Source organism: Neovison vison, chromosome 2 (assembly GCF_020171115.1).
Source record: "Neovison vison isolate M4711 chromosome 2, ASM_NN_V1, whole genome shotgun sequence".
Lineage (NCBI taxonomy): Eukaryota > Metazoa > Chordata > Mammalia > Carnivora > Mustelidae > Neogale > Neogale vison.
In genome coordinates this window covers 177,112,728-177,256,906 of record NC_058092.1, presented here as the reverse complement: position 1 = coordinate 177,256,906, position 144,179 = coordinate 177,112,728, and the positions used below count along the sequence as shown (strand labels likewise).

The following is a 144,179-nucleotide window of genomic DNA, read 5'->3' as shown; positions in this document are numbered from 1 at the left end:
CTCTGCTGTTACATCTTCATCTCCCTAACACACCTAATTGCATTTATGTATTCTGTTTATCCAACAAGAATAATGGCATGCCTACTATGTTCCATTACTAATTGCTTGCTTCGTTTCAGCTTCAGAGTCGGAACTCTAATCTAGCTTTAAACCATCTACCAGAATAATCTACTAGAAAACTCTATTTCTGTTCCATTTTGTTGGCATGGCAACCACCAAGCAACACCATGAAAAGTGCCTCAAATCCCACAGCAGTCTGTTAGCCTGAGTGAGTCTGCAGAGAGGAGGCCATATAGAGAGGCTAAAAATAGACAATTTACAGCAAGGTGCCCTGCACCTCTACCACCCAGGACGATTATTACTTATTCGCTCCCTTGGCTCCAGTTAGACTGGAGCCATATCGGAGAATGAGCCAGGCTTCCAACTGGCAGGGTTTTCCAGCCCCATTCCGGACTGGGGATGTGGAGACCTGAGGTCTAAAGCCATCTTCACCCCCTAATGAGCTGTGTGAGGTTCTATTCAGGTGGGGCAACGTCTCTGGGATTGAGTGTCCTTGTTTGGAAAGGGCAGGAGCTGGTATGAATGAAGGACTCCCCTAGTTACTAGTCCAGCATGTTTGTCATTGCCTGGCTAACAAAGGTTGGGGGACTAGGGAAGGAGACACGGCAGGCAGTGACAATGGTAGCAAATTTGTCAACAGGTAATTCAGCAAATAACTTCAGTTGTCATCTCTTCCAGTAATAACAGCTAGTGTATATCAGTTGTTGACCACGTGCTGAGGATGATTCTAGGTGACTCCACAGAATATGCTATTTTACCTTCCTAGCAAGACTTGGGGAAAGGCATTACGGGTACCCTATGTTAAAAATGAGTAAACTGAGACACAGAGCTATCAAGCAAATATCGTTTTCACAGGAGTAGCAAATTATCTAGCTAGGATTTGAATTTGGAACCATCTAAATTCAGAACCCACGGGCTGACCATGATTCTGTTGTATCCCTTGTGCCTCGACCATCGCCTAGCACCCATAGGGCTCTCAAAGACTAATTGTCAAATGTGCACTAAATGACTGGTTTGCTAGAAAGTTCTCAGTGCCTATTTTTCAAAAATCTTCAAGGCTTTTTTTTCTTTCTTGGTAATTTATTATGTGAAGAGAAACCTTTGAGACATCTCCCCAAAGTGAAATGGTTGCGGGAGAGCTAGAAAGCATGTTGCTATGGAATAAAATACACAGAAAAAGATACAGTTAAAATAGGGGGATTGTTAGATAATGAGTCTGAATTATGCAATTATGTGACGAATGAATTATGAAACTGATGTTCTGTCAAAAGAGGGCCTGTTTTCTAGGACCCAGAATACATGGGCAATTTTGTTCCTCTATTTTAGGTGAAATTTTGTTTTTAGAAGCAGAGAGGGAAAAGAAAGCTCTTATAACTATAGACAAGAGAGAACTGAACTTGAAAATAAAATACAAGCTATAGAAATAATTCTTATTAGGAAGAAAGGTTGCCCCCCCTCTCTACTCCCCCGCTCTGCCCCCAGCAGTGCAGGACTGATTTTCTAGGTTATGCTAAGAGATGTATTGTACTAGGCCCATGGCTAAGATCAGAAGGTAATTTAAAAAGACAGCTTCTTTGGAGCATGACTATTATCAGGTGAAAATAAGTAGTGTTTTTCAGTCTCTACCACCTAGTCTAATTCCTCTCTAAAAATAAGTTGTTAGATTAAAGTTTTTATTGGAGATGAACACACAGATAATTTTTCATATTGTAAGTGTGAATCATAATGAATTTTCACAACTAGATACACTCATGTGACCAGAATCCAGATCAAGAAACGGAGTTCTGCTTCCCAGAACCCTCCTTTGTATTCCTATCAAGGACCCATGGTTTCCTCCCCTGAGGTAACCATCACCCTGACGGCAAAGAGCATTGGATCAGGCCTGCTTCTGTGTGCTTCACGTAGATGAAATCGTATTGCACGTAACCTTTTTGGTTTGGGTAGATGCTGACTAAAAGTATTCAAAGATGTTATTCGAATTTATAAACAAACCTACCCTTCATGTGGAAGGGTCCCAAACACTACACATCCTCTACAACTCTTGGAATTTTCTGATGTTAATTGAGCCATTCTGGGGGATGTGTGCTGACAATCTCATTGTGGTTTAATCCACCAGCCCCTGCTGGCTAACATGGGTGAAGCACTCATTCACACATTTTTTTTGGACATTTGATATTGTCTTGTGAAATGTCTGTTCAAATCTTTTCTTCATTTTTCTCTTGGGTTGTCTGCCTTATTCTCCTTGATCAGTGGAAGTTTCTGTGTACTCGAGATACAGTCCCTTGTTATAAATACATATGAGGAGATTTTCCTTTATGGTTAGCACATTTTAGGTCTCATTTAAGAAATCTCTACCTCCTTCAAGGTCATGAAGATATGTTCCCATGCTGTCCTCTAAGCTTTTTTGTTTAATTTTCACATTTAAATCTACAATCCAACTGAAATTATTATTTGAGTAAGAGGAGAGAAAGGGGTCCCTATATGTTTTTTCACATGTCCAGTTCATCCAGCAACATTTGTTGAAAATATTATTCTTCACCCATTGCATTATTGCCTTTGTCATGAATCAGGTGACCATTTATGTGTGGGCTCTCTAATCTAGTTAATTGATTAGTTTATATAACTTTGAGTTCACTACTATAGCTTTATAATGTGTTTTGTTCTCAGGAACAATGAATCTTCCAGCTTTGTTCTTTCTCTTCAATTGCCTTAGCTATCCTTGGGCCTTTGCATTTCCGTAGAAATTTTAGAATCAGCTTGTCAACTTCTCTAAAACAAAAACAAAAACAAAAGCCTGCTGGGATTTTGACTGGGATAGTGTTAATTTGTAGATTAGTTTGGGAACGGGCACATTGAGCCTTCTAAATATTGAAAGTGTATTCCTAAATTCATTTAGATATTAGTCTCTCTCAAGAATGTTTACTGGGCATTGCAAATCTTTTGTTGAAATTATTACTATATAGCTTATGTTTTATACTAATATAAATAGTACATTTTAAAATATGACATTGCAGTTGTAACAATATATAAAAATACAAATGATTTTTAAATAATGATCTTGTATTGCAGATTTCAATTATTATTGCAGATTTCAATTATTATTTCAAATAGTTTATGGATTCTTTTGAATTTTTGTAGGATATAATCATGCAGTCTAGAAATACTGACAGTTCTTTTTTTCTTTTTCTCTTTCAAATCTGAATATCTTTTAAAAAATATTGCAATGGTTAGGACTTCCAGCAAAATATTGGATGTGAGTAGTAACAGCTGGCATTCTTGGAGGAGTCAAGATGGCGGAGAAGTAGCAGGCTGAGACTACTTCAGCTAGCAGGAGATCAGCTAGATAGCTTATCTAAAGATTGCAAACACCTGCAAATCGGCAGATCGAAGAGAAGAAGAACAGCAATTCTAGAAACAGAAAAACAACCACTTTCTGAAAGGTAGGACTGGTGGAGAAGTGAATCAAAAGCGACGGGAAGATAGACCCTGGGGGCAGGGGCTGGCTCCCGGCAGACAGCGGAGCAACGGAGCACAAAATCAGGACTTTTAAAAGTCAGTTCCGCTGAGGGACATCACTCCAGAGGCTAAACCGGGGCGAAGCCCACGCGGGTTCAGCGTGGCCTCAGGTCCCGCAGGGTCATCACAGAAGGATTGGGGGTGTCTGAGTGTCGCAGAGCTTGTGGGTATTGGAGCGAGAAAGCCGGCTGCAGAGACAGAGGCGACAGTGAGCTCGCAGTCTGGGGTTACCTTGAACAGGCCGCAGGCTCAGTGAGCTCGGAGCTCAGCCGGAGATCAGGCAGACGGGAGTTACTGGGTACTGTTCTCTGAGGGCGCACTGAGGAGTGGGGTCCCGGGCTCTCGGCTCCTCCAGGCCGGAGACCAGGAGGCCGCCATTTGTATTCCCGTCCTCCGGAACTCTATGGAAAGTGCTCAGGGAACAAAAGCTCCTGAAAGCAAAGCCGAGCGGATCAGTCAGCCCGGCCCCTGGTAAGGGCGGTGCAATTCTGCCTGGGGCAAAGACACTTGAGAATCACTATACCAGGCCCCTTCCCCCCAGAAGATCAACAAGAAATCCAGCCAAGACCAAGTTCACCTACCAAGGAGTGCGGTTTCAATACCAAGGAGAGCAGCAGAACTCCAGAGGAAGAGAAAGCAAAGCACGGAACTCATGGCTTTCTCCCTGTGATTTTTTAGTCTTGCAGTTAAAGTAATTTTTTTCTTTTTCATTTTTTTTCTCTTCTTTTGCTAAATTTTTTAATTTTTTTAAAATTTTTTAAAATTTTTTTTAACTTTTACCCTTTTCATTTTTAACGTTTTTTAACTAGTTTATCTAATATAAATATTTTTTCTTTTTCATACTTGTCTTTATTCGTTTTCTTTTTTTAATTCCTTTTTTTTTCCCTTTCTTTCTTTTTGAAGCTCTTTTTATCCCTTTTCTCCCCCCTCACGATTTGGGATCTCTTCTGATTTGGTTAAAGCATATTTTCCTGGGATTGTTGCCACCCTTTTAGTATTTTACTTGCTCCTTCATATACTCGTATCTGGACAAAATGACAAGGCGGAAAAATTCACCACAAAAAAAAGAACAAGAGGCAATACTGAAGGCTAGGGACCTAATCAATACAGACATTGGTAATATGTCAGATCTAGAATTCAGAATGCCAATTCTCAAGGTTCTAGCTGGGCTTGAAAAAGGCATGGAAGATATATTAGAGAAACCCTCTCGGGAGATATAAAAGCCCTTTCTGGAGAAATAAAAGAACTAAAATCTAACCAAGTTGAAATCAAAAAAGCTATTAATGAGGTGCAATCAAAAATGGAGGCTCTCAGGGACGCCTGGGTGGCGCAGTTGGTTGGACGACTGCCTTCGGCTCAGGGCGTGATCCTGGAGTCCCGGGATCGAGTCCCACATCAGGCTCCCAGCTCCATGGGGAGTCTGCTTCGCTCTCTGACCTTCTCCTCGCTCATGCTCTCTCTCACACTCTCTCTCTCTCAAATAAATAAATAAAATCTTTAAAAAAAAAAAAAAACAAACAAAAATGGAGGCTCTCACTGCTAGGATAAATGAGGCAGAAGAAAGAATTAGCGATATAGAAGACCAAATGACAGAGAATAAAGAAGCTGAGCAAAAGAGGGACAAACAGCTACTGGACCACGAGGGGAGAATTCGAGAGATAAGTGACACCATAAGACGAAACAACATTAGAATAATTGGGATTCCAGAAGAAGAAGAAAGAGAGAGGGGAGCAGAAGGTATACTGAAGAGAATTATTGGGGAGAATTTCCCCAATATGGCAAAGGGAACGAGCATCAAAATTCAGGAGGTTCAGAGAACGCCCCTCAAAATCAATAAGAATAGGCCCACACCACCTAATAGTAAAATTTACAAGTCTTAGTGACAAAGAGAAAATCCTGAAAGCAGCCTGGGAAAAGAAGTCTCTAACATACAATGGTAAAAATATTAGATTGGCAGCTGACTTATCCACAGAGACCTGGCAGGCCAGAAAGAGCTGGCATGATATTTTCAGAGCACTAAACGAGAAAAACATGCAGCCAAGAATACTATATCCAGCTAGGCTATCATTGAAAATAGAAGGAGAGATTAAAAGCTTCCAGAACAAACAAAAACTGAAAGAATTTGCAAACACCAAACCAGCTCTACAGGAAATATTGAAAGGGGTCCTCTAAGCAAAGAGAGAGCCTACAAGTGGTAGATCAGAAAGGAACAGAGACAATATACAGTAACAGTCACCTTACAGGCAATACAATGGCACTAAATTCGTATCTCTCAATAGTTACCCTGAATGTTAATGGACTAAATGCCCCAATCAAAAGACACAGGGTATCAGAATGGATAAATAAACAAAACCCATCTATATGTTGCCTCCAAGAAACTCATTTTAAGCCCAAAGACACCTCCAGATTTAAAGTGAGGGAGTGGAAAAGAATTTACCATGCTAATGGACATCAGAAGAAAGCAGGAGTGGCAATCCTTATATCAGATCAATTAGATTTTAAGCTAAAGACTATAATAAGAGATGAGGAAGGACACTATATCATACTCAAAGGGTCTGTCCAACAAGAAGATCTAACAATTTTAAATATCTATGCCCCCAACGTGGGAGCAGCCAACTATATAAACCAATTAATAACAAAATCAAAGAAACACATCAACAATAATACAATAATAGTAGGGGACTTTAACACTCCCCTCACTGAAATGGACAGATCATCCAAGCAAAAGATCAACAAGGAAATAAAGGCCTTAAATGACACACTGGACCAGATGGACATCACAGATATATTCAGAACATTTCATCCCAAAGCAACAGAATATACATTCTTCTCTAGTGCATATGGAACATTCTCCAGAATAGATCACATCCTCGGTCCTAAATCAGGACTCAACCGGTATCAAAAGATTGGGATCATTCCCTGCATATTTTCAGACCACAATGCTCTGAAGCTAGAACTCAACCACAAGAGGAAGTGTGGAAAGAACCCAAATACATGGAGACCAAACAGCATCCTTCTAAAGAATGAATGGGTCAACCGGGAAATTAAAGAAGAACTAAAAAAAATCATGGAAACAAATGATAATGAAAACACAACGGTTCAAAATCTGTGGGACACAACAAAGGCAGTCCTGTGAGGAAAATATATAGTGGTACAAGCCTTTCTCAAGAAACAAGAAAGGTCTCAGATACACAACCTATCCCTACACCTAAAGGAGCTGGAGAAAGAACAAGAAAGAAACCCTAAGCCCAGCAGGAGAAGAGAAATCATAAAGATCAGAGCAGAAATCAATGAAATAGAAACCAAAAAAAACAATAGAACAAATCAATGAAACTAGGAGCTGGTTCTTTGAAAGAATTAATAAAATTGATAAACCCCTGGCCAGACTTATCAAAAAGAAAAGAGAAAGGACCCAAATAAATAAAATCATGAATGAAAGAGGAGAGATCACAACTAACACCAAAGAAATACAAACTATTATAAGAACATACTAAGAGCAACTCTACGCCAACAAATTTGACAATTTGGAAGAAATGGATGCATTCCTAGAAACATATAAACTACCACAACTGAACCAGGAAGAAATAGAAAGCCTGAACAGACCCATAACCAGTAAGGAGATTGAAACAGTCATTAAAAATCTCCAAACAAACAAAAGCCCAGGGCCAGATGGCTTCCCGGGGGAATTTTACCAAACATTTAAAGAAGAACTAATTCCTATTCTCCTGAAACTGTTCCAAAAAATAGAAATGGAAGGAAAACTTCCAAATTCATTTTATGAGGCCAGCATCACCTTGATCCCAAAACCAGACAAGGATCCCATCAAAAAAGAGAGCTATAGACCAATATCCTTGATGAACACAGATGCAAAAATTCTCACCAAAATACTAGCCAATAGGATTCAACAGTACATTAAAAGGATTATTCACCACGACCAAGTGGGATTTATTCCAGGGCTGCAAGGTTGGTTCAACATCCGCAAATCAGTCAATGTGATACAACACATCAATAAAAGAAAGAACAAGAACCATATGATACTCTCAATAGATGCTGAAAAAGCATTTGACAAAGTACAGCATCCCTTCCTGATCAAAACCCTTCAAAGTGTAGGGATAGAGGGCACATACCTCAATATCATCAAAGCCATCTATGAAAAACCCACCGCAAATATCATTCTCAATGGAGAAAAACTGAAAGCTTTTCCGCTAAGGTCAGGAACACGGCAGGGATGTCCATTATCACCACTGCTATTCAACATAGTACTAGAAGTCCTAGCCTCAGCAATCAGACAACAAAAGGAAATTAAAGGCATCCAAATTGGCAAAGAAGAAGTCAAACTATCACTCTTCGCAGATGATATGATACTATATGTGGAAAACCCAAAAGACTCCACTCCAAAACTGCTAGAACTTGTACAGGAATTCAGTAAAGTGTCAGGATATAAAATCAATGCACAGAAATCAGTTGCATTTCTCTACACCAACAACAAGACAGAAGAAAGAGAAATTAAGGAGTCAATCCCATTTACAATTGCACCCCAAACCATAAGATACCTAGGAATAAACCTAACCAAAGAGGCTAAGAATCTATACTCAGAAAACTATAAAGTACTCGTGAAAGAAATTGAGGAAGACACAAAGAAATGGAAAAATGTTCCATGCTCCTGGATTGGAAGAATAAATATTGTGAAAATGTCTATGCTACCTAAAGCAATCTACACATTTAATGCAATTCCTATCAAAGTACCATCCATCTTTTTCAAAGAAATGGAACAAATAATTTTAAAATTTATATGGAACCAGAAAAGACCTCGAATAGCCAAAGGAATATTGAAAAAGAAAGCCAAAGTTGGTGGCATCACAATTCCGGACTTCAAGCTCTATTACAAAGCTGTCATCATCAAGACAGCATGGTATTGGCACAAAAACAGACACATAGATCAATGGAACAGAATAGAGAGCCCAGAAATAGACCCTCAACTCTATGGTCAACTAATCTTCGACAAAGCAGGAAAGAATGTCCAATGGAAAAAAGACGGTCTCTTCAATAAATGGTGTTGGGAAAATTGGACAGCCACGTGCAGAAAAATGAAATTGGACCATTTCCTTACACCACACACGAAAATAGACTCAAAATGGATGAAGGACCTCAATGTTAGAAAGGAATCCATCAAAATCCTTGAGGAGAACACAGGCAGCAACCTCTTCGACCTCAGCCGCAACAACATCTTCCTAGGAACATCGCCAAAGGCAAGGGTAGCAAGGGCAAAAATGAATTATTGGGATTTCATCAAGATCAAAAGCTTTTGTACAGCAAAGGAAACAGTTAACAAAACCAAAAGACAACTGACAGAATGGGAGAAGATATTTGCAAATGACATATCAGATAAAGGACTAGTGTCCAAAATCTATAAAGAACTTAGCAAACTCAACACCCAAAGAACAAATAATCCAATCAAGAAATGGGCAGAGGACATGAACAGACATTTGTGCAAAGAAGACATCCAGATGGCCAACAGACACATGAAAAAGTGCTCCATATCACTCGGTATCAGAGAAATACAAATCAAAACCACAATGAGATATCACCTCACACCAGTCAGAATGGCTAAAATCAACAGGTCAGGAAATGACAGATGCTGACGAGGATGCGGAGAAAGGGGAACCCTCCTACACTGTTGGTGGGAATGCAAGCTGGTGCAACCACTGTGGAAAACAGCATGGAGGTTCCTCAAAATGTTGAAAATAGAACTTCCCTATGACCCAGCAATTGCACTACTGGGTATTTACCCTAAAGATACAAACGTAGTGATCTGAAGGGGCACGTGCACCCGAATGTTTATAGCAGCAATGTCCACAATAGCCAAACTATGGAAAGAACCTAGATGTCCATCAACAGATGAATGGATCAAGAAGATGTGGTATATATACACAATGGAATACTATGCAGCCATCAAAAGAAATGAAATCTTGCCATTTGCGACAACATGGATGGAACTAGAGCGTATCATGCTCAGCGAAATAAGTCAAGCGGAGAAAGACAACTATCATATGATCTCCCTGATATGAGGAAGTGGTGATGCAACATGGGGGCTTAAGTGGGTAGGAGAAGAATAAATGAAACAAGATGGGATTGGGAGGGAGACAAACCGTAAGTGACTCTTAATCTCACAAAACAAACTGAGGGTTGCTGGGGGAGGGGGTTGGGAGAAGGGGGGTGGGGTTATGTACATTGGGGAGGGTATGTGCTTTGGTGAGTGCTGTGAAGTGTGTAAACCTGGCGATTCACAGACCTGTACCCCTGGGGATAAAAATATATGTTTATAAAAAATAAAAAAATTTAAAAAAAAAAAAACAGCTGGCATTCTTGTCTCACTCCTGATCAGAAGGGAAGTTTTCAATATCTCACCATTGGGTATGATGTTTGCTATTGATTTTTTGTAATATTTGTTAACAAGTATTTACTTGTTTTAGAAAGTTTACTTTTTATTCTCAGTTTGTGAAGAGTATTTTTAAATATATAATAAATGAGGGAGAGAGAAGTTTTGTCAAATTATTTCTCTGTATCTATCGAGATGTTCATTTAAAGTTTCTCCTTTTTTTGGTTAATATGGTTGGATTAACTTTCGAATGTTAACCCAATCTTACATTCTTAGAATAGGTTCGATTCATGTCACTAGATTCCATTGTCAAAAATTTTTTTAAAGATTTTTACATCTGTGCTCATGAGAGATAGGTCTGTACTTCTTTCTTGTAATATCCTTGTCAGGTTTTGGAATTGTGCTATATTGGTCTCAACAAAAGTTGGATTTGAAAAACAGTCTGTTTTCTGGAAGAGGTTAAGCAAGATTTGTGTTATTTTTCTTTTCCTTAAATATTGTGAGAATTTACCAGTGAAGCCAAGAGAGCCTAGAATTTTCTTTGGGGGAGATTTTTTTTAAATAATGAATTAACTATCTTTAATAGATAGTGAATTATTCAGATTTTCTACCTCTGACAGTTTGGGTAAGTTGTATTTTTCTAGGATTTTATCCATTTCACCTTAATGGTCAAATTCATTGTTGTTAAAGTATTTAATTACTAAGTAGTTGCATTATTCTAGTTACATTTTGTTATTGATTTGTATTTTGATTTTATTGTGGAAAAATAGCACACTATGAATGAGTTTAATTTTTTCAAATTTGTTGAATCTTTCTTTATGACTTCAGTAAAAGATCCATTTGCCCTTGAAAAGAAGGTGAATTCTATCATCTTTTGATGTAGCATTCTATATAAGTCAGATCAAGTTGGTCAAGTGTGTTGTTTTTATGGATATTTTTTGTTAGACTATTTTATAAGTTATTAAATGAAATATGCTAAAGATTGCATTAAGAGTATGGATTTTTCAAAATATATTATTTATTTATTTTTGAGAGAGAGCTGGAGAGAGAGGGTGTGCACACAGGGGTGGAAAGGGAGGGGGGCGGGCAGGGGCAGAGGGAGAAGTAGATTCCCCAAGGAGCAGGGAGCCAGATTCGGAATGGATCCCAGAATCCTGGGGTCATGACCTGAGCCAAGACGCTAAACCACTCAGGCGCCCACAAGTATGGATTTGTTCATTGCTTCTTTTAATTCTGCCCATTTCTGCTTCAATATTTGAAGCTTCATTATGGAGTACATACAAATTTAGTATTGTATGATAGTGTCCTGCTGGATTCCCACTTCAATAATGACGAAACCTCTGTCTTTATCTGTGATAATTCTTTTTGGCATTAAATCTGCTTTGACTTTAGTATAGATATACCACTTGTGTTCAGTGTATTTGTGGCTTTGTTGTTGCTGTTGTTCTTTACTGTCCACTTTTCTGTGATTTTATCTTCCAAGTGTGAGTCTTTAGGCACAATGTAGTTGTTTAATCCAATCTAACAACCATAAATCTTGATGTATTTAGTTCATTTATGCTTAATGTAATTACTTGCATAGTTGAGTTTATATATACAATGTTGTCATTCAGATCTTATTTATTTATTTATTTGGAGAGAGAGAAAGAGAGAGAGAGAGAGAAAGTGAGGGGGGAACAGAGGGAGAGAGACAAGCTGACTCCATGCTGAGCACAGAGCCAGACATGGAGATCGATCCCACAACCCTGAGATCATGATCTGAGCTGAAATCAAGAGTTGGATGCTTAACCGACTGAGCCACCCAGGCATCCCACCATTCATTTTCTATTAAAACTATCTGTTTCATGTTGCTTTTTTCCATTCTTCTTTCCTTCCTTAGGACTAATCATACTCAAAAAATATTATTCCATTTATCCCTTCTGTTATTTTGTAATTTTTGTCATTATTTATACAGTGTGGGTCATCTAGACATGCAACATACATTCTTTTCTTATAATAGACTAAGACAAATTGCAACTTTTACTATTAAACTATCTCTCACTTTTTGTTTTTGTTGTACATATAGTTTTAAAACTCAGGTGATGTTATGATTATTGTTTGTACGATTCATGTTTGTATTTACCAATTTAGTTTCCCTCTTTGGTGTTTTTCATTCCCTTCTGCATTTTCATGTTTTGATTTGCGATCCTTTCCCCTGCCTAAAGATACTTCTTTTATTTATCTTCTATCAACATTCCTTTAATTTTTTGTCTGAAAAAAGTGCTTATTTCACCATCATTGTTAAAAGATATTTTCACCGAGTATAGAATTATAGGTTAGGCATCATTTTATTTTAGCTCTCTCAAGATTTCGTCACAAATCGTCCTTCCCTGTGTGGAGGCAGTTGCAGTGTACTACTGAGATTCTTCTTGTAAGATGGGGGTACTGACTCTCCTCTAGCCAGAAGTACTGCATGCTGACAGAACCTAGTTTGGTCCCTCTCGAAGAATCACCCTTGAAGACAGTGCCTTGTTCAAGGCTATAACACATATCTATGATGTGGAAACCAGCTATGTGCTTGAGACAGGACCCCTTCCCAAGGGTGTGAAACTGCAGAAAATTTCACCTTGCTTTGTAGAAGCCTAACTCCCCCAATGTTGATGTAACTCCAGAATCCCCTGTGCTTTTGACACTCCCCACAGCTCCCATTTGTTGCTCCAGCCCCCATGATCCTAAAAGCTTACTGGTTTCCTTTGCCCTGAGCAGAGGCTCTCCTCTGGCTAAGCCAGACCTTTATCCTGAGCCCAGGATCAGCAATGCCTCCAAGGAAGAAAGAGCTGGTGGCTGACAGCTCATCTGGGAAAGTTCTTTACTCTCTGTGAATATATCATATCCACCTTGTCCTTGTTATTAACCAAACTTTGGCATCCCCACAAAATCTGTATGTTGAAGCCCTAAGCCCCAATGGTAGTATCTGGAGATGGAGCTTTGGGAGATAATTAGTGTTAGACGGTATCATGAGGGTGGGACCCTCATTATAGATTTGTTTGCCCTTAGAAGAGACACGAGGGAGCTTGCTCTTTCAGGCTTCATAAGCACACCAAGGAAAGGCCATGTGAGCACATGAGAAGGCGGCTCTCTGCAAGACAGAGAGGTCTCATCAGAACCTTGGCCATACTGGCACACTGATCTTGGACTTTCAGCTTCTCGAACTGGGAGAAAATTAATTTCTGCTGTTTCAGCCACCCAGTTTAAGATATTTTGTTATGACAGCCTGAGCAGACTAATATAGCCTTCATTGCTTCCATAGTTCACTGAGGTTTTTAAAAGTATGATTTTTAGAATTTTTTTGGCCTCTTCTAGTTTTTGCAATAGAACATTAGCCTGAGGGGCGACTGGGTGGCTCAAAGGGTTAAGCCTCTGTCTTTGGCTCAGGTTATGATCGCAGGGTCCTGGGATGGAGTCCTGCATCAGGCTCTCTGCTCAGCAGGCAGCCCGTTTCCCCTCTCTCTCTGCCCACTGCTCTGCCTACTTGTGATCTCTCTCTCTGTGTCAAATAAATAAATAAAAATCTTTAAAAAATAAAAATAAATTTAAAAAAATAATAAATAAATAAATAAGAACATTAGCCTGACATGACCTATTAAGTCCTACTGGGAAATGGTTGAAGAGTTTAAATCAGATTTTTCTATTGCTTTCAGTATGTAAATTATTTCATTGTTTTCACTGCATACTTACTGTAGTCCCCCAATATCCATTCTCCCCTTCCATAGTGAAAGAACCCTCAACCTTTACTTGGGTACAGGGCTGCCGCCAGAAAGACTATGTTCTCCACCCTCCATTGGAGCTAGATGTGAATCTTTTATTCCCTTAGAATGTGGGTGGAAATTATGCAGAGAACTTCCTGGTGGTATCTGCAAAGGAAAGTAATCTGCTCTCGCCTCCCTTTCCCCCTTCTTACAAGTGGGAATACACATGTAGAAGTGCGCCATCTTGTACTACATCTTGTACTTAGGACAAAGGCAACTCCTTTGGAAAAGAGGAGAAAAGTGGGGGCTGGTCCCCACATTTTAAGTGAGCAGAGCCACTGTATCAGCTCAGAATTTTATTTGAGGGAGGAATCTCACTTTTATAGTTTGTACTATTAATGCTTTTTCTCCCGCATTTATACTCTTGCCCTTAGTTTATCTCCTTTTAAAAATAGTTCTCTTGAGGTATAATTGATACACAATAAACTATACATATTCAAAGTGTACAAATTTATATCCCAACTAATATACTTACAATATCCTCCTCATTTGGTGTTAGAATGTTGGTATTTGTGAATACATGAATTCATTCAGTTCGTTCAAGTATTTACTATGTGTTGTGTCAGGCCCTGGCTATGCAGACTTGAAAGACTGTGGCCCAGAAACTAAATTTGAAGCCCAGATATAATTTATTTGGCCCAACTTGGGGGGGCCCGTGTGGTAATAACTGACAGCGACTGAGTAAAAGTTGCTCTCATTCGGTGACACTTTGACTTTCTCATCCAGGCTACTACATTCCTTTAATTTTCCTGCCTGGTCACTATTAGAATTAAAGTGTGAGACTCTTGGGTTAGACATTTTAAGATAAAAGACATATTCCTTGTCTTCAATATGCTTGTATTCCAGAGGAGTGATGATCAAGTATGACAGTGTCCGTATTTCAACATGGGTGGTCAAGCCTGTGGGTCAAATCTGTCCTGCCATCCCTTCTTGTAAATGAAGTCTTTATTAGAAACCCAGTCCTGCCCATGTGTTGACATACTGTCCACGGCTGCTTTCACACAATGGCGGCAGGGGGTCATGGTTGTGCCTGAGACTGTGTAGCTTCTGAAATAGGTTTCTGTGGCATCTGGAGCAAGCTGGCTGGCTAAAATAGCAAACATTAAACCTCTCACAGTTGTGAAGGTCAGAAATGCAAAGTCTCAAGGTGTTGGCAGGGCCACACCCGCTATGAGGGGCTCTAGAGAACAATCCTCTTTTGGCCTCATCCAGCTTCTGCTGGCATTGCTTAATTCATGGCTTCGTCACCCGGAGCCCTGTCTCTGGTTACATTGATTCTTCCTCTTCTACCAGTCTTCTCTTCTGTGTGTCCTTTATAAGTCATTTGTCCTTGAATTTAGGGCCCACCTGAATAGTTCAAGACTCTTTCCTCATCTCAAGATCCATTACATCTGCAAGGATCTTTTTTTTTTTTTTTCCTCCCAAATCCTGTGACATTCTCAGGTTCCTGACTTTAAGACATAGATCTTTTAAGAGTCCACCATTCGGCCTACTACCCTCTCAAAACCGAAAATAATAATTACTTAGCCCTTCACAGAAAACAATCCCCAATCTTCACTATAGGGTAGTGCAAAGAAGAAGGTCATTTAACTCAGACTACTGGAGGCGGGAGATCAAGAACACTTTATTTCTGGAAGAAGTGATGTTGGAGCTGAATCTTGATGGTTGGGTACAATTTCTCCAGGTTTGAGAAGTGTTGAAGAGACATGAGAAGAATAAGAGAAAGAGGGAAAATGTTTCAAGCTGGGGGAATAGCATCACACAAAAAAGACAGAAGGAATAAAAACACTGTGGCATGTAGGAGAATACAAGCAGTTTAGCCTGGCTATTGTCTCAGGTGCATGTGGGAGAGACGCAATGGCCAGTTCATTAGAAACCAACTTAAAAATTTTGTGTATAATCCAAAATACCATAAAGAACAATGGTGAATTTTAAATCAGAGAGAAAGGCAATGGTATTTGCATTTTATAAGGATCAGCTGGGACTTTTACATATAGATAAATTGGAGAAGTGTTAAGAATTAAGTCAGGAGACAATTAAGAAGATATCCCGGGCAACTGAAAGTTGTTATGAGTACCTGAACTGAACTGAAGTGGAGAAAATATGGGACTTAAATAGAATTTAGGAGGTAGAATCAACAGATTCAACAGAGATTCTTTTTCAATGGATGTGGCAAGAGTTGAAGATATAAAACAATTCCGAGATTTCTGGACTGGGAAAGTGGGTAGATGTTTGTGCTGAATACGGAGATAGAAAATACGGAAGAGTAAATTTGGAGGGGAGGATGGAAAGTCCCATGGTACACCTGTTGCGCTGGGGGGAAGACAATGTCTCATGTTGTGGACATGTTTGAGTTGTGGACATCTAGCTGAATCCACTGAATGAGTCCTTGTATACATGGGTCTGACAATTAGGAAGATGCTAGGAGGGGAAAGATAGGTTTTATTATTATTATTATCCCTTTGAAGACCACATTTTAATTATCTTTATCTGTTCCAGATCTTCCCACATAGAGTGAGGCAAAGACATTTTCTTTAAATTTGGTAAGATTAAAGGATGCTAGGAAGTTACTCTTTACAATAATATTGTGCTATGTTCATTACTATCAGGTAATGAAAATCAACCACCACTTCACTTATATTTCTCCTCCTACTTTACAAATACTAATTAGTGTTCAAGTCACTAATGCATGATGAGTAAGAGCTCCATAGAGATTATTCATATACTTCCTGGTTGCTGGGGATCCAATCTATCCACACGGTGGATTGGACACACAGGAAGTGACTAATGCAGGGGTTAAGTTGCATGATGAGATAAGCAAAGCAAGTAGAAATTCCCTGATTTGAAAACTTAAAAGGAAGAAAGAAAACAAAAATTTCCCCTTTGTGATCAGTTTTCAGATATTTTCCAGGGCTTGATTATTCAGTTTGTATCTGCCTATAATATTTTAGCTGAGTATCGAATGTATTTTAAGGATAAGATGTATTTCTTAATTTTCCTTCTTGTTGCCAACTTGTGGTGACTTGCAAACAAAGATTCTATGACGTCATTCATTCGCTCAGGCATTGTCCTACCTGACGTGATTTTCATTTACTGAGCCCTAGACATTGAAACCGAGTTCAGCACACCATGCTCTTTCTGACATCACGAGGAGTCTAGAAATCTTCTCCACCCTCTAATGTCCTAGACCTAGACGAGAGTCCCTCTCATTCTTTTTTTTTTTTTAATATTTTATTTATTTATTTGACAGACAGAGATCACAGTAGGCAGAGGAAGCAGGCTCCCTGCTGAGCAGAGAGCCCGACGTGGGACTCGATCCCAGGACCCTGAGATCATGACTTGAGCCGAAGGCAGAGGCTTTAACCCACCGAGCCACCCAGGGGCCCCCATCTCATTCTTAGATTAGGAAAACTTTCTCCCACAATGCTGTTGTCATTAATTCACCTGAGTTATTTTTTTGATCACAGGACCTTGTTTGTTTCCTTATTCGAATTGAGCACAGTCTTTATTATCTACATTATTTTTTCTCAAACTCAAGAACTTACTTTTATTGATATTTCCTATTTTGAAAGACTGATTTGTCTTTTGAAAAATGTTTAGCTGTATAGTTATTGTTTCTTTCCTACTTCAAAACCCCAACTTTCTAGTGTTTTTTATTTTGTTGACCTTTTCAATGTTTTTAGGATGTAGACTAAGAATCTGCTCCTTTTTTGTTATTTCTTCTTTAATAATGAAAGTATTTAAGGCTAATACTTTTGCTCCTTGTTTGGGTTTGCAGCAGTGTCTTATAGATTTTGATGTGAAGTGATATCCTTGTACTGCTTTCTAAATAGTTCATAACTGGTTTTGAAATCATCCTTAATCCAGTGGTTACTTAGAAGTGCATTTCTCAGTGTCCAAGTAGTTGGAGTGTAAACATATTTCATTATGTAACACCTGTTACATTCAAAAGACTATTTGTAAGAGTGGGCAGCCATCAACAAAACTAAAAAACAGAATATTAACAATATCACTGAAGCCCACCTCTGTGCTTTCTTTTCTTTTCTACTCATCAATTTGACTAACCCTAAAATGAAACCACACTATCTCATTACTCTGGTTTTATAACAACTCTTAATAACTTATGGGAAGCCCCCATGTTGTTTTATTTCTTAAAGAGTGTTTGAAGACTATCCGAAATAATGGCATGGTCAGGAACTCCAAGATCCTGTCCCTCAACAGAACAATAAAAACTGACAAAAACTGTCAAAATCAATGGAACTCTGGAAAATGGTCAATGGCTTACAGCAACCAAGCAAACTCTTAACCAGGAAGAACCAAACAAAACCTGGTAGGAAATCTTGGTGGCATTTCTAACCTACCCTTGCCCCCGGGGTAAAAATACCCAACTTGTGCTTCTCATGATGCTCTGGAAAACCACAGCCCATGGAGACAGCAGAGCTGACCTTGTTCTCAAAGACCCACAACTGTAGTTGTGCTTTGACCTGTCTGGTCACTCCCTGAAGGACGAGAGAAGAGCTTGCCTTTACTTTGCCGAACCTGCAGCTCTCTCAGGACAAAGAAGCTGCAGCATGGAGAAATGTTTCAAAAACATTTACAAGCAGAAATATGACTTTCTGGGACTGGGACTAAGGCTATCTGTTGAGGCAAACAGCTGACACTCCAAAAAGTCTGGGAGAAAGGCTGTGAAGTGAGATCCTTTGAGGAAGAAGAGTTTTGAAAATCTTCATCAACCTGGGAATTGAGAAGGCCACGTGGGTGCCCAGGGCGGAGCTCTCACACACTGCCAGTGAGAAGGGAAAATGGGATTGCCATCGTGGAAGACAGTTTGGGAGTTCTTTAATAAGTTAAACATAGAATCACCACATGACTCAGCCTCTACCATCTGACTCCACTCCTACGTATATACCCATAAGAACTGAAAACAGGCGTTCAGACAAATTCCTACAAGAGTGTTCACAGCAGTACTACTGTGATAGCCAAAAGGTAGAAGCAACCCAGAAACTAACAGAAAAACAAATGCAGCATATTATATACAATGAAGTATTATTTAGCCATAAGGAGTCATAAAGTCCTAATATATGCTACAACATGGATGAAACATGAAAAAAGCCACAGACTCTATATTTCCAATTATATTAAATTAAAAATTTAAATTAAAAAAATTTAAAATAACTGAAAAAAATAGTGTCTGGGTTCAATTTAGGTCAAGGTTTCTCCATATACAATTTTTAAATAGGCCTGTCAGTATCCTGACCTCTTCACATTAGTGAATCTTTCAATCTATTAACAGCATATTGGTCTCTAAGTTGTCTTTTCATCTCTTAGTTTAGTTTTATTTTTTTCTCTTAAAAGAAGTTGCTTTCTTTGTTAGATTTAGTCCTACTCACCTTACATTTTACAATAATGTTTTTGAAATTTCATATATATGACTGTATGAGTATAAATCATAATGCATGGCGTGATGAAGTAACACAAAGTACACTTGTGTGAACACTAGCCAAATCAAGAAACAGAACATTGCCAGCACACCTCTGCCAGAAGTTTCCTTTGTATTTCTTCCCAGTCACTAACTCTACTCTGTGCCAAAAGGAGGTACACTTTTCAATTCTAATTTAATGTCGTTCAATTTCTCAATGCTTCCATTGTAATGAGTGCTTTTTGTTTCCTGTTTAAGAAATCCACCCCCCAAGTTTATTAAAATAGTCTCTCATGTTATTACATTTTAGATACTTCCATTGTGACTTCTTTTTTGACTCATAGTTTATGTGAATGAATTTGCTTAATCTTCAAAAGTTGGGAGTATTTTCCAGTTTTCTTTTCTTTATTACTGGTTTCTGGTTTAATCTCACCATAATCAAAGAGAATATTCTCTACGTTTTCAATCCTTTCACAGTTGTAAGCCTCGCTTTACCGCCCAGAATGTGGTCAACAAAGGTTTATTTCACATGTACCCCGAAAAATGTGATTTCTATCACTGTTTGATGGGTGCTCTATAATGTCATTTGGGTCAAATCTGTTAATCCCATTTTTTAAATCTTCTTTACATTTAATGAGGTTCCCTTTCTTTCTTTCTTCCCTTTTCTCCATAAAAATGCTTGAGATCTATTAGTATACAACAAGTATACAACACAATATTGTTAGAATAGTCATTATGGGGGCCTCTGGGTGGCCCAGTGGGTTAAGCCTCTGCCTTTGGCTCAGGTCATGATCCCAGGGTCCTGGGATCAAGCCCCGCACCGGGCTCTCTGCTCTGCAAAGAGCCTGCTTCCTCCTCTCTCTCTCTCTGCCTGCCTCTCTGCCTACTTGTGACCTCTGCCTGTCAAATAAATAAATAAAATCTTAAAAAAAAAAGAATAGTCATTATGCTATATATTAGATCCTTGGAACTTATTCATCTTTTAAGTGACTTGCATCTCTTCATTTTCCCCCACTGTCAACCCCTGACAAACACCATTCTACTCTGTCTCTTTTGAGTTTTGATTTTTTTTGTAGCTTCCATATGTAAGGGATACCATATAGTAATTGTCTTTCTCTGGCTTATTTCCCTTAGCAAAATGCCCTCCAGTTTCATCCATGTTGTTGCAAATGATAGAATTTCTTTCTCATGGCTGAATAGGGTTCTGTTGTATATACATGCCACATCTTTATCCATTCAGCTATCTATGGGCCTTAGTTTTTTTTAATATCTTGACTATTACAAGTAATCCTGCAGAAAACGTGGGAGTACAGGGGTCTCTTGAGGCACTGATTTCATTTCCTGTGAATATATACCTAGGAGAAGGATTCTTAGATCATATGGTAGCTCTATTTTTAATTTTGGAGGGAACTGTTTTCCATAATGGCTGTACAATTTACATTTCCACCAACATTGTACAGAAATGGATTTTTGACTGTTTTATCACTTAGTGAAAGAAATATGCAAATTTTCTCAATCTTATGGACTTGGATATTCCTCTTTTTTAGGTCTGTAAGTATTGTTCTACATACTTAAAAGACTTATAGCCAAACGCAGTATACAGATCTTGTTTCTACTCTGATTGAAAAATGTATGTTAAGACACCAGGGACATTGGAATACAGGCTATACCTTGGATGATATTAAGGAATCATTGTTAAATTTGTTGAATGTGATGATATCTAGTAGAGATACAGACTAAAGGGTTTGGGGTTAAATTTTATAGCATTTTATAGAATTTGCACATAGAGCAAATTGAAAACACTGAGAAATATATTTAATATTTTTTATACCAAAGAACTCTTCATACTCACAAAGATATGATGAAGACATGATTGACTTATCACATGATAAATATATCAAGCTACCCTGATATTTTGTCAAAGGCCTTAAACAAACATAGACAAAAATTGCATTTTTAAAAATTACTCACATATGATTTTTTCCCTGTTTCTATATGTACTAACAAACATTTTGGGTAAAAATAATCCAATATATATAGTTATAGATGGGTGAGAATATTTTCAGAAAAAAAACCCAAAAATCTAAGTGATGGTAAATTTTATGTGTCAGCTTAACTGGCCTGAGGGGTACCCAGATAGCTGGTCAAACATTATTTCTGAGTGTGTCTGTGAGGAGGTTGATTCAGTAGACTGAATAAAGAATATCTACCCTCACCAAGGTGGGCAAGCATCATCCAATTCACTGAAAGCCCAAATACAACAAAAAGGAAGAAGAATGAATTCTCTCTTTCCCTTCTCAAGCTTCAACATTTATATTTACTGCCTTCAGACATCAGAGCTCCTGGTTCTTGGGCCTTTTGATTCTAGAACTCACATCAGCTGCTCTCTGCTTTTTATTTTTTATTTTTAAATTTTTATTTATTTTTTTTTAAAGATTTTATTTATTTATTTGACGGAGAGAGAGATCACAAGCAGGCATAGAGGCAAGCAGATAGAGAGGGAGAAGCAGGCTCTCCGCCTGAGAGCCTGACGCGGGGCTCGATCCCAGGACCCTGAGATCATGACCTGAGCTGAAGGCAGAGGCTTAACCCACTGAGCCACCCAGGCGCCCCAGCTCTCTGCTTTTTAGACCATTGACCTTGGACTGGGAGTTAACACTATCGGGTCCCCTCATTCTCAGGCCTTCTGACTCAGCCTGAATTACACCACTGGCTTTCCTGGTCTCCAGCTTGCAGACAACAGATTGTGGGACTTCTTGGCCTCCATAAAACCAGTTCCTGCAATAAATATCTTGTATATATCCATATATATCCTACTGGTCCTGTTTCTCTAAAGAATGCTGACTAATGAAACCCATAAGAAAAACGTTGTTTATTTGTTAAAATAAACCCAAAAACCAAAAACGTGGTCTGACCGAGGTGAGATTTCTGACTAAAATAAGTTTGCTAAGAGGTAAACTGTCATCAGTGCCAGCAGTCTTCAACAGGAATCAACTAACAAGGCTGTGAGCCACCCAATGTAAGAAGAGAATGCCGCTGTGAGGACATTCAACTCAGTGTGGTTTTTGGAGGCTGACCATGCACTGGGTGAAATGGAAACCAATATTTTTCCTCTATTCCATGAGTTTGAAACCACCCCCAAGCAGCATTTAAGATATCTGTGCAGAAATACTAAAAATACTATTTGCTAATTGCCTGAGCCCATCTCTTTACAACCCGTATAGTAGGTACTAACTCTTCCTGTTTCAGATGTGGAAACTGAAGTTGAGACTTTCTTAAGACATTACAGCTTATGTGTAGTATAAATACAGCAGCAATCTTTTACTGAGGGACTACTGTGGGACAAGCAGGGTGCCACGTATTTTGTCAACATAACTGTAAGGAATGAGCTCACAGGGAAGACACGATTATATCCATTTGATAGATGCAAAAACTGAGTTTCTGAAGGCTTAAACTGCCCGAAGCTCTACTCTTGGTACTGGGTAGCTGAGATTTAATCCTGGATCAGTTTGGCTCCAAACCCTACATTCTTTCTTGTGTATAATAACACCATCAATTGCATGTATTCAAATTAAAAATGATCACTTAACTACATATATATGGGATTGTTTTAGAACACATTATCTTTAAAATGTTCCTTTTCATTTTCTTTGCTGGTTGTTTTCTTTCTTTGCCATTTAATTAGTTTTAAGAAATTTAAAAAAATAATGCTTGCTTGTGCTGTTTTAAAAAAAAGATCAAATACTAAGAAAGATATAAGTAAAAGTCTCCTATACTCTTTCCAGAGATGACCGCTGTTAAATTTCTTACATAGTCTTTTTCAGAAATTTTCTGCCTGTGTTCAAACATATGCACATAGATTTTTTTTTACTTAGATGAACACATATTTTGCATACTGTTCTTTACCTTTCCTTTTTTGACTTAATATACCTCACACATCTTTCTATAGAAGTATATATAGTCTATATTTTCATTTTAATGGCTACCTACATTTGTGTCCCATTTATGGATGTACATCATCTACATGACCAATCCCTAATAGAGTCATTTCCCCCTTTTTATTGCCAACAAGACTGCAAAGATCAGTCCTGTATTGATATCTTTGCATACTTATGTGAGTTTATCTGTCAGAAAGAATTAGATGCTTGAAAATCAAGGATTACCCTATAAGCAAGTCCTAATTTGGGTTATAATAAGTAATAGGGCATAAATTTCAGGGACCCAGGAGATTCAGCAGTCAGTTAAAAAGAGTTACTATGCAGCATCTTTATTTTCTACTCAAAGCAACATTACTCAATAATCAGATATTTCCACATTGACTTCAGTCTGCTGCTGGTGAGCAGAATTCTTTCACATAACCGAGCTGTCTGGACTCACCATATTTTACCGAGATGATTATGAAGGTTTTGTCTATAGGTGAATGACAGCTTCAAAAGGAAAATAGATTTTCATTCTTTTAATTACCTTCCTTAAGGTAGAAATCACTGGGTGTCCCAAGTCCCTCAAGCTAATTTGTTGAAGTATTTTGGATTAATTGTTTTGTATTTTTTTTAGATTTATTTACTTATTTGAGAGAGAGAGAGTAAAGGGAGGGACAGAGGAAAAGAATCTCAAGCAGACTCCCCCATGAGCACGGAGCTGGAGGTGGAGATCAATCTCAGGACCCGTGAAATCCTAACCTGAGCAGAAACCAAGAGTCGGAAGCTCAACTGACTGAGATACCCAGGTGCCCTGGGATCGGCTTTTTGAACAGAGATTTCTCATAAGCGCTACCATGATTGGATGTTCAATTTGTGATGTGAAGTTCTTTCTAAGAAAGGAGTCTGCCTGTCCTAATGTGACTTACTTGCAAACAACTGATATCTCACAACTTGGTATTGGTCTTTTTCCTCAAGAGACAAAAGATCACTGAATATAGGGATTGTGTTGAGATGGCCCTAGAGAGTGTCATGCTAAGCAAAGTAAGTCAGAGAAAGACAAACACCATAGGATTTCACTCACATGTGGGGTTTAAGAAACAAAACAAAGGAACAAACTAAGAGACAAACAAAGAGACAGACTCTTAAATGCAGAGAACAAACTGGTGGTTGCCAGAGGGGAGGTGGGGCAGGGGACAGGTAAAGGGGATTAAAATCACCTCACCTTGATGAGCACTGACAGATATATAGAACTGCTGAATCATTATATTGTAGACCTGAAACTAATATAACACTGTGTTAATTATACATAATAAAAACAATTACAACTAAATATATGGTGTGTTAGAAGGGGGATTCGACTAAGGGTTTATTGGAATGAGGGTAAAATTCTTCTTAGTGAAAGTGTTGACCTAAATAATATACCTTTTAAATTTTGACAAATATGGTCAAAATGCTCTTTAAAAAGTTCTTTAAATGTATATTCTCACAAGCTTATGATACTCTGGGTCCCATCCCTCTCCACACACAAATTCTCATCCTGAAAGTTCTAACTAGGGAAAATGTAATTTGTAAAATAAGATATCTTGTTTTTCAATTGCATTCTGAAATTATGAGTGGACCTTAGCAGCATAGATTTCTTTTATTTATGCATTGTCCATCTAAGAATTTCTTTTAAGTACCTCAAAGCAAAGTGGGGAAATCATCTCATGATATGTGCATATGAAGGCAGTAAAATGAAGCAAGATAAGTCCAAATTGCTTTTGCAAAACAGCTTCTTTTCTGTAGGACTGCTCTTTTTAGCACGCTCTTGCGCACTGTGGCTCTCTCAGAGGTAGGGTGGAAGAGGGGCTTGAAGGAGAATCTTCTTTTCATACCCCTATCCCCACCTTTCTTACCACAACAGTTTATAAGAGTTTCACCTCTGGGTCCTACATGTTGTGGGAATGTTATTTATGATTATATATCACTGGGTATAAAACTGTAACATAAATGGTGATTTGCTGTTACTCATCACACAGTTGTGTTATATATTTGTCCTCAAGAACTGTCTTCTGTGATGAACAGAAAGGGGGTTAGATAGTGTAATATATTGTCTGCCAAGATAACTGTCCCTCTCATCAAGCAGTGAAGACTATTTTACTTCCCTTTGACTCCAGCTGGTCTTACGACTTGCTGTAACCTACAGAATGCAATGGAAGTATTAGGCAGGAAGCTAGGCATGAGTGGCAGGAGGATGGACCTTAGAGGTCCTGTTGGAGAGCCCCAAACGAGGACCTCAGGGAGACCATCCCATTCCACCCACCCTGGATCTCAGGTACAACATTCTGCAGAAGAGTTACATTTGCTGTGCTTGTGAAGAAAGCAGTCCCCTGTCCTTATCTAACCTATGTCTCTAGAATAGAAATAATGTCCCTTGTTTCCTACCCCTGCAGGTATTTCGAATGCATTTTGCAAAAGGGCACGGGTAGTTGGCTAATTTGTTATATCATCCAGTCCTGTCACTCAAATGTGGCAACCTTCGGACATGCCCCAAAGAAAAAAATGATAAAAGCCAACACCCCAAGTTTCTGGGACCTTTGTCTCTCTTGACTGGCCCGCTCCATCTTTCGAGTATACTATAATAAAACTTTGCCTGGATTGACTTTCACTACACTGTCCTGCATTTCTTCACTGCAGCAGCGAAAATCACTGAGGCTTCTTTCCTTTCCCAACTCACTCTCCGTAGCACAAGTGATGTTGGGCAGATTCTAGCCCCAGCCTTTAAGAAGTCTGGCAGCTTCTGCTTTCTCTTGTTTATAGGGTGAAATAAGAGTTGAGCCGTTATGAAGAGAGAGAGAAAGAGAGAGACCCAGCCAGCTTGCAGCCATGCAAGTCACCTCACTGATGTGCCCAGCAAGGAGCTGACGCCATTTTGGACACTCGGGTCCCATAGAGCTTGTAGCTGACTGTAGGCACAGGAGAGATCCTAGTCAGCCCCATGACAATAGGAAGAACCACCGCAGAGCTCAGTTAAGTCTCAGAAAATAAAAGGTAAATGAAACTACAGTAGAGACTAAGAGAGCACCTAGTAAGAGAAAATCATGGTAAATATAAAATGAAAACCAATCGCTAAGACAAGGGTGCTGGGCGTAGATAGATGGGGAAGATCCCAGACCTACAGCAGAGGACAAAACTCTGAGCCTGAATTAGGGTTCAACTGCTAGGACCCATAATTGAGGCCTGTGTGTTTCCAAAGAAACTTTGTGTCATGATGGAAACATTCATCTGTGGCTGCTGGGCACTTGAAATGTGGTTAGTGCATCTGTGGAGTTGAATTTTAAATTTTATGTGATTTCAGTGAATTACATTCAAATTTAAATAGCCCCATATGGCTAGCGACTACCATGCTGGACAGTGTAGCTCCTAGTGTAGCACATCACGTGCTAGACTTCTCCGTGATGAAAGGATAAAAATCAACAACTCATCCCCAAATTGTGTCCTTCCATCTGCTTCCTTCTCTGAATTCTGACAGGAACCTTATTACTTAGACCTTGAGCTGCTCTGCTCCCAGAGAACTGCTTAGAATGACCATATAATCTGTCAATATTCCCATTTGGAGAACCCAGAATCAGAAGTGGGTTCCTGCCTTGTTATGGCTTCTGAGTAAACAGAGTTTAGGTTGGGAATAACAACTTCAAACAAAAAAAATCTGTCTTTGCTTTTTACTCTATGTCTATAAATAATCTTGAGGTGAAAGCACCTATTTTAAAGGACATTTCTAAGAACTTTAATTAAGGTGTTGAAACTCAAACCCAGACTTCTATAAATGACTGCTGTGTTTCCCAAACTTCTTTCCATATAGAAATATTTCATGTGTATGACTTCTATTAACCTCTTACGGCAGTCATAGCACACATTTTGGGAATGCTTCTTTAGAAAACTGCAGAATTTTTATTAAACTGGGCTAAATGTCATTATGAAATATTGAACATTTCAACCATGAATACTACATGATAACTTTCCAAAATCAATTCCATTTCCTTAATTAGAAAATTAATCATTTGAGATTATTAAACAAATATGAGGCAAGATTAAAATGATGATTTTCATTTCCTTATGGGTTAATTTTTAAATATTTAACAAAAATCGGATAATACTCTTCTGAGAGAAGGCAAGATTTTAGCTGAGATTTAATTTAATTATATAGTAACTAGGCTCCAGAAATTTTAAAACACTGTTTTTAACATTCCTACCTCCTGAAGGCAATATTGACATTCACATGAACAAATCACCCTTCTTTTATACCCACCACCAGGCAATCAGCCATGATTTTCCAAGGAGCCAAGGACAAACAATTATTTCAAGGACATTTTTTTGCTAGAGTAAAATTCTTGCTTTCTTAAAGAGAGAATAGATTTTTTACTGCTTCACTGTCTGACTTAGGACCACTGAAACTGAAAATGTGTTATTTCTACTTCCTCAAAAAAGACTTCTCAAAAGACTCTCCTACCCTCCAGAGTTTGTTCCAACTGGATAGTCAAATTAAGGTACTCCTCCCCAAATTTCTACTCATGTGAATTTTATTGTTTGTAGCAGTCCTCAAAGACTATCTTCCTCAGTGGTTCTTGTGTTAGCTGCATATTAGAATGGGGGGGGGGCTTTTAAAAAATACAGATTCCTGGGCCCCACTTCAAGGAACCTCAGCAGGGGGTGAGGGGAGGAGCAAGCATAGATATCCTTAAAGTCCTTTGGGAGTTTTAATGACAATACACTATTGAGCTAGTCCATTCTGCTCACTTAACAGACATGGGGACTGAGGACCCGCCCGCTAAGTGGGATGTCACCATTTCATTTCTTACTTATGAGGCCATTGGGACTGAAGGAGCCTGAACAAGTAGTGGCTTTCCAGCTTGTGCATGAATCACCAGGGTTATAAGATGGTGTCTCCAGGGCCATCTTGGGGGTGAAGGGGACAGTGAGGGAAGGGGAGACTCTGATTTTCCATCAGAGCACCCCTTCAAGCTGTTCATATATTGAGGTCCTTCATATATTGTTTGAAGAGAGGTTTCTACTGCTAAAGTATGCCAAATCTGAAAAATCACCCCTCAAAAAATATGAACATCATGTGTACATTTCTGAGATGTTTATCAAAATATCTTAGAGGTCAGACACCAGTTCAACTATTAATGAAATGTAAAAACACTTAAAGGAACAGAGGACTGTTTATTCTTAAATCACGTTTTCTCCCCCAAGTGTTTGATGAGCTCTAAGGGGCTATCTAAGCTCAAATATTTGCACCCATGAGAAATCTGTGTACCAGGCAAGAGTGTCAGAAGCAGGACAGAAGTGCACGTTTTTGAAATATATTTCATTTTTCTGCAACTAAGTTAATTTCTATTTTTATGTCCTATTACCCCTGCGGTCTGATGCAGCCTTCCTCTGCCCATGGTTGTGTCTAAGTCAGGGGATGTAGGGCATTCCAAGGCATCTCAGAGGTCTAGGCCCTGGTCTTCTTCTGTCCTGAGACAGAAATATCTGAAATATCCTCTTACCCACCTGGCCTCAGGTCATGGGTACATCTGGCTCTTGTCTCCTCCTGACCTCAAAGTCACGTAGGTCTGGCTCTCTTTATCAACAGCCTTTGCCCATTCTTGGTGTCTCAGGAAAGCATTCTGCTTCTTCTCCAGCCCTACTGGGTTTGGGGGACCACGGGAGCTGACTCAGTCTCCTCTGTGCAGAGATTCCCTTCTCCCCATCTCTACTCTGTTGCTTCCCTACCACAATGCTGAAATGGGACCCATAAGGCTTGCTGCCTTTTTTGGCTCTAGGAGGAGCAGCCCCAGCAGTCTGGACCAAAGCACAAGCTCCCTTTCCAGAAAAATACAGTGTCTAAGTGTGCTCTGATTCTTCTTTCTTATGGATACCCTAGTTGAAAGAATGGGAAAAACTGTCTTGAACTGGGAACATTTTCTTTCTTATTCTGTTCTGAAGTCTTCAGAATCTAGGCTCTTGTAACTCAAAACACCTTTTCTTTCAAGACAGTTATTTTTGCTATCATTCCAAAGGTCTATTTTAATACTTAGGCATGGAGAATCGCCTACTTGTGTCATCTTTTTCAAGAAATTGTCCCAGTGGTGGTGAGGAGAGTCACAAGAGGCAAAGGAAGATGGTGGGGACGGGGAGGGGGGGGACACACATGCACCAGTTAACACCTCAATATCATTTTTTTCTACACATGTATAAGGGAGGAAGTTTGATCAGGTTTTTATCAATTTCTTGACCTCCCTTCAAAGCTCATCATTGTTTCATCCTTATCCCCTGGCTACGTATATACTCCAGTGTCAAGCGAAAGGAATTCATAATATAAATTACAGAAATACCATGTGATAGACAACTAGGCAGTTTTATGATCATGTTAAATTGATATTAAAGGACATGAATAAAATGTTTTGATTCTGGACATTTGAAATGTTATGGTGCCTGCCTGACCACCCTGGGCTGTAAGGAAGAAAGCCCCACCAGCTCCTCTCCCCGCAGGGAGGCGGGGACTGAGAATTTGTTTGACCTCACTCCAGGGTCGCTGACTGGTTCATGAGTGAGTAACAGATGGAAGAGTAACCAAACAGTCCACTTACCAACAACCTATTATCTGTACAGGCTTGATGGGAAAATGAGCAGGGCAAAATTTGAAATCTGTACTAAAAATCCAGAAATCATGAGACAGTAAGTCTGACAGCTCAGTTAAAAGGTCATAAGGTAAAATTGACACTGGAGGAGCCGCTGTGAGAAGTAGGAAGCTGAAAGTATGGGGGCACACAAGTTAAGAACAAGTAGAGCAGTTGAAGACAGAATGAAAAGACAGCTGGAGGACAGCCACTGGAAGTCTCGGCAGCTGCCTCAGATGCAGACCCACACTCCAGCCCGTTCCACAAGGGGCTTGCCCTAACCCGACCCCGGCTTTTAGATTTCCAAGACAATTTCCTTGCCATTCTTTGTAAATCCTATTATTAAGCCCTTTGTGCAGTCAGGCCTCGGTGGCTCCCTATTGCACTACTTTTACAAGACTGGAGCCCGATTTTATATTTTTAACGTGTGCTTACATAATATGCATGTCTATGAAGTAAAGTCACAAACTTACTGACAAGACTTTTAGATGTACCAAGATTATGTGGCTTCTTTATTTCTTTAGTAACTGATTTGATCACCCAAAAGTTATTAGTCACTGCGTGCCTAGGACCATCAAACAAAACTATGTAGCAGTATGCTGTGGCATAATCCAGTATACATATTCACTTAAAGTTCAACCCCTTAGATTTTTGTTAAAGATCTATCTCATGTCAACAAAATAACACATTTATAAAGTCATTCATTGAACCACTGTTTGTAATAGCAAAACGTTATATATGTCCATCAATAAGGAAAGAGTTGAATAAATTATGAAACATCTTTACAATGAAACACCCTCCAAAAAAACAACAGATGCATTGTAATACCATACAGATATGGAAATCCTAATAATGTATTTTAAATGAGAAAAAAATAGTGATGCCATCTTTGATTTAAGAAAATGAAAAATCAGATTAAGAATATATATTCACATTTGCTAATAATAGCATAAACTCTGGAAAGACACATCAGAAGCTAAAATAATGTCTTTGGTGGGAGTGCTCTTGGGGGAGTAGGATTGGGATAGAGGGAAACAGGATTCTTTCCTTTAAATCTCTGTACATTGTTTCAGCTTATAGATCATGTAAATATATTGATAGAAAAATGGAACATATTTTAAAAAGCAATTAACATTCAACGTATGAAAGTGATTTAAATAGTATCTATTGTATGACTCTGGGTAAAAAGACTGGTCCCTTTAGACTTACCCTAATTCTCTGGGTGATAGAGTTATCCGTGGTGGTGGAGTGAGGGAAACTGGGAGCCCTGCTTGGGATCTCTCTTTCCTGCCTGGTCATGCTTTCCTTGCTGGCATCTGCAGCTGAAGCTGGCAATGGCTGTCCTCTGCTGCCTGGTCTTTCTGAATGGGACTGACTGAGTGGTGCTACCAGGCTGACTTGGTCTTATCTTAGAGCTTGCGGGGACTCAAGACCTCCTGGGTCTCTCCCATGTCTTCTCTCTGGCTTTACTCTGAGTTTGATCCCACAGCCTCTGCCATAGGACCGTCCTGCTCAGGCCTGCTGATTTCCACAGAGCAATCTTCACATTGGACCTTTATCCCCAACCTCATTTCCCCCTCCACTTTCAGGAAATCCTGGGACCAATCAGTGACACACAGGAATTAGAAGAGTTCTGGAAAGCTGTATTTCTGTCCTCCCTATAGCTGCCATGGAGAGAACTTCCCAATTCATTGAATTGGTCAGTTCCCAGGTTGGTATATGAAGAACTTGCAAGGCTATCTCCCCCAGAGACCCAAATGTGACTCTGAAAAAAAAAAAAAAAACAACTCCTGCCCTTAGCATTCCCTTCCACTCTTCTTGTATATTTGGCTTTGGACAAGCGAGGACAAATTTGTTTTATAATTTTTACTTTTAAAAAAAGCAAATGTTTTTTAAAGAATTTTATTTATTTAACATACAGAGAGAGAGAGAGAGAGAGTGAGCACAAGCAGGGGGAGAAGCAGAGGCAGGGGGGAGAGGCTGAGCAGGGAGCCCAATGCCAGGCTCCATCCCAGGACCCTGGGGTCATGACCTGAGCCGAAGGCAGATGCTTAACCAACTGAGTCAATCTGGTGCTCTGAGCAAATGCTTTTTAAATGTTAATTTTCTGTTATGACTGGAGAGAACATGGGAGTTTCTCTTATTTTCTATTTTAGGAGAGTTTATACTCTCCTAAATTTGTTTTCTTCTTCGTTGTCTTCTTCCTCTTCTTCTTCTTCTCTCCTTCTTCTTCTCCTTCTTCTTCTTCTTCCTCTTCTTCTTCTTCTTCTTCTTCCTCTTCTTCTTCTTCCTCTCCTTCTTCTTCTTTTTCTTCTTCTTTTTTTTAATTTGAAGGAAAAATACATTTAGGCCCTATATTTAATGATGTTTTGGGGCTATTTTTAGAGCGAGTTTTGGGGGGACAAACATGATTTAGCATCATGATTGGTTTGTGAACTGCACAGGTGAGATGGGGAAGGATTTATAAAATTAAACCTGGAAGATAACCCCCAATGCACACATGTGCATGTGCACACACACACACACAGTACATCAGTCATTGGTTGCTGTTGGTTTTTTCCTTCCACTGTCCAGATAATTGTTTCAAATCACGAGTTTATTTGGTTAGTTCAAATCCTACCTAGGAAACAGATATGGCAAGATAGCTTACATGGCTCTTCCATAACTATCTTTTTCAGGTGTCAAAATTTGGTTTTTGAAGTCCATCTCTTCAAAAGAATGCTGACTTTCTTCCTTAGTAATGGCTTTAATTTAAGGTAAAAATGTACTCAGAAAAATACTACCTCTTTGGAAATCTTGGTGAGTCTGTCTTCAGATTTCTTTTATGTAGAAAATAACTCTTAGGTTTTCAAGCCACTATAGTTGGGTTTCTTTTAATATCAACCTGACTTAATTCCTACCTGAAACAATCATAGGTGAGAATTTGTTCATTCATTTACTCATTTAATCAACAGATAATGATTGCGCTTCCAGATTCCAAGTGCTGCATAAAATATTGAGTATTCTGGGACCAGATATTGGAAAAATGAAAATAAGAGAATAATAGTAACAATGAACAATATTATGCTGACTCCATTTTCCACTTGCTCCTCTAAATCTGCTGTTCATGGATCCTGCTTTGTGCCCCTGTGGGGCTGACCCATGTGACTGTTATCAGCGAACTCCCTACATCTTTGGCTCTAGTTGGAGAATATCCTCCCCAGTTCCCTCCCTGTGGGATTTTCATAAACTGGCTTCATCCCTCTACTGAAAGTCACAGCTCCTGCCAGGCAGCCCTCTCCAACTATGATTCTCTCTGTCTTCAGGCTCTCACAACTGCCCCTTTTTCTTATTAGTTCAGGCCTCTGGTGGTCATCCTGCCCAGTTGTACTAAGCTTGGGGTCTCACTACATTCTTCCCAGACCTTTATAAGAAGTTCCTTTCCAAAACTCTTCTCAAATTAATTCAACTGGAATGTGCCATCTGTTTCTCTTTTGGGAACCTAATGACACAGCCCTCATTTATCAAGAATTTCTTTTGTGCTACACACTGCCAGGTATGCCATTTCATTGAATCTAGTCCACACTTAACCAAGTTACAAATTAGGCTGTTGAATAGAAGTTAACGGTAACCAAGTTGTTAACTAATTTCTTTTATTTTCCTCAGCACGAATCTTAGAGTCTTGCTCTTATACAATACAGTATAATCAGCATTTAGCAGGGATATACCCTTCCATCATGCTCCCCCCAGCCACAGTTACCTTCCCTGTGGAAGGAGGGGCAAGGTATCAAGAAAATCGTACCACAGAACTTGCTGCTAAGTATTAATTATCTTGATGCATAGCAAGAACTCTAGTTGACCCGTTACCTTAGTTCAAACAAAGAGCTTAACCTGTACTGGTAGTTTTACAGACTGCTGTGATGACTTAAATACACATTTTGGTGATTATGTTCTTACTGACCGCAGACCCAGTGGTACAAAGTGGTCTTATGCAACACACTAGAAAAAGTCTCATATTTGTTTTTATTAAAAAATACTGCAGCAATTCTCCCCAAAATAATTTGATTTCCTGAAATCATTTTCCCTTATGTGTCTTTACAACTTCTGAGTTATATATTCCACATAGGGAAAGGAATTCTCTAGGCAACATGTGGAATTAAGAGGTAAAAAGAAAATCATTTCTGCTGGTGGAACAATACTCCCTGTTACTTTCATTTGAGTAGAAAAAGCCCAGCCAAGTCCATTTATCATTATCAAGGACCATAAGGAATTTCGCTTCCTAAACACTTTCACATTCTCTTCCTACCTTATAATACAATTAAAAAAAAAAAGAAAGAACTATGTCCAAAGTGCATTCAGTATGTTTCCCCAGACAACATACATTCTGTAGTTTCAACTTATTTGTTTCTAGTATTACTGGGAGCAGGGGGAAAGAATCCAAACTGTTTGAATTGTTTAACAAAACCTACAGGCTGGGAGCTCTTTGAGTCACAATTCCAGAGCAGCCCTCCAAATACGCATGTCCTGTATTCATTATCCAAATAATCTTGGAGTAGCTTAATGTATCCTAACTATAAAAGCCCTGATTATACAGAATGATAATGGTGGCAAAGAATTCTGCCAAAAGCATTCTGTAGTACAGGTGTGAGGCTTGCCTGCAGCATAGAACTCAAGTAGTATTTGGTCAAACCAAATGACAACCCAGTAGTCATTTGGTTTGGCTTGGTACATTTAATCCCAATATAAAATTTTCAAGAAAATGTGGAATCCCTTACAATATTCTCTCCCTGGGACTGTGGAGAGAAATGTACTACTCACACCTCTGAATTTTCCTTGACTATTGTAGTAATAACACAGATGCTGAAGACTAGAATAACTCTGGCAGCTTTAAAACATGGCTGCAAATTCTTTGACACTCCTACCATTGAAAGATAGCGGCTCAGCCCTTCTTTTTGAATTTGAAAAGCTAGTGACAGTTTTGACCAAGAGAGTATGGCAGAAGGAATGCTGTATGATTTAGAAGTCTGGGTCATAAAAGGTCATACAGGAAAGACTTGTTTGCTGGAACATTCTTCTTAGAGCCTTGAGCCACCATGGAAGAATCTGACTGCCCTGAGTCTGCCATGCTGGGAAGGCCTGGAGGAGGCACTCCAGTTGAAGGTCCCAGTTGAGTCCTGGCTTCCAGCCATCTATCCCTACTAAGGACACATGAATGAAGATGACTTGGACTCTCCAGACCAGCCCAAACTTTCCAGCTGTATACCATTAAGCAAACAGAAAATCCTCTAGGCAACCCCTGCCTGAGATCCTGAACCATAAAATTGTGAGATGTTATTTTAACCACCAAAATTTGGGGAAGTTTTTTGTATAGCAACAGATAGCCAGAACCATTACCTCCTAAGTTATCTAGTCACTGGTAGGCATGCCACTACTCAGCAACATAGTTCTATCTGATAGTCAAGAATCTGAACCACAAAGTCACACAGTAATGCAGGACTGGAGCTTGATTTCAGTGATTACTGAGAACTATGTGTTCTTTCTTCACTATGACATCTTTTCATGTTGGTCATAAAATTTTCAAACTAGAATATTAAAAACAACTAAGTCCCTTGGCTCTCAAATTGTGTTCTCTGGAGCCTTAGGAGACTTAAAAAAAAAAAAAAAAGGTGACTCAATGATAGAATTGCCAAGCAAGGGAGGTTTTGGCTCTGTTTCAAACCACATTTGTTCTGCTTTTAGAAGCTGCATAAAACATATTAATATTCCACTTAAGGGATCTTTTAAAAAATGTTTCATTACTAAAACAAAACTGTCAAACAAAAAAGTTTTCAAAGTAGTGATCTCATCTGAAATTCTCATTTTACAATAAAAAAGCCAAGTCTTGTGATTATACTTATCATGGTGAGGGCTGAGTAATGTATGAAATTGATGAATTAATATGTTTTGTGCCTGAAACTAATATAACATTATATGTTAATTAAGCTTCAATAACAAAAAGGTCACATCCTGAGAAACAAAGTGTCTTGTTCAGTATTATAACTAGTTATGGGCAAGTCAAATTCTGATTCCTATCACAATGATTTTACCATGATTTACAGTTAGCCTGTGTCATGATTATTAGCAAGACCAAAGACTAAGATGAGGTAATTTATCCCATCAATATTTACTGAACAGTTGTCAGGTACCAGTTCCCATACCAGGTGGAGATGTGGTTTTGACCATGATGCATGTGACCATTTTTCCCATTGGTGTTACCTCTTGACAGGAAATAATTATCAATCAGTAATCTACGAGCTTCCTTTATGAAAATGGCTTTGGTGTCCATCACCAAAAGCCATTTGTTATCTTATTCATAACAAGTGCTATCAAAAGGGAAATATTAAAAGTTGTATCATTTAGTCTCTTGCTGAGGACAAATTTCACATTGTAAGAGAAAGAAAAGGAAGGATGCAGGAAATATAATAATTTAGAAACAGTAATAATTAGGTCCCCATTAATCAGAGAGGGCCATGGAGCACAAGAGCACAAGGAATCTGGAATTTTTAAGTTGTTATAAAATTACCAAAACAAATTTTCAAGAAGTTTTACCCATTTCTTTGAGTTGTTTACTCAATTTTGTTTGAGAACATCTTAACTGTTCAAAGAATTTTTTTAAGTACTACATGATTCAGGTAGCATTTATATAACATGCTTTATAAAGATTAAACTAAACTTAAGTAGGAATGTGAGACAGTTTTGACAAAAAAATAGGCCACTTGAGAGGGTTTATGGATGTGGGTAATTTCCAAGCATCTACAGGCATAGAGATAACATATCAAAATAGCTCATCAATTGAGTCATAAAAATTCAATCTCTTCAGGCAAACCAGTTACAGAACTTGTGAACCAAATGACTCTTTATGACTAAGTTAACACCATGGACTCTTCACTCTCGAAGGTGCAAAGAGATATTTTAAACTTTTTATTTTAATTTAAATTTATTTTTTTATTTTTAATTTTAATTTTTATTTATTTTTGTTGTTGTTGTTGTTTATTTGACAGCCAGAGATCACGAGCAGGCAGAGAGGCAGGCCGAGAGAGAGGAACAAAAGCAGGCTCCCCACTGAGCAGAGAGCCTGATGCGGGGCTCGATCCCCGGACCCTAGGATCATGACCTGAACCAAAGGCAGAGGCCCCAACCCACTGAGCCACCCGGGCGCCCCTTAATTTAAATTTAAATAGGCAAAAGCTCTGCTTGAACTGAGAGAGTCTAGCTGTAAGAAAATCTTTTCAACACATTCTCTTCTTTAAAAGACTCCAGTTTTGGCAAAATCATATTCAATTCATCCACAAATCTTTTACTTTGCATAGTCTACAATTGATCATATTTAGTTTGTATAAATTTTATGTAGTCCATAATGATCATATGTAGTTTGTATAAATTATTGGTTTTCACATCTATAAAATATAAACAAATATCTCACACAAATTTATTTTTTTCTTCTTAAAAATTGCTATTTTATCTAATTTATTTTTATTGAGGTATAATTGACATATAACATTATATTAGTTTCAGGTATACAACATAGTGATTTGATATTTGTATACAATATGAAATGACCACTATAAGAACTTTAGTTAATGTGTCTGTCACCATACCTGGTTATAAAAATTTTGTCTTTTTTTTTTTCTTATGACAAGGACTATTTTTTTTAATTTTTAAATTTTTTTTATAAACATATAGTGTATTATTAGCCCCAGGGGTACAGGTCTGTGAATCACCAGGTTTACACACTTCACAGCACTCACCATAGCACATACCCTCCCCAATGACCATAACCCCACCACCCTCTCCCTATCCCCTTCCCCCTGACCCCCCTCAGTTTCTTTTGTGATATTAAGAGTCTCTTATGGTATGACAAGGACTTTTAAGATATCTATTCTCTTAGCAGCTTTCAAATATGCAAAACAGTATTACTAACTATAGTCACTATGCAGAGCACTACATCATCATGAACTCAATTACTATACAGATAGAAGTTGTACTTTTGACCACCTTGACCCATTTTGCCCCTTCCTGCAATCATCAATCTGTTTTCTGTATCTTTGATCTTGGTTTTTTAATTTTTTGTTTTGTTTTTAGATTCTAGATATAAGTGAGATAATACAGTATCCGTTTCTCTTTGTCTGACTATTTCACTAAGCATTGTGCCCTCAAGTTCTAACCATGTTGTCAAAAACGGCAAAATCTCATTCGTTTTTATAGGTGAATTACATTATATGTGTAAAATAGTATTCGTGGTGCCTGGGTGGTTCAGTGGGTTAAGTGTCTCTCTTTGGCTCAGGTCATGATCTCAGGGTCCTGGGATCAAGCCCTGCATCAGGCTCTCTGCTCAGCAGGGAGCCTACTTCCTCCTCTCTCTGCCTGCTACTCCACCTACTTGTGATCTCTCTCTCTCTCTGTGTGTGTCAAATGAATAAATGAAATATTTTAAAAAATAGTATTCCCATGTATTTAAAATACCACAACTTCTTTATCCATTTATCCATTAATGGACACTTAGTTTGTTTTCATATCTTAGCTATTGTAAATAATGCTGCAACGAACACAGGCGTCCATATGCCTTTTTGAGTTACTATTTTCTTTTTCTTTGAATAAATATTCAAAAGTGAAATTGCTGGATATGGTAGTTCTATTTTTAATTTTTTAAGGAACTTCCATATTGTCTTCCATAGTGGGTACACCAATTTACAATCCCAACCAACCCAAGGGTTCCCTTTCTTCCATATCCTTGTCAACACTTGATATTTCTGGTGATTTTTGATAATAGCCATTGTAACAGGTGTGAAGTGATAACTCATTGTGGTTTTGATATGCATTTCCTTGATTAGGAACATTGAGCATCTCTTCATCTGTCTGTCTGTTGGCCACCTCTATGGAGGTGGAAATGGAAAAATGTCTATTCAGATCCTCTGCCCATTTTTAGTATATGTGCTGCCGAAGTGAGCACTCTCTGCCCATTTTTAAATTGAATTGCTTGGAGGTTTTGCTATTGAGTTGTATATGTTTTGAATATTAACCTTTTATTAGATATATGATTTGCAAACATTTTCTTTCACTCAGTAGATTGTCTTTTTATTTTGTTGATGGTTTCCTTTGCCATGAAGAAGCCTTTTAGTTTAATATAATCCCACGTGTTTTCTTTTCACTTTTTGAGTCAGATCCAAAAAATCATCAGCAAGACTCACGTCAAGGATCTTATGCCTATGTCTTCTTCTAAGAGTTTTATGGCTTCAGGTCTTACTCCAAGCCTTTAATCCACTTTGAGTTAATTTTTGTATGTGGTGTAAGATAATCATCTAGTTTGATTCTTTTGCATGTACTGTTCATCTTTCCTAACACTATTTATTGAAGAAGCTGTCCTTTCCCCACTGCACACTCATGACTTCTTCATTGTTAATTAATTGACCATATATGCATGGGTTTCTTGTGCAAATTTATGCTGATGATTTTTAATCTTTCGTCATTCAAATGATCAAATTGACGTCATTCAAATGACATCATTCATATGTCATTCAACAAAGATGGAGTCTCAGCATTACATTGTAAACATTTATCCTCACTGTATGCCATAATATAAATGATGACAAATATAAGGTTGGGTCTCTAGTAATGCAGAAGCAATACTTTGAAAACCTTTTAAAAGCAATCTTTTATGTGAGCTTTTTACTTCCATTTGTTTCAAAAGAATCCTTAAAAATAAAAAAATAAACTTCATGCACATACACAAACACACATACATAATTACTTCCATATATTTATTTATCCTCCCAAATCTGAGATTTTTGTGACTACAGCCTTTTTTCTTGAAGCTTTATATATCATGCTGTTAGTACAGAAGCCCATCCCAAAGACAGTACTCAATAAATGTTTGTTGACAGAGTAGATAATAAATAGTATTTTGCAGCATCTCATCTACATTGATTAATTTCGTCTTGTTTTTCACAGCAACCTTATGACAAAAGAAGGTCAACTAAAAAAATGAGGCTTAGAGTATTTGTCACTTTTACAAGTATGGTATTATTTTGTAGTGGAACCAGAACTGCACTTTTTTGACAAAATCCTTCTTTCCATTCCTGAACCTGGTTCCCCTCGTAGAAGGAGGAAAGAAAAGCTTTCAGATTTTTTACTCTGATCTTTGTGATCCCAGCAAAATTAGTCTGTGTTCTATTAATTCTCAAGCACTGTGCTTTTCTCATCTGTTTCACAATAACATACACAATCTGTAATTCCGTATGTATGTGTGTATTTGCTGGTTTATTGGCTGTCTCTCCTACTAAACTACTAAATTCTAAGTTCTACAAGAGCAGGGAGCCTGTTGCTTTCATGACCCAGACCCCAGCCCGGTGCCTTTGGCATAATAGGCGTTCAAAAAACAGGTAGACATTCAAAAAAACACATGTTGGCAGTTGAAAGTTACAGAAATTGTTTGCATTCTGTCCTTAATCCCTAACCACAATAGCGTTAGGAAGCATGCTGACCATGGGCCACAGGGAACTCCAGGAAATAAAGTATCGCAGGCAACACCCGCACCAGCCCCTCAGATCCTATCTTTGTGAACTGACCGCACACTCAGAGGCGGGTAACTGATATTTATTCTCAAATATTAGCTTTCCGTCTCTTTAGATGTCATTTCCAACAGAATCTGACATTTTTTGTTTGTGATTGATTTCTTACATAGGAAAAATAAAAGTTGAGAATCCTTATAGCTTGGTAAGTACTTCTTTTCATTGTTGTAAGCTTTTTTTTTTTCTTTTCAATTTTGAAAATAAAACACGCACCTGATACAAAACTCAAACAAATAATATATTAAAAATAATTCTTCTATAAATCTGGTCCCATTTCCAGAGAAAATCTCTTATTTAGTTCCCTGTAAATCCTTTCCCAAAGATTTGATTAATTTACTCCTCTATGTGGATATATGCACGTATGTATGTGTGCAATCTTATAATTTATTATCCTAATCAAGATGCTTTTGATAATTATGTAGACATCATAATAGCATCATATTGATGCTATTAATAATTATGTAGACATCAAGCATAAGCCAAGGTTGTCCTCAGCAAGCCTTGACACGAGGTCACCCAACCAGACCCTCGTAGTGCGCAACAAGACCATGACCTTTCAGAGCCTGGTTTGCTGAGCTGTCCAGCTGTTCTGTCATTTTGCTTTAGAGCTTAGTTTGTGATGAAGATTTTACTGGTCTGTAGGGAAAGAAGAATTAAAATCCAATCATGAGATTTGTTATAAAGCTAAATTGTTTCAATTTAAAAATTTATATCATATTCTGAAATTATGTTCTTCCTACTCTTTTTGGTACTTAAATGTCATTTTGAGTGTGTAATGGTTGTCATTTTCTTTTTTCTTTCCCCAAAGTTAGTTTCAGTTTGGAATTCATTTACAGGGAACAATAACCCATTAAAATAGGTCTAAGACAAGTTTGGAAGTAGGTAGTCATGAGCCACTATGAAGGATCGGTGGTATCTCCAAAGACCCACTCCTTCTGTATATCTGCTCCACCATCCTTAGCATGATACCTCCTCAGTTCATGGTAGTAAGAGAGTCACTGCGATTCCAGGCATCATGTTTAAGTTCTAGGCAGAAAAGGTAAAGGGAAGGGCCTTCTATTCATAATGCTTAGTTTATTAAAAATTCGGCAGTAGAAGCCCTCCCTAGTAGATGTCCTTTTATATTTCATTAGACAGAAGTGGGCCATGTAATAGCCTTCAGACCACTCACTGACCAGGGGACATCAAGACAGCTTAGAGAGCTGTTTAAAAACAAATCCCCTACATCTATATCTTTGGGGTAAATACCCAGGAGTGCAATTGCAGGGTCTTAGGGAAGCTCTATTTTTAATTTCTTGAGGAATCTCCACACTGTTCTCCAAAGTGGCTGCACCAACCTGCATTCCCACCAACAGTGTAAGAGGGTTCCCCTTTCTCCACATCCCCTCCAACACATGTTGTTTCCTGTCTTGCTAATTTTGGCCATTCTAATTGGTGTAAGGTGATATCTCAATGTGGTTTTAATTTGAATCTCCCTGATGGTTAGTGATGATGAACATTTTTTCATGTCTGATAGCCATTTGTATGTCTTCATTGGAGAAGTGTCTGTTCATATCTTCTGCTCATTTTTTGATATGATTGTCTGTTTTGTGTGTGTTGAGTTTGAGGAGTTCTTTATAGATCCTGGATATCAACCTTTTGTCGTACTGTCATTTGCTTAGAGAGCTGTTTAAAAACAAATCCCCGATCAAGGGATGCCTCTGCTCATACCTACAATGGATTCCCCATTGTGCTCAGGGTAAAAGTCAAGGTCTCCCTGGCTCTACACCATCTGACCTTCACCGCTGTCTTCCCTGTCTGATCTTCCCCTTACTCCTCCTTCACTCATACTGGTCCAATCACCCTGGGCTCTGCTGTTCTTTGAATGCAGCCAGTATGCCGCCCTAAAGGCCTCTGTGCTTGCAGCATCCTCTGCCTCCAGATGCCATATGACTCATTCCCCTTTCGCTGAGGCTGCCTCTAACCACTCTATATGAAGTAACCCCCAACCTCCATCTCGGCCTGACTTCGTACTTCGTCTTGCTCAGTTTTTCTCCTTAGATCACCAGCCGGCCTACTGTATTTGCTTATGTAGAGAGTAGCTGTCTCTTTCCCCTAGAATGTAAGGTTCTTGAGGGCAGGGGCTTTGTCTGCTTTGTTTACTGCTGTATCCCTAACGCTTAGGACCATGCCTGGCTCATAGGTGTTTGATGACACATCGAATCATTGGAAGAATGACCACAGTGGCTGCGAGTCTCCTGATTCACCCTCAGGCCTGAAGTAAAGACCTACCTTTTCTAAGGTCAAGAGAGCTCCCCTCTCTAACTGAACAGGTCTGACTCTCAGCAGGGAGGAAAGGCTGACAACTAGGTGACAGGCAATGTCTGTTAGAAGGCTTTTACTCAGGAAATTGAAATACTGGAAAACAAATTTCATTCCAGCCAATTTAAAAACAAACAAACAAACACAAAAATTATAATATCTAGAAACCCTCCTAGGTACTGAGATGATTGTTTCCTGAGCTTGTTTTTGCTCCGCCCCCTCTAGGGTACTGGTGACCCTGATGCTCTGCTCTGCTGAGTTGGATGACCCTTCCAGGACCCTTCTTAGCTGTCTGCCTTCTCAGCCTTGAGCGCTGACAGTCTCCACTTTCCAGAGCTGCCCTGTGGGTAGCTCCTTCTCTACTCCCTAACCCCCCAGCTGTTGAAAATGGGACCCAAACAAATAAACCACTCTTCTTTTTTTCTTAACCATAAATTCCTTAGAAGCAAACCAACAACAAACCCTAATAACTACATCAGTCAAAACTGAAACAAAATCTATCAGGTACATCAAAACAAAATATATTAGCAGGTACATGCAATAAAACATTTAGTAGTGAAATAATTTCAAAATTATGTAAGTTGCATTTCTGAAAGATAAATTCTCTATTTGTTACTAATTTGAATCAAGATTTAGTCTTTGGTCATTGATCGCCATTGGAAATGTAATTAGATTCAGAATAACAAGTTCCAAATTGTTGTTTTTATTCTCACAACTTGTTTTTTGCCTCTAAATTTTATCCCTCCACCTCCACTCCTCCCTGCCTGGGGCTCTTACAAACTTTTGTGAGGAGTTCACCTCTATTATTAGTCTAAAATTGTTCTTTAGCAAAATGATGATCAAATGTCAGGAAATTGGTAGCATTCTGCCTAATTTGGGGTTGCACAATTCAGAGAGTAGATGTATCTACCATGTGGAGAACAGCCAGTGGGGGTGTGGGTGGGAGACAAGGGAAAGGAGGACAGATTTCCCCCCATCCCTGGCATGCACAGAACATCTGTTCCTTTATATTAAATGTTAAATCAGGCTCACCACAGCACGATAAACCAACTTCTGAGGTATAATTGGGTATTTAATATTCAAAAGAAATAGGGTGCTCTGTAAAAACAATTTTCTCTTGGCAAGTAGGGCTTTCCTTTTGAAAATTTGTATAAGATTAAATAACTTTTTATCACCATTTTGACACTGGATTTCAAAACAAATGTTAAAGTGTTTTATACTCATTCGGTCTTAACATGATAAACAGATCAATGGCCCTATTGAGGAGAAATGATGTGTATATTTTCATAGAGTAAGTTGATGCCACCACCATTGAATAGAATGTCTCCAACCCCTTGCTCCATTCCCTGTATGTATGTGTGGACATGTGTGGTGAACATATATTCCATTTGGCTAAATATCTGTATATTTAAAAAATGGTGAAAAAATTGATTGTAGCAATCCTATTTGGGATTTATGGAATGACATTTTAATTTTTCTTTCTTTTTTTCTTTTTCTTTTCTTTTTTTTTTTTTTTTTAAAGTAGGCTCCTCTGGGAGTAGAGTGCAATATGGGGCTTGAACTCATGACCCTGAGATCAAGATCTGAGCTGAGGTGGAGAGTTGGACACCTAACAAATCAAGCTACCCAGGCACCCCATGGAGTGACAAATCTTAATAAGACTTCCCTTCACGGTGTAGAATTCAGAGGAGGGGATATGTCTCTTGTTGAGAGTGGTAAATTAAGGGGAGTTCTTTTATCCCCAAATATATTAAATTGTAGCAATTTTTTTTTCTTTGTGCTGGGTATTCCATTGCACTGACTGCAGCAAGTTGAATATCCAGTTATCTCAGTACAACCTAAGAACCCTCTGTCTTTTCAAATAATTACTGGGATTCATCTACAAAAGTTTGAAACTCTCCAATAAAAGCAAATACAAAGACGCACTTTAAATAAGCTGTGTGTTCTCTCCCAGAATTTCCTGTGTCAGACTCCCAGAGAAAGCCCATTATTCCTCCAAATGAGTTTTCTGATCGCTTAAACAAATAGAGCGTTCTGTTCCTCTCATTACTTGTCATAATGAATATTCTCAAATTAATGGATCACACAGTTAATATGTATGACATTGTTGTTTTCTTACAGATCTGCTGTCAAATCTCGAAATAAACGGGTCCAAAGTTAGAGAATAGATCTATATGGTTTCACATATTTTCAAAGCTCATTTCTATTCCTTCCATTCTAATTTCTGAAAGAATAACAGAAGCATAATAAGTGCTTCCTTTCTTGATATAACTTCCTGGATATAGTGAGAAATACAGGACACTAAAAATGCTAAACCTCAAAACTGAAATCTTACAATATTTATCAACAAATACGAACTTCTCTCTCATTTTCAGAGAAGCTGGCTTTAGCAGACATTAGAATTTTCTGCTGCTACTGATGTGGTTTGGAGAAGCGAGAAGATGGATAGAGATGAGAATCTCCTTCATTTCTGTAGGGAGTGCTTTCTAAGATGAAATTCAGATTTGTATAAATATAGGTCCATTCCAAGTTAATATGTACGTTAGGACACATTTTAGAATTATGTAAGTTTGTGGGAGGAGGATTTGAATAAATCTGTATTTATTCAACAAAATGATGTTAAGAGAGAGAATGATGCTTTTTTTTTCCTCTTTTTTAAGAAATATAGATGTCAAGTTCAGGAAGATCAGTAGCATGATGCAGATTTTCTCTCCTCAACTTTAACCTCCTGGGTAAGTTCTGTTCATTTACTTTTTCTTTTTCATTTTTTGAACTTTACTGTACTATTCATTGGGAGTGTAATGGGGGCTTAATAATTCAGATTTTCACAATAATTATAGTAAATGAGTGTGAATGGGTCCTTGAAGTCTCAAAGGAAGACCAAGAGAACCTCAACTTTATAAAGAAATAAGTACTGTCAAAACAAAACTACTCAGGAAAGCACCAAATGAACTTGTAACTTAAACAACAGCTTTTTTGATGAACTCACTGAGAGAAAAAATAGTTAAATGTATCCCTAGAAAATGGGCTGTTAACTATAAGGCAGTTAATTTTAGGGGAATTATTTCCCAAATGTGATGACTCTGTCATTTGTTATTTAGTGTTAAACTAAGGTCTTTTTTAGGCAATAATTAGAAAACTGGGTCAGTTGTGAATTTCATAATGGGTCAAAATTAAAAACTTTGTTTTTAGGCCTTTTTGTAACAAGATAGAATAATCAGATTCTACATCTGTAAATAATCCTGGAAAAGTCCAGCTGTATCCACTCTCTCCCTGCCTCCCAACCCACTCCCTGTTTATTTACTGATGAGGAAACAGAGCAGCCAGAAAGCTGTGGAAGGCCAACAGTGGAGTTGGAAGTAGCCTAGGTTTAAGCACATGCACCAAGAGTTCACCTGTTTCTGGTTTTTGCTCATGAAGTTCTCACCATCTTGACTTCCTAAAATGCAATTGTCATCTTATCAACTCTTGGAAAGTTTTGTGGAAACTTTCACCTCACCCTCTCTTCTGCCATTCCTTTGCAAAACCATGATATACAGTGCACATGGCATCTGTCTTCTCTGTTATAATTGCTGATTTCCCTCCTTCTCTTTCATTAGACTGACTGGGAGTACAGGTGTTACATATATGACTTTCTGTATCCTCAGCACCTACACAATACCCAGAATATATTAGGAACTTAATGATCCATGTATTTAAAAGATTCAATCAATAAAATTATAGTCTCCTTATTTCTTTTTTCTTTTTTTAATAGTCTCCGTGTTTCTAAGACTACATTTTTTCCTCTATGCATTCTATACTTAGGCAATACAAACATTTTTTTTTAAAGATTTCATTTTTTAAGTAATCTTTACACCCAACATGAGGCTTGAACTTACAACCCTGAGATCAAGAGGTACATTCTCCACTGACTCAGCTAGCTGGGTGTCCCATGTAAACATTTATTTCTATTATTATACCAAACATTTTGAACTTTTTACATATTTATTTTGTTTGTCTATATAGCACCCATTTCTATGTTCAATTAACGATATTGGGAAATAGCTCTACTCTATGTATGGTTGAATAGGGTGGACCCCCCTTTCAGCTCCAGGGGTCTCGGGAAAATTGATCGCTGTATTTCATGCCTTTGGTTGGAGAAATTGTCCCATGAAAGAGTATAGAACTCAGCCAGATATATCTCACTAAATCTTAGGAGAATTTGGGGAATCTTTTGGAGGAAATTCTGCCTAGGCTAAAACTGTTACTGTTAAAGATGATGTTAGTTTATACCTGCCTAGGGCACTTCCTGGAAACTGATAGTGAAGCCAATAATGAGGGGAAAAGAATTGTGAGAAAAACAGACAAACAATTGATAATATCTCTAAAGCTTTTGAAAATAACCATACCTGAAATCAGTAATATCAACTACAGTGCCTTTGGCTACACACAACAAAACACTGCAATAGAAATGATCATTGTATTTCATCTAGCAAAGAGTTCAGGGGTAGGTTGTTCCAGATTTGCCCAACATCTCTTGTGTAACCACTGCAGCATCATATTCTCACACAACCATGACTAAAGACAGGAAGGAAAAGTCTTTTCCAAGGGTTCCAAGTTGACTTCTCCTTATGTCTCATTGGCCTGGATTAGGTCACATGCCTATACCCTAGCTGCAAGCCAAGTTGGGAAGCTGGGTAGGTGCAGATCTATCATTTTCCACCTGCACAGTGAGAGACAGGCCTTTCTGGCAAGGGAAAAAAGGGTATAGGTGAGAGGTGGGGAGTGGGGAGGGTGTGTTTTGGCGGGGAGCTGCTAGTAGGGTCTACCACACTGATTTTCCAAGTACCTTAGGATAAATAGTTCATTTATTTAGGCTATTTTGAATCAGCTTCTGTCCTTTGCAACCAATTGTGTATCATAAAATATTTCATTTAAAAAAATTCATCTTTTTATTATAAATTTTAAAATATTTAAGAGAAGTTTCTTATACATTTCTATTATATTACCAAAGAAATAAAATGTTATAAAGGTTGTTCAGTTTTAGAAGATGGGTTTGCCATTCATATTTTCATACAGGTGACCCAAACATTCCTGCCATATTAAATAGACCACTCATGCACTTACTGAGGAGATAACTGAGCTGTTATCTCACAGAAAGGGCACTGGAACAATTTCAACATAAAATCAGTTAATATTTCAGAGGGTTCTTCATCTTTATCTTGTTTTCAATCTTTGAGGTAAAAATATTTTCAGAATTTAAGATTGCTGTGCTCTTTCATCCACCACACATTCTATAAATGCATGTCATTCCGTGGCTCACTGTTTAAAATTTCTTTTAGAGAGAAAGACCAAAGAGCATAAAGACATAAAAACTGAACTCAGATGACTGGCAGAATTGGGACTCAGAAATTTTCTTCTCTTCACACACACAAAAACTAGGCTACTTTCAGTGAAAATTTTATTTCTTTAGTACATTTTTTGGTGATTCACTTTTAAAGACTTGAATCATTTGTAAATTAGATATTCTTTCCAATTTTTTCTAAATGATGTTGCTTAATTTTTTTCAAAAGCCAGGACAGATGGCTTGTTTATTTTCAAATTTAATTATAGCTGTACATATGAGGAGCAAAATGGCTACAGTTTTTTTGTATTTATTTCCTCAAAAATTTTCAGACAGTTTAGCAAATACTGAATTTCATCAGCTTTCATAATGGGCTTAGAAAATAGGCATTAGAAGGGCAGGTGGACTAATTAGGAATGAGTATTGCAAAAAAATGAGCTTTGTACTTCAACCACAATTGTAGTGAGATATCAAATTCTTCTAACTACAGATTAGTGAATAAAACTATTTTATGATCAGGGAACCAAGATAAAGGTTAATCCTAATGGTAGTTTAGAAGTCTCTCCAAAGTCATTCCAATATTCTTTTAATCTATGGTATATTTCAAATTACATGTTAGAAATAATTACTATTTATTTAGTGCAAACAATTAGTACCTAAGATATGAACATGATAAAAGTGGACAAACTGGGAAAAAGGGTTAAAATCAAAGCTGAATGTAACCATGCCTTTGGAGTTTCTCAACCTTGGCGCTATTGACAATTTAGACAGATAATTCTTTGTTGGGGGAAAGGGGTCATCCCACGTACTGTAGGATGTTTAGTGTGTCCCTGGCCCCTTCCCACTAGATGCCAGGAGCACTTCCCTTCACTGTGACAATCAAAACTGTTTCCAGGCATTGACAAATGTCCTCTGAGTTCAAAACTGCCTGGATTGAGAACTACTACTCTAGATGCTACTCTAATTTACAAGAAATTCAGAGGACAGAGGAACAGGACATGCAATCAACAAAACCTACACCATGGGAAATTATACAGATCAAATAACCTGTTTCTTCTCTACAACTAAATCATAAGAAAGAGTATAAAGGGATTAAGAAGCATATCGACCAATTTCAATGTATGGATCATATTTTGACCCAGATTCATACAAGCAAAGTATAAAAATGTGATGTGATGATAAGAGAACTATGAACACACTGGCTGGGTATTTTATGACAGCAAGGAATAATTTACATTATCGGACTATGGTTATGCTCCTAAAAAGAGATCTTGTCTTTTAGAGAGTCTCCTGAAATACTTCCAGAAGAAGTGATATGCTGTTTGGTATTTGCTTCCAGTTAATCAGGGCTGGAGCTGGAAGGAGGGGGCAACTTAGAGAAATAGGACTGATTATGATTTGATAGTGTTGAACCCAGGTGATTCATGAGAATTCATTAAATTATTCTTCTTACTTAGAATTATGTTTAATATATGCCATTAAAAGAATTTAAACATATTTGAACACCTTTTTTTTTAACAGTTTTAGCTTCACACACCATCCTTACACTAGAAGCTTTTAATTTTTTTACCGCACTCAGTAAAAAACTTAGTTACTACGTTAATTGACAAAAGAAAGACAATGCATTTGCTTTAATCTAAATTTGGTGGCTCTATTGATTAATTTAAGTGTTGCTAAGTCACTATCTCATATTAAATAGAGCAAAACCTGACACACAATCTGACACATTAGTTTTTAGGTAGTATCCCTTGCCAATCCCCTGGGGTTTCACAGAAATACTTCAGAACAACCTGATTCAAATTTCATAGTTTAAACACTTCCAATTGTTTAAATAATTTTTAAACTGTCATTTAAAAGACTTAGTTTGGAGATCTACTTATCTGTTAGCACGTGTGCATATTAATTTGGTTTTCCTAAGACTAAGAGTGAAGTTACCTCTGCCATCTCTGTTAACTCTAAATCCAAGACACTCTAAATTCAAAATTTTAGAAGTACCAGTCAAGATACCTGGAGGGAAGGGAAGTCAACTCAGGAAGACTGGAGATTCTAATGAAGGGCCTCCTCCCTGAGACGTGAACTGACTGAAGGGAAAGGACGAGACATGGTGAGGTACCTAGGGTCCAGCAACAGGGGAAGCCATTGGTGTCCTTGTGCCTAGAAGGGTAAAGAGAGGAAGTGATATTACTGAAACCCAAAGGCAGTTGAAGCCTTGAGGTAGAGGTAGAGCTGGAAAGGCAGACAGCCACTGCTTAAAGCAGGAGGCAATGAGGAAGAAACATGGACTCCTGTCTTCCCACCATCCTTCAACTACTGCCAGTGCCTCTTGCTGGCTGAACAACTGGAGCCAGCAGCAAAGGAGCCTGGGAGATGTGGGGCCCTGGGCTGATCTCCACAACACAGCCCAGGGCATGGATGGATGATGGGCACGGATGGACAGAGAATAATCAGCAACCTTCTCCCTCCCCTCCCCTTCAAAATGGCAAAATGAATATTTAAAATCGGTAGGCCAACCGTGTCAAGGATTAAATAACAAAAGAATGAAATCAAGTAAATCCTTCAATCTAGGGTGACACATGGGTGACCAGTGGCAATTATAAGCAATCCTTGTTTCAGGTTCTACTTAAAGATTCCATTTACATGAACATGGTCTCCATATGTCTAATAAGTTTAAAATTTTCATTTTGTGGCAATCAGTCAATTCAGCTTTGTTCTGTCCCTGGGGTGGCAGTCTTGGTTAGTGTGATTTGTACAGGATGTTCCCAGCAACTTCTACTTCCAGTGATATCTGCAGAGATGGCTACTAACTTGCCTGCCCCTTAAGTACGGATCCCCGAGAGGTTGCCGGGAGTGTCCCTTTACTGCAAGGTCCCTTCTCTGGGATCCAGTTCTCTCTGCAATGTCACTCTCAAGGTGTGCAGGGATCTGCATGCTGCTCCCAAGCTTTGCTGGGTTCTGGGAGGGATGTCAAGGACCTTTACCTTTGAGCATGGGAGGGCGCATGGGAATCCTCTGCTGCTACAAAGAGGCAAGCATATCTACGTACATAGTCAAATATCCCTTCTCTGGGGCCACACTGCTTCTCCAGTCTCTATCCTGGTGTAAGGACCAGGTCCTCTTGATCTCCAGGTGTTTCCCTTTTCCAGGGACACACAGTCTCTAAGCTCTCTTAGCTTTTCCTCCTACTTGTCACCTCCCCTAACCAGCTGAATCGTTTCAAGTTTGAGAGTGTGGTAGAAACCAGAGTTTTGACACTTTTTTTTTTTTATATGGCAAAAAAAATCTGACTCTAATCCTCTCAGACGCAGGCTCTCCTATTGTATTTCTATTCTATTCTTTTCTATCACAAGTGGAAAGGTAGTGTAGAAGGCTCTAGAGTCAAACAGATCTGGTTTAAGTCCCAGCCAGGGTGCCACTTATTAGTTGTGTGAATGAAGCAAGTTCCTGAATTTGTGAGTTTTCCCCCCTTCCTGTCCTGTATTCACCTGCTTCAGAGCAGTGAAGGTTAAATAAGATAGAATATATAAAGCACTAAGTATCATCACTGCCTAACAATAACACCAAGTAAATATTAGCTGCTCCTGCTGTTATTACTCTATGTAAAGTCTCTAATTCATACTTTATATCATGGGGCGACTGAAAAGATTCAGTTAGTATCTAAGCAAACAGACTTCAATTCCCTTTTTAAATGGGGAGAAGACTTAGAAGGCATAGAAAACAGTCAGAAAAAATGGAAGGCTTTTCTAAGCACATCATTTAGTTAGTATACTAAGGTCCGTAGAAATAATTTAAGAGTAGGTATGTAATCTATGAAATCAATGCGCTTAGGAAAATATATACTATTTTTCAGCAATGCAGGGAAGAAAGGAATTGACCCCAATTAAATTAAGTGATTAAACTTAACATTCAGAATAATTGGTTAGTAGAATTTTCAAGTATTGTGTTTTTAGGATAATGATTCTGTTATCTTTATTCTGCAGTTATTTTCACATTTTTTTCCATTTTAATATTCATCTGTAATTTAGCAATTGCTAAATGAAGTGGTAAATTCTATAAATACATAGAGGAAATGATATTTCTCAAATATAGTAACCATAGAAGAGCTTAACCCTTTTCAGAAACCCAGTATCTCTTCAACATGCCTATAATTCAAAGATTTAATTCTTACCCAACATTTCAGATCCTTATTCTTTACTATGGCTTGCAGGAAATAAGTTTCTTGCTAATATTATATCTTCTGCTAAAAGATGAATCAAAGCATTTGATTCTTAATCTCTTGGGTTCTAGCTTAAATTAATAAGAGATTTGTGTAGCAAACATAGATTCACAAAAATCCAAACCAGGGTACAAAATAATTAAAAAATGAAAGATGTTAATGTACCCTTTTATACTTTTAGCTTGAAAATAATTTTCCCCTAATCAATAGTATAATAATGAGAGGAATGTTTGTACTATGAAGTCAAATATAATTAATTGGAGAATAAATCAAGTTTTGCAAAACATATTAGAAGTAGAACTAATAAAATTACTGCAGTATTATCACATTAGTATAGAATAATTAAAGAGAAAATGAGCACATCAAACTTAAAGGCTAAAAACACGATTTATAATATCCATAAGGATTAACAACTTACAAGAGAATCACTTATTTCTTTAAACAGTTTTGGCTTATTAAAAAATAGAAGTGTGAAATGACTAAGACTTATTGCTAACTGACCTATTTTAGAAAAAAGCAAGTTGATTATTAGGAAAGAAATTGAGAGCCAAGAGAAATAATCTATCCTAATTGATCATTAATTAATTTTGACTGGTTATTCTTGCTAGACATTTGTAAGAAATTATTAATATTGGAAGTACTTCAATAATTTAGCCAAGTGTTTGACATAAGTTATTTTAATGATACATGAAAGATATCTTGTTAACATTCTGGAATGAATAACTTTATTCATACCATCATAAATATGATGATCATAATAACAGATTTAAATTTGTAGTCTCATTTTTAAAATTAATTACTATGGCATCAGACTGACATTTTACCTAGTGTTGTATAACCTTTTGATATTAATCTTGTTAATTTGAGGTTTGAAATGTATCCACAGAAATAAATAATGATAAGCCTGAGAAATTATTTAATGTTACAAAGTATCTGAGAACATTGAAGTTGAGGGCGGAGGTGGCAAGGTTTTTTGTTGTATTTTTCATCTGAAAAATTAGAGATTTAATAGTCAAAGATGAAATCCTATGTTTGGTTATACCTCCAACTTTTCTCCAATAAAAACTGCAACCAAATTCAATAGAATTGAGGCTGGCTCTTGGCTTTAGACAGAAAAATATGACTATTGTTCAAGAGCTCTCTCTCTTAAAAGCTAGATTTTGCTTTATTTGGGAAGAGAAAAACTGCTGCTACTACAAGGGAAAAAATAAAAGGACTTTCTCAGTGGATGAATGACTATATTCTGTGGCAGGTACAGCTGTAGCATAGGGCAATCAAAAAAGCATTTCATTTAAAAGGCATTGCAACTGTCAGGACCACTGAGCTCCTGGTCGATTAATGTCTTGGCTTATCTAAACTATGACAGTTGGATCCGGGAGGCAGGAAAACAAGAAGCACGGCAGGATCTCCAGGGCTGGGCATCTTTTCCTTCTCATATTCTTGTTTCCCCACTGAACTGTCTACAGGTCCAACAGCATTTTTCACTTTCAGGCTCACAGCTGGAAAGACAAAGCAGAACAAGAGCCTTTCACAACTGTTCTAGCAAGATGAACACATAAGGAGATGGCCCTTAGGGAGATCCCGTCCTGCTACCTGGGTGAAACCCTGGCCAATACAGTAAGCAGTCATTTTTAAATGACGGGAAAAAATACTGTGGTAACTCATCATTAACAACCAATTTTGGTCCTTCAGTAAATGTTGTCATGGAAAAGGCTGCATCAGAAAACAACTTAGTGAAAAAAATGCTTTATCATATATTGGAATTGCACCTCACGCCATATAGTATGTATCAATGTTTAGACAAATACATAATAAGTAAATGCTGACAATGTATCATATTACTAAAGATCTTTCAGAAGAGATTACCAATATGCCACAGTAGTATATTAAAGGTACCTAATAAGTAGTAAATTTTGTTGTTATTCTTATAATGCTTTATAATGATTACATTGTTTCTACCCTCTTCTATAAAACTGTAGAATAGACCTGGATAGATACTAAGGCTTGTTCTAATTTCTAAAATTTTATGATTGAATCTTCCTGGCTCTGAAAGTCTTGTACTACATTTTGCCAATAGTCATAAAAATTCTGACCTGATTAAGCCATAAAGAGTTGACATCAACACAAATCTTTTTTTGCTAACATTGTTACACAATACATTTTATTCCATACCTTAGAAAAACACAGCATAGCAGCTGCCTTGCACACATGGTGATAATTACTAAACCATTCTCATATTCAAAATATATGCAGTAAAATCTTCTATTATTTAACAAATCTAACCTGTCATTCATTAAAATGAATTTTCTGGAACAATCAACACTTTTTCAGGTGGAAATACTTTGAGTAATAAAAGATGATTAAACACTTAATCGATAATTTGTTTCCTCTAATAATGAATTAAGATATAGAAAAAATCAGTAAGATACAAAGGACTTTTAAGTATCGTTTTACTCATTTCCACAGACTTTTTCCTCTTATAAAATTCATTTTTGTTAACACTGCATTATGTTAGAAAGTAATTTATGATAATATTTCCATAGCCATACTTTTCATTTTATTAATTTTGTGAACTTAAAACACAGCTAATAGAGGCAAATTTAGTTTCAGTAAATAAATAATGTCCCAAAGTGGAAACTAATTACATCTTAGATAATACAATACATATAATTTTATATATAATTTCTATAATTAGCCCTAACATAAGAAACTATTAAGCAAAGAAGCATACTAGAATTTGATTAAATAAAAACTAGCAGAAAAACAAGATATTAGGGGTGCCTGGGTGTCTCAGTCAGTCAAGTATCTGCCTTCAGTTCAGGACATGATCCTGGGGTCCTACGATTGAGCCCTGCTCATTGGTCTCCCTGCTCAGTGGGGAGCCTGCTTCTCCTCCCTCCGCCCCTCCCCATAACTCGTGTGCTCTCCTTCTCTCTCTGAAATAAATAAATAAAATCTTCAAAAAAAAAACAATAAAAACAAGATATTGGGCATTGGGAAGAAAATTGTTTCAGCAGGGAGATCACCTGTTTTTTTTTTTTTTTTCTATTCAATATGAGTGTCTTTTTCTGGGCACAACATTTTAAGAGAATATTTTAGTTAGACACTTTTCCACATATGAATCCAGTGTATGATTAGTACATAGAATTGTTCAAAGTATTTAGTGTTTTACATTAAGGAAGACACATTGAATCTGCAAGTAAAGTCTCAGATTTCATTTATACCATGCCAGGCAGAAAGAGTGACAATGTTGTGACATTGTTAAAAAACATCCACCAGACAAAGAAATGAAACTCCAAGTAGTTAAGATACTATTAGGACATGGGGTGCCTGGGTGGCTCAGTGGTTTAAGCCTCTGCCTTTGGCTCAGGTCATGATCTCAGGGTCCTGGGATCGAGGCCCGCATCGGGCTCTCTGCTTAGCGGGGGGCCTGCTTCCCCCCTCTCTTTCTGCCTGCCTCTCCGCCTACTTGTGATCTCTCTCTGTCTATCAAATAAATAAATAAATAAAAATCTTTAAAAAAATAAAAGAAGATATTATTAGGACATAAAAAATAAAGATATGTATTTGATGACTGTATTTTCGAGCCTACACAAATGTCCTTTGAAGAAGTCAGAGCCATGTTATTTGAGTCACAGAAGACAAAAAAGTTTCTTATTGATACAGTGTATACTATCTTATACTTTATTTATTTCAACCGAGGAATTTAGTGCATGCTTTATAAATGAATGATTTCTGTAAGTAATAAAGAAATGGTTTGAAGAAATGAAATTATATTCATGGCAGAGTAAACAAATGGAAAAAATTAGAGCAGTGGCCGTCAAAGTAAGCTTTCATTTAGGGTTAGCTATTATTTAACACTTCATTTGAGCATAACTAATCAGGAAAGGTTATACAGCTCAAAATGAATCCTAAATCTTTTAGATTTCCCATTGCAAAACTAGAAAGGACAGAAATAAGTAATCCATTCCAGGTGTCTTATATATGAGAAGGAGCTCAGCTTTTCGTGTATAATTATTCATCACACATCATCATCATTATTGTGATAGCAGCAGTCAACACAGCACTTTATAGAATTAATATGGAGCCTGCCCTACCAGCTTGGCCATTCATGAGACAGCAAATGGCAAGCCAAAAACAACAAATCCTATAACACCCAGAGTTCCCTGTCATGGACAGTATAAGTGTTCAGTTTATGGTCTTTGTTAACCAATACAGAGTTGCTAACCAGGCTCACACACACTGGAAAGTGGTCACAAGATGTGCTCTTGCCTTTAGTTTTCAGAAAGTAACAAGAAGGCCAATTTTATAAGATTTTATGATTTGTTTTTTCTAATGTGGTACTCTCAATGGAAGACAAGGGTCAGCTCACGAGAAGTCAGAATTTTGTGGTGAAGAAATGGCTGAAGAAGTTTTAAAAAAAGGCAGTTTAATAAGCTTGGTTCTGGAATTCATGGTAAGCAAGTCAGCTCAATGTTCACTTTGATATCACATTAACAAAAAATATAATTTTAAGGTCAAAATAAACTTCTTTTTCTTCCAAAATTACCTTTAGTTTTATTTCTCTTAGGTGTAATTTTTAAGTTACAATAAAATTTCAAAAGCATTAAAGACTCTTTAATGAAGCTTATCTTTACAAAAGAAAGTGTGCATCGTTATTTAGATATTTTAGACAGACATGTCACTACTTCATGCTGAAATCATCAAGTTATTCATTACACCATTATCTGATATAAGTCTTGAATTTTCATAACTTCTTTAATGTTTTCTTCTTGGGATTGGCATTAAAAAATGGGAATAAACCAATTCAATATTGTTAATGGTAATACTACTGGAATAGGTTTGTACCTCCTTTATATTTTTCAGACACATTCACAAATACTGGATACCAAAACCAAGCCAGTGCAGCAGACAGGGGAAGAATTATTAGTCCTACTTGACAGGTGAAGGGATTGGGTTCAGAGTTACCAAGTGACTGGGCACATGGATACTAGGTGGCAGAGTTAAGACCATACTTTAAATCCTGTTTCTCAGTTTTGTACTCACATCAGTCAGTATGGCCTATGAGATGCTGTAGCAACAAAAATCCCCAGATTCAGAGATTCAAATCAGCAAAGATGGATTTCTTGCTCTTAATACATGTTCATCACAAGATATCTGGGGCTCTCTTTAGTCTTCTCCCTCTGCAGCCCAGGATACTGCACCATCCACCATCTGGAAAGTTGCCTGTCATTGGGACAGAGGGAGAGAAAATTGTAGCAAATCACACACTTGCTCTTAAAGTTGCTACACAGACACTTATTCATGGTTCATCAGCCAAAGCATGCCTCACAGTCATGTCTAACTGCAAATGGGCAAGCCTATGAGGAAGTGAACAAAAATATTTTTGAGTGAACAGAAATATTTTGTGAATGTCACAGATTACAATAATCCTTCAAGGCACCAAATATTTGATTCATTCTCCTTCCCACAGGCAATACATACTCACTCCTCCCTGAAGAAGAAAACCCAAAAAGTGCCATTTAGTGAGGACCAGAAGCACAAAGAGCAGAATTTATGGATGACACTGCAGCATAGTCTCTACAGCAGGGAGAAGTGTGCTTCACATCTGGGTGTAGCTCCTCTTGAACCAAAACACCTATGAACTAAAAAGGCAAGTCATCTGCTTGCCAAAACTCCAGTACCCACCAGTGAAACATGTTCAGGGTAACTTCAATAAAGATTCCTATTAAGAAAAGAGAAGAATGTGACACACGATACTTCTGTCTCTAGCAGGTATGAAATCCCAGGGAGCAGATATGTTAAGGATCCCTATTGCAGAGGGAGAGAAAAAAAATTTTTTTTAATTAGACCTACAGCAGGCTTTCCAGTGCATTTATCCTCCATGGCTCTTTGTTCTATTCTCTGAAAAAGCCCATCTTTGTCCAAAGATGAACAATGGTGACCTTATTGAAACACTGAACAAATTTTTCAGGTGGCAAGAGAAAAACAGATAACATGGCAAGTTTCCCTTAAAACCAAAAGTGTGCAGTATTAAGACTGTTCTTTATTCTGCAGTGAAGAATATTATATGCTTCTTATATTTTTGGTGTTAAAAATACCCTTTCCTATGGGCTACTATGTCAGCACTAGGATGGACTTCATGAGCAGTGATTCTTCTCATTATTGAACCAGTTTTCATGAAATATAAATTTTGTGTAAGATATAACTTTTGTAGCATTGCTGAAATCTCAGGAAAAAAGAAATAACTTTTAAGGGACTAAAAATCGAGTAATAACCCCCCAAGCCCCCAAACAAACAATACAACCAGGAGTTGAAATCTGAGCTATAAGCTCTACCTGCACACAAACTATGTGCATAAACATGTGGTTTTGCTCTGCCAGTGGCATGTAGAAGGACCTGCACCAGAGATTCTGATAACAAACCGAGAAATCTGGGCCAACTGGTTTCATTTATCTAGAGCCTTATGGCTCCCGGAAGAAGCATGTGCAAATCCTCTCTGGAAGAAAGTTGAGATTAGTTAATATGAAGATCCAATTAAAGGTTATAAAGCACAAGGAAACAAGTCACCATGAGTAACTGTCAGTGGAAAGCTGAAATTAATATCATAAAAAACTACACATATAAGAATGACTAGATACACAATGTAAAGGATGAGAAAGATTGAAAGAAATTAAAAATAGTATCACATGAATGCACAGGCAACAAACAATTACCCAAAATGATAAGAAAGATAGAAAAAAAGTAACTAAAGTGGAACTCTTATAATGAAAAGTATATTGGTTGAAATAAAAAAACTCAGTGGTTGAATTTAAGAGAAAATTAGACACAGATAAAGAAATAGCAACATGGAAAAATACTCAGAATTCAGCCACAAAGAGGCAAGAAAATGGAGAATTTTAAAATTTTTTTTAATTAATATGTAATGTATTATTAGCCCCAGGGGTACAGGTCTGTGAATCGCCACGTTTACACACTTCACAGCACTCACCATAGCACATATCTTCCCCAATGTCCATAACCCCACCACCCTCTCCCTACTCCCCTCCCCTCCTACCCTGGCACCCCTCAGATTGTTTTGTGAGATTAAGAGTCTCTTATGGTTTATCTCCTTTCCTGATCCCATCTTGTTTCCTTTATTCTTTTCCTACTCTCCAAACCTCCCATGTTGCCTCATATCAGGGAGATCATATGATAATCATCTTTCTCTGATTGACTTATTTCGCTAAGCATTATACCCTCTAGTTCCATCTATGTCATCGCAAATGGCAAGATTTCTTTTGATGGCTGCATAGTATTCCATTGTGTATATATACCCCATCTTCTTTATACATTCATCTGTTGATGGACATGTAGGTTCTTTCCATAATTTGGCTATTGTGGACATTGCTTCTATAAACATTCAGGTGCATGTGCCCCTTCGGATCATTACATTTGTATCTTTAGGGTAAATACCCAGTAGTGTGATGGCTGGGTTGTAGGGTCGCTCTATTTTCAACTTTTTGAGGAACCTTCATGCTGTTTTCCAGAGTGGCTGCACCAGCTTGCATTCCCACCAACAGTGTAGGAGGGTTCCCCTTTCTCCACATCCTCGCCAACATCTGTCTTTTCCTGACTTGTTAATTTTAGCCATTCTGACTGGTGTGAGGTGGTATCTCATTGTGGTTTTGATTTGTATTTTCCTGATGCCGAGTGATGTGGAGCACTTTTTCATGTGTCTGTTGGCCATCTGGATGTCTTCTTTGCACAAATGTCTGTTCATGTCCTCTGCCTATTTCTTGATTGGATTATTTGTTTTTTGGGTGTTGAGTTTGCTATGTTCTTTATAGATTTTGGACACTAGCCCTTTATCTGATATGTCATTTGCAAATATCTTCTCCCATTCTGTCAGTTGTCTTGGTTTTGTTAACTGTTTCCTTTGCTGTGCAAAAGCTTTTGATCTTGATGAAGTTCCAATAGTTCATTTTTGCCCTTGTTTCCCTTGCCTTTGGTGATGTTCCTAGGAAGAAGCTGCTGCAGCTGAAGTCAAAGAGGTTGCTGCCTGTGTTCTCCTCAACGATTTTGATGGATTCCTTTCTCACATTGAGGTTCTTCATCCATTTTGAGTCTATTTTCATGTGTGGTGTAAGGAAATGGTCCAATTACATTTTTCTGCATGTGGCTCTCCAATTTTCCCAATACCATTCGTTGAAGAGGCTGTCTTTTTTCCATTGGACATTATTTCCTGCTTTGTTGAAGATTAGTTGACTATAGACTTGAGGGTCTATTTCTGGTTTCTCTATTCTGTTCCATTGCTCTATGTGTCTGTTTTTGTTCCAGTACCATACTGTCTTAATGATGACAGCTTTGTAATAGAGCTTGAAGTCCGGAATTGTGATGCTACCAACTTTGGCTTTCTTTTTCAATATTCCTTTGGCTATTTGAGGTCTTTTCTGGTTCCATATACATTTTAGGGTTGTTTGTTTGAAAATGTAGAATATTAAATAAAGGTTAGGAAATGAAGAAATAGAATAAGATTTAACTTATGTCTAACTATAGTCCTTAAATGACAGAACAGAGTGAACAGAGGAGAGGCAATTTTTAAAGAGTTAATACATGAAAATGAAGGGCATAAATTTAAAGTAACAAGAGATCCAGAGTAGTCAACTAAAGAAATGGTTAAACATTAGAAACATTTCCTTTAAAATCAGAAAAAAGACAAGCATGCCCACTTCCCCAGCTTCTTTCTAACATTGTATTAGCTGTCTGCCCTCCTCACTTCAGTATGTCAGGTAAGAAGAATAACAAGAATTAGAAGAGAAGGAAACAAAACTGTTATAATTCACACTTTGTTGTCTACATGGAATATCGCCCCTTGCCCTCGGCAAACTTTTTTTTATATCTTTATTTTTTTTTAAAGATTCTTATTTACTTATTTGAAAGACAGAGATCACAAGTAGGCAGAGAGGCAGGCAGAGAGAGAGAGTAGGAAGCAGGCTCCCTGCAGAGCAGAGCCTGACACGGGGCTGGATCCCAGGACCCTGTGATCATGACCTGAGCCAAAGGCAGAGGCTTTAACCCACTGAGCCACCCAGGCGCCCCACCCTCTGCAAACTTATCATTTATTAGAAATAATAAGAGAATTTAAGTTACCAAGGATAAATCTATATTTGGACATAACATCAGCAAATGGAAATCAGTGTTATTTTTTTCTTCTTATTTGTTTTAATTTTTTATTTTTATGAACATATATTGTATTATTTGCCCCAGGGGTACAGGTCTGTGAATCATCAGGCTTACACATTTCACAGCACTCACCATAGCACATACCTTCCCCAGTGTCCATAACCCAGCCATCCTATCCCTCCTCTCCCACCCCCAGCAACCCTCAGTTTGTTTTGAGAGATTGAGTCTCTTATGGTTTGTTTTCCTCCTGATCCCATCTTGTTTCATTTTTTCCTTCCATACACCCTACAATCCCCCACCCTGCCTCTCAAATTCCTCCTATCAGAGAGATAATTGCCTTCCTCTGATTGACTTATTTCACTAAGCATAGTACCCTCTAGTTCCCTCTAGTACCTCTAGTTTCCTCATAGTACCCTCTAGTTCCATCCATGTCATCACAAATGGCAAGATTTCATTTCTTTTGATGGCTGCATAGTATTCCATTGTATATATATACCACATCTTCTTTATCCATTCATCTGTTGATGGACATCTAGGTTCTTTCCATAATTTGGCTATTGTGGACATTGCTGCTATAAACATTCGGGTGCATGTGCCCCTTCGGATCACTGCGTTTTTATCTTTAGGGTAAATATCCAATAGGGTAGCTCTATTTTCAACTTTTTGAAGAACCTCCATGCTGTTTTCCAGAGTGGCTGCACCACCTTGCATTCCCACCAACAGTGTAGGAGGGTTTTCAGGATTATCTTTATAGACTAGCCACAAAGAGAAGACATATTTTTAAAACTATTATTTACTGCAGCAAGAAGAGATATAAGGAATCCAAAAATATATGGAACAAAAGATACATAAAACCTATGTGGAAAAATGTACACAACTTTTATTGAAGGACATTAAGGAAGATCTAAATTTGCAACATATGTGATGTTCATGGAGAAGAACTCTCAATACCCAAAACATGTAAGTTTCCTCTTAAGTCAATGCAATAGAATTCCAACAGACTTCTTTGTTGTTGCTTCAGAACTTGAGAAGCGGATTCAGAATTTTACGCAAAAGAGCAAAGACTGAGAAAGGAGAAAACAATGGTGAATATCTATAAAGAGAACATCTCCAGAACGAGAGCAGGAAGACGTAAATTTGTCCTTTGCCTACTTGATGGTATTAATTCACTTGAAGAAAAAAATTCCTAGAAAAGGAGTTGAGTCTGTTTGGGAAACAGATAGGATAGGAGAGACAACAAGGGGGATGGTGGGAAGTGGAGGAGCAGAATCAGAGAAAAATTGAAAGAAATGAGTCTATAAGCAGTCTTCTCTGTCAGACAGACACATCCAGGTCTTGCAGTGTGAAACCATCATATATCTAAATCAGCCATTTTCCAAAATACTTGTGCAAACTCCTAAAATAATTTTCAAAAAAATTTTTACCTCTTAATTTATTTTTAAGGGGGCATCTGTCATGTTTTAGCATATATTTAAATAGTTTCAAAGGATATAATTGTTGGTGTATTGAAAATAATTACAAAGTACAATTTAAGTCATTATATTTACTAAGTGTGTCTAATGGTATCTCAAATGTTAAAGATTTGATACTCAGCCACCATCATCCATTTAGAAAAGACCTGAATCCCTTTATCTCTAAATCAGAAATTTTACATTGCTCCTTTTCCTACTCGAACTGCTATTTTTATTCCACTTTCTCCACAGACTTTTCTGCTTACATAAAATATTTTTATGCTCGAGGTCTTTATTGCTCATCCTATCATGTTTCTCTTCAGCAAGCATATAAGTATAAATTGGAATTTTATATATTTTTACATTTCACGTAACTTTAAGATTTAATGATTTGGATTACATTATTTAAATTGTTAGTAGTATACAGTCGATAACAAAATAAGTGTATGATGAATTGTAACAGATCAATACTAAATATCAAAAGTAAAAGTTTTCTGGAAATCAATCTCCAAATGAGATAGATGAGCCCTATTTTTCCTCCAATAGTTCATGCATCCATGAGCTGAAATTAATGCTAGAATGAGACAGTTCTCAACACCAAGTCTACCTCTGCTATGTAAGCCACAGAGCCTCTGGTTCATGAATTGTAACAACGGCAACACCAATGAATTTAATTGCCCCTTTGCCCCCCAGATGGTTTTTATACCCAGGAGCAAGGCTGTAGTAGGGCTGGCTGACAGTGATGTCTTTTGTCAAATGGGAAAAGGTGACTGTGCAAAGGGGGATCAATGTGAGGCCCAGACAACAGGCAACTTAGATAGATCAATTTTAGGATGGGGAATGTAAACTGAAGATCTTAACAATGATTCCTTTAACACTGCCCAAGCCTATACAACTTTGGAAAGTTTTTGTGTGCCGCTGTTTGCAGACCACTGATTCAAGTCATGTAACTAATTCCTCTGGCAGATTTTCTTGCTCAGTAGAGAGCCTCTGATTTTAATGTCATTTGAATGTCCTTAGGCCTATATGTGATACACAGGCCACATTAACAGTAACTACTCAAATTACACTTCACTTCATCCCTACCTGCTGACAAACTTCTCATCCTTTGCAAAATCTACGTACCTCACCAGCCATCCAAGCTCCCAAGCAATGGCTTTTAAGCATTCATAGATCAACCCAGATGGCCAGTTTTCATCTCTCACTGGCCACAGGCAACAACATATTACAGCGGTTCTTTCACACTTTCGCATGCTAAAATGTACTGCAAATGAATCAAATGTAAGTCAAACTTGGAAGCCAAAAAAATATCATTTTGCCAAGTAAGAATCTTTTAAAAGACCATACATTATGACCATTGTTTATCTTGTACAAGAATATTTCAAATATCTTTGAATGATTTCTATTATGACATGTGGAAGGCACAAAAGAATATATGCAATATATATGTAAGTTACTAGGTAAACACTAAAATAAATAACCTGGGAACCTACTATCCAGCTTAAGAACTAAAACATTACTAGTAGCTTTGTATCTGCATGCTCGGTCTCCCTCGCATCCCCTTGCCTTTCTCCCAGAGATAGTCACTATTCTGAGTTTTGTTCTTAGCACTATTCTGAGTTTTGTTCTTGGCACTCTCTTCCTTTTAAAATATAAGCGTTTTATCACATGTATGTGTTCCTAAACAAAATATTGTTTAGATTCTCTTATTCAGCTTCATAAAAATTACATATTCTATGTACTCCTCTACAACTTGATTCCTTCATTTGATATTTCCAAGATTCAGCCATGATGTTACATGTATCTATGGTTTACTCATTCTTACTGACATATGTCATTAGGTACACCACCACAATTTTTTTTTTATCCATTGTTGTGAAATGAACGTTTGGATTGTTTTATATTTTTGCTATTACAAACATGTTGTTTGTACACATTTGTAAGAAGTTCCCCAAGGATATATGTACCTAACAGTGGAATGGCTTGGTGTATACATTTTTAACTTTACAAGATAGTTCTGATTTTATCCCAAAGTAATTGCACAAATTTATATCACTTCTATCAGTGTATAATATCCTTTTCACCAGTCCTTAGTATTATCAAACTTTTTCATATTTACCAATCTAGTAACTATAAAATATTATCTTGTTCAGGCCTTAATCTGTAAATTAGCAATTTAAAACATAATAAAGTTGAGCAACTTTTCACAGTTTATTTGCCACTTGGGTTTAATCTCCTACAATATGCCTACCATAACATTTGACCATTTTACATTTGGATTTTTTATTGATTTGTAGTTCTTTATAATATAATCATGGTATTAATTATTTTTCAGGGGTAGGTGGTATATTTTGAATATACCCAACCCTATTCACATAAGATTTTCTCATTCAGTTCTCAGGGTTCTGTGGGTCCTGTACACTGGCCCATAGGTTCTAATGCTTCTTCCCTATAGTAGCAAAGTCTCATGCTTGTGTGGATAACCAGTTTCTAAAGCACTCTCACAAATCTTATCTCATCTGAGTCTCCCAACAACTTTTACAAAACGAGCTGGGTATTATTATACTTGTTTTATAAATAAGGACACTGAGTGGCTTGCCCAAGGTCATAGAGCTAATAGTCCTCAGATTCTGTCTTCCATATCCTCCTTATGATTATATGATGCTTCTGCTATTTGTAGATTATGGCTTATTCATTTAAGCAAATGCTGCACCTCTGCTCAGCATCTTTACTTCAGTTTTTTCTTTTTTTGTATATGATTCAAACTATAGCTCTAGTCTATCAAGTTCGTTTTAAATGCATCACCTACAAGATAAAAATTGAATAAAGGAAGCACTCAAAGAATTTTTTAATAGGAGGTTTTTACGAGAGTCTAGGAGGATATTAGAAACCACAACAGTTATCACTTTTTTAAAAAAAAAATCACATTTTTAAATATAATGGGTCTATTATGTAAGAGAGCTGATTTCCCCTTCAGTACTTTCCATTCTTTTGGCCTTTTAGAGATTTAAAAAGAGGAATGCAGGGATTAAGAGAAGAAAAAATGTGCTTTAACATTTATTAGTATCATCTAAATTGGCTGTCTTATGTCAAATACTGATTTTATATTAATTGATTTTTAAATATTATCTATTTGTTATATTAGAGATAACAAATACTTGTAATTAGTCTTACATGTTGAATTTATCACGGGAAGTAATTTTGGTAGACTAGTAATCCCATCATTCACCTTTCATCTGAAGCTTTTATACTGGGCAATTGGGTAAGCATGCATTGACTTCAGGAGCCCGCAGAGGGTGGGATGTTAGCTCTCAAACGAGATGCCCAGTTGCTATTTTTTAAACAGGTGAAATGGTAAAATGTCATACTTTTTACTTTCTGGGAGTTGTTTAAATTCCTTCTTTCCTTCCTTCCTTCTCAAGCTACCCAAACTACTCATGTGAAATCTTTAACCTTTTGGTAGTCTCCATCTCTTTTTTATGTGCATCACATATACCAGAGAAAACTATGTTTGATGAAACTACCAGAAGGACCTGGGGGTAAATAAGGAAACAGCATTCTTGCTTGGAGGTATTTAAATCACCATATGATAGTTATAACTTAAGTACTTCCTGGACACATCCCTTGATGAATAATAAAGAGATAGGCCTACAATATTTCTTCTCCGAGGAGAAAGGTCTTTAATAACAACTGTCAATTCCACAGATAATTACTAAATATGGCTTTTCCTAGATCTCTTTCTTCAAGAATAAATGCATCTCCAGGTAGTATTTACTCATCACATATTCCTACATCTGTATCCAATTTAAAACTGGTTGGCTTGTCTGTTTCCATAAAGTGATGGTTTCTATAAGTATTTTGGTTGGAGTCTGAGAGCTGTGTTATATGACAAATAATATATGTCTGATGATGAGCTCCCTTTGTGTATTTCCTTTATGAGTCAGGTATTCTACTAGGCTCATGCAGCTCACTTTGAGTAGGGGATAATTATATCACAAAGTGGTAAGCATAAGAGAGGGGTGTGCATTGGGGGAAGGGAACCTAATGACTTTGGAATTCAGATCTGTGCTTGGAAAGAATGAGGTGAACTCATTGTGTTGGTAATTTTGAGCTGTACACATTTTATAGTTGTGTGTAAGGATATGGGTCATTCTTAATGACCCATACATTCCTAATGTAAGGGGATGGTCATTCCTAGCTGGGAAGCTTTGAGTATCATCTATTCCAGAGGGCCTCAAAGAGGCAATTACATATTTGAGAGGACAGGCACTCTCCATATTTTCAGAAGTAAATCTTCAAACCAACTGCTTAAAAAGAGCCTTGTGGATTATGTGACCATACAATTTCTTACTCGCTTTGGACAAGTGCAAGATTGGTGGGACACTGGGACAGCAAATCCAAACAGGGAATGTCTCAGGCAAATAAAAAAATATTTTCATCCAGTTCATGGAAGGAAAAGTGCCCAAGGCCTTCTATGAGGTGATGGTGGGAGAGTTGATTTGGTTGATTTTGTACTTAGGAGAAAAAATTGTCAGAAGTCAAAGAGGAGTCCTATTGCCTTTTCAAGGGTAAGTCAGGAAAGGCCAAAACAATATATTTATAAGGATCTTACAAGGGATTGAAATCTTTAGCACTCCAATTTTTACTTTTAAAGATTCCATACTTTCCCATTATGATTAATAATAAGACTCTTTAAAGAATCTTTGCACTGGGGGTACCTGGGAGTCTTCAGCCTCTTGCTGAAGGTCATGATCCGGGAGACCCCAGGTCAGAGTCCCCAGATTGAGCCCATGAAGAGCTCCCTGCTCAGAGGGAAGTCTGTTTCTCTCTCTCCCTTTGATTCTCCCCCCACCCCCCAGCTTGGGCTCTCTCTTTCTCTCTCTCTCTCTAATATAAAATCTTAAAAAAAAAAAAAGAAAGAAAGAAAGAAAAGAAAAAGAAAAACGAGCTTTGTGTTGATCTTTAGGGACAGCAAAAAAATGGGGCTCTGGTAAAATAATACATCATTCGCTTGGATGCTGGTGGGGAAGGAGTAATGAAAAGTATTTTTCAAGAAAAGAATAAACTACTTTCAGGAAAGAAGTCTTTGCAAGAAGAACACAGTACTTGGGCGTGTGTGGTGGGGGTATATGGAATTACAAAGAAACAACGGGGACAAAAGAAAAGACCTTGTGAAATGCCATGGTATCCCACTAGCCGGGTTAAGAGGCTGTGGTCTCTGAGTGACCCTGTGCTGTGTGAGCCCTGGGAGCAGTGTCCCTTGGTTCTCTGGGAATGACACCATAGGCTCCCAGTGATACTGTGTGTCTCCGAGTCGTTCGTAAGAACGCAGGGACTGCAGCCAGCGCAAGTGCCCTGGAGGGAGAGCCTGCACCGGGGATGCAGGGAAAATGCATTCAGTACCAAAGGCTTGCCTCGACCACCACCAGCCACACAAACCCTGCGCCGGGCCAGGTGAGCTCCATGGCCAACGCTCTACCCACGGCCCTGCCCACTCGCGCCCCAGGCCCGCCCACACTCCAGTCATGGCCTTAAGTCGGCCGTCCGCGCCCCACTTCTCCGCGGGCTGTGCGAGCTCGGCTTTCCGCCGGCTCCCCACTCTGGAGGCCCCGACGCGGGGCGCTCCCACTGCGCGTGCGCCCTCCGGCGGGACGCCCCCCGCGCCCCTCCCCCTGCGGCCGGACTTGGTACAGCCGGGACGGCGGTTGGCGTCCTCCGCGGCTCAGGCGAGCGGCGGGATTTTCAAATCTTACCTTTGGAGGAGTGGCAGCGGTCCGGGCTGTGACGCGGGAGATGGAGGGACAGACCGTGAGGGGTCCCGAGCTCCGCCTGGCGGGCCTTCCTGCCCATCAGGTGAGTGACGAAGGGCCCGGCTTCAGGTCTTCACGCCACCGTTGTGCCTCGGCCTTGAGAAAACCCCAGGCCTCGTCTCCTATCCAGCGGTGACCAGAAACAAAAGGAAGGACTGGGAGGCCGCACTTTTGAGGCTCCAAGGGAGCTTAGAAATCTCCGCATTCCCCACCGCCCCCGGTTTCTCATGGAACTGACAGACCCGAGTGAGGAAGCGATGCCAGAGTTCCGCCGTGCGTTTCCGGGCGCACCTGCCGGCTGCTTCCCGGCACCATGCAGGGTTGGAACCCTCCCCCCCCAACCACCCCGCCCACGCGTAGGTGATGCTGGGGAAATGCAGGCTCCGGGATTTCCAAGAAGCCCACCCGAGGCCCGGGGAGGACAGTTTGCTTCTGGCTTGATTTGACGGCAGCACAAGTACCGGACCGCTGTCTGCGCACGACAGAAACCAGAGGGGCGGGGGGGGGGGCAAACTGCACCCTTGGAACTTTAGAAAATTGAAAGTGGATCCCTTTTGAATTGGATAAGAAAGAAGTTTGATAGATTGCTCTTTCGCCATGTAAAGTGCGGGTTAGAAACCTTTTTACTTCATAGAGAGCAGCATTTTTTTCTTAGGGAAACCAGTTATTAAAATGTTGTTTTCCGCTTAACCATAATTTTAGAGTCTTAAAAGAAAACTGATCTTTAAGCTGGAGCTTCACTTCTATTTTAATTTCTGTCTTATTTTGCTTCATTCTGAGATAGACTAAACTGTATGAAAATACCAGTTTTGTAGGTCAAAATTGGCAGACTATGAGGAATTTTATATCGTCTTTGCTTAGAACCCTGGCAAAGCCTTTCCTTAGAAAATTATTCTTTGTTAGAAACCTCAGTATATACAACATCGTTAGTAAATCTTCAATAATACTGAGAAAAATAAAGCAAGACATTAAGAATCATTATGCAGAAAAGTCCAACTCCTTTATTAGTAATGCTGTTTTATGCCAGCATTTTCAAAAATTTCAAACATTTTAATGTAAAATGCTTCTTTCCTGTCCTCTCCTTTATGTACTTTGGCTGTCCCGATTGTTAACAAAATCTTGATTTCTAGTGAATTGAAAATCTGTGGAAGTTCTTGTGTGCATTGCATAGGTGTTTGTATAGTGGTTTGAGTATATTTATTTAGCTGTGTGCAGCAGTAATATTTAGGAATTATATGAAAGAAGAGGATAAGGTCATGAAAGAAGTTTAGCTACGTGGAATGAAAATAAATAATAATACACAAGGGCTGGATTATTTTCATGTGAGAAGGTACAGTATTTAATGATTTCTTAGGCAGCAAGAAAAGCAAATAATAGAGTTGTGGAATTCCTTCTGTTAGGATCTTGAATAAAAATTGCAAATTAGTAATAGGTTTCAACCCAATATTGAGGGTCAGTAAGAGAATTTTATGTTTGACTAACTGAATTTTTATTTGCTGTTTTTCCTTTGATATTAATGAACCTGCCGTCTATTAAGGATAGGGCCAAAAATTCTTGGGTGGTCAAATACTAGTGAAACACCTCTGTTCAAACCTTGGAGTCATCTGTGAGTACACACAGTATTGGCTTTGGAGTCAGATTAAGATCAAATTCAACTCTGCTTGTTATACAACTTTGAATAACTTGTCTGTCTTTTCTAAGTCCTTAGTTTTCACAGTTGTAAAATGGGTAAGATGCTTATCTTAGAAAGTTACTGGGAGTTGAGAACCTCTTTAAAATACTTAGGATATTACCTAACACTCAGAATATACTTGAGAGAAAACTGTTTTCCTACCATCTCTTGTCCCATTCATCTGAGATGTTGGGGCAGCCACCTAGATTTTCTTACAAATATTTAAACTTTAGAAATCGTAATTAAGATGTAATGCTATTGATGCCAGCAGGCTGGATCAGAGGACCCAGAATGGGGTCCCATAGGACTAGCTAAGAAGGTCCTTAGCTTCTTGCAGGATGGAAATCTCATCTGAGCCCACAGGAGGTGAAAGAGTTTATTGAAGATAGAGAGCAGATATGAATGAATGCTCAGGAAACTCAGAAAAGGAGCATGAGTCTTGTCTTAGTTTGGGGTCTGGGGATTTTTATTGAGGATAACGGTGTGGTGTATGTGTCCTCTCAGGCAACCAGGAACCGGTTAGAACAAAGACGAGGACCCAAGTGTTATTGCTTGGAGCCCGGGTGGAGGAGCTGAGGGGGGTCTTGGCGTCAAGATGTCTAGTGCTGGTGGTCTGGAATACACATATGGTAGATTCCTCCAGTCATTCTCATCTGGTTCTTTCTTGGATGTTATCTGTTCTAGAGAAATCTTGAACTCCTTGACCCTTACAAGGAGGACATACATTATTTGCACTACAAGGCATGTGTAAAGTGGGGTGTGGGTCAAGTCCTAGCAAGAATAGAAGCAGGGAAAAAAGCAAAAGACAGATTTTAATGGAGTTCTTCAGTTTCCCGATCTCATTATGTCATTTCACCAAAGTAAATGTATATAGAAACATGAGTTTAAGAATTCTTTCTCTAATGCCATTTCCCAGAATGACCACTATTAACAATTCCCAGATTTTTTTCTCTACATAAACAATTCTTAAAGTAACATGCAGTATCTTTTAGAAGAAGGATATATGCTATAAATACTTATTTGCAGTCTTTTTCATCATGGTCTCTTAGTGAACATGGTTTAACTATATCCATTATGTAGGTAATAATTTCTATCTGGATTACTACAGTTGTCTTATTAGCAGCCCAACTTCATTTTTTTTTTTTTAAGTCTGTGCTTAATTTCAACACTAAGGCCATTTTCTTTGGACTTCCTTTGTCCCCTTCTAGCTCTTCAAAACTAGTATCTTTCTGTTTTCTACGTAATCTAGATTTGCGCTTTTAAGTCTTTTTCCTGTTCATTTTTAGCCTTGGTCTGTCCATTTATTTTTATCTGTCTGACTTTATATACTTACATGATCAGGACAGTGCCATAAGCTTCATTTGACTTGATTACAAGGAAACTCTCGTTTAGAAAATTGAAGAAGAAATGGCAAAAGGAAGGCTTTCCCCCCATTCTTCGCTCTTTCTGGAGACTTGCTTTCTGGCATTTCTAAGAAGGATGGGTATACGCTTTTGTCTTGGGTCCTACTCAGTCTTGACTCTGCTATTACGGTTGAGGCAGCAGCAATAGGGATTTTATCTCCATCCTGTTACACTTTGGGGCTCAGTCTGTGCCCTCATTATAAGATCATTGTTCTCACTGTGGATAACACATCAACTATTATCCCAGGAGCACTTTGTACCCCTTACTAACTAAAATTAAGTTCTTTGACTCCATAAAGACTTTCTTGGCTAGAGTAATATCACTTAACCAGAGAGGTTTTTTCTGTGTGTGAAGTATAGATGTATACTAAAGTTGCGGAGACCACAAAACTAGCTAACACCATAGCTTTTTTTTTTTTTTTTTAAGACACCAGTACATTCTAAAGTGTACATACACTTAATTCATCCCACTTATGTCAGCCCTCCCAGATCCACAATTGCTCACTGTAGAATAGGGGAGGTAAACTAGTTTACTATGAATGTTAATTTGGCTGGGTTAGGGATCAGTGAACTTTTTCTGTAAAAGAACAAGGTAGGTAAATATTTTCAGCTTTGTGAGTGAGCCACATGGTCTTAGTTGAAACTACTCAACCCTGCCATGGTATTTGAAAGTAGCCTTAGATAATACAAATGGTCGTGACTGTGCCCCAGTACAAGTTTATCTACAAAAAGACTAGCATTGACTGGGCAATAGTTTGCTGATCCCTGCTCTAAAGGATAGATTTCTAATGTTAATTTATTAGATACATCTCATTTCCTTAATGAATATTTAACCTTACAAATAAGGTGATTTAAAAAAGAAGCCCTAACTTTGCATTTCATTTCTGCACTATTTCCCAAGCCTCTATAATTTTATAGTCTTTATCAATAAGTGATGAAGAAAAGACAATCTTCCTTTATAAAATGGAAACCCTAGAAGCCCAAACTGATTCTTTAACGTGTTTGTGGCCACCTACTGGTTCCTTAAGGTTGTTGCAACTCTCCAGATTGCTATGGAATTTCAAGTACTGCCACAGTGGGTCTTTACCCTGGCTGTACATTGAATCACCAGAGGAACTTCAAAGAAAAAACAGAAAAACAGCAGCAACAAAAACTCGGGCTCCACCTCCAGAGAGTCTAATTGTTTTTTGGTGGGTGAGTCTTAACTTAGGTACTTTTATAAGGCCCTTCCCCTATCAGAGGTGATTCTAATATGCAGCCAATTTTAAGAACTGTTCTGCTGGTTCAGCTGGCTGCCTCACACTATTAAAAAGCAAAATTGAATTTAATGGTAGCAGATGGTATTTGTTTGTATTTGAGTTGTAGGGTAAAGCTATTCATCCTGGTTTCATGTTGTTCCCTGCATAAACTCTCCAATACTAACCAGCCTGCCAGAGCTTACTTATTTCTATAGACATATGGGTCACATAGATAATTCTTATAATTAATTATTAATTACATTAAAGAAGAATTTACTTCAAGACTGACAAAGTCATAAAAAGATGAAACAGAGGGCACCTGGGTGGCTCAGTGGGTTAGGCCGCTGCCTTCGGCTCGGGTCATGGTCTCGGGGTCCTGGGATCGAGCCCCACGTCGGGCTCTCTGCTCAGCGGGGAACCTGCTTCCTCCCTCTCTCTCTCTGCCTGCCTCTCTGCCTACTTGTGATCTCTCTCTGTCAAGTAAATAAATAAAAAAGAAAAAAAAAAGATGAAACAATTGTTGAAATTCAGCTATGTGTAAAGAAGGAAAACCAGCAAATGACTACATTTATATAATATACCAGTTTTGAGTTCTACTACTGGAGAAGGTTTTTATGTGGTAATTACATGATGTAATTACAGAAGGTAATTAAACAGATCTATTCTTCTGCATGCGAATAGTGCATTTGACTGATTTGGATAGGCAAGTTAAGTCATCTGCTACAGCTTCTCTTTTAGGGTACTTTTCATAGACTTGCTGTCCTGACTTTTAGTTTTCTTTTGAAAAGATTGTCTTTGAATATCTGGAACTTCCATTATTATATTCCATTTACATTTTTGATACAGATTTTGATCCAATTAAAAGGTGAATTATAACATTTATTTTTTACCGCAGAAGCCAAGACTTCTACTTTTAGAAATAGACACACTGGACCATTATTATGTTGATAGTATAGTTAAAGAGTATCCAATGATTTATAATTTTTTTAAAAGCCACTGTGAATTAAATCAAAATAGTATGTTGGAGTTTATAGAATTTTAATGTTACATGTATAAATTGTGTATAGAACCAGGCCATTACACGATAATTGTATGGAATAAAAGACTTTCAGAACTAAAGTGATATAATAGTTTCATGATGACTCTTAAAACTAAAGTAAACAGGGCGCCTGGGTGTCTGAGTCAATTAAGTCCTCTGCCTTCAGCTCAGGTCATAATCCCAGAGTACTGGGATCAAGTCCCACATTGGTGCTCCCTGCTCAGTAGGGAACCTGCTTCTCCTTCTCCCTGCTCCTGTTTTCTCTGTCACTATCTGTGTCTCTCTCTCAAATAAATAAAATCTTAAAAAAAAAAAACTAAAGTAAACATATCCAAAAATCTATTCTAAATCTCTGTTCCATCCAATAGCTAAAAGCTTCTGACATTTTCTGGACACAGTGCTTTCACTCTTGCTTCTGAGATTTTATTTACATTGCTTACCATAGCCACTAAAACTTAGTCCCTTTTCCAGCATCTTCTCCTTTAGAAAATCTTACCTTGGTTAATTCAGTGTCATCAACCATATCTTGCCATTCCATAATACAACATATATAATATGTGCATATGCTATATTGTTTACGTTAATTATTGTATTATTGTATTAGTTTCCTGAGGTTATTCTTTAACAAATTACCAAAACTGGGTGGCTTTAGACAGTAGAAATTTATTCTCTCATTGTTCTGGGGTCCAGAAGTATGAAATCAAGGTACCCACCTACAGGCCCATATTCCTGCTAAGGGCTGTGGGAAGAATTTTTCTCTTGCCCTTTCCAGCTTCCTTTTGTTGCCTGGTGGTCCTTTGCTTGTAGACTCATTACTCCCATCTCTGCTTTAGTCTTTGCATGTAATCTCTCTGTGAATGTCTCTTTCTTCATGTGGGTTTCCTATAAGGACACCAGTCATTGGGTTTGGGTTCATACTATTACAGTATGACTTCATCTTAACTAATTACATTCGTAAAACTCTATATCCGAATAAGGTCACATTCTGCAGTTCTAGGAGGACAGGAGTATTTGGGAGACATTATTCAAACTTGTGAAATTATGCTAAGAATATGTAATGTTTCTCACCCCCATTTCTGTTCTGTTTCTCTACTAGATTGTAAAAACTTCCTAATAAAATAAAGGTTTTGCAAAGAGCATTATCAAATAGCTATATAATTTGTGCTATTATACATTAAAAGTTTGTCACTTTCCCAATATGTTACAACATTAAAATGATGTCTAGTATGTTTTCCATCTATTGGGGTAAAAAGAAATATTATAATTCTGAATTTTTGCTATCTTTCAAGAATACTTTTCTCTCTCTCTCTTTTTTTAAAGGATTGCAGCATTCAAGAAAAAATAGATTTAGAAATTCGAATGCGAGAAGGAATATGGAAACTCCTTTCTCTGAGCACTCAGAAAGACCAGATCTTGCATGCAGTTAAGAATCTCATGGTATGCAATGCTCGAATAATGGCATACACGTCGGAGCTACAGAAATTAGAAGAACAGATTGCAAATCAGACTGGAAGATGGTTAGTAGCATAGTTTTCCTATGGCTTTTAATGTACTCAAGTATTTGAATAAGAACACAATATAATTTAATTTTAATGTCAAATGTCAAATTATCAAAGCTTTTAAAAAATAAATACACCAAAGTAGTCTCTAATATTATAAACATTTTGTCAGTAGAACTCAGAATAAAATTAATATTATAGTAGCAGTTTTCACTTGGCAGTTTTATTGTGTCCCAGATTATGAAGTGAAATGGTTAAGAAGCAAGAGCTGAGAGAATATTTTAAAAAGGACAAAGACTGGAGCCCCTGGGAGGCTTAGTTGGTTAAGCCTCTGACTCTTGATTTCAGTTCCGATCAGGATCTCAAGGTTGTGAGAATGAGCATTGCCTTAGGCTCCACACTCAGTGGGAGTCTGCTTGAGATTCTCTCCTTCTCTTTCTGCCTCCCCCATCTTTATCTCTCTCTCAAATGATAAATAACTAAATCTTTTTTTAGAAAAAGGACCAAGACTAATAGCTGAGTATATAGAAATGTGAGTTTTTTTTTAATTTTTTATTTATTTGACAGACAGAGATCACAAATAGGTAGAGGGGCAGGCAGAGAGAGAGAGAGGAGGAAGAAGGCCCCCTGCTGAGCAGAGAGCCCGATGCGGGACTCGATCCCAGAACCCTGAGATCATGACCTGAGCTGAAGGCAGAGGCTTAACCCACTGAGCCACCCAGGCGCCCCAAGAAATGTGAATTTTTTTAAAAAGTTGCTTAAAAATGCTAATAAAGAGGTGTTAGCTGAGAGTAATGGAAGCTTAGGTGTAAAAATTGAAATGCACACTCCTTTCATATGGTGAATATAAGTCCTCAAGAGGCAAGCAATTTACCCAAGGACATGTCACTGGCCAGTGACAGAAACTAATGAGAGGTTGCTTAGGATTTGCTAAGTATCTTCTGGTCCTTGTTCTCTTGGTTACTCTGTGTTTCCATTTTGGATCAGGTCTAGGATTTGTGTATGAAATTTACATTCTATCCCATTTACAATGCCAACTCTTCTTGAATCTAAGAATGGACTTAAATTTGATTTCTTTTCTAATGTAAATGGTCTTACATCACCCATTGCTGATCAGTCTTAAAGCTCTAGCACTAGTGAAGAATTTCTTTTTACACTGTAATGGCCATTGTGCTGTTCACAGGGTACTTCCATTAAATGCTTGAAAAATAAGATAAAAAACACAGGTTACAGAAAGAGATTTTTATAAAAATGAAATGTTGATGAGATGATATAATAAACACTTGTGTACAAAGTCACTAATATTTGCTGTACTGCTTTTGGACTGCCTCAGTTCCTTTATTACAGTTGGCAAGATAATACTTATATTTTGAAAATTAAGGTTATATTAAAAACCCAATCTGATACTTTTTATATAATTATTATTTCAACAAATGTGAAATAATTTTCATTATTTTTTATCCCTGACATTATAAGATGAAATTATTCTTACGTCGTAATTTAAGAAAACATTTTTTCAGATGGACATACCTTGGTTTAAGTCAGTGCCTTTCAAACTGGATCACATATATCACTGAGAGTACATAAATATGTCTCAGGATATATACAAAGCCATAGGATAAATATGGCATATCTTCTTTATATCCATGAGTTTTTAAGATAAAACATGAGAAATTAGGAACTGTGGTATAATTTGCATTATTCTGTTGACAGAGCTGTATGTTCTCCGCCCATCCTTTTTAAGGACTTTTTGTCAGGAGAGGGCCATTTCAGTGGAAGGGTTTAAGAAGCACTGGTTTAAGTACAGGGTGGGACTAAACACTTGCTATTATATCATCTCTCACATTGCAGGAAATACTCTTCTGGAAATCAGTGTCCTCCACATTTATGTTCTGTACATATTTTTAGTGAATTGTGAATTGACCGTTTTCTTAATTTGGTAGTATGACTTTTCTAAAGTTACTGATTTATAAAAATGTTAAATAAACTTAATCCTTATTGAAATGGTAGAAGAAAGATAGGAAAAAATATTTGACTCAACTGGAAATGTGTATGATTTTCAGTTTCTTTAGGGATTATCTTCATTAGATGAAAATAGCTTTGCTGCTATACATGCATATTTATATTTGTTCATAATTCCTATAAAAATTGTCTCCCTTAATTATAAAATTATTTCTTTAAAGAAATCTGAATGTTCTCTATGAATTCTTTTGTTTACAATTCCACTTTGTTTTGTGTAGATGTAACCTGATGTCACTATCAAATATAACTGGAAATTTCATAAAATGATCTAGATAGTAAGGAGAGTCTTAAGATGGTTTTTCAGTTTCTGGAATTAACTTATGGAAATTATGCCATTTGATTAGTTGGTCAAATATTTACTGACTAGTACTTGTACAACATTATTAAGTACTGTGTTGGTGTATACAAATTCAAAGAACAGAATTTGTCAAAATATGAGAACATTTGTATGTTCAGCAGTCAAATATTTAACCTTTAGAGACTCAGAGTTCTTTTCCTTAGCTTGGTTTTGATAGTCTTTAAGGTAGAAAAACGCCTCATTTTTCACATGGCTACCAGAGTTAAAATGGCGTTTTAATGAGTCTACCGCCTACCTCTAGTCTAGTTTAGTCTACCCTCTCTAAAATTTTATTATAAAATATTAAAAAATTAATGCAGCTAGGCTTTGTCAAAGAAGAATTAAGTCAGTATGAAATGGCAAACTTGAGGAAGATCTGATGAAAGAATAAAATCTGAATCTTCTAGATTTTGGAGGATGGATAGAGTTTGGTTGGGTGAGTGAGAGGAAAGCAGCATTCCAAGAAAGAAAAATAGCAAAATAAAAGCTCAGGGTGAAAGAGGACAATGAATTATTTAAGAGTAGTGACAAGATGTGTTTGGTTGAGGCTCAAGACGAAGCCGAAGTTGAAAAGCAAGGGAGAAGCAAGATTCAGGAACTTGTAGAAGGCTAGCTGGCAAGTTAACGGTTGTTAACGGACAGATTTCCAGGTGCCACATACTTTGTTAAGGTGTGCACAAATATCACGTTATGCGCTGGGAGAGCTATAAACCTCTATTAAGGAGTAGTCAAATGGGACTTTGCAATATTAAATAACTGTTTCAAAGGACACACAGTGACTACGTGGCTAGGACATGAACCCAGATGACCCCAAAATCTGAGGACTCCTCACCCCTGTAGGAAGTTAATGGCTGTTAACTGACAGCCTTCTAGGTGCCAGATAATTGTGCTAAGGTGTACCGCAAACTGAGAGGTACAAGCCTCTTCTTTTTTTTTTTAAGATTTAATTTATTTGTCAGAAAGAGAGAGGGAGAGCGAGCGAGCGAGCACAGGCAGACAGAATGGCAGGCAGAGGCAGAGGGAGAAGCAGGCTTCCTGCTGAGCAAGGAGCCTGATGTGGGACTCGATCCCAGGACGCTGGGATCATGACCTGAGCCGAAGGCACCTGACTAACCGAGCCACGCAGGTGTCCCTACAAACCTCTTCTTAAACTTCCCAGCATTCTTTTTGTCACTTTCATGCCTGTTCTTAAGTTCTGACTTTCATTGGCCTCTATGCTTGCCATGTTTGTCAAGTATTATTCCTTACTTTGTTCAGATTTTTTAGTTAACTTTTTAATATGAAATTTCATATGTAAAAAAGTAGTAAGAACAGTATGATAAAAATTGTAAAGTAGTATATTCTCTACCTAGATGGACCAGTTGGTAGTTCACTATATAGGTTCATCTATTCTCTCTTCTGTTTTTGTATTATATGTACAAATATAGACATGCACACATATACATTTTTCTTTTTTTGTATTGATCCATTTAAAAATAATTTGCAGTCAACATGGCATGTACATCTCAATGGTTCTAAAAGCAAATATTCTGCTACATAGCCAAAATGTAATGATCATATGTAAAAAATTAACAATAATTCCATAGTAGTCATCTAATACTCAGTCTGAATTCACTTTCAGCGAGTTGTAAGAAGAAAATCCTTTGCAGTGGTTTTTCCCAGACCAGAATTCAGTCAAGGGTGATGTAGTACTACTCGTTCCTTTTAAAAGTGAATGGTATTTTGAAATCAAGGTCTGGACACTGGGTGTTCCCATTGTTACTTGAGATCATTGTTATTAGAACTTTTAGTAGACATAGCTGTGGGAGAGATTTTTTTTAAAAAAATTAGGTGTTTACATTGATATTTGTAGGTTTTTGTTTTCTTAAATTATTTTATATTTATCTTTTTTCTCATTCTGAAAAACTTAATTCCTAATAACAGTAATCTACTTCCTTATTTGTTTAATAATATGATTATATAAAGTAGTTTCATAGTTTTAATATCAATATGATTACTGAAAGAAAACCCAGCTAGGCAAGTTCAGCATTTCTTTGCTGTTCTTTCCCAACATATGGAAATTATGAGATTTTCCAACATACAAGAATGTTGAAAGAATTGTACAGTGAAAACTCATATATCCACCACCTAGATTCTACAATTAATATTTTAACTACATTTGTTTTATTCTAAATTCATTCTTCTCTTCATCCATCAATTCATCTTATTATTTGTGATGCAATTCAAAGAAAGTTCTTTGTGTATGTCTATGTACATGCAAGCATGTATACATTCCTGTGGATAAAAATGGGAGACCATGATTAAAAATTACTTATTTTTTTCCTTTCTGAACAGTTACTAGTTTCATAAACAGAGTCATCTATTGTTTCATTTTGAATTTGCCTTTTTCTTTATACTTCTTGGATACATCCTGTTTCTTTTTCTCCAGCTCTCAATTAGTAGTACCTACCTTTGTCCCCCACTCTCCAAGGCAAGCATTGTTAACTGATTTTTTTTCCACCATAGGTTTTGCCTGTTCTAGAACTTAATATAAATGGACTTGTCTAGTATATACTCTGTTTCTTCCTTCAGCATAATACTTTTAAGATTCATTATGTGACTAGTGATTTGCTCCTTTTTATTGATCAGTAGTATTCCCCTGTATGAATGTATCATGGTGCCACTCCCTTGTAGTGTTGAGTTTTCTCTACATTTCTTCTCTCCTTTGGTTGCCTGCTAGTCTTTTTAGGTAGTTGTTTTTTAAGTAGTTTTCCCAGATTTTATATTGTTTTCTATGGGAAACAGAAGAGGGAGAGGTAGGGTTTTTCTAATATGAGATACTTGGACATTACCAAAAGAGGAATTCATTTTATATCTTGATCAAACCGATTTTTATTTTTTCTATTTTAAGGAATATTTTATAATCTCTTTCTGACTTAATATAGTCAATTTTCATAACTTTCATGGGCTTTTAAAGTTATATTTCTCTTTACCATGATACAAAGTTTAATACATATTTTCAAAGATCTATGTTATTAATTGTTTTTAAAGTATTCTATAGGGGTTCCTGGGTGGCTCAGTTGGTTAAACATCTGCCTTGGGTTCAAGTCATGATCCCAGTGTCCTGGGAGATGATCTAGCCCCACATGGGACTCCCTGCTCTCAGGAAGTCCGCTTCTCTCTCTCCCTCTACCTCTCCCCCAGCTGTGTGCTCTCTATCCCTCTCTCTCTCTCTCTTTCAAATAAATAAATAAATAAGATCTTTAAAAAAATAGTCTTCTATGGCCTTGCTTATTGAAGACCACTTGAACTGTCTTGGACTGAAAGGTAGGTTGAGATATTTGTTATTAAGATTTTTCGGTCTTGGAACACCTGGGTGGGTCAGTGGGTAAAAACCTCTGTCTTCAGCTCAGGTCATGATCTCAGGGTCCTGGGATGGAGCTCCGCATCAGGCTTTCTGCTCAGCAGGGAGCCTGCTTCCTTTCCTCTCTCTGCCTGCCTGTCTGCCTACTTGTGATCTCTGTCTGTCAAATAAATAAATAAAAACCTTAAGAAAAAAAAAGATTTTCTGTCTTACCTCTCGTATATCTGATACTTTCTGTTTTATGAAACATTTGATATCTTTGCACTTAATTTCATACTTGTTATCAGTTGTGGTCTTTAGTATTATAAATCCTTTTATTGCTGTTGTTTGATAGTGGCTTTTTTAGACTTGAATTCTGGAGTTGCCTGTTAACAAGATCATAACCCCAGGCATTCTTAGTGTTTGCATTTGTTTTGTTTATCTTTGTGCATCTCTTTTATTTTAACCTTTATGAATCACTTTGTAGGAGGTGTGTTTCCTGTGTTCAGCCCAGAGTCAGATTTTACATTATGAGCTTATCTGAAAATCCTTTGGTGGGGGGGGGAGTGCTAAGCCTATTTCCATTTATATTACTGATGTAATTGATTTTTAGCTTTGTCATATTCTTTTATGTTATGTTAACTTATGTGTTTATAATTGTGCTTTGTCTTTTAGTGTTTGGTCTATCTTCTCTGCTCTTTTTAATTTTTTTTTTAATTTAAGATGAGTTTTATTGGTTATGGTAGTTATTGGAACTTTATATTAAAAAAACAAAACAAAACAAAACAAAAAACCTGGACACCTGGGTGGCTCAGTTGGTTAAGCGGCTGCCTTCGGCTCAGGTCATGATCCCAGCATCCTGGGATCGAATCCCACATCAGGCTCCTTGCTCGGCAGGGAACCTGCTTCTCCCTCTGCCTCTGCTGCCACTCTGCCTGCCTGTGCTCTCTCTCTCTCTGGCAAATAAATAAATAAAACCTTTAAAACAAAACAAAACAAAGCCTATGTACTGGTAACCTCATCATGACTTTAGCTCTTTTTTCCCCTGACTTAGGCTTTTACTATTTTGTTTTTCTACTTTAAATGCAATCATTTCCTTTCCTTTATCATCTGTGGGAGATCAGTGAACTTATTTTTCCATTTTTTCCTTCTCTATCTTTCTATTTTGTTTTGGTTTAGTATTATTATTTTCTAAGCTTTGTTCGTCTTTGGTTGAATAGTTAATATTTACATGCTAATCTTGTAATTGTGTCTTACCTTTGTTTTAGTCTTTGATCTACTATTAAATATGTATAATGTTCACTAACTTTCCTTTTGTTGTAGTTTCTAAAATCATCTCCTGTTTGGAGAAAGGTTATGATCTAGTAGATTTCTCAATGTGAGTATAGCTTTCTTCACATTCTTTTATGTTTAAAATGCTTTCCTTTAGTGTTTGAACTTCAGAAGCACAGGTTGGCTGTATACAAAATCCTTGGCCAATGTTTTCTTCCCTGGAATTTCTTAAAAACCTTGCTCCCCTGTTGTCTTATCAAAAATTCTAATGTCTAATTTTCTTTCCTTTGTAAATGACTTAGTCCTTTTTGTCTAGAGGCTGAAAGTCTGATAATTTTATTGGGGTAGGTTTAAGGAATGAGCATTTTGGCTCACTTAGGACTCTTTCAATATGTAGGTTCAGTCCATTTATTTTCAGACAGTTTTCCTGGAGTTAAAGCCTCTAGAATAAGGCATTAAGTGTCTCATTAACTTTGTTTTTAATTATCTAAGGATGCCAATTACACATAAGTTGGCTCTTCTTTGCCTGTCTTCTATGTCTATCACTTTCTCTTTGATGTTTTTAAAGACTTTATCTCATTTTTTTGTCTTTTGACTCTTTCATTCTCACCCACTGTGTCTCTTAACGTATTTTTAATTTTATGTCTTCATCCTTGGGCACTTTGTATTTTATTCATCATTTCAGAAATGATTTTGTTTTACTTTTTACAGTTTCTTTCTTCTTACCTCTCTCTCTCTCTTTTTTTTTTTTTCATATTTACCTATTGTTTTTCCCTTACTAGTCTGAGATCTAAAGATTTCAGATTCCTCATTTCTTTCTTATTTGTAATAGCTTATTTAACTGCTCTTAATTCATTTTGGAATATCGTGTTTTTGTTACTTTATATTTTTTGAAGAGTGGTTGATAGGCATATTTTTATCAGCTGTAGCATTTTGACTCCTCCTACTTTTGTTCTATAGTAGCTTTCTATGGAAGTTTAGGTCCCTTTTCTTTGGTCCCTAGTTAAGTATGCAGGATATAGAGTTTTCCTGGACCAACTGATAATGGGTGGGTAGAGGAGCTTACTTATTTTTTGTTTGTTTGTTTGTCTAACAGTATTTTCAATTATTGGCACTCCAAAGAGCAGTTTCTTTAATAAATGATGCCTTTGAGATGTTGGTTAGTTGGTTTCCTGATTTTTTAAAAAATATTATTTTGTTTTTTAAGGGTTTTAACTTCAGTTGCTTTCTTTTTCTTCTGTGACTGCTGCTGCTACTGCTGCTTCTTTCTTCATGGGCATACCTTGAAAGGATACCTCTTTCATTGTGTGTCTTTCTTTCCATAAGTCTAATAACTTCTGAACAAGAATTCTTTAGCAGTCCCTTACAACTATCTATAGGAGCCAAGGATAAGGTATCATTCAGATCTTATATCCATTGTCTTTTCTTCTAGGAGAGATCACAAGTTGGTTTTGTGTTTTGCAGTGGGTACTCCAGGAGTTGACTTTGATGGTTTCAGTTGTCAATTTCTCCACTTATATGTAAATAGAACGTTGTTGTAGTCTCTGTTTTCTAGTTATGCTGTGAAGTATGGGCTATAGGTGATTTTATTTGCTTTTCTGTTGATCTAAAAGCTTTTGTAAGATACCTGAATAAATTCAGATTTAGCCACCATTATCTTACAGGAGCTGGGAAGTCATACTCTGATTACTTTAACAAATGTTTTAATGCCTCTTCCACCTAAGCTTCAAGTTAAATATCGAGACCAAGAAAATAAATACAGACTAATCCTTGTTTGTGTGACATTTCTAAGAATGACATAGAATATATTTAAAATATTACTTCATTCAGTACCTATGAGGTAAGTAGATATTTCTCCTATTTTACAGATGATGATGCTGAGGCTAAGAGATTAACAGCAACTCTTTAGCATAACTAGTTTTTGATGGTAGGAATCAGACCTAAGATTTAGACTGAATCTACTAAATACTCCCTCCTTCTTTCAATGGCCTCATATATTTCACTTCATTCAGTATTCACTAAATTTTTGTTGAGTATCTTACAATGTACTGAGCTGTATACCAGGTACTAGTGATTCAGCAGTGAACAACATAGATAAAAAAATCCCTATGCTTATAGGGCATACATTCATGTAATAATATTCTCTCCTTTCCCAACCTGCCAATGTATTTCTTGTCTTAACTCCTGAAATACTTTATTTGGTCTTATAAAAATGCTATTAGTCAAAGTAATTTGTAGCACCTAATTATGTATATCATTCAACATAATTGCGCTTTTAATAATGCCACACTAAACAGTTTCTTATAATCCAGTTGCCTAATATATTGCTTAAATATTAATAAACTGAAAAAAGAGGAAGTATAGATAGCAAATGAGAATTGTGTACTCCTGGCATTAGAACATGGTATATCAAAAACAGAGCTGATTTTATTTTTTAAACTTTATATTATTTTATGTCTTTTGAGTCTGTTATGTCAGGGTTTAAAATAGAAACCTCATCTTCCCAATTTCAGATACTTATGAAGTTATTAATTTTATACCACATAACTTAAGATGTTTAAAATTCCACATTAAGCTCTTCTGAATGTCTGAGTTTTTACCCAGTTGTATAAGAGTTTAAGGATTTTATAACCTGCTTCCAAATAATAGAATCCCAGTTAGAATTCTCTTAATACTTCATTAAGAAAATATAAAATACTTTCATAATTGTTCAACTTCTCATTAAACCTCGTTAATTTTGGCAAATAAATTCTATTTTAAATTCCCGTATTGAAAAATATAAAATAGGATAATCTATACTTAGCAATTTTAAATACAGATTTTTGAGTAACAAAGTGGTTGATTGGCACCCTCTGTTGGTCATTTTGTTTACTTACAGGCAGAAATTAAGTAATAAGATAAAACTAAAAGTCTTTAATATTTTTGTCTCTGTCTCTTAAATTAGCAGTTACAAGTCTCATCATAATAATGCTCTAAACTGGGTTTATAAGAAGAAGGTACGCTACTATTTTGCTGTGCCTCTGTTTGGATAATTTTGTGGTTATTTGCTTTTTCCTCAGGCTGGCTCTCTAATTGTAGCATTTAGAATTGGCATTAACATTGCAGATTTTCAAACAAGTATTTATTTAACTGTAGCAAACTATTAGCTACAGTAGCACATTATTAAACAGAGAATGTTTAACAATTTTATTGTCAATTTGGATTAATTAGAAAAACATCACATTTTAGTACCCTAAATAACAGTTTGAAGAGTTATTTGAATTGAAGATAATTTAGGCTTCAGCAAAATGAGGCTGAATTAGTTCAATGTGTCTCTCATTTTTTTAAAAAAGACTTAATTATTCTGTAAGATTATATGATAAAATGGGTTTATATTATAGTTTGATAATATTTATCTATAATAGCTTTGTTGGCTGGCCCTGGAAATGCCTATGCAAGTAAATTATAATTATAGGGAAGAAAGCTGTACTCTGCCATGTGGTTGAATCCTTAAGGGGGATTTTTTTTTTTTCTTTTTTCTTTTGGTAGTAAATTTTCAACAAGTGTGCTTTGGTGGTTCTTATATTTCAGAATTTCACTTACCTGCCAAAGCCTCACAGTTAATCCAATTTAGTAATATCTAATGGATCTCAACCTTAGCATAATCTATCACTTTTTCCATAAAACTCAAGTTACTCACCATATTAGAGCTTTCTTATATTTCTTCACTGAAATAAGCATTTTAAGAATTTATATTATTCATTGCTCATATAGAAGTGTTTTTAGAAATATTACTTACAAATGCCAGCCAACTGTATATATATATTGTATTTCTTATACCAATTTGAGGAAATTGAGATTTGTGTTTGATTTCTAGTGTGCCTTAGAGCAAGCTATTTAACTGAACTTTTCCTCTGTGATCAACTAAGTAATAAGCAAGCTAATGTTCTCCAACTTGACAAACTAAACTTGAGTATAAAATATTGAACTAGGCTCTTAGAATTTATGATTTAATGAAATATTATTTTTAAATAATCAATGAATACTTTTATTTTTCACTTAGTGAATTTCCTATATTAACTTAAATACTAATGTGACCACAAAGTAATTAGATAGGATCCTGAGAAATTTATGGCTTTAAGTCTACTACATTACTTTAGTTATACCTCATATGTAGTTCTATAAATACTATACACATGTCTTATGTAAGTTTATCAACTTAAGTACATCAGTATATTATTTTAGCTCATATGGAATATATTTCGCCTAAAATGCTTACGTGCCTAATCCAGTAAGAGAGTAAGAGAAGTAGACTGATATATTGTCTTTAAGTTTTGATGTAAGAAAAAAGAATATTTGTGTAGTCTTTTTAACTTGCCTACTGAAACGCAATGAGATGGTGTCATACTCTTCTGAAAATTAGTTGCATTTCAGAATCCCACCCAACCTTTCTCCAAAAGCTCTCTTAGAATCAGACAGTATTCAGATGAAAAGTTTTTATCTTAGCACATTATTTGAATTACCTAATTAAATTGGCCAGTAGTTAATTAACTAGCCAAATTAAGTGGAGACCCCCCCCAAAAAATGCAAAGCAGAATACTCTGAGAAATATTGCTCCAGAAATGTAATGCTAATTTCTACATGCGGGATATTAGGATAAGATATTAGAAAAATATTCAAGGGTCAGAGTGATTTGATTTACCAGGAGATAAGTATTTTGAATTTTTTTAAATGGTAATAGTATATTCTAAAGTCAGATCTTGTTGGAGTCTCTTATATACCAAGAATTTTACTTGAGAGTTTTTTCCTATTGTCATGACAGTGTTTTACTCCATATTTTTTTCTTTCTGCGAGCCACTCCCATCCTTTAGTTCCTGAGTTAATTTATTGTTTTAATGTTTGTTTTTTTGAGTTTCAAAGAATGGTATATATTACTGCATATAAATATACAGCACAGAATAATTTTTTTGGTTTTTATTTAGGTCTTTATAAAGATAAAATACTCCTGAGCAGCAAGTTTATGGTTGGGAAGCTCTCTAGCTTTTTCAGGCAACTATAATCTGGTAAGATAGAAATGTGATTTATGAAATGGTGAGCCTAGGTATTCTACATCCTGGGACCTGAACAAATACTGCACATCTTACTTATAAATTAAGTGTTCACGGAAGGCTTTCATTGTAGGGTAAGCCAGTATATAATCATCATGGAATGTAAAGATTATATGAAAAATGAAAGAGAGTGCTTCTATATATTTCTCTTAAAGGCAGCTAGCTATTGCCTAAACATCATGAAATTTGAGTGAAGTAGTTATATTAACTGGAAATCATTATGCATGGATATGTGTGTGTTTTTAATATTTAAGAATTTGTGAAAGATTGTTAAGACATTGCTTACTAGAAAAGATCTTTGTTTCATTAGGTTTTTTTCTTTTGACAGTGATATGAATTTTGAAAGTAAAGAACGAACCGCTTGTAAAGGAAAGATTGCCATATCAGGTATGCTGTAGATGGATTGTTTTTATATTGCTAGATAAATTCTATTACATACCCTCTTAGCATTTGTGGGGTTTTGATTCCCTGAGTCCATTTCTTTCCTTCATTTTATTTTGCATAAACTCTATCTATATTTGTTCTAAAACACTGTTTTCATCATTATGCTGTAAATTTATGTAAGATTTTACTGTTTGAGAAAGCTATTTGATGTGTATTTTATATATTCAGTGCAGTTTTGTGAAATAGGTAGGATAGTTCTCTTTTTCTAGATGCAGAGGTTAAACGACTTCCTGTAAGTGGTTGAGCTGAGCTACAAACTCACATCTTTGACTCTCCATTCCTTTTCTGGTCAGAAGTTTCAATAACATTTCTAATGTTTGTCCAGGCTAGAAATTCCTTGGGGGTTGGAACCTTGGTTTGTTGTTTGTTTGTTTGTTTTTGTTCATTATTGTATACCCTGAATCTAATGCAGTGCTTACACATAGTAATTACTCATTGGACATTGATTGGATGGATGACTGCTTCTTGTTTTTCATAGGGTGAAAACCAAACTTTCCCCCACAAGTTTTCCATTCTGACCCAACTATTTTTCTAACCATATCTACCTCTCTTGACATAAACATAATGTCTTAGCCAGACATTTCTCTCCCTGTTCTGTCAATACATTGCCTGCTTCTGACACCCAATTAGCTCTTGAAATAACTATATTATCTTCAGGATCTGTTTGCTCATCTATAAAGCCTTCCCTGTTATCATTCCAGCTGGAAATGTTTTCTTTCTTTGAATTCCTAATGCAGATAGGAGACCCTTTACCACTAGATGGCACTTACGCTGTGTTGTCTCAGTTTCGCCAAAGTGTTAAGGAAACTAGACAGCGGTTAGAGATGGCACATATTGAAGTGAACACAGGCTGACTCGTGTATACTAGTTAGATAATGTACCTTTTACAAATATTATCTCATCAGTACATTTTGGGAACAGACCTCCATAAGCCCTTAAGTCATAACTAACTTGTTTCACTGTCCAAAAGCCTTGTTCTCTTAGCTCCAGGGTACATGCTGCTACATTTCAGGCTCTCTTGCCCAAGGAACTGTTTTTAGGAATGTCTTTACAGGTAAACAAAATTCTCATGCAGGCAAGATAGATCTGAATTTTACAGGATGTAATTGTCCTAAATCGTAGGAATTGCCCTCAGCAAAAAATTCTACGGTAAAGTAACTGAACTATATAAAATCTGTTGCTTGTTTTATAGTTATTTATATTCATGTTTTCATCTTTCCAATTATAAGACTGCAATAAAACATGTTTTATTCCTCCTTATATGCTTTTGATGCTAAACACAGTACCTTTCCATAGCAGTTGTACACTATGTTCAATACATTTTAATGTGAATAAATAAAATATTTGAGATCTTTAAGGGAGATTATCTAAAAATACTTAAACATAATCCTCCGTTTCATCTTCTGATTTAGTGCCACTAAGTACAAGTGAGATGTTAAATTACTGTTGAAGACTAAAATGACATGATGGGGTTAACATCTAATGCCATAATAGTTTATTCGCTACAGCAATTCATATTAACATTTACTGCACATTTAGAAGAGTACTTAAGTAAAAGCATTTAAAGTGAAAGAAAAAGGTGATTTTCCTGACCACAAGTACTCAAGTATAGAAATTTTTGCATGTGTTCCTTCTTTCCAAAAGATAATTTTAAATTAAGGAACTGGAAGCCTCAGAAAATGGATTACATATGTAATTTCTCTTCATCTTTACTTTGGCTTAATTATATTTTGTCTGTGTGTTTGTAAAAAATAAAAACAAAGAAAATTAAAAACTAATTCACCTTTATAAATCCATTTTCTTTTGACATTGGGATGACTTTTGTTTTGATTAAAATGAATATTTGCAACAAAGTTTCTGAATGTTCTGAGATTACATTGATTACTGGGTGATAGCTGGGTTTGGAACCATTTCCAGCTTCACCATTCATGGCCAGGTCCTTATAAAAATAAAAAGATAATTCAGGTATATCCTGATCATTCTTACTAAATGTCAAATAATTGTATTGTGGCAATTGTCTCAGCTTATTCATTGACTACTAATTCAATAGCTAAAGCCAAATCAGTTCATAACGTGCCTCAGTTTTTATTTTTGAAAATGATGGAAAGACTTTTTAGGAGTTGACAGCCTCAAGTTAGCCATTGTATTATGTATGTCTCTTTCAGTTTATCATAAAAGTGTCAATGAAGACATAAAAAGAGACAAAGGTAAGAGCACTGTCAGCTAAAACCTAGTCAACCATTTGTAAGAATCTGGAAGGAATTTCTACTATTTGAAGGTGAATTAAAAATCATAGTTGGTAAGATGCATTTCCTTTGTCATCTGAACAGTACCTGACTACCTGGGAAATAGATAAGAAATGTGTGCCTTCTCTTGAGGATTTGATGTAGGTAGGCATGGGAAAAGGCAAGGTTTTCCCATAGGCTATTGGTATATAGCAGAGGAAGTCATGGTTCATGTTTCTCCCAAGATAGTGTAAATAGTCAGTACCACCCTAATAGGATAAGAACAGCTGTGAACAAGAACAGTTGTGAAATGAAATGAGTCAGCAATTGTGGTCAAGCAAGAAGCAGGCTTTTTGACAGGGTATCAGCCAAGTCATAATTATGAAACAATAAAGGCAATCCCATTAAAATTAAGGGCAAAGGACAATAGGAAAAATATCTATTGTTATCAATGTAATTTTGATACAATTTAAGAAATTGTAACTAAAATAGCAAGAGTGAAAGATGAAACTGCTGAAATAGAAATAGAGAAACTGAATACTGTTTTAAAACAATAGATTGCAAACCTAGAATATCTAAGGAAATTTACTGAAACACTATTTGAACTAAAAAAGAATTCAGTAGGGGCGCCTGGGTAGCTCAGTGGGTTAAGCCTCTGCCTTCAGCTCAGGTCATGATCTCAGGGTCCTGGGATTGAGTCCTGTATCTGGCTCTCTGCTCTGCACGGAGCCTGCTTCCCCTTTTCTCTCTGCCTGCCTCTCTGCCTACTTGTGATCTCTCCCTGTCAAATAAATAAATAAAATCTTAAAAAAAAAAAAAGAATTCAGTAAAAATGGCTAGATTCAAGGTAAATATACAAAAAGTGGTAAGCTGTCAAAGCCAACAATATCTAGTTAGAAAATACGGCAAAAAGATCTCTTTTACAAGAAAAACAACAAAAAACAAAAATATTAAATAGCCAAGAATAACCTTAGTAAAGAGGTAAGGGTAACTGTGTTGTGCTACTGTATATATTGACAGAATATTATAAAGTTACCAGTTCTCAAATTAATTTGGATAATAGAATTCTAATAAAACATTTTGGAGGAATTTGGACAACATACTTCTAAAATTCACATAAAGAAATTAGCAACTGAGAATAAGATGTTTTGGAAGGATATATTTCTAGCAAATGGTAAAGTATACTATAAAGATTAAGTATAATAGTATGATACTGCTATTAGGATAGACAGTAACTGTTAAGTGATTCAATTAGATCTGTAAAGCATATAGCTAAAGGACAGATACTTACTCAGGATGACATATATGATAAAGATCCACTGAATCATTAAATGAATGAGGAAAGGAAGCCCTATTATATACACAAAAGGGGCTGGAACAATTATTCTTAAAAGAAGAATGTTTATATTTTTATTTCACATACCCCAAAACTCTCACGTAGATGAAATAATGATATATTTTTATTTATACTTTATATTTTATTTTAGGTCATGGGTACAAACATTCACTGAACTGGCTAATAAATGTATTAACATTTTTCTTGTTAATGAAGAAAATACAAATCTAAACAAATCTTGTCAGTTGGCTATTAAATTAGTAAATATTTTAAAAATTGTGGTTAGATGAGATATATATAAAGTGTTTAGCCGAGCACATGTAGAGAGCCCAATAAGTAATATTTTTTAATCAAAACTGCTAAGGCAGAAGTGGCAAGGGCACTCATACATACATATCTGGTTGGATGGGTAAGGATGAAAGAGTATTATAAAGCTTTTCTAGAAAGGAAATTAGAAATAGGCGTTAAGAACCTTAAAAAGGATTCTAAACTAATCAAAGTGTAGACAAAGGATCATAGGACCTAAAGTGAAGCAAAACATATATGTAGCCAAGCAGTTTATGTTCACAAAGATTTGTAATTATTAGAAAGTGGCATAATTAATAGGTATGAAAATACTCATATCAACATCCTAAGTGTAATAGGGAAGTGTCTTAAACAGAGCAATTCTTCACAAAGGTTTGAGATATTTATACTGTGAGTAATTGAAACTTATTTCACTTTATCATTGAGCTTTCTACTGTGCCATGTTTTAATTCATACATCTTAATCTAGTTGGTAGAGCTTTGATTCTCTGAAAATATATAGATACCACAAGAATGTCAGAGGAAAATTGTTAACCTAGTATTAAAAGTAAAGGAAAGAATGGAGGAAATAGGAAAGAAAATTTTTGACTATGTCAAAGGTCTAGATTAACATCTGGAATAAGGATCATTAACACATTTACTTTAAGGTTTGAAGAATGTGTGAATGAGAGAAGATAGATTTTCATCACTTTTAGAACATATGCCCTTTTCTTGGTCTCGAAGAAGGAATGCATTATTCTTTTTAGTTTTATTTCTTAAAGGAAATGCTGTAGTTTGTAACATGAATATACAAAGATCTGCAAATTCTTTTGTAGACAAGTTAAATCTTCTTAATGGAAAGATTTGGATCTGTTTGTCACTAACAATGATCTTAGACAAATCACTTAATTTTCTTCATCTTTAAAGTTTGCGTAATGGAAGTACTGACATCATTTTTACCTACTATTTTATGATTTTAAAAAGTATTTAACTACATTTGTTGCTACTGGTTATCTAAAATAGAAGTTCAACTATTTCATCTATTTCAGAAACATAAATCACAAAATGAAAATGTTATGGCATAAGCTTATTACAGACCTTACTTAATAATTTCTTGAGTAATAGTTGGAAGGGTTTTTTAGTAAATTATTTAAATAACTGTAACATATTTTATATTCCTAGTCTAAGCTATTTTTGAGAAAATATTGCCTATGTTAGAATATTTAAATAATAAATTTTATATTGGCTTTAATGGTCGGAATCCATTATGGAATTCAGAAGTTCATTTCACTCTAAGAAATGAAATTTATCAAGATTATTACTTGTCATTTCTTTTTCTCCTCCTTCATAGATATTCGAATACCACTAATGTGGAAAGACTCTGATCACTTCAGCAATAAGGAACGTATGTATGATTTTAATTTATATTTGAAATATTTTCTTTAGGGTGTAGTAAATTTGTGATTACTGGGAGAAAAAGCTGCTTCCATACTGAAATAAATTGATGTCATTAGGCAGAATAAGCCGTATCTTGCTGAACCGTGCTTTTTCCTATTTTTAGTACAAATATGTTATAATTGCTTGATACTAATTAAGATAATGCCTATCTAGTGTACTTTTAGTTGTTGATTGGAACCTATGCAAGGACTGTAACAGGTTGTGGGGAAGGGAAGTGTATAACAAAAGAAAATGTGCAAGGAGTAAAGGTAAAGGCAGTATTTCTTTTTGACCAGAATCTGGGCGATCTTTTCTGCCTTGTTTTGTTACTTCAGATTATTTAACAGGGTGTCAGAGTGAAGGGTTTTTAGCTTGATCTGGTTTTTTTCCCCTTCAGCATTTTATGGCTTTATATAGATTTCACAAATCCATGTATTGCTTAGGTCATAGAAATTAACCTCAAATGATTTCTAGCTGTTACAGGCAAAGCGGAAAAGATATGATAATCCTTTATCTTTCTTGTCTATTGTGATAGCTTTGTTCCTCATAGTTTAAAAACTGAATCATATTGAGCATAATTAGTTTTATATGAAGAATCCAAAATCAGGTTAGTATATTTGTTATTCAATTAGGAAATATAATTTACTTTACAAAGGAGTACATGTGGGGATTAAGCATATCTTTCTGATTACTATAGAGAATAAGTTTTTTTGAAGAGCTACATTTTCTCAATAATGAGGTTTTAGACCTTTAATCACCCAATGCTTTTTAAAAAGTCACCAAATTAAAAGGCTCAGCAACTATGTTTTTTCTGTTTGCATGTCTACTTTTTATTGTTTTTTGTGGTTTCCTCCCTTGCTGTCAATTTGGTGGGAAATGTTTTGCTGTTGTTAGCATGCCTGCCCCTAACGTCTTATAATAGAAAACTTCTTGAATAGACTTGGAAACCAGAATGACAGAGATAATAGTATATATACAATAATAAGTTGGCAATTAATAAAAACCTAAAGAGTTTCTAGGAATAAAATTTATTAATATGGTGCTTGCTGTAAGCTGCTGAGAGGTCTGTATTTTCAGCTTTATTTTTCGATACTCCTTAGTTTAGTTGCTTTGTTCTGGTTGGAAAAGGTGTTAACATATACTGCCAGAGCAGGCCCCATAAAAAGTTAACGATTACAGTGTAACATACATGAAAATGAGAATCTATTAACAAATATTTGTGCTAACTTGTCATTTCCAAGTAGATTTTAACATGGTATAGGCATGATTCATCTCATGGAGCACTCTTTTTTCCCTAGGATCACAGCAGTACGCCATTTTCTGTTTGTTCAAAATGGGAGCTGAAGTTTTTGATACTGACATGGTGATTGTAGACAAAACTATCACAGATCTATGTTTTGAAAATGTAACTATATTGTAAGTATGTTTAAGTCTTCAGAGAATAAGAACAGTTTAAATTCTGCCTTTAAAGTAATGCAAAATTATTAGGTGTTTAGATTATTTTTGAAGCATTAAGATCTTTAAATGTTTAAATTGATTTTGAAACTACTTTATTCAGAAGAAGCCCATTTTAGCATTTGAAATTTTTCAATGTAAATTAAAATGAAATCATATAATGTTAGTAGTAAATATTTGACTCATTGGATATGATAAATTTTTATTCATTTTTGTGAACATGTACAGTTTCATTATTAACCAAACTATGAATACAATGAAATCTCATAACATTTTATATTGAGTGAATTTGGGCATAAAACAATTCTTACATCTCATATAGGATATTTAGTTACAGAAATGCTAAAATAGTTATAACAACTTTATTTATAAGATAGTCCTAAAATATGTACCATAGGGAAAGCACTTTGGTAAAATTTCGACACGTTCTTTTTCGTACATTGTACTTCTTTCAAGTACTCCCAAACAGTAAAAAATGGGGCGATCCTTAGGGCTGTTTTTATTGCCCCTGCTCTTTTATAGGCTCATTTTGTTGTGGTCATAATACAGAAGGAACTCCTCAGGTAGCCATAGAAATCATTTTCAACTAACATAAGTTTTTCCTGGCCTCTTCTGGAGTTTCCACTAGCCTAAATCAGTGTGTGATTTGTATTTCTTTGAGGGTTTTAAAAACACTGTCTTTGTATCTAAATATTAATAGCTACTTAACTATTAAAATAAAACTGAATATACATGGTTTTTGCCATTTTCAGCTGAGGAGCTAAACAGTTGAGATTGGAGAGTAGTTTTGCCACTCACATAACATTAGAAAAAACTATTGCAGACCATGTTTTGTGGCTTCTGTCTAGTATCCCATAAATAATTGTGTAGCACAGAAAAATAAAATGCATTGTTCTGAGTTATTAGCCATTGTGCAGGCATTCTTACAAATTATTGAACCACAGGAATTTATTTAGGATCCTCAAAATATCACCAAATGCTTACTTACATAATTGAAACTAAAAGAGTAATTTTCCTTGCTTATCTACCTACCTTTATCTCCATAACCAACTTTCCCTAGTGCATTTTTTCTACCAAAACTGTCCTGTTAATGGGCTCTTTTCTTCACATCACTTTGCTATTGTTTGTTTTTACCACAAAGACAAAAATCATAATTTTTTTCATTGAGAGAGCAATGCAAGTTACTTGGGAAGATACCACATGATTTATAATTTTTTAAAAATTCTGTAAATATTTTAAATAGTTCCAAAAATAGCTGCTGACAAATGTTCTAAATGTTGTTTAAAAAATGTGCTTTTGTTAAGATTGTTTTTAATAAGTATTCAATATTTATGAATCTCTGGTTTTTCTCTAAATATTGACATTTGTTAGTCATTACCAGGAGTCCTGTATGTTTAAAGGTTGCCAAGTAAACTATAAAAATATCTGGGAGGTATTCCTTGGATGTATCCAAAGTATAGATTGGCCATTTAAAATCTCTGAGACTGATGGATCTTCCATCTAAGGCAACATCTACTGCTGATGGACCTTTCTTGTGGTTTTAAGTAAATTTTATTATTAGTAACACCACCACAAGCTTTTATAGTAAAGGTAGTTCATTGTGTCTGAAAAAGGGCAAAGCAAGCTTAGCATTTGCTAAAAGGGCAGAGTTTTTGCATATGGGTGTAGTAGTGTATTCAGTATCTTTTATGCAAGGTTAAGAATATTACCAAGGTCGCACTCTCCCTCAAGGAGTTCTTGCCTTATAGTATATAGATCTTTGTATTGTTTCTTGCTTGTGTATTTTTTTCCTCTAGATAACCAAACAGTGCAGCGTTATTTTAAAGTTACTGGGTACAAGATGGGGTGGAGAAGACATGGCGGTTGGTGATCAGACAGTGACTCTTTATGAAAAAGAAATGAACATTAAAGGTTTCAACAGAGGAAGCCTTTTCTGTTCTCTTTCCTTCTTCAGTTTTTAAGTCTTTTCCTTTTGGAGGAATAGTTCTTTTAGGAAATCACACATATTATACAAATACCTTCCAAGAAGGTATAACTGAAGACGTCACATCAGAAAAATAGCACTGGCTACAAGAAGACCAGGGCATATTATTGTTTTTCTTTAGGACTGTGCCTGTATATTTGGATCGCATTGTGTTAACTTGGCCCTACTTAGAAGCTGGTTAGCTCTGGAAGTTGCAGCCACTCTCTCAGGTCATTTAGATACTAACTAAATACAGGGAGGTTCTGTCTCATTAACATTTTTAACATAAATTGTGTTTCAAATTGTGATTTTTAAATGTTATGAAAACACTAAAGGATGTTTCAATTTTATTTTCTAGTGAGTTAAGTTTCTAATGTTATGAATGCTCTTGACTTTAGTAATAAAGCAGGGCCAGACTTTCAGATAAAAGTGGAGGTTTACAGCTGCTGTACAGAAGAATCTTCTATAACCAACACACCAAAAAAACTAGCTAAGAAACTGAAGACATCTATAAGTAAAGCTACAGGGAAGAAAATAAATTTGGTGCTGCAAGAAGATCATGAAACATGCTCATCTTACAGTTCTCCTATTTTGTAAGTTTTTTACTACAGCATTTATAGTGACATAGTATTACTATGTATTTGTGACATTTTAAAGTATTGTATGTGGAGTGTAAGTTTCATTTTAAGTTGAAAAAACATCCTGAAGCAGACACAGTTGTTATCCTTAATATCTTTACTTTGAAAGTAGGAAGTTGGGGGATAGCATGTTTTAGGGATTTGGAATTACAATTCCTACCACAAAGCTGAAATGTTTTTCTTTAAAAGGGACTGTTTGTCAAAGTGTTTGCTGCCTGTCAATCTACCAACTGGTTTTCTGTATTTGTCATACGTTCTTCTTACAGATTTTTAAAAATATTTTATCTCCGTATAACAAAGCTTCACTACCATTGTCATGTACAAAAAAATAAGCCCTTAATATCAGCTGATATCCAGTCTGTATTCAAAGTGCCCCAATTATGAAAATGTCCTCTTGTAATTTGTTTGTGCAAATCAGGATCCAATAAGGCCTACAATGTTGCATTTAAGTGAGTCTTTTAAGTTTCTTTTAATCTTTAATGATTTCCTGCCTACTTTTTTCTTGCCATTGTTTATTGAAGAAATCAGATCTTGTAGAATTTCCCATATTTTGAATTTAGCTAATTGCATCTTATCTTTTTAAACATCTTTTTCTATCCCCTGTGCTTCCTTACAATTGATTGGTAGATCTAGAAGACTAATTTGACTCAGGTTCTTTTTTAGGCAGTAATACTTCACATTGACTATAGGTACTTCGTACTGTCTCCCATTGGGAGGCCTTTTTCCACTTATAGTTATATTAAAATTGATCAGTGGGTTCAGGTGTTGCCAGCCCAATTCATCCATTATGAAGTTCCCTGTCATGTTTTATCTAATGGTTTTAGCAGCTATTACTGATAATTATTTCATTAGGGATTATAATTTGGTGACTTTCTAAATTGGTCATGCACTTTTTAAAAAACTCTGAATTTTCTTAAAGAAGACATTTCCTTCATGAACTGTGGTTGTAAATGGAAAAAATTGATGAAGGAAAGCGAGAAAAAAAATGCTAGATTCTTTTATTTACCCAATTTTAGAATTATGAGTTGCTATTCTATCAAACATGGAGGTAATCAATGTTCTCTTTTATTTGAAGTCTTGAATTTTTGTATATGTTTGTGTTTCAATCTGTTACAGTTATTATTCTCTTTGAAGCCAAATTGTCCTAACTTTGATCAAGGGGAAACTTTTCAGCTGACTCCTGCAGCTTTTGACATAACCTAATCTCTGATAGCTTCTTTGCTTTCTGACACAAGATGTTCCACATTCATCTTGAATTTTTCTGCCCAAACTTCTTGTCACCATTTCTTCAAGGAGCCCTGGTTTCTCTCAGATACTTTTTTTATACATTGCATTTGTTACTGCACAAATAGTTTTTGTTTATGTGTCTTGGGAAAACTGTCGATTAGTCTACATTCTTAGAATTTCTTTGCATGTTCTGGTAGAGTTGGCTCTTCAACATGTCAATAACTTCACTATGATTACAAAAAGCAATATAGCTCAGGTCTATAGACCCTGGAAATGTTAATCATCACAACATAGTTATATAACTCTTTTCATGTCAGATACTTACATATGGATAATATTTTGGGATTCTAGTATTGTAGCTTTCAGTCTCTTTCAATCGAGGCCTATGCTAAGAAATACATTTTACATCATGACTGAGTGTACAGTAGCATAAGCAGATGAATTTCATGAAGCAATACTTAGCCCTATCTATTTATAATACAGTCATCAGATTTTTAATTCTATTTTTAGTTTTTAAAATTACAGTTTATGAGTTATAAGCTGATGTCACAGTCTGTTGGTTCTGTTGGATCCAAATAGGGTTTTTCTTCCCCCATTTTCCTCTGAAAAATAAGTCATAGAAAATGTTAAGTCTTTCCTCATATAAATCTCATTGAAAAGTAAGTAAGGAACCCTTTAATTTTTTTCTTTTATCTTCTTAAAGCTTTTCTTGATTAAGATATATCAAGAATTTTCCATTGAGTTCAGTAGTTTTTAAAAATTTTTTAGATAGCAAAATTTATTTTGCTTTATTCAAAACAATGCTAGGACCCCTGATATCCTGGAGAAGTTGCATTATTCCTTGGATCTCAGTTTTCTCATATGAAAGGTAGGGATTCTTAGACACAATCATTTATTAGGAGCTTCCTTAGAGACATTTCTAAGGTTTCATACACCTTAAAGCTTGTTTAAGGAAAAAAAAAAATGGTGGGGGCGGGGAGTGGGACTCAAGCCTCATTATAAAACCTCAATGTTTGGCAGTGAATACTTAATGTTTTATCCTGTCTTATATTATTTTTGTGACCCAGGGCAGATTAATTTACATATAACATATTAGCTTCGTGAGTATAACATAGTGATTCAATTTTGTATACACTGAGGAATGATCAGTTCAGTAAGTCTAGTTACTGCCTAGTAACTGGCTCACCATTTCAAATTAAAGATTTGTTTTCTTGTGATGGGAACTTTTAAGATTTACACTCTTAGCAGCTTTCAAATATTTAATACAATGTGATTGACTGTAATCATCATGCTATAAATTACATCCTCATGACTTACTTATTTTATAACTATAAGTTTGTACCTCTTGACTCTGTTCACCTATTTTGCCAAGCTCCCAACACACCTCTCCTCTGCAAGGCACCAGTCTGTTCTCTATACTAATTAGTTTTGTTTTATTTGTTTTTTTGTTTTTTAATTCCACATATGAGTAAAATCATATGGTATTTGTCTTTTTCTGTCTGACTTATTTCACTTAGCGTAATATCCTCAAGGTCCATTCATGGTGATGCAAAAAGCAAGATTTCATTCTTTTTTATGGCTGAGTATAAAAATATAATACATCTTTATCTAATTCATCCATTGGTGGGTACTTAGGTTGTTTCCATATCTTTGTTATTATAAATAATGCTATAGTAAACATAGAGATGCATACATCTTTTTGAATTAGTGTTTTCATTTTCTTTGGATAAATAAACTAAAAAGCTTTTGCACAGTGAAGGAAACCATCAACAAAATGAACAGGCAGCCTAGTGAATGAGATGAGATATTTTCAAATCATATATCTGTTAAGGGGTTAATATCCATATATATAAAGAACTCTTAGAACTTAATAGCAGAAAAAAAAATCTAATTAGAATATAGGCAGAGGATCTGAATAGACATTATTCCAAAAAAGACACAGATGGCCAACAGAAACATGAAAAGATGGTCAACATCAAAAATCATCAGGGAAATGCAAATCAAATCACAGTAAGGTATTACCTCATACCTTTTACAATGATTGTTATCAAAATAATTAAGAAATGCTGAACATGTGGAGAAAGGGGAAACCCTTGTGCACTGTTGCTGGGAATGTAAATTGGTGCAACCACTATGGAAAACAGTATGGAGTTTCCTCAAAATTAAATGAAAAAAATAAAAATACAGTGGAAATTTAATAATTGTAGTTCGTCCCATTATTGTTGCTACTTTTACTGTTCTGAGACTAGGTTTTCCTTAACTTTTTCAAACCCATGCTGAAGCATTGCAATTTAAAAAGAATGTAGGATTATAAAATATAGACATTTTAAAATTTAAAGCCATTGTTTCTAATTTCATAGAAGATAATCTAAGTGATGTTAGAACTTGCATTTAACCTGTATTCCTCTTTGAAGCCTGGAGGAATATTGTTGGTATTAAGTTCCTTTTTTTTTTTTTTTTAAAGATTTTTTTAGATTTTACTTATTTATTTGAGGGAGAGAAAGAGAACATTAGTGGGGTTGGGGGAGAGGGCCAAAGGGAGAAGCAGTCCCCACTGAGCAGGGAGCCTGATGTGGGGCTCCATCCTAGGACCCTGGCATCTTGACTTGAGCCAAAGTCAGTTGCTTAACGAACTGAGCCACCCACGCACCCCAGTATTAATTCTTTTAAATAACAACTGACATATTTGTCTTGAAGTGTTCATTCTATTTAGATTTGTTATTTTACTTGGTTTATACCTGAATCCAAACACGAATTTTCTTTATGAACGTTCCCCATGCAACTTTTATGGCATTTGCTTATTTATACCAATTAAATTTGGTCAAAGGAAAAGTAAAATCTTTTACATTTCACTGAATCATGTTCTGCCAGTACCTGTATTCTGCTGAGCTTCAGGTGTGAATCCGGCATACACTAGGTTAAATTCATAGACTGGGATGACTCTTAACTAGTAATTCCTTAACTGACTGCTTCAGCACCTTGATAGGAGTTTGAGAAAAGTACTAGTGATCAGAAGGCAAAAGGGGATCAGTTTTGTTTCTTTAATAGGGATCTAGTTCAATGAGAAGATCCCCAATACAGCTTTTAATTTTTAACCAAAATGCACATAAAAGATCAAATTTGGGCTATATATATCTTCTCTAGTAACATGGCATGTGATCAAATATAGCTGTTCTTTCTGACAAAAGAGTGCTTTTTTTTAGACTACCATTTAAAGTAGTCATTTTTTTTTTTTTCATAACATTTTGGACTAATCTTGTCCCCCTAGTGTTATAACAATTGGCTTATTTGATTAAAAAATGTAGCTGATTAAACTTTTGGGAACTCAATATTAGGGTTGGCTAAAAGGAATGAGTGTAATGTTTTAGTAAGAAAATGTTATCCTGACAAGAATGTTTTAAAAGTGAGATCATTGTTAGTTTTGGAAACATTGGCATTGTAATTAGTCATGGTTTAAAAATGAAGTAACTTGAAATATCATCATAAAGTATTGCTTGATCCAAAAGAAGACAGTGAACATTTTTGGTAATTTTTAGCATGTTCCCTGATGTGATTCATTTATTCATTTTTATTTGTGGAATTTCACTTACTGAAATTCCTTTGTCCAGATTTTCCCAATGTTTCTAATAGCTGAGTTTACTATTTTATGGTCATTGAGAACTATTTATTTAGTACATTATTCATCACTATGTAAATATACATCATTTTAAACAATCATTTCAAGAAAACTGGTAAAATTGAGAATGATTATTTGACAAAATGTATATTAATTTTTTAAAAAAATAAGCCACTATACTGCATTTTAAATTAGATTGAAGTTATAAAACAAGTATCTTAATACTTGTCTAGAATAAATGGATTATTTATGATTTGAGGAACAATGAAGTTACTGTTTTGATTGTGTGAAAGATGATGCAGAGTTCAAATGTAACTAAGGAGCTCCTCAGCCTTTGGGTACAATTCCATTATCCATTCATTTAATCATCTTAGAAAGGATTATTCAGCAGTTGACCCAATGTGGACATGGGACATGGGGGAAAAAAAAAAAATGGCACATTAGATTCCAAAGTTCAATAAGTCACGCTCCCTGAACTCAAAATTGTTGCAGTGGTAAAATACGGTCCCTTATATCTGTTTTAACAGAAAAGGTATCATAATTTTAAACTATTTCTTAATGAAGTATAAAGGTAGTAAGTATAGTGGGGCCCTCTGTACAGTATACTACTTGCCTAGCAGAGGCAAGTCAATTATATTCTCTGAACTTCAGTTTCTTCTTCTGAAAACATGGACCAAACTATCTGTTCTGCTTACTTTAAGTAGTCATTGTGAATCTTTAAAAAGATATTGCTTGTCAAATGCCTTAAACTGTACATATGTGGTATAATAATGCTTTGCCTTTCTCTGATTTTTATGGGAGATTTCCATCATACTACTGCTTCACCACATTTTTTATTTGATTACAAAAATAATCAAATAGAATCTAGAAGAGAAAAAGTTATTCCTACTTCATTCTAAGTCAAATGTTTTTTATATATTGACCAATATTTTTTCAGGTTTTTAAATATCTAGCTTTGGGAGATAGGTATAAATAATTATCTACACATTCAGCTTTTTTTCTACAGTTATTACAGAGTCTTCACATAGTTATGTTAATGACCACATTATCATTCGGCTCTATCATAGTTTATTTACTTACTTTTTTGTTAATCATAGCTTATTTAACCATCCTTAGAAGTTATCAATAACTTTCTTCAGATTGGTATTATCAGATGCATCACTTATTGAAAATAGAGGCAAATATGCTCCGTGTTTACCTAAAAGTAGCTGAGGAAAAGATGCCTTAGTCACAATTGTTTCTTAAGGCCTGAGAAAAAATTCGAACATACACCTCATTCATCACATGATTTTAGCCTGTTCCGTTATATGGGAGTTGCTTTCTGAACATGCCACCTCCCCAGTGCGCTTGGCGTAAAGGCACAGCTTATAACCAGCTGCTTTCTGTGCACACTAATGGCAGTATTTTATATTATACTATGTATTGAATTGATGCTATTCCTGAAGTGAAGAATACGCAAATGTTTTTAGTAGTTAGTAAGAATAAATTACCGTGTCATTCCAAATAAAAAGTATCTTCATTCTCTTTCTCTCCCTTTCCCGGCCTCCCACTATTTCAGGTATTTTTCTTGATGGACTTAAAAAGACATGTTGTCTATTCATCTAATACTTTGACCTCTCAGTTTTATGACCCCCCATCTCCAGTGATCTTGTCCTTCTGCCTATTCCAGTCCTCCACTCTATAGTTGTGCCCTAGACCTTGTGACAAATAATTGCACACCCTCTACCATCTTGTTAGCTGGTATCCCACTCTATCCACTGCCTCACACATTTCCAGCTTGCTCCCTTTAGCAGTCTGACTCGAATTTAGATTTGACTCCATGATTAACCACTTTATTCTTTCCTAGCCTTTTTCTTGTTGTCATGCTTACCTTGGAAAAACTCCAGCCTTGGTTAAATCCTCCTTTGTGCTCCTCCTGCACTCATGAGAAATAGATGAGGAAGCTGGAGATAAAGAGTCACAGTTACTGGTCTCCCTTTAGACACATGATCACTAACCTTAAGTGAGTTCTCAGTATGACAGCAATCTTACTGAGTTTCCATAGCCTTCCAATTTGCCTCTCTTCAGGGAAGGTATTTCACATCGTATTACTGTCTCTTCTGAAAACTCTGATTTCCCCCTCCTCTCTACTCCTTATTCAAAGCTGATGACTTTGTTTCACCTATCACTGATCCTACTAAAGCAATCAGTAGAGAACTTACATATCTTTATCAGCCAAATCTATAAGCCTGTCCACATCTGTATGTTTATTTGCTGCTTTCTTTTCTTGGGAACTCTGTCTCATCTAACGCCACCTTCTTGTGCACTGGATCCTGTCTTCTGAACGACTTAGAAGCAAGCTCCTATGCATATCCCCTGCTCCCCATCATCAGTTTTTTTTTTTATTGTTGTTTTTTAACTGCATCATTGCTACCAACACAAAGCATGCTGAAATAACTCCCATCTGTACTGCCCCATTTGACAGCTACCCTTTATAGAAAAGTTTTCTGTATTCCTTACCTCCACTTCCTCTCCTCGGACCATTTCTGTTAACTTCCCTTCTAGGATCCACCTCCCTGGTTTTCCCGCTACCTCTATTTCTCACCTGCCTCCTTTGTTCATTGCTCTTCAGCTTGATCTCTAATGATGAAGTGTGTCTCATTTTTCAGTCCTTGGACTTCACTTGACTTTCTAACTTTAATTAAATTTCATTTATACACTGGTAACTCCCAAATTTAATTCTTCCATACTTTTTCTTCTCTTAACTCCAGATATTCTCCAGCTGCCTACCTTACAACCTATCTAGATATCTAGAACAATTTTAAACTTGACTTGTCCACAACTAAATTCATATTTCCCAATTTCCCATATCTATTCTTCTGTCAGCCTCACTGCAGTGTAATAAGTATTCCATTTTTCTGGTTGCTTAGGCCAAAAGCCTTGGAGTTGTTTTCAGACCTTTTTTTTTTTTTTTCCCCCATGTCCCATGTCCACATTGGGTCAACTTCAAGAATATATCAAGAATCTTGTTTCTTCTCCCTAGCTCACCAGCTACCACCCTATTCCAGGTCTGCCTCAGCTCTTTGACCTGCAGTCATCTAGTCATCTAGTCATCAACTAGAAACTTTCTAGTCGATGTCCATTTTCACTCTTACCCCCGGTGGTCTGTACTGCACATGGCAGCCAGAGGGATTGTTTAAAAATACAAGTCACATCATAGCGCAAGCCTCTGCTTCAACCTACCATTTGTTCCCATCTCACTCACAAGAAAATCTGTTGTCTTTAGTATGCCTCACAAAGCACTGCCATGTGCAGGGTCTGCCTCTTACTTACATTTGGAACATCTCTCCTTCTCCTACATCATACTCTAGCCACATCGGGCTTGTGGTTTGTCACACACACCTAGCATCTCTCTCTCGCATCACTTCCCTGCTTGTTGACAATCACCTGTTCCTGAAGATAACACACTGCCCTGAAATGCCAGTAGGGAGCCTAATCTTCTTTATTTTAAGTGAGAAAAGTTACAGTGTAGTTCTGTAAAACTTATATATCAGGGACAAATTATCGTGTTGAGATAATACTTAACATATTAGGCCCTCATCACCAGACAGTTAGTGGTTATTAGTAGGCCCTTTGTATGTAATCGTATTTGCTCTTCCATTGTAATTGCTATTCTCAGTTGCTTTGACTTTTTTCTCCACAATTTTCATTAATACTTTCTCAACTTTTTTGCAGGGAAGGGGGTACTCATTGTATAACACTAGGGAAAAGTAAGAGCTAACTATAGAAACCCAGGCTAAGTGAGTAATAGCAGAGACTGGCCCACATTGAGTATGAGGCTGGTGCCTATTAGCTCTTGCAACAGTGGAGATTTCCTGGTGCTTAGTAAACTTTCCAGAAGTCTGCATAGAAATCTGATAGTATACCAGTTGTATTCAGGATGTAGCTTGAAATTTAGTCATATATCACTTTGTTAAAAATATTTTGTTGAGTTTTGGAGACAGAAACATAAATTTCCCTATATAAACATTGATAAAAGTCACTGGGTATTGAGAGATATCTCTAGTCTATGGTAGTTATATATTAAAAGGCAAGATAAATCAGAGCATCATGCTGTACTTATACAGTAAAGTATTTCCATTATTTCTCAATACTCCCTTGGAGAACAGGTGTTCTCCAAGGGAGTAACATTCTGTGGAGTATGCATTGCACAGTTACTATATGTATACATACTTTTCTTTGTAGTAGAGATTCTAGTAAAGATTTAGTATGAGACAAAGGAGGTTTATGAAACATATCACTTGGCACAATTAATAAAAATTTCCATCAAACTTTTCCTTGTCTGTCTTCTCTGTCTATATTCCTGTCACATTTTAACATGCTTAAAACAATGTTCAAACATCTGATGTTTTGAATGTTGAGGTTTTACTAATTTGGAAAATAAATAAAACCAAGAAAAATTCTTGAAATCAAGATTACTAGCTCAGAAAATAGAATTATTATTACTATTATTATTTTTAAAGATTTTATTTATTTATTTGACAGACAGATCACAAGTAGGCAGAGACAAAGGCAGAGCCAGAGGAGGAAGCAGGCTCCCCGCTGAGCAGAGAGCCTGACGCAGGGCTTGATCCCAGGACACTGGGATCATAACCTGAGCTGAAGGCAGAGGCTTTAACCCACTGAGCCACCCAGGCGCCCCAGAAAATAGAATTATTATTGAATGAAAATTCACTTTTTAATCACCACAGAGTACCAGGATTTGAAATTTAACCTCAGAATTTTTAGATACTTTGGCAAGAGTGCTATTTTAACACAAGTAGCATAAAGGGGACTATCATGAAAAAAATGGAATTAGTAATGAAGTCCTCCATTTTTCCATATGATGAATGTGAAAACTCCAAATCTTTGAAGTTGGTAAACCAGAAGAAGATTCATTCTTACTCCCAGGAATTAATTATGAATCAGATCCCATCACTATCTTCTTATTAACTTTCTCCAATGACTTCATTATGCTTGGAATCAAATCCACTCTTTCTCCAAGGTTTCCAGCAAAGTTCGAGGACCTAATTCCTGCCTTTATCTCTGACCTTGTGTCCTAAGGTGGTGTTTCCCACTTGCTCCCTATACTCCAGCCACACTGCTCTACTTTCAGCCTTCTCTGCTTGGAATGTCTTCCCACATTCTTTGCTTGATTCCATCTTCTTATGAGAGCGTCACCATTACCCCTTAGAGAGTCCTTTCCTGTTTCTCCTGCTTAACAGGTCCTCAGTTTTCTTATCCCTTTTGCTTCATAGAAATAGGTTGCATTATAACTTACAAATACCACTATTTAATTTATCCCTCTGCTTCCCTTTTCTCCCTCTCCCTTACATCAGAATATAATACTGAGTCTTGTTTACCAAAATGCCCATCACCTTGCATAGAACTTGGCATATGTTAGGTGTTCTGTTAATATTTTTGAATGAATGGAGACCATTCAGAGAAACATCTATGAGTTAAGGCAAATAACTTGCAGATTTTCTTAAGATAAAATAGCATAAAGAGATAAACATACTAGGTTGATAATTCATTTATATTTATAATCTGTCATCTACAACATCTAAAGATGGTTTTTCTTCGTTTTTTAATTATGGTTAAATATATAAAATTTATGATTGTAACCATTTGTAAGTGTATAGTTCAGTGCCATTTAGTACATTCCCAGTATTGTGCAACTATCCTCATCACCCATCCAGAGAACGTTTTTATCTTTACAAACTGAAATTCTATGAAATTCTATGCCCAATAAACAATAACATCCTGCTCCCCTGCCACGCAGCCATTGGCAACCTTCAACTCGACTTTTTGTTTCTATGAATTAGACTACTCCACGGACTTTACACATGGAATCAAGCAGTATTTGTCCTTTTGTCATTGGTTTATTTCACTTAGTGTAAGGTCTTGAAGGTTAATTTGTGTTGTAGCCTGTGTCAGAATTTCCTTCCCTTTTAAGGCTGAAGAATACTCTATTGTATGTATATACCACATTTTATTTATCCTTTCATCCTTTGAATGGACAGTTGACCTTCTTCTGCTGTTTGGCTCTTGTGCGTTGTGAGTAATGCTGCTATTTATACAGGTGTACACATATCCGTTTGAGTCACTACTTTAAATTCTTTTGGGTATATATCCAGAAGTGGAATTGCTGAATCATATGGTAATTCTATTTCTAATTTTTTATTTTTATTTATTTATTTTTTTAAAGATTTTATTTATTTATTTGACAGAGATCACAAGTACACAAGTAGACAGAGAGGCAGACAGAGAGGGAGGAGGAAGCAGGCTCCCTGCTGAGCAGAGAGCCCGATGCCGGGCTCGATCCCAAGACTCTGGGATCATGACCTGAGCCGAAGCCAGAGGCTTTAACCCACTGAGCCACCCAGGCACCCTTATTTCTAATTTTTTGAGGAACCACTGTACATTTTCCATAGTGACTGCAACATTTTACTTTCTCATTAGCAATGCACAGTGTTACAAATTTGTCCCCAGTCTAGCCAACACTTATTTTCTGTTGTTTTTTTTTTTAATTAATAAAAGCCATCCTAATGGATGTGAAGTGGTGTAATTGTATTTTTTTATTTTAATGTTAAAATATTTATTTATTTGAGAGAGAGAGAGAAAGAGTACATGTGCGCATATGAAGTGGGGAGAGGCAGATGGAGAGCCAGAGAGAGAATCTCAAGCAGACTTTATGCTGAACACAGAGCTGGATGTGGGGCGCAATCTAACAATCCTGAAAATGACCTGAGCTGAGGCTGGGAGTCGCACGTTTAACTGACTGAGCCACCCAGGAGCCCCACTTGTTGTTTTGATTTGCATTTTCCTAATGATTCATGATCTTGAGCATTTTTCATGTTTTTATTGGCCATCTTTATATCTTCTTTGGAGAAATGTCTATTCAAGACCTTAGCCTGTTTTTTAATCAGGTTGTTTATTTTCTGTTATTGAACATCTAAATGTTTTATGTGGTAGGAAATATACGAAAATACTCAAAGTATGTTTTATTTCTCCCTATTACTAGTGCTGCAAAGTATAATTTGCTAGCTCATACTACTTTGACCTTGGAAAGTGCTGAGGATAGCTTCAAGACCCATAATCTGTCTATTAATGGAAATGGTGAGTACAGTCTATATTTTACTTATTACATACGTTATGTTAATAGGTAATGTGAAGAAAGTAATAATTTCTAATTTAAATATGCTCCTCTGAAGCGGACGTTGGCTTAAATAATATAGGCATGCGTCCTTTCTATCCCTTTCCTCAAAATGAGAAAAAAAAAACTTTCCTTTTTTCATGCCATTTTCCAGAGATTTGTTTGTGAGGCTAACTTTGTGAGGACAGAAAGGTTTTCTGTATTCTGAATCTTTGTCTTTGACTTGAAATTGATTACTTTACCACCCCTCTAGTTGGCAGTCAAAGACCTGTTTTATTTTTAAAGTTGAAATTGAAGAAGCCAAACCTCCTGTTGGTAGAAACAGAGGATGTAAGAGAGGGTAGGGCTGAAATAATCTGAACCCTTTTCTTCCTGGATGATACTGGTAGTTGTAGTTTATCCAAAAAAATAATATAACAAGTTGAAGAAGGGAGCTAAGTAATTAGAAAGGTTTGTAAAATTTAACATGAGCATTCTCCATTTTCCCAGATTATGTTACTTATGAGAAAAAATACAGAGTGGTGATGGCAGAGTAGTTTAGAAATATAATTTGGGTCATTTATTCTTGTCCATTTTCTGAAGCAGAATATATAAAATTTTGTATAACTTTACTTTGTACTTATGGTTATAAAGATGGGTGGCTCCACACTGATGAAATAGATGATTTTACAAAAATATTTTTAAAGTTTTGTTCTAAAAATTACATTAAAAATACAGAAAAGGGCGCCTGGGTGGCTCAGTGGGTTAAGCCACTGCCTTCGGCTCGGGTCATGATCTCAGGGTCCTGGGATCAAGTCCCGCATCGGGCTCTCTGCTCAGCAGGGAGCCTGCTTCCTCCTCTCTCTCTGCCTGCCTCTCTGCCTACTTGTAATCTCTCTCTGTCAAATAAATAAATAAAATCTTTAAAAAAAAAAAGTACAGAAAAGTTCTTAAAATATAAATGTACAATGTAACAAATAATTTTGAGATAAATATATGCATAACTACCTTCATGTCAAGAAAGAACATTGTTGGGATGCCTGGGTGGCTCAGTGGGTTAAGCCGCTGCCTTCAGCTCGGGTCATGATCTCAGGGTCGTGGGATCGAGTCCCGCATCGGGCTCTCTGCTCAGCGCGGAGCCCGCTTCCCTCTCTCTCTGCCTGCCTCTCCATCTACTTGTGATTTCTCTCTGTCAAATAAATAAATAAAATCTTTAAAAAAAAAAAAAAAGAAAGAAAGAACATAGTCAACATTACTTCTCAATTATTCTAGGTATAAATGGGTCCCAGTTTTTATGGTATTCACTTTCATGCATTTATTTTTGGTTTTACCACCTATGTGTGCTTCTCTAAATAATTTTTTCTGGTTTGAACTTTATATGGATAAAATCACATTATGTCTCCTTAGCAACTTGGTTTTTGTTCATTCCGTATATGCAGTATATTCTATATATATACTATATTGCTTATAGTATTTCATTGTAGGTTGTATCGCTATTATTTATCTTTTATTCAATTTTTAATAGTTATAAGGTTCTTTGGGTAAAATTTGAGATTCATTAGGGAACATGGGTGTCTGAGTCAGTTAAGCACCCAACTCTTGATTTTGGCTCAGGTCATGATCTCAGCATTGTGAGATGGAGCCCTGTGTTTGCCTCCTTGCTGAGCATGGAGCCTACTTAAAAGTCTCTCTCTCTCTCCCTTCCCCCAAACACTTGGACATGTGCATGCTCTCTCTCCCATGTGCATGTTCTCTCTCTCAAAAAAAAAAAAATAATAAAATAAAACATAAAATAGAAATTTGAGTTTCATAAGTATTAACTTATTAATGATAGCTTTATTGAATTTCGTCAGCATCTATAGTGATGTCCCTTCTTTCTATTTGATACTGGCTTTTTGTATATTCTCTTGTCTTTTTATTATCATTCTTGCAGTAGTTTTGTTAGTGTTTTTATTCAGTGATCTGTTCTATATATTCCAATTATTTGTTAGAAGTAATTATTATAGTCTATATGCTCTATATATTACTATGAGAGATGTGATAAAATCTGCTGTGATTGTAGAGTTTTCTAGTTCTCACAGTTACAGCTATTTTTGCTTTATATTATTTGAGCCTTTGCTATTTGATACACACAATGTTTTTTTTAAGAGGGTGCCACACTGGAGCCCAACATCAGGCTTGCACAACTCTGAGGTCAAGACCTGAGCTGAAATCAAGAATTGGACACTTAACCAACTGAGCCACTCACGAGCTGCTGATACACAATTTTCTTCCACTCTTTTACCTCCATTTTACCCTAAACTGTTCTTATTTTTATATTGTAGACATGCCTCTTCAAAGAGGATTATATACTGGATTTTAGTTTTTTGTTTGTTTGTTTTTTTTTATATTTTATTTTATTTTATTTTATTTTATTTTTTCCAATTTATTTATTTTCAGAAAAACAGTATTCATTATTTTTTCACCACACCCAGTGCTCCATGCAAGCTGTGCCCTCTATAATACCCACCACCTGGTACCCCCAACCTCCCACCCCCCCCGCCACTTCAAACCCCTCAGATTGTTTTTCAGAGTCCATAGTCTCTCATGGTTCATCTCCCCTTCCAATTTACCCAAAAGCACATACCCTCCCCAATGTCCATAACCCTACCCCCCTTCTCCCAACCCCCCTCCCCCCAGCAACCCACAGTTTGTTTCGTGAGATTAAGAGTCACTTATGGTTTGTCTCCCTCCCTATCCCATCTTGTTTCATGGATTCTTCTCCTACCCACTTAAGCCCCCATGTTGCATCACCACTTCCTCATATCAGGGAGATCATATGATATTTGTCTTTCTCCACTTGACTTATTTTGCTAAGCATGATACGCTCTAGTTCCATCCATGTTGTCGCAAATGGCAAGATTTCGTTTCTTTTGATGGCTGCATAGTATTCCATTGTGTATATATACCACATCTTCTTGATCCATTCATCTCTTGATGGACATCTAGGTTCTTTCCATAGTTTGGCTATTGTGGACATTGCTGCTATAAACATTCGGGTGCACGTGCCCCTTTGGATCACTACGTTTGTATCTTTAGGGTAAATTCCCAGTAGTGCAATTGCTGGGTCATAGGGCAGTTCTATTTTCAACATTTTGAGGAACCTCCATGCTGTTTTCCACAGTGGTTGCACCAGCTTGCATTCCCACCAACAGTGTAGGAGGGTTCCCCTTTCTCCGCATCCTCGCCAGCATCTGTCATTTCCTGACTTGTTGATTTTAGCCATTCTGACTGGTGTGAGGTGATATCTCATTGTGGTTTTGATTTGTATTTCCCTGATGCCGAGTGATATGGAGCACTTTTTCATGTGTCTGTTGGCCATCTGGATGTCTTCTTTGCAGAAACGTCTGTTCATGTCCTCTGCCCATTTCTTGATTGGATTATTTGTTCTTTGGGTGTTGAGTTTGTTAAGTTCTTTATAGACTTTGGACACTAGTCCTTTATCTGATATGTCGTTTGCAACTATCTTCTCCCATTCTGTCAGTTGTCTTTTGGTTTTGTTAACTGTTTCCTTTGCTGTACAAAAGCTTTTGATTTTGATGAAATCCCAAAAGTTCATTTTTGCCTTTGCTTCCCTTGCCTTTGGCGATGTTCCTAGGAAGATGTTGCTGCGGCTGAGGTCGAAGAGGTTGCTGCCTGTGTTCTCCTCAAGGATTTTGATGGATTCCTTTCTCACATTGAGGTCCTTAATCCATTTTGAATCTATTTTTGTGTGTGGTGTAAGGAAATGGTCCAATTTCATTTTTCTGCACGTGGCTGTCCAATTTTCCCAACACCATTTGTTGAAGAGGCTGTCTTTTTTCCATTGGACATTCTTTCCTGCTTTGTCGAAGATTAGTTGACCATAGAGTTGAGGGTCTATTTCTGGGCTCTCTATTCTGTTCCACTGGTCTATGTGTCTGTTTTTGTGCCAGTACCATGCTGTCTTGATGATGACAGCTTTGTAATAAAGCTTGAAGTCCGGAATTGTGATGCCACCAACTTTGGCTTTGTTTTTCAATATCCCTTTGGCTATTCGAGGTCTTTTCTGGTTCCATATAAATTTTAAAATTATTTGTTCCATTTCTTTGAAAAAGATGGATGGTACTTTGATAGGAATTGCATTAAATGTGTAGATTGCTTTAGGTAGCATAGACATTTTCACAATATTTATTCTTCCAATCCAGGAGCATGGAACATTTTTCCATTTCTTTGTGTCTTCCTCAATTTCTTTCATGAGTACTTTATAGTTTTCTGAGTATAGATTCTTAGCCTCTTTGGTTAGGTTTATTCCTAGGTATCTTATGGTTTGGGGTGCAATTGTAAATGGGATTGACTCCTTAATTTCTCTTTCTTCTGTCTTGTTGTTGGTGTAGAGAAATGCAACTGATTTCTGTGCATTGATCTTATATCCTGACACTTTACTGAATTCCTGTACAAGTTCTAGCAGTTTTGGAGTGGAGTCTTTTGGGTTTTCCACATAGAGTATCATATCATCTGCGAAGAGTGATAATTTGACTTCTTCTTTGCCGATTTGGATGCCTTTAATTTCCTTTTGTTGTCTGATTGCTGAGGCTAGGACTTCTAGTACTATGTTGAATAGCAGTGGTGATAATGGACATCCCTGCCGTGTTCATTTTCACTTTTTCCTTGTTCAAAGTAAAGTTATAATTCTTTTTCTCATCTTTAAGAAATTACTGCTAGAAATGTCATTAATCATACTGATTAAAGCCTGAAATTAAAAGATAGTTTTACTCTTTTCTTAGACCATGCAGGGACTTTCAAACAGTTAAACTCCATTTCTCTGACCTGTGTACTATTGTTATATAATTCTATTTAATTTTTAAATTTCACAAAATGTCTTATACATTTTATATTTATTTAGATTTATCCATAAATTTCTGCGTATCATTTGTACCTTATATCTCACATGTGATAATCACTTTCCTTATGTTCAAAGTATAAGCCTTAAAATTTCTTTTAGTGTGTTCCACTGGTATCATACTTTTTTGTTCTTGTGTTTGTCTGAAGATGACTCTATTTTGCTTCATTCTTGAAAGGCATCTTTTACAGATATAGGATTTTGGCAGTTTCAATTTTTTTTCTTTTTGAATATTAAATATATAATTGTACTGTCTTCTGGCTTCTTTTACTAGCTGTTGAAGATCATTTGTCAGTGTGTTCCTTCTGGGAAGGAACTTTATTTTCTCTTTGTCGTTGGTTTTCTGAAGTTTCATTATGATATAGGTATAGAATTTAATTTCATTTATGCTGCTTTCGGAACTCCTTTAACTTCTTTTTTTTTTTAATTTATTTTTTAATTTTTTATTTCTTGTCAGCGTAACAGTATTCCTTGTTTTTGCACCACACCCAGTGGTCCATGCAATCCGTGCCCTCTCCAATTAATACCCACCACCTGCTTCCCCCAACCTCCTACCCCTCACCCCTTCAAAACCCTCAGATTGTTTTTCAGATTCCATAGTCTCTCATGGTTCACCTCCCCTTCCAATTTCCCTCAACTTCCTTCTCTTCATCTCCCCTTGTCCTCCATGTTATTTGTTATGCTCCACAAATAAGTGAAACCATATGATAATTAAATGTCTCTGCTTGACTTGTTTCACTCAGCATAATCTCTTCCAGTCCCATCCATGTTGCTACAAAAGTTGGGTATTCATCCTTTCTGAGGGAGACATAATACTCCATAGTGTATATGGACCATATCTTCCTTATCCATTCATCTGTTGAAGGGCATCTTGGTTCTTTCCACAGTTTGGTGACCGTGGCCATTGCTGCTATAAACACTGGGAGTACAGATGGCCCTTCTTTTCACTACATCTGTATCTTTGGGTAAATACCCAGGAGTGCAATTGCAGGGTCATAGGGAAGTTCTATTTTTAATTTCATAAGGAACCTCCACTCCAAAGTGGCTGCACCATCTTGCATTCCCACCAACAGTGTAATAGGGTTCCCCTTTCTCCACATCCTCTCCAATACATGTTGTTTCCTGTCTTGCTAATTTTGGCCATTCTAACTGGTGTAAGGTGGTATCTCAATGTGGTTTTAATTTGAATCTCCCTGATGGCTAGTGATGTTGAACATTTTTTCATGTGTCTGATAGCCATTTGTATGTCTTCATTGGAGAAGTGTCTGTTCATATCATCTGCCCATTTTTTGATGAGATTGTCTGTTTTGTGTGTGTTGAGTTTGAGGAGTTCTTTATAGATCCTGGATATCGACCTTTCGTCTGTACTGTCGTTTGCAAATATCTTCTCCCAAAATACAGAAAGGGAAATTAGAGAATCAATTCCATTTACTATAACACCAAGAACCATAAGATACCTGGGAATAAACCTAACCAAAGAGGTAAAGGATCTGTACTCGAGGAACTACAGAATACTCATGAAAGAAATTGAAGAAGACACAAAAAGGTGGAAGACCATTCCATGCTCTTGGATCAGAAGAATAAACATTGTTCAAATGTCTATCCTGTCTAGAGAAATCTATACTTTTAATGCCATTCTGATAAAAATTCCACCGGTATTTTTCAAAGAGTTGGAACAAATAATCTTAAAATTTGTGTGAAATCAGAAGAGACCCCGATCACTAAGGAAATGTTGAAAAACAAAAACGTTACCTGATTTCAAGCTTTACTATAAAGCTGTGATCACCAAGACAGCATGGTACTGGCATAAAAACAGACCTATAGACCAGTGGAACAGAGTAGAGAGCCCAGATATGGACCCTCAACTCTATGGTCAAATATTCTTCGACAAAACAGGAAAAAATATACATTGGAAAAAAGATAGTCTCTTCAATAAATGGTGCTGGGAAAACTGGACAGCTATATGTAGAAGATTGAAACTCGACCATTCTCTTACATTGTACACAAAGATAAACTTGAAATGGATAAAAGACCTCAACACGGAACAGGAATCCATCAGAATCCTAGAGGAGAACATAGGCAGTAACCTCTTCGATATCAGCCACAGCAACTTCTTTCAAGATGTGTCTCCAAAGGCAAAGGAAACAAAAGCAAAAATGAACTTTTGGGACTTCATCAAGATCAAAAGCTTTTGCACAGCAAAGGAAACAGTCAACAAAATAGGCAACTCCTTTAACTTCTTAAAATCACTGATTGGTGTCTTTCATTGGTTCTGGACAAAAATCTCACTTTTCTATTCAGAGAGCCTCTGTTCCATTCTCTTGCTTTTCTCCTAGCATTCCTGTTAAACCTGTGTCCATCTTTCTGGCTTTATCATCTATGTTTCTTACTCTTTGTGATGTATTTTTCGTCTTTTAGTCTGTCTTTAATGCTTTTCTGGGTTGTTTTATGAACTATCTTCTATTTCCCTTATTCTCTCTGCAGCTCTGTCTGATCTGCAGTTAAACCTATATACCAAGAGTTCTTCATTTCTGTTCTTATATTTCCCAGCTCTAGAAGTTTCTTTTTGACTTTTTCAGGTTTGCTTGGGAACTTTGTATTTCTTGCATGCATTGTCAGTATTATCATTTAGGTTTTTAGTGAAAAGTCTGTTTTATAGTCTATGACTAATAATTCAGACATATAATGTCTTTCTGGGTCTATTTCTGTTGTCTATTTCTACTGGTTCTCATGATGTCTCAATTCCTTGAATGTCTTCATGCACTTGTCATTATAATCTAAAGTTTACATACAGGAATAAATTGATGCTTAATGTTTCTGTTTGCTTCTGGCAGGCACCTGGGGGGGACTATTAGTCTAGGCCCACTTTATCCAAAGATCATGTCTGAGTTTCTCTGAACCCGTCCTATCCTCCACTTCTAGGCATTGAGAATCCTGGGCTTGGATTATTTCTTGTTCACCACTACCGTTGGTGATTCCTTCAGGATATCAGCCTAGCATCGGGAGGATCCCCCATTAACTACTTACATTGTTCAGTCCCTAGAATTTGATTTCTGCTCTGCTTCCTTATCTTGCAGGATCATTAAATCATAAATTCAGATTTGCTGGGATTGGCAAATGCTCTCAAGACAAACACAGCTTCTGTGCTCACTTAACTCACTCGTTCTCATTTATCATATTTGTATTGGTAACTTCTTATGGTCTTGTTACCTCTTTGTTGCTCTGGGAAAATTTTTTAAGATATTTGATTCAGCATTTTCAGTACTTTTCAGTGGGAAGATTGATCTGAACAATCTAGCCTCTCATCACCCAAAACTTGATGTCTGTAATAGTATAAGCATTATCAATTTTATCAGAAAATCTGGCAGATGGAGTTTATTGTCATTTCATTTTTTTCAGTTCTCTAGAATTATCAATATTGCCATCATATGTTGAGGGTCTATTATGCAGCAGACACTGTTCTGTGAAATATTATTCAGCCTTAAAAAGGAATAAAATTCTGCAGTATGTGGCAACATGAATGCGCCTTGAGGACATCATGCTAACTGAAATAGTCAGTCACAGAAGGACAGATACTGCCTGATCCCACTTAGATGAGGTAGCTAAAATAGAGTCAAAGAAGCAGGAGTAGAATGGTAGCTACCAGGGGCAAGAAGGAGTTGCTAATTAACGGGTATAAAATTTCAGGTATGCAAGATGGATAAGCCCTAGAGATCTGCTGTACAATTACTACTGCCTATTGTTAAAAGTACTGTATTGTGCACTAGAAATCTGGTTAGAGGATAGATCTCCTGTTAGGTGTTCTTACCACAACAAAATGTAAATAAATAAACACTTCGCATCAGTTTTCATTCCTACTATCTGCGAGATGTATCTATCAAAAAACATTACAATGAAATGATTTACAGTCTGGACTGTGGAGCCATCAGCCTTGGACTCTTATTCTAGTCCTACCACTGGCTAGCTCTGTGACCTTCACAAGTTCCTCATTTTACTGTCATTTACATTTTACAGATGGGTGACTTGCAGCATAGAGAACATAACATGCTATATCATATAGCTAGCAAGTGAATGAGCCCGAGTTTAAATAATCCAGGACAGGCTGTGCTCTTCTTGCTCTGCTTTCTGGTCAGGGATGATGACTGCTAAAGCACCTACAGACTCAAAACACTGTGATGTGTGAATAATGGAATTGATGATGAAAAGCTCCATTCTTTCAACCAAATCATCTGAAAAGTTGTGGAAAGGAATACAATTCATAAAGGAAGCATTAATTTAGCAGTGATTCCTCAGTTGCCTTCAGTGTCCTGTAAGATATTACTAGATTCTTATTTAATAAAATGCTCATAAGGCAGATCAGCATGGGAACTGTGCAGCATGGCTCTGTTTTAGAGAAACACAATCCAGACCAACACATTAAAGATTATGAGAAGACTTGTGCTTAAAATAACAACACCTGAAAACTGTTGACTTTGAAACTTGGGGACTCCACAGAAAAAATTTTAAGAAATAGTAACCTATATGCCTCTTTATGTAATATATATGTATATTCTTAGGAGTGTGTGTAAATTAAAATCTTGGAAATCAGTCATGTTTTGAAAAAGAAGAAATATTGTAACTTAAAGGAAACAATTTTATACAGAAAAAAGCCATCCTCAAATTTATTCATTACTTTAAATCTATGTTAATACAATGGATTTTCCTAAATAAGGTTATGTCAGTGTCTATAAAATCAAGTGGAAATACGAGATTTTTAAAAATTTATAACTCAGTTTTATTATTCTTGATCATTGAAAGGAAAAGCTAAAATGATATCTTTATCATCAAGAAATTTTTATGCTTTTTATAAAACAATGAAACCACATTGTGAAGATTGACTCACACGGAACTGAGATGTTATCTGGATTCTTTCCCTTGCCTGTGTTTTGTTTTTGTTGTTGCCGTCATTTTTAAACACCATTTTGTTCTCCATTTGAAACTACAAATGAATTAGATAAAATCTTTAAATAGTGAAAAGTCAAATTGCTTTTTCACTTCCTGTTTCATCTTGTTCTAATGCCGCCTTGGTTAGAAAAGAAGAATTAAGTAATTTGATTAGATATGTTGCACAAGGATGGAGCAGCTCTGAAAATGGAAAGGGTGTGGTTTTGAGAGTGAGACTGCCCTGGATTTGAAATTACGAGAAGCAGCTACTGTGTGACAGACATAATGATAGATGCCATTTACACTTTATCTAACTTGGTTTTCACAATAACCCTCCTACCTAAGAAGGTAGTATTTTTAAAAATGAAGACTTGATACTCAGCTAAGTGAAGGGACTAGCCTAGATGCCATATTTCTTTTCAGAAGTCAGGAGAAGCAGCTGTGACTCTGCTTCATTCCACAGGGGTCCTGAACTGTAAAGAAACCTAGGTTAGAAGGGACAGGTGATTGCGATGTGTTAAGAGGTCTGTAGAAAAAGGAATTCTACACCCAATATCCCTTTTTAAGGACTGCATTCAGGAAGAAACTATTTTTCTCTGCATGCTATGAAACCTAAACTTATTTTACCAGAGAAGCCCATTGTTACATGTGGTATTTAGGTTCCAGACACATTATTGATTGGATAAATTCTAAGAACTCATCTGAAAAACTAATCATCATTTACGATTCTATTTTTTTAGAAAGTACATCCTAACTTAAATACAACAAGCTTACAGATATTTGGAACATAAGGCATTCATAAATCTGGGATTGCTATATAAAGAAATTTACTTTCAAACTTTAAATTCACAAATCACAAAGTTGATTTCAGATGTATTACTCAGATGCCTGCTTATATGCAATTTTTATTTCATTTCCTGCCTATTTTAAGAAAGGAGATGTTCACATATTTATTTATTTATGCCTGTGTTTTGGAATCATTGTCTTTATTGTATTTACGCATTTATTTCTCCCAGGTCAAACACTTTATTTCTGAATGATAGCAGCTTTACCAAGATATTAATAAACAAAGATTTTAATACTGCCAGGTAATTTGTTGTGCTCTATTCTATAGTAGAATTATGAACAAGCAGGTTGTTAAAAACTTTTTTGTTTTACTTTGTATACTTCATTTAGGCTGGTCTTTTTCATGTAACTGATGTACCAAACCTTGGCATGGCATCTATATATTATATAATAGTATTTTTACCTAAAAAGTTTTATTTCCCAGAGTTAAGACTTTTGGGTCAGTAATAGTGAGAGCCATTGGCTAACCATTTTATAGTCATTACCAATAGGGATGCAGTAAAAACTTTGAAAATCATTTTTGTGTGGTTGAGGGTGGGCAAAGGTTCATATATTGAGTTTTTATTTATGCCCTAACACACAGAATTATGTAAATGTGAAGGCTCAATGCCTACCTCACACTACATTAAAAGGAGTATCTTAATGTTCTTTGAAAGAACTTTTTTAAACAATTGCAAACTTACAGAAAGTTACAAGTCAAATGTCAAGATCTTCCCCCTCAAAATACATGAAAGCAAGTTGTTTACATGGTTCTCCATTACCCTAAATATATTAATATGTATTTCCTACTAACAGGACATCGACTATATCACTACCACTTACCAAGTCAGGAAATGAATATTACTACATTACAACCATTTAATCATGAGACCCTATTAAAATGTTGCTTATTGTCCCAATAATGTCTTTCATGACAAAAGGATCCAGTGCAGAACCATCCAAATCATACATTACATTTAATTATCATGCTTCTTTCAGTTTCTTTCAAATTGGACCAGTTTTTCTGTCTTTTTTTCTTTTTGCATTTATAACCTTGACATTTTTAAACATCATGGTCAGTTATTTTGTAGAAGGTGTCTGAATTTGGGTTTGTCTGATGTTTTCTTGAGATGAGATTTAGGATATACATCTTTGGCAGAAATTGATGCTAAGTTCTCATTGCATTCTGTCAAATGGCATATAATTTGATTATGATTTTCACTTTGAACATTTGATTAGTGTGGTGTCTACCCACCATCTCTACTGTAAAAATTTGCAATTAATACCTATTTTGTGAGGAAGAGAGGAGTGTCTTGAAACTCTGTAAGTGTATTTCTTATTGGTCTTTCAGTTTACTCATTTATTTATATCAGTATGGACTCATGTTTTCCTATTTTATTCAGTGCATCAAAATCTGTTGATATTGTTTATTATAAGGTTCATATTGTCTCCAGTTTGGCCAATGGGAGAACATTCAAGATGGGTTCTGATGTTTTTTTGACAGTATTCTCATCATTCATTGAGTAGTTCTTGCTTTATGGTGTAACAAGATGTTTCAGGCTCGTCAGGTACTTTCTGAGCCCCAACCTTGGAACCACTTATTTCTCCAAGGAATGCCGGTTCTTTTGTAAAGGAAATAATATTTAGAAGACATGGTCTGTGCTCTAGGTCCACTCATTGGTATTAGAGCACTACTGTTGCTTTCCCCAGGCCCTCTCAGTGGACATAGCTACTCTTATGTGCATATGGTGTCTTATATTTTTTAATCTGTATGTTGGAAACCATGAGTCCACACCAGTGCTTCCAGTTCTAATCCCAACAGTGCAGAGTTTTCTACACATTTTTAAACTCCTCTTTCTGACAGAGAGAAAATGGTGTTCTATTACCTTTAATGCATTTTCCTTGGTCAGTCTTCCTGAAAGCAACCATTCTATCTCCTCTGTATGGATGCTCTCTTCTCCTTGCTTAAGCTCTGACTCCTCATTCTAGGTTGTCCCTTGCCCCATGTGGACATTCCTTACCTTGCTGAGGCTTATACAGCCTACATAGGCCTGTTCTTCCTCAAGATTTAAGCCATGCCTGGCTGTCGTTTTTTCCTAAGCCCCATGTGGACAACCCCCCTCAGCCTGCCTGTGCTCTGACACCCCATGCCCTGTGCCTCTTCTCAGATGTCCTTCTCACTGCGCTCTGCCACACTGTTCTGGGTCACTGAATTATGGATTGTGTCCTCACTGCTCTCAAACTCTGACTCCCATGGCTGAGTCACCTGCCAAATGTGTACACTCTCCTTATCCTTTGGATTCTGATACCTCACACTGGGCAGCCACACCATGTAGATGCTCCTCATTCTGCTTGGGCCTTGACCCCCCCCACGGCAACACCTGAGGAGAGATTGTCCCATGTCATCCACCTTCCTTCGCCCATTCAGGCTCTGACACCTCGTGCCTGGCAGCTCTCCTACTCACCCTCATCCTGCCTGGCTGTCCCCTTGCTCTAGCACACTGCAGCTCCTCCCACAGCCCCAGGCACAGATGCCCATCTTTGTGGGCTCCACCTAATGTTCAGTAAGGGAAGGGGAAGAAGAGCCAAAAGGCTTATTAAGTATTATCATGAAATTGTGTTCTGAAATGTTTTATTTAGAGGATCACTTTGCTAGCTATTATAATGAAAATCAGAGCAAAAAGTAGAATTTGATGTACAAAAATCATTTTATTAGATTTTTTTTGTATTAGGTAAGTTTACTTATATGCCCTGAACTATCTCCATCGATTAAATACTTTAAGATCAAATGAGAGATCAAGAAACTAAAAGTTCTATGTCTATTCTAGGTGAAAGCATTTATAAACTGTCAGTTTAATATTATCCTGTCTACTTTCTCATATTTGATTTTGTCATTAACTATGGCACTGGTATTTGAGTAGGATGAACCTTTACATATGTTCTTACGTAAGCAAAAAAAAAAATTGCAAAAAGAAAAAAAAATGTATAATGACCTTAAATAAACATGTTTATAACTTGATTTTATTTTCTATCTTGTTTGAATAGAGGAGTCTTCATTTTGGCTTCCCTTATATGGCAACATGTGCTGCCGCCTAGTCGCCCAGCCAGCTTGTATGGCTGAGGATGCATTTGCAGGATTTCTTAATCAGCAGGTTGGAGTACTTTACATATTGTACAATTATAGCTACAATCTAGATTTTAATATACTAGCAATTGTTTTGCCTTCTGATAATAAGTATTTTTTAAAGTCTTCTTTTAAATGGTAGTTTTCTCCATGTTAGACATAGAATGGGGGTGGGGGGTGAAGGGGCTGAGGGTGAGAAGGTGGGAAGGGGAGGGGTCCCAGTGCAGTTTTGATGGCTAAGGAGCTACCTCTCCAGGTTCCTCGGCTTCATAACAGCAGGAACAGGATAATCAGCCGCAGAGGACTCCTTGTGGAAGCAGATGAGGACTGTTCCACACCTTTCACAGAAAGGCCTTTTTGGCAAACAGCTTTTGGCACAGTTTTAGGCCTCTAGACTTCCAAAGCTGCCTCTGTGCCACCTACTCCTGATTTATTTATAACCAGACTTATTTATAGTCAGTAAATAATTAATTATGGGCTTCAATGAATCAATAACTTTTTTTTTTTAAAGATTCCATTAAGTGGAAAGAAAATTTGCATTCTTAAAGGGTAGTCAACATTTTCTAGTGTTCTGAGAATAGTAAGGGAAAATTATATTTTGAATATTGAGTTTTTTTATATTTTTTTGCATCATTAGATGGATTGCTGTGGAATTTTAAGCACTAATTTTGAATAGACTAACTTTTCTAAAACTGCATTGATTTATGATTTTATGTGTGTAAAAGTTATGTGGTAATCATTGCCTCCATTTTGCTTAAATGTTTTTGAGAATTTCAAACCTTTCTGTGATATTAACTTCCTCTGATTTTGAACTGTTGACTTACTGTACACTAAATTAATGGGTAATTCTATCACATCTAAATTTTTTTAAATTAATAACTTTAATAATTGAAGTATTTTGTTGAATTTAATGATGATAAATAATGATTAAGGTTAATGGCTTCTTGAATTTTTTTTTCAGCAAATGGAAGAAAACCTAATTAGTTGGAGAAGGTTGTATTGTGTTTTAAGAGGGGGTAAACTCTATTGCTTTTATGCTCCAGAAGAAATTGAAGCTAAAGTGGAACCAGCTTTGGTAGTGTCCATTAACAAGGTAAATAAAATGTTATTTTAAAAATAAAGATACAACATTTTGTAAAGTTTGTTCTTTTCTATACAATTCACATTGTTACCATTTTATGGATAAAAGAGGAGGACTGCTAAAATAGATTAGTTCAGGAGTACCTGGGTGGTTCAGTTGGTTAAGCATCTACTTTTATCTCAGGTCATGATCCCAGGATCCTGGAATTGAGCACTGAGTAGGGCTCCCTGCTTAGCGGCGAGCCTGCTTCTCTCTCTCCTTCCTGCTTGTGCTCTCTCTCTCTTGCTGTCTCTGTCTCACTCTTCCAGATAAATAAGTAAAATCTTAATAAAAATAAAAATAAAAAGTTAAAAAAATAGGTCAGTTCATAAAGATAAATTAATCTTACTGTTTTTCTTCCATTTCAGAGCTTATCTGGTAAAGGAAGTACTGTATATTTCCTAAGAAAACAAAGTAATTGGAAATCTATACCAGTAAATACGTTTTAAAACAGAGAATACAACTTCACATTAATATTTAAATTTTTCATGAATTTATTTAAGAGATTATAAACGTAAATTGTTAGCTCATGTTACAACGATGCTTTTTGTAGTTAATATTCAAATGATCCCATAAAAAGACATTCCTGAGAAAACTTCCTGCTTTCTTATGGGATTGATGGGCAGTTGTCTATCCTTGTGTCAAAACAGGAAAGCCTGACCCCTCCCCCTCTGCCACACACATGTGCACAAAAGCAAACACACACACACACACACACACATTTACCCCATCGTCTTAAATTTATCTTCATCTGTTATTCAAGCCTTGTTCTCCCTCCCCCACCCACCCTTTTTGGCATTCCTACTCTGGAGTACTTTAATGGCATTTCTAGAGCAGAATATCCATATCCATAGCTTGTACTTAATTGTTTCTAGTTCTTTCACTTTGCTTGCTTTTGGAGTGGTTGAATTGAAGGCTATGGTAAAGTATGAGCCGTCACATCTGTTAACTACATGTTCTTTTCTTTTTGTAACTGTACATGTTCTACTTGACTTTAAATTATCTTTTGAAAAAAACATAAAGTTGTATGTCCTGAGAAACATATGTATACTAGTTTGCTAATCTATAAGGATTTGAGTTAATTTCTCTGATCTTTTCCAGTAATAACATTTGGTCTGTTTCCATCCTGCTTTTAGAAATGATACTGCTTTTTCTTAAAGGAAATTCTTTAGTGAGACCTTTAAATTAAGTCAACTTAATTTATCTGTTCTGTATATTAGGAAGATTACTGTTACTCTTAAATAATAAACATCAAAGTTATAACATGATGAATTTATTTAGGGTTAGATAATTAGGTTTATGAAAGTATATTTTTATTATTGAAAAAGTGATATAATTTTTTCATTACTTGCCAGTGTTTTGTTTTGTTTATACAGTATCCACTTTTCCCCACCTTTTGAAAATTTCAGATGTGCAGAAAATTTGAAAGAATAGAATAATGATCAGCAGTATACTTCTTACCTGGATTTTTCAGCTGTTGCTAATATTTTCCCATATTTGCTTTCTCTTTAAGTAGTTTGAGATTTTTTTTCAGAACCATTTGAAAGTAAGTAGCAAACAGCATAACGTTTCTTCCCTAAAATATTTCAACAGCGTTTCTCCTAAAAACAAGGACATTTCTTTTATAACCATAATATTATTACCACACTCAAAAAATCTATTGTCAATAAAATAATGTCTAATATAAACAACAAATTATCCCAATTGTCCCTATAGTGTTCTTTCTAATGTTTGTTTATTGTTTGATCCCAGACCCCCATCAGGGACCACAAATTGGCAGCTGGTCACCATGTATTTTGATTGTTTCCTTTTTATCTAAATTGGACCCATCTCTCACTGCCTCTTTTTCTTTTTTGTCTTTTATTATATTGACATTTTGGAAAAGTCCATGCCAGTCCCCACATCTGTTTTTGACTAATTGTTTCATAAGATTCAGGTAGATGTTTTTGACAAGAATTCTGCATAGATGATTCTTTCTAAACTGTTTATCACTAGGTACCTAGGTAGTAAAAATGAAATTCACTTACATGTTGCACAATAGAATAAAAATCATCCTGAAAATAATTAAAATGTAATCTAATAAAGGATATTTTAAAATTCATTTATTTTATTTGAAAACTCTTTTCAAGGTATTCATTTTACCATATCAGTCCTTTATGGCAGACAGAGCCCGTAAGTCAGCTCTGTTTTATAGGTATGTTATTTCTGTTTTATAAGTGAAAAAACAGACTCACAGATCAGATAGAACTTGTCTAGCTAGTAAGTAAAATTATATGGCTCACTGTTTTTCTATTTCCTCACAGACATACTGCTAGACTAGATCTGGAAGACAAAATTAGACTTTTTCCTATCTCCGTACCCACTCTGAATAAGTTTTGAAAGTAAGAAGTATCTCTGAAATAAGGTTGTGAGCCTGAAGCCACAGTTTCTACCTCTAGGCAATGGTATACATATGTGTTGAATCTTTAGCATTTAAATGTAAGAGGGAAGTTATAGAGGAACCCCACTGTTACTGTAGCCAGGGTATCTGTATTTTCTTGTCTGATGACAAGGGTGTAATTCCAGAAAAGCAGTTAACAGTGTTTACATGGCCCAGCTGAATTGACCTTTTTTCAGTTGACTCATTTTTCCTTGTGGTAATAAAAGCTGATGGCCTGGTGACTGATACGATTTGGTAGTCAATCAGCTCCATTATTAAGATGACTGAAATCACCATACTTAGAAATCCCAGTGGTGGTTTCACAATTGACCATTACAAATTCACAGGAAAATGATTAATCTAGTAATTTGTATGGACTTGACCTTCGACTTGGGGACAACGTGGGCTGTATTTGACCCTGAGGACTGATGACATAAATTGTCATTGTACATGACTTTTGTCTCAAGTACAAAAGAGGATTTTAAGATTACACCATGAAATAAGGGTTAGGTTGAGAAGGTTAATAGAATTTAGTTGCTGATCTCAAAGACTGAACTGATACCAAGGTGTTCCATTCTCTAGTGTTGTGATGTTGCTATCTTCATTTTTCTCTGGTGCTGATTCCTGCTCTCTCTCTGTAGCAGCGCTCCTGTTGGCAGTTCCTACTCCCACTTCGGGTTTCCCTTGAACCCTTCCATTCACCTGAAAATTCTTTTTTTTTAATTTAATTTAATTTTTTAAAAATTTTTAATAAACATATAATATATTTTTATCCCCAGGGGTACAGGTCTGTGAATCGCCAGGTTTACACATGTCACAGCACTCACCATAGCAAATACCCTCCCCAATGTCCATAACCCCACCCCCCTTCTCCCAACCCCCCTCCCCCCAGCAACCCTCAGTTTGTTTTGTGAGATTAAGAGTCACTTATGATTTGTCTCCCTCCCAATCCCATCTTGTTTCATTTATTCTTCTCCTACCCCCTTAACCCCCCATGTTGCATCTCCACTTCCTCATATCAGGGAGATCATATGATAGTTGTCTTTCTCTGATTGATTTATTTCGCTAAGCATGATACCCTCTAGTATCATCCACGTCGTCGCATATGGCAAGATTTCATTTCTTTTGATGGCTGCATAGTATTCCATTGTGTATATATACCAAATCTTCTTTATCCATTCATCTCTTTGGACATCTAGGTTCTTTCCATAGTTTGGCTATTGTAGACATTGCTGCTATAAACATTCGGGTGCACGTGCCCCTTCAGATCACTACGTTTGTGTTCAAAATGTTGAAAATAGAACTACCCTATGACCCAGCAATTGCACTACTGGGTATTTACCTTGAAAACTGTTCTTTAGCAGCAAACACCCTGGTTTCCTTATTTAAAAATGACTATTTCTATCAAAGTCTATTTGTTTCTTCTGTGAGCCTGGATGCTGTGTAGTTATATCTTCTATTAAAGTCATTTTTACTTATTTTTTTTTACTTATTATTTTTTACTTACTATTTTTTCTCAACTTAGCCAATGATTCAGATTTATGGAGAAGTTGAAACAATACTAGAGGGACACTCATGCCACCTGGATTCAGCAGTTACTCTTGCTGTCCAGTTTGCTTTATCTCTAGGTGTTCTTCTTGGGGGGAATCGAAGCTCTTTGTATTTTGTTTTTAATTTGTTTTATGATGGTATAGCTTACATAAAATAAAATTTACCAGTTGTAAGTGTACAATTTGGTAACTTCGACAAATAATATACGGTTGTGTAATCATTACTACACGCTTTGAATTATAGGTTTTTTAATCATTTCTGTGAGAACATTTAAGTTCTATTCTCTTCACAAATTTCACTTATACAGTAGTCATCAACAATAGTCACTTTCAGATCTTATTTATCTTATAGCTGTCAGCCTATAAAGCCTCTTACTTACATTTTTTGCTGACCCATTTGAATATGTCTCCAACATTGACACTTCATCCCTGAATATTTCAACATGCAACTGTAAAAAATAGGAAACTCTAAAATGAAAGTGTGTGAGTGTGTTTGTGTGTATAAATGAAATTACAGTACCATTATCACAGCTAACCAAATGAACAGTAATTATCTTACATCATCTAATAACCCAGTCCATATTCACATTTCCCCATTTTCCCTAAGATGTCCTTTTAAAAGCTTTTGCTTTCAATCTAGGAATGTTCAAGGATTATGCATTCTTAAACTGTAAATTAGGTCTAGAGGCTTGATTAGATTCATTCTAAACACTATCTACAAGCATGTTTCATGCGTGATGACAAATACTTTATAGGGCATTCTGTTCAGAGGCACATGATGTCAGGTTGTCTCATTATTGCCAGTGTCACATTTAATGACTTGGTTAAGGTGGTGCCCCCACCTCTCTCCAGCATAAAGGTAAGTTTTCCTCTTTACTATTAGCAGGTAGTCAGTGAGGTGATAGTTTGGCACTGTGTGAATATCTTTGTCGTCCAATAGTCTTTCACATAATGGTTTTAGTGACCTGATTGCCCTTGTCTGAATTGCTTATTACACTGGAGATTGCATATGTTATTTTCATAATATCCCTCATTCTACACGTGTTAGCTGGCATTCTTTTGTAAGGAAGGACTTTTTTTCATCAAGTAGGAATGAATCCTGGTCCCTCCTGAAAAGGCAGGATGAAAGCTTACTGTTTTAATTACCAATTTTCAGAGTAAGGAGTTGGTATTACATACTGGTCTTATACTGATATTGGCAGTAGATATTGGAGCAGTATTACTCCCTCCAGAAGAAGCAAATGATTGTTGTGTCTGTTATGTTCTTCCCATATTAATGATAAACTCATAGATTTTCATTTATTCAATGTTTTAAATTACTTGGTTTTTAAATATAAGGTAGATGTTTTCATTGTTTGGCTTACTTTGGAAATTTCTAAGGATACATGTATTAGTATATTCTCAAATAAACGAGATCTTTGATAAATGCCAACTTGGTATTTTCTGATCTGTAGAGCTGGTAAGCACCAAATAAAACTTAAAGAATAGTGGCTTTATTTCAGTTTTTAGTATATTTTCGATCTTGGGTCTCTAAGATCTTTTTATGCTTAATAATGTTAAATATTAAAGAACAAATCAGAATTTTTTTCTTTTGGTTGTCTTCTCTCATGATTTAGAAAATAATTTTGTTTAATGCCACTTTAAAAGTTATGTAAAAACATAAATTTTGCAGTTGCTAAGGTATATAAATAATAGTTTCTTTATTTTGATCACAGGATCTGTTTTCTAACTATAATTTTTGTTCTTCTAAATGGCATTTCCTATAAAGCTAAGTCAGTTTATTAATTTTCATAGGGAGCCATCTGTGGAAAGAGTCACATGAAGGAAAGAAAAGCCTAAGCTATTCCCCTCCTCTTTTCAATCCAAATTTGAAAGGATGGTTTACTTCAAAGTGATTGCTTCAACTTCAAAAAAACTTCCCTATTAATGTTCTTGAGCAAGACATTCCCAATCAGGGGTATTTAACAGAGCCACTATAGAATCCTCTATACATTGCAGAAAACATTTTTTTAGCTAAAGTTTTATCCATTGCCAGTGGGGAGTGGGTTGGAAAAGTAGTGTGGGTTTTTGCAATCAAAAGTCTTTTCTTGCTTTAAATACTATATATCACTTTAATAACTAGTAAAAGTTATGCTAAACAAATCAGTATCACTACTTGGTGTTATAAACTTTTGTTAAATTGTTTTGAAACTGCTTTTAGCCATTATGTTTGTCATGGATCCTAAAGCAAGCAAGATTATTGTGAAGCACATGGGATTTTTTTTTTCTGTTTATGTTAGTCTAATGTCCCAGTCCTACCAATGATTTAGATTGTCCTTTATTAAATATAGCAAAAATAATTAAACAAGTCTTTTCCTTTAGGAGTTTACATCTGATTTAATAGACATAAATTGAAAAGAATTATGTCGCACTAATACTAATCCTTCCTAAAGCTTGGTTTAATTTATGGTTATGGTTTATGTATTTCAAACATTCCTTGCCATATATTGTGAAGGTATACTTTCTTTGTCATTAGAGTATATATAAGGTCTAAAGCTAGTTTTTGGCCAGCAAAATTTTGTTTTCATGCCTGATTAACAAAACTTTAGACCAACTACCTTTCAAATAACACATTTATTCTTACAACATGTTTATGAGGAAACTGTGAGTTAAATAGTCCTATCTCTGCCTTATAGGTAGGAAAGCAGGTGCTTAGTTTTTTGTACTTGTATTTTATTTTCAATTTTTGAGGGGAAAAATTCAAAGATAATCTATATAGAGAAGGGTAGAAATAAACCTCTTTCTGCCCTCACACATTGCCCCCACTGTAGAATTATTTTGAAGCAAATCCTGGAGACTATATGATTTTACTTGTAAATTTAACAATTATACTTTAGAAAAATATATAGTCATATATATAGTTTTTCAGTATATCATCAAGAATTCAGTGTTCAGATTTCCCAGTCTTGTAATTTTTAGATTAGTTTTTGAATCAGGACTTTGAAATAAGGGTTTATATTGCAGTTAATTGATTTGGTCTCTTAAATCTCTAAATCTGTTGGAGTGCTCTAGCATTCTCATGTTCTCTCTCTTCCTCTCTCTGTCATATACACTTACACACACACACACACACACACATACTTTCTCTCTCTCTCTCTTTTTTTTATTAAATGATTTTTTAATTATTATTATTTTTTCCAATTTATTTATTTTCAGAAAAACAGTATTCATATTTTTTTATTAAATGATTTTTTTATTATTTTTTTTTCTAATTTATTTATTTTCAGAAAAATAGTATTCATTCTCTCTCTCTTTTTCACGCATAATTTGTTAAAGAAATTGAATCATTTATCCTACAGAGTTTTCCATAGTCTGGATTTTGTTACCTGCATCTTTGAGTGTCTTTTTCCTTTTTCCCTTCTGTTTTTGGTTGGTTGGTTGGTTGGTTGGTTAGTAACAGTATGTCTTAGGAAATATTGTGTACTTTGTTGGGAGGCATTTAAAGAGAGTCTGAAGCAGACTCTGCACTGAGTGTGAAGCCTGACATGGGGCTGATCTCACAACCACAAGATCATAACCTGAGCCTATACCGAGAGTTTGATGCTTAACCAGCAGAACCAGCCAGACACCCCATATTGGGAAACATTTAATATGTCTGAGTCTTCTAGTCATATTAACATCCACAGATGAGCATTGTTTAGATCCTTTATTTCATTAGGGATTGCAAACTGGTGATATTTTAATATTCTTCATTTATTAGCTGGGAAATTTCAACTGTGTCACCTATTGGGTTGAGGTACAATTCTTATAGGAAACACAGAATAAAGACTTTAAATAGTTACAAAAATAGTGAGGTGGTTCCCTTAGCATCCTTCAAAAGTGACAAGTGAGTTCATTTTAAATATTATTCTGAATTAATAGATTTAAAGACTTCATAGTCTTCAAATTCATGTAGACTTCATGCATCAATCCATTATCATTGTTATTGATGTTCAGATGGTCCCATCTGAACCTCTTCAGACTGAAGCCTCTTCAGTTTGACTTTTGAGACCTTTTGATACAACCCTAGTAATCTTTGATTTCTGTTGGGAGAATGTTCTGGGATTATCTCGTACATTTCCTTGCCCAGGCCGAAATCAGCCATCTCTGTAAAGAGCTCTGACTCCTTTTAGCAGTAAAGAGTATTTAGAAAACATAATAGACTTTTTAAAGATCATATAGTCAAAAGGTAAGGTAAGAAATGGTTTGTAAATCTAGTTCTGACTTAGTAATTTCCCAGTATCACAGAAATCGACAGGTTGAAGTACAGTTTTAATTAAAAATAATGAACAACCAACCTAAAAGAAACTTTCCTTTGACTTTGGAGTTAGCTGTATTTTGTCATAAAATTGACTTCTTAGATTTATTGACTTCACTTGGCCCTCTCTGAGTACCCACCATCTCATGCAGAGGAAGGCTGCAGTTTTGTATATGGTGACTGACAAAAAAGATCCAGCCAAGGATTAAAATTTCACAGTGAGTAGTCTCAAATCTATCCACAAAGCAATAAAAGTTGACTGTAAAACCTTCCAAATAAACTAAATGGTTTGGGCAGAAAACTCTGTCTTTGGAGAGAAAACTGATTTCAGAAAATCAGTGTCCTTATCTATAAAGAGTAGGATTAGGATCATTTGTGGGATCTGACTCTGTCAACCTGAAATTGTCATTATCTGAGTTGTTTTTCTCCTATCCCATTCATTTATTCTCCAAATATATTTCAAATACAGTGAGTGACAGACAATATTTTAGGCGATAGAAAGAGTGGGAGCAAAAATATCTAAGCTGCTTGCTTTCATACCCTAAAAGGCACCTTGTGTTTTCTAATCCATTCCTCCTGTGAGACGTGCAGTTTTAAGCACTTTTATTGGTACTTTGTCCACAATGAAAAACAACTTGCATAGACTTTCTGACATTATCAGAAACTTTATTTGTTTAATGACTTTTTCTTTGACATGCAGTTTTTTGGTTGAAAAAATTCCCATTAGTTAAATTATTTTGGGTGATAAATTATAGTTAATTCAAATGATCTATTTTGTGTTTCATTTGCACCTTTTAAAAGCTTCTCATGTTTTAAAAATTTAGTGGTATTTATGGTTCTCAGAGTTAATGGAGTGTATAATGTATAGTATTTTTATATTATTGCATTATATTCTCTTAGAAGGATATAAATGATCCAGTTCCTCATATTTTCTACATAGCTATTTTCATTTGAAATGATATCTTGGTGTTATTAAAAATATACACATTCATCTATAAAAATCACTTTCCTTTTTAAAAGTTAAATTCATTTTAATCCTGTGTACAAAGGTAGTCAGAAATTTGTATTAAGATAGACTAGGATAGAAGGAAGCACAATTTCAACAACAAGAATACTTCATATTTCATTGTTTTTTTAAAAAATACTAATACCAATAGAGGGTTCTCTTGCCCTCCTCCCCCACTGAGTCAACCTTCAATAAATCTTATTGAGAGCATTTTAAAGATTCTTCCTAGAGCTTAAGTCATTCTCTGCTGGTGTAATAAGCTTTCTATTTAAAGAGATGGATTATATGCATTTTCATGCCATTTAGGACACCAGTTTGTTTTTATATTATATAAATAATTACTTAAAAGAGTTCATTCACAAAGTTTATTACCATGGCACAGGATTGTAAAAAGACCCTGTTCTTTCAAATTATAGTGTTGACCGTAAGTCCATTATAACCCTCTGAAGACACTCACATTCCCACATTTTAAAATTGACAGGGCAGGCTGTCTCTAAGATGGTTACTAAATCCTCACCTTTTTGTGATACTCCAGACTTTCAAAGTTATGTTGCCACTTCATGCACATACACTTTCTTTCTCATGTGATTCTTGAATAAGAATTCCTTCCTTCAGGAAAAACTTCTGTAGTACACAGTAGCCCCTTCCTATCTGCAGGGCATATGTTCCAGGACCCCAGTGGATGCTTGATACTGTGGATAGAACCAAACCCTGTCTCTACTGTTTTTTCCTATACATACAGAGCTCTGATAAAGTTTAACTTACCCATTAGGCACAGTAAGAGATTAACAACAGTAACTAAGAGTAGAATAGACTAATGCTAACAATATGCATAATAAAGGTTATGTGAATGTAGTCTTTCAGTCTCTCAGAGTACCTTTTACTGTGCTCACCCTTCTTGTGATGATATGAGATGATAAAATGCCTATGTGCTGAGATGAAGTGAGGGGATTGATGCAGGCACTGTGATGTGGAGTTAGGCTACTACTGACCTTCGGACCATATGTCAGCAGGAGGATCATCTGCTTCTCGACTGCAGTTGACTGGGGGCAACTGAAACTGCAGAAAGCAACAAACTGAGGATGGGGGAGCTGGTGTATCAGGGGTTCACCTCCGCGTATTTACCCATTCTTCAGGGAATGTACAGTGTTTCTTGGTTAACTCTTTGCTATTCCTGTAATGCCTACATAGACATCATTGTATGTGTATGTTGGTTTGGGATGGGACTATACATAGAATCTCTCTTCACTCAAGACTGCAAGAAGTGAGGAATTTCTTCTCACTCCTAAACAGCTTTTGAAGCTGCCGGCTAAATATTCTTCTACACACACTACTGTAGGTTTAAACATATGAGTCTAGAACTGTTCTACCTGGTACAGGAGCCATTAGCCACCAGTGGCTGTTAACCACCTAAAATGTGCCTGGTCCAAATGTGATGTGCTGTATCAGAGACAGACTAGATTTTGGAGACTTAGTATGAAAAAGAATGGAAAATATCTCAAAAATGTTTTTTGCTCACATGTTAGAATAATATTTTGGATGTGTTGGGTTACATAAAAACACAATTTTAAAATAATGTAATTAATAAATACAAAATGATTTTCACCAGTTTCATTTTACCTTCTTAATGTAGTTACTAGAAACTCTTAAAATTACCTATGTGGTTCACATATTTCTAATGGACAGCACTGCTCTAGAACATTATCAGTCATTATCCAAGGAGCCAAATCCTTACTGTTGCATAAATAGATAGTTGTATTTCAGACTTCTTTCCCCAAAACTTGGAAACTGCATGTAGATGCTAGGTGTCATGTGGCGTGGTAGTGCTTGAATGACTTGGGAACAAGACTTTTCTACATATAGACAGGAGAAGCACCACAACGTCATACCTAGTACCACACAGAAAAAGTTTAAACGACCAACATGAAGGAAACTATTGCCTTTGTTGCTGATGGTTGCATTCAGCGTTTAAAAAAATAATTGGTACCATCAGGAAGGTTATAGTACTTCATGGATCTTTAGCTATGAGCTTTGTAAATGAAGGTTACATATGAAATAAATGTTAATGGCGAAAACCTAACTGCTTTGCTGCAGTAAACACTAAGTTATGGTTTTGCTGCTTTAAGTGATAACACTGTGTATAATGCCTGAATATTAGAATAACAAACATACTTTACTGATTCTTTTATTTTATTACTGTTGGAAATGTAGTTAACATAATTCACATTACAGTTATGACATGCTGTACTTGTTTTATTGCAAATTTTAAGATGTATATAAAAGACAGCAAACTCCTACTTAAACAGATCAAAACAGGTTACGTTTTAATCTCATGTAATTTAAGTTCTCTATGTAGCATACTTTGAAACATTACTCAGTATTTTTCGTACAGCAATTTATTATAGGTTTGAGTCTGAATATTTAAAGTTCTCAAAATTACATATTTTAAGTGATCAGCAACAAGATTTATAATTGCATCTGTTGTAAGTATAGTAGTGAAGCACTAAAACATTTATTTGAATATTACAAAAATATTCTCTTGTAAAATACCAATTTTGTCCTAATTTTTAGGAAACCAGAATTCGGGCAATGGATAAGGATACCAAGAAAAAAATTCATAATTTCTCTGTCATCAACCCTGTTGCTGGACAGTCTGTAACTCATATCTTTGTAGCAGACAATAGAGAAGATCTTCAGAAATGGATGGAAGCCTTCTGGCAACATTTCTTTGATCTTAGTAAGTTAGTGTTTGGATTTACTAGTAATATATTCATGAAGTGTGAAAGGATGCACAAAGCAATCTAAATATTAAAATTATAATCCTTTGGTTTGTATCAAGATTTTTTTTTTAATGCTCTTGAATAAAATGGCAGTATATCATCAGTGCATTGATGCCTTTTTCTCTCAACCTTTTCCCAGGGCTGACTTACTGTAGTTTATACCTGTTATTTTTAAGTTTCTCTGTCCCTAAAACAATTAGGCCACATTTTTTTCAAAATACTGGATTTTAACTGGTTAAGGCAGTGTGTTTGATCAAAGGGAATACTACTTTTTGAGTAGTAAAAAACTTCTGTAGGTTAGTGATGATCCTAAAATTTGAAATGTACAGGAGACTCATGTAACCTTCTGTTAACTCCAGATTCATTATATCATCTTGGACATCATCCAAAGATTTATTTTAAAACCATACATATGGTTTTTCAGTTTCAGTAATACAGCCCATGATTATAAAAACAATGTGATAGTAATATAATAGAGTTCTACTATGTAAAATATGTGAGGTTCTAATATTCTCAATTTAAGGAGGAATTTTATCAAGAAAATAATGAAGTCATATATTGAAAATGTAGATTATTGATAACAGCTATTTCTAGTCAAACTAAGCCTACTGTTAGATTCAACCATTATTTTATGTCTTCAGAATGCTTTTTTATAAAGAATTACGAAAGATAGGCATTTTCTAATGATAGAAAGTTGTTTCTGCAACTCCTAGAAGAAATGTTAGGACTTCTTAAGATCTGTTTTGGGAACTTTATAAAAGAGTTAATACCTGCTGTCCTCAGATTAATTTTTATAAGCCTACTGTGGTCTGTGGCCTGGTTAAGTTATTATAGTGATGGTTGGTGTGGGGACAAAGAAGGGAACTAACTGTATTGATTACCTTCCACATACCATATGGCTTCCTTTATTTCCCCCAACAGCCCAGCAAGGCAGAAATGATTTCCCTCTCCTCTAAAGTTGAGAAAATTGAGGCCTGAAGAGATTGCTGGTTTACTGCAGGAATCCAGAGGACTCCCTCTATAGCCTTCTGGAATTCTTTAGGTCTTGTTTTCCTTAAGTACTATCCCTAGGCACTGAATAGATGTTTAAATATTTGTTCCATGCTTATCAGCATGCAGTACATTTTTTTTTTTAATTTCAGCTGATCTTAGACATGTAACTTAAAAGACAAAAACTTCCTTTCCTTTGCTGATCACATCTGAAATTTTAACTGCTTTCTCAAATGATCTGCTCTAGAGAGTCTTACAAAGACTATATTATTTTTAGGAGTGATTCTGTTATTTTACACTTTTTATGTGTATAAAAACAGGTATGGGAGTGAAATGAGGTAAAAATGCAGACTATTATGGTCTGCATATCAACTCCTAAATGGTCTCGTGTTTTTATTCGCCAGATTAGGTAAAATAATTCATCGTGCTAAAATGGGGGATTTGGAGGGATACAAATCTTGTGATATTACTGTCAAAAGAAAGTGATGACAACTAGGTTCTTACATCTGGCTACTTCTTTAGTATTTAGTGATTTGTGGATAAAATCTGCCAATCTATATGATCTTTAAAGTATAAATTCTATTAGACTTACACTTTAGAATTCATTGTATATGATGATAAGAAGCAAAGACAGAAATGTTTATATCCTAAAGACTGACTTATAAGTGGTAAGTGGTAAGTGTAGCCTCTTGTAATCTTAGATGAAATCTTACGTGTAGAACAAAGTAGAGCATAGATATTTAGAGCAGAATAAACTAAGAGCAATTTAATATTTAGAGTTAATTTCAATTACTTAACTCTGAGTAAGAGTAGAAAATCAGGAGAATGAGAAAATTAAAAACTATGAGAAAACATTAATGGCACTAGGTCTGTTCGGCCTGCCGAAGGACAGCCTGAAGAGTGGAGGCTGGAGGCAAGGGGGATGTCATAGCTAATTTTTAATATTTGAGAGCTAACAAACATGTAAAAGAGTAATGACACTTGTTTTGGATGATCAAAAAGGTAGAGCTAGAATGGTGGGTCAAAGGTAAATTTTTTCAAGTATTTAATAATATAAATGTTGAGTTATTGAGCAGCTTAGGATAACAGATCATTTTGACTGGGAACGTTATAGCAAATATTATTGTGGTAAACATCTTTAGGATACAGATTTTATGTGAAAACAACATAGCTGTTTAATATTTCATATTGGTTAGCATGTTGAATCAGGTATAACTGTGCATACTAATTTAGTCACTGATAAAACAAATGTTCCCATTGTAAAATTCACCAGTGAACATACCACACTTGTACCTCTGACTTCAGTAACGCATGGGATAGTATGGCTTTATATTCCAGTCTTCAGCATGATTAGTATTCTGCTACCAGTTTAACAATGAAAAGCTTTCATCTATCAATAAAGAGAAAATGCTATACTTTATAATTTGCCTAAGATTTGATGGAGAAATGTTTTCTAGTTCAAAGTATTTCATTATTTTTCTATTAAGTAAGACCTTATTTTTTTCTGCCCCCAAGAAGGAAAAGCTGGCTTTTATATATTTATCTAAAAAAGGAAGTGGAGGGGAGGAATAAGTTATCAGATCTCAGATCCTACTAGATTTAAATTCTGCAGAGCAACCTTTGAAGCCTCAAACTCAAGATTTCATTCTCTTTATGAGATGCTATGTGGGCTATTTTGAAATTTTTACCATGTTCTATACTTAGCATTGTAATAAAACATACTAAAAGGTTTTTTATGTTTCTTAGCTATTTAAGGTGATGAATTTAAAATTTATGCATATTACCATATAACCATGGCTATATATTAGATTTAAAACAACAAAAATGAATAGATAATTTGACCAAACACGAAATATCTTTTATTTTTAAACTATGGAAAATAACTAAATTGGATATTGAGTATGGAGACTGAGAATATAATAAAAGGAAGAAAAATATACATCATAAATCATTCCCAAAAGGCACATGTGTATTATATTTATTTTTCTACAGATGTAAGATAGAGTATAAGAACAGTGAAGCTCAATAACCTACTTTTATAACATGAATATAGAGACACATAGTCTTTGGCACAGTTGTTATCCAGCATGCAGGCACGCAATAAACATGGAATGGTTAAGTGACTCTTAATCTCACGAAACAAACTGTGGGTTGCTGGGGGGAGGGGGGTTGGGAGAAGGGGGTTAGGGTTATGGACATTGGGGAGGGTATGTGCTTTTGGGTAAATTGGAAGGGGAGGTGAACCATGAGAGACTATGGACTCTGAAAAACAATCTGAAGGGTTTGAAGTGGCGGGGGGGGGGGGTGGGAGGTTGGGGTACCAGGTGGTGGGTATTATAGAGGGCACGGCTTGCATGGAGCACTGGGTGTGGTGAAAAAATAATCAATACTGTTTTTCTGAAAATAAATAAATTGGAAAAAAAAAAACATGGAATGGTTGAAGTTTATATCCACTCAGAAGAAATAAGCCTGAGTGTTTTAAGATGAAAATAGTAAAATATAATTAAAAGAAAAATTAATATTGTTCATACTCTTAAATTTTAACTTAAAAATTGAAACAGCTTAAAGAGTATTTTTTATTTGAAATGACTAATGGCTTTATTTAAAGTGTCCTTCCTAAAATAAATTAGATCCAGTTAGAATTTTGACTGATGTGTCTTTATTATAATAGGCTCTTATATACCTTTTACTTGAATGAAGATGCAGCATTTTTCTAGTTATATGAATTTCGAAAAGCATAATCATTAGAAGAAATAATTGTTAAATAAACAATTCTTGTATCTTAATTAGAATTTTCAAAGTTAACACCATTTTTGAGAAGCACTGTTTCCTTCTAGATAACTATTTCAGTTGATTTTTACCTTTCAACTGTCTTAAGAACTGGGTATTTTTATTTAATATTTAAAAGAAGAGAACTTGTACAAATTTTTGCCATGAATAGAAATTTTAGTTCCTAGACCATTTAGTGAAATAGTATAGTATTTAATAGCCTAGAGAGCTTAGCTTTTTATATCTGTGTACAGAACTTTATTTTTCAAATAGATTACTCTAGTGCTTAGACTTGGACTTCAGAATTACGGGTAGTACTAGGTTTTTGTGGTTTCCTTAAGGCAATGCTTTATAGATTCCCTCTTTTTTTCACAGCAAAAAATATGTTGATATCTACTGAAAATGAAGTATATGTCTTCACATTTATGTTTTAAACTAGCCTGCCTTTTTCTGTCTTTCTTAGGCCAATGGAAGCATTGTTGTGAAGAACTTATGAAAATTGAGATTATGTCACCACGGAAACCACCTTTGTTCTTGACAAAAGAGGCGACCTCAGTCTACCATGATATGAGTAAGTGGGGTTTTTCTTTTCTAAGCTGCAGGGTAACAAAAACAACATTGTCCATACTCAAGCAGCTTATTCTATTGACATTAAAATGCTAAAATTTTCAAGGCACAGTCAAAATGAATGAAAAAAGACTATGATTATAGACTAAGGAACTCATGTTTAATAGATGAATTAATACAAAATTAATGAATACACATTTTTCATAGTTTGAATGCTTAAGATCAAACAAAAATGTTAAAGCTTCAAAATGAATAAGGCTGCACTGAAAATAAATATTAGCTGAGTAGTTGATGAAAATTCTGAAAATGTAAACTTGGAGATTCTAAAATATAATCATGTTCTATAATTTTTTCTGTGTTTTATTAAATTTGTTTCAAAGTAATGTTGATAAATGAATATTAATAAATGGAAGCTTTCATCTCAGGTCAAAATATTGGTTAAGTTTAATACTTTGGAAAATTTTAACTTTATAGACTCATTAATTAATATTCCATTTTCCCACACTTCGAAGGGTATTTATTTCTCTGTGGGGTTGCCTGAACGAACAGTGCTATGAACACACACAGGTCAACACTAAATTCTATTCTATTTTTGCCACCAATATATATTTTACATACACTTTAAAATGTTAGATAAAAAATGATACAACCAGTGATTCATTTAACAGATGTGTATCTCTGTTCTCTTATTTTTTCCCAAGGAAAAATTCATCCAGCACCCTTATCACCAAACTGATATCAGGGCTTCACTCTTTCTGGGTTTCTGGTTTTGGAATTTTTCCCTATTAACAGAGACTTTGCTAGTCTAAAGGAAAGGATGTTAATCCAGTTACACTTGTCCAGGTTTACATATCAGGCTTTTATAAAAAGGGGATCTCCTCTTACCTAGAAGTCAGAATAAATTTTAAATCTAAGAAAAGTTATTTAATAAATATTTAACCTATAGAATTGAAAAAGTTATGATGTGTCTACATTCCTTTGAAAACTGGTTTATACTCATTTATTTAGGAATGTATTTGTGTGTGTGTGTGTGTGTGTGTGTGCACGCGCGTATGCAGTGCAGAGTGAATGATCTTTTTTTTTGGTTCTATTGGTAGGGTTATTTTTAAACTCAAACCAGTTGCTTATCCATTGTGTTTTTGATGATTATTATAGATACTGATTTAGAAAACAATAAGTGTACACAGCTTTTGAATTTTTCCCCCATGTACTTTTTCTCAAAATTATTACAGGCATTGATTCACCTGTAAAACTTGAAAGTTTAACTGATACAATACAAAAAAAACTTGAAGAGACAAATGGACAGTTTCTTATTGGTCAGCATGAAGACTCCTCACCACCTCTTTGGGCCAGCCTCTTTGATGGTAATCATCAAGTGGTTATCCAGAAAAAGGTATTATCTCCTGCAAGTAACCAGCTACATGATGGGAAAGGGAAAAAAAGACGTGCTCCCCTTCCTCCTTCTGATAAAGCTCCATTCAGCTTAAAAACACAGAGTAACCCAGATCAATTGGATAAGGACAACTGGGAAAAAACAAGTGTATCTTGGACCTCGCCTTTGGATACCAAATTATCAACCCTAATGCATCACTTACAGAAACCGATGGCTGCTCCTCGAAAACTCCTTCCTGCCAGGAAAAATAATTTAAATGATGATAGTGAACACATAGACACTAAAACCAGTTTTGAAGCCAAGCCAGTGCCAGCTCCAAGGCAGAAATCTATCAAAGACATTTTGGACCCTAGATCATGGTTGCAGGCACAAGTATAGAAAACTCTAAATGTATAAAGCGTTTAACAAAATCTATACTGTTAGGCTTGATTCAGAAGCACTAGAGATATAGTAATATGTAATTATGTTGGCAAATATGATAGTGACTTATATCAATAATTAATAAGCTATGAGGTCTGAAAAATGCTTTATAATGAAGAATTGGATTTCTCTTTTACTTCTGATCTTTGGAATATAAGTGATTTCCCTGGTAGAGTGCAAGAGGCAGTTTCAGACAATATCCTAATTGTTTGAAGGGTTAATTTATTCCTAAATTAGTGCCAGCAGTGAGCAAGCACTAGGCAGAAGAAGGCATTAAAATTTCTTTGGGGAGAGACTGTCTAGTAATTTAAAATGTGTTAAATATGAGCCATATTCTCATTGTGAGAGTTTTAATACTAATGGAATGTTTCAAAAGTTTTATTCAAACCACAAATTATAGAATCCACCCAAGAAAATTTCTTCTTAGCATTCTGGAATTCTCATCTAATGGTTGACTGACTCTCATCTATTGTTTAACTCACTAGTTAACTCACTGACCTTTCGAATTCCTGGGATAAATTTTGGAATATTAAATTCTTCATCTTTAAAGGGAATTCATAATGTGTTATTCAAAGTTGTTTCCTTGATGAGCTCTGAAATCCTGTTGACATTAACTCTCATAAGTGAAGCATAACATTTATTAGTTTAGAGAAAAGGTAAATGAAATGTTCTCTATTTCCACTTTTCTATGCATGGTGCTAATTTCCATTATGACATTGGAATTTGGGGAAGTGAGTAGCTGATTAACACCTTAAAATTCATTTAATACTTATTTAAAAAGCAGATGGCTGATTCAAAAATATCAAAAAAGTTGGCCATGATAATAATTTTCAGAATTAATCCTTTTAAAACATTTTAATTAAATTTCCTTTTTCTAGTAAGGGTTGATGTCTGCTATTGATATTATTCATTAAAAGTCATATTCTTACAACAATGACATCGGAATCATTTCCATAGGAGGTAATTTCCATAGCAACTAATCATTGTGACCCAAACAGGATTATAAAATCAAGTGAGGAAATAAATATCGAGAGGATGAATACCTTAAAGGAACAAAAAAATCCTTTTTTAAAATAATAATGCTTCTTGTAAACAAGAGCTGAACAGTTTTAAAAATCAAATCAGAATTTCCAAATAAAACAGTTTCCATAAGGTGTCAGCAACGGCTCAAAAAATCTGAAATCACACTGAACCCTAAATGTCATTGCAAGAAATAAAAATATAAGAATTAAATTACTGCCCTGTGTATAATCTCTAGAGATCTTTTTAAAGCTCATGAGAACTCTATTTGGATCAGAACTACATTATTACAAAGTAAAATGAACACTTGACAAAAAAGTAACATTAATTTAAATGGAGCCTTTCATTATTTTTAGATAGCAGTCTTTCTTCATTTATATAGAATGATGTAACTGCCAGGTTACTTTTGTGTTTGCCGGGGACTCCTCATAAGAATTGCAACTCGGGGGAGTAATGATACAAAAGGTCTCTTGTGACCGTCGACACCATGATAGACATAGTATTTGATGAGAAGGAAACCCCACGTGCCTACCTTTAGAGGACTGTAGAGACAATCACATGCATGAAAACCTGCAAAGGTACGATTAATTTGTTTTTTTCTAATGAGAAGACTCTCATAAATTCTGTTGTGGTTGCCAGTTCAGTAAATGACAATATTAAAATCTACAGGCTATTATTGTTTGAATTTTTGTTTATTTTTTAAACCTCAACTGCTGTTTTTGACAGCATTTGTGACTGTCATTGCCACTAAATTATTGAGCTAGAAGATGCTGCAGGCAAAATTGTTTCTGAAACTGGCATCTAAGCATTTTTTTTTTTTTTTAGTCGAAGCCTTCCTTATAACAACCAGTGT

General features: G+C 36.1%; 1 protein-coding gene and 1 long non-coding RNA gene across 5 annotated transcripts; one reads left to right on the top strand and one right to left on the bottom strand.

Moving 5' to 3' along the window:
- Positions 1-53,042: 53,042 nt before the first annotated feature.
- LOC122900710 lies at positions 53,043-57,324 on the bottom strand. The gene is made up of 2 exons (XR_006383306.1): positions 57,196-57,324; positions 53,043-53,648 (listed from the first exon to the last, which is right to left on the bottom strand). It is a non-coding gene; the product is annotated as an uncharacterized LOC122900710 (long non-coding RNA).
- Positions 57,325-68,524: 11,200 nt separating this feature from the next.
- RTKN2 (rhotekin 2) lies at positions 68,525-143,542 on the top strand. 4 transcript variants are annotated; one of them, XM_044239599.1, is made up of 12 exons: positions 68,525-68,618; positions 75,248-75,444; positions 87,795-87,853; positions 93,107-93,160; positions 94,491-94,608; positions 97,009-97,203; positions 109,134-109,228; positions 122,938-123,044; positions 123,978-124,109; positions 135,959-136,124; positions 140,390-140,497; positions 141,726-143,542. In XM_044239599.1, the coding sequence occupies exons 1-12, from the start codon at positions 68,559-68,561 to the stop codon at positions 142,262-142,264; spliced, it is 1,830 nt and encodes a 609-aa protein (XP_044095534.1). In that variant the 5' UTR covers positions 68,525-68,558; the 3' UTR covers positions 142,265-143,542. The 4 variants fall into 4 exon arrangements, with proteins under 4 accessions (XP_044095534.1, XP_044095537.1, XP_044095533.1 ...); XM_044239602.1 differs by lacking the exon at positions 68,525-68,618 and adding an exon at positions 69,172-69,185; XM_044239598.1 differs by lacking the exon at positions 68,525-68,618 and adding an exon at positions 72,599-72,844.
- Positions 143,543-144,179: the final 637 nt, after the last annotated feature.

What these genes read in the sequence shown, in the direction of transcription:
- RTKN2 (XM_044239598.1), top strand. Translation starts at nt 72,614, where the DNA reads ATGGAAACCCTAGAAGCCCAAACTGATTCTTTAACGTGTTTGTGGCCA. An exon ending in AGGAAAGATTGCCATATCAG is followed by an intron (nt 87,854 to 93,106) that starts GTATGCTGTAGA and finishes CCTCCTTCATAG; the next exon opens with ATATTCGAATACCACTAATG. An exon ending in CTCAGTCTACCATGATATGA is followed by an intron (nt 140,498 to 141,725) that starts GTAAGTGGGGTT and finishes AAATTATTACAG; the next exon opens with GCATTGATTCACCTGTAAAA.